At 44.9% G+C, this 144,179-nt stretch overlaps 1 protein-coding gene, 1 long non-coding RNA gene and 1 pseudogene across 2 annotated transcripts; 2 read left to right on the top strand and 1 right to left on the bottom strand.

The window, feature by feature from the left end:
- Window positions 1-37,814: 37,814 nt before the first annotated feature.
- Window positions 37,815-43,904, bottom strand: LOC140723840 (uncharacterized). The gene is made up of 3 exons (XR_012097983.1): window positions 43,783-43,904; window positions 43,212-43,261; window positions 37,815-37,869 (listed from the first exon to the last, which is right to left on the bottom strand). It is a non-coding gene; the product is annotated as an uncharacterized lncRNA (long non-coding RNA).
- A 9,775-nt stretch (window positions 43,905-53,679) lies between these two features.
- LOC140723848 (uncharacterized) lies at window positions 53,680-109,539 on the top strand. Its single transcript, XM_073038407.1, has 11 exons — window positions 53,680-53,813; window positions 61,968-62,274; window positions 95,394-95,496; window positions 100,284-100,448; window positions 102,618-102,765; window positions 103,069-103,145; window positions 103,236-103,400; window positions 104,490-104,585; window positions 105,277-105,372; window positions 108,254-108,339; window positions 108,625-109,539. The coding sequence occupies exons 1-11, from the start codon at window positions 53,680-53,682 to the stop codon at window positions 108,697-108,699; spliced, it is 1,452 nt and encodes a 483-aa protein (XP_072894508.1). The 3' UTR covers window positions 108,700-109,539.
- Window positions 109,540-121,251: 11,712 nt separating this feature from the next.
- On the top strand, window positions 121,252-121,779 carry LOC140723847 (lysozyme g-like; annotated as a pseudogene).
- Window positions 121,780-144,179: the final 22,400 nt, after the last annotated feature.

Below are 144,179 nucleotides of genomic sequence, written 5' to 3'. Positions count from 1 at the left end.
TCGGTCCGTCTGTCACCCAGCTCTCTCAATCATTCCAACACCCACCTTCCTTGGCCATTATCACCTATCTCCCACAGTCACCCCATCACCCATCTCCACTCATTCAGTTGCTACTTTCTAGTTGAATGCATTTCATGATAGTGTCAGCGAGGATTCTACGTAAACCAGAACCCAACAACTGATACCCAGTTTGTATCTGGGTCCGTGAACGTGGACAAATCATCTCTTGGCTCAGGTCTTGTCCCCTCGGGTTGGTGAGTTGGTACAGATGTTGGATCTGTAAAAACAGGGATTACATGGTGGGAACAGAGGAACAGACAATGGGGACTCCAACATCTTCCCAACCACTGACGTCAGAATAACTGGCCTATAGTTTCCTTTCTTCAACCACTCTACCTCCTTGAAAAGTGGAGTGACATTTAAAATTTTCCAGTCGTCCGGAACCATTCCAGAATTCTTGAACTATCATTCCAAATGCCTCCACAATCTCTTCTAGAACACTAGGAGTACACCATCTATTCCAGATTATTCATCTACATTCCGAACTTGTTTCTATTTATGGTAACACAAGCATTCATCATAGAGACATGCAGGAGGCTAATTTTCTACAAAACCCACCACTGACAAATGTGTTTTGGATGTTTATGGGATTTTCAGCAAAGATCTGCCCTGTATCCTACTGTTCCCCAGAGACCCTGGATCTGTTTGAAGTCAGGGATACATGGTGATTGCGGGGAGAGGAAATATTGAGCTCGCTTGTGATAGGAGAAACTACAGGAATCATCAAAACCAGCCTTCCATTGTACTAGCAAATGCCCACCATAGCCGTAATATAAGGTTATACACCACTCACTTAACCACCATTCGCTGTATTCACCATGCTCCTCCCATGAGAGGTCCACAGCTGTCCTAAGTCATAGGAGACAAATCACCTCCATATTTCAAAGTGATAGCTAGAACCCAATTTGATACTTCCCTCCGTACCCACCCTGAGTCATCCTAGACTGTACATCCATCACTCAGAACAATTCTCGAGGATAAAATATCCAGTGATAGTCATATCTGACTCTGTGTGCTTTGGTAACAAAATAATACCATGCATCTTTACATTCATTTCACTTCATGCTTATCTGTATGACTGAACTTCTGGTCATCCCGCTCACCAGGCCAAGAGGCCTCCACCATCCCACAGCTTGGAATACCTACTTTTCCAATTGGTCAGAATCAGAATGTAACACTCTTCCATGTTTCCACATCCCTCCGTCACCCATGTCACTCGGCCATTCCGTCAACCCAACTCCCTCCGTCACCCATCCCCCTCGGCCTCTCTATCACCCATCTCCCTCAGTCTTTCCATCACCCATCTCCCTCAGACTCTCCGTCACCCATTTCCCTCACTCATTCCATCACCCATGTCACCTCATTCAGTCACTTGATTCTGGTTACCGCTCTCCCATGGTCACTGTATCACCATTCTCCCCTCAATCGATCCAACACACTCCTTGATTCTGGTTGAATCTGATGGTTGATGATTTCAGTGAGGAATCATTTAAAACACATCCCCACAACCGATACCTGAGATTCGACCTGGGTCCGTGATTGTGGAAAAATTGTTACTTGGCTTTGAAGTCGTCCCTTCGGGTTGTGGAGTTGGTACAGATGCTGGATCTGTAATAAACGGGGGACACATGGTCAGAACAATGGAACAGACAATTGACCACCCCATTGGGATGAAATTAAACTGAAGAGAACAACCAACAACAAAAACAGAACTGCAGGTGCTGGGAATCTAAAACAGAAGTGGAAAGCACAGGAATGCCGAGTCAGTCAGTCGTCATCTGTGGGAATTTGCAATGAATCAACATTTCAGTTTGGAGGCCATCTGTCAACAATGCTTGACACCAGACTGATAAATTCTCCAGTAGCAATGCGTCCTCAATCTCTAAGCACAGCTCACTTCCTGAGACATTACAAGGCACTTGCCGTCCTCACTTCATAATCTCCACATACATCCACATCACTACCCTGAGGATGGACAGCATTAATCCCAACACATGGAGAGGTTGAGAGATTAAGCAGATACGAGCAGGGATAAAAGCAGAACAATGGCTGGAGTTTCTGGGACCCATTTCGAAGGCACAGAAAATATTTATCTGAAAGGAGTTGCGGTACTCTATAGGGAGAATATAGCAAAACTTACTGATTGGTGGATTGGGAAGTGTTTGGTTGGACTGTTCAGTTGTTATTTTCTTTGCAGTTTGTATTTTTTGAGAAAAACTGATATCCTTTGAATTACCTGGGATGTTTCATATTGGCAGAAAGTCCTGCCATTACTGTAACCAAGTCTCCCTGATGGCTGCAATATCAGAGAATATAGAATTCTACAGCACATTACAGGCCCTTCGGCCTACAATGTTTTGCTGACCATGTTAGGTTTTCTAGATACTACCTTGAATTTCCCTACCACATAGCTCTCTGTTTTTCTAGCCTCCATGTACCTATCTAAGAGTCTCTGAAAAGAACCTATCGTATCTGCTTCCAGCATCATCGCCAGCAGTGCATTCCACACACATACCACTCACTGTGTGAAAAAAAATGTCCTTTAACATCTCCCTTGTATATATTCCCAAGCATCTTAAAACTATGCCCCCTTGTGTTAGACATTTCAGACCTGGGGAAAAGCCTCTGGCTATCCACGTGACCAGTGCCTCTTATCATCTTTTACAATTCTATCAGGTCATCTCTCATCCTCCGTCGACCCAAGCAGAAAAGGTCAAGTTCACTCAACCTCTTCGGATAAGGCATGCTCTCCAATCCAGGCAACATCCTTCTAAACCTAGTCTGCACTCTCTCCGTACTATCAACATCCTTCCTGTAATGAGCTGACCAGGAATGAACACAGTACTCCAAGTAAGGCCTGACCAAGGTCTTGAAATCTGTAACATTACCTCATGGCTCCGGAAATCAGTCCCATGAATGATGAAGGCCAACACAACATACAACTTTGTAAGAACACCATCAACTTGCACAGCAGCTTTGAGTGCCCTGTATACTTGGACCACAAGATCTTGCTGATCTTTCAGACTGTCAAGAGTCTTAGCATTAATATTATATTCTGTCTTCAAGTTTAACCTAACAAAATGAATAGCTTCAGACATTTGGGTTGAACTCCATCTGCCACTTCTCAGCCCAGTTCTGCATCCTGTTGATGTCACAGTGCAATCTTTGACTACCCTCCAGACTATACACAACACCCCCAACCCCTGTGTCATCAACAAACTTACTAACCCACCCTTCTACTTCTACATTTAGGTCATTTATAAAAAATCACAAAGAGTCGTCGTCCCAGAGCAGATCTCTGTGGAACACCACTGGTTACATTCCTCCGATCAGAATGGGAACCAGACTTTGGCTTCTGTTGGCAAAACAATTCTGGATCCACAAAGCAAGGTCTCCTTGGATTCCATGCCTCATTACTTTCTGAATTAGACTCGCATGGGGATCCTTATCAAATGCCTTACTGAAATCCATATACGCTATATCCACTGCTTTACCTTCATCAATGTGTTTTATTACATCCTCAAAGAATTCAAACAGGTTTGTAAGGCATGACATGCGCAAAGAAACAATTCCAGGTGTTGGTTTATACCCTGAGCTCGTCCACCTTTCCTACAATACATGTAGCTCAGGACGTGAGTTGCACAATACTCAAGCTATAGGTTCCTGACTTTGTCTGAGTTCTTATCAACATTAGCCTCCAGATCCTTTCACTAACTGTTCTGGCATACTGGTTCCCATACCTCTGCAACTCCAGCTTAAACCACACATGCAGCATTAACAAACCTTCCTGATCGAAGATTAGTTCCCTTCCAGTTCAAGTGCAAATCTGTCCCACCTTCCTTGGAAGAGAGCCTAATGATCCAAAAACCCAACTCCTAGACAAATATTAAACCATATAATCGTCCTATATCTAGTCTCATGATTACAACCCAGGAAGTGCTGTTAGCATCTAACTCCCAATGCTGAATCTTATCACTCTTCCTTCCCACAACATTGGTAGCTACATGGACCAAAACCTTTGGATGTTCATCCGTCCATTTAAGGATGTTCAGCACTAATCTGGACGCTGGCACCCGGGAGACAACATACCATCCAGGAATCTCATTCTCACCCAGAGAACTTCCTTTCTGTTCCCATGGCTAATGAATTTCCTATCATCCTCACCTCTTCTCTCCAGTTCCCTTCTGAGTCACAGAGGCAGACTTGGTTACAGAGTCTTCCCTCTGCTCAGTCATCCACCAACCCGCCACCCAACCCTCCACCACAATAATATCCAAAGTGATACACCTGTTGTTGAGGGGTTGGTCATAGGGGTACTCGGCACTGGCTTCTTAACATCTTTCCCCTTCCTGGCTGTCGCACATGCTCTACATTCTATGTTCTACACCTCGAGTACACAGACCTCTATAAATCTATCATATCCTCAGCCTCCCAAGTTATCTATAGTTCTTCCAGTTCCAGCTCCAACTCCTTATTGCCGATTATTAGAATCTGCAGCTGGATGTATTTCTCATAGTTGTCAGGGACTCTGGAAGTGTCCTCTCACATCCAATTTTTATTGAAGTCGCAAGAATCTAAAGCCTCAAATTCTTCACTTCAACTCTGCCCACTCCAACGATGGCTGAACTCAAATGGTTTACATCCTCTCCAGCTTCTGATCATTCCAATTGGCCTCTGCTCAATGATTACAGAAGAGGAGGCATTTGCTGTCCTGAAGAAAATTAGAGTGAATAAATCCCCAGGGCTTGATAAATTGTTCTCTTAGACCCTGTGGATGGCAAATGTGGAAATCGCTAAGGCCCTAGCAGAGATCTTTAAATTATCTTTCACAACAGGGAGGTGCTGGAGGATTGCAGGATAGCCAATATATTACACTGTTTTAGAAAGTCTCTAAAGATAAATCAGGAAATTAGAAACCAGTGAGCCTGATATTAGTAGTGGGAGAATTATTGGAAGTTATTCTAACGGATAAGTATTTGGATAAACATAGCCTGATTTGTGATTGTCAGCATGGTTTCATGGTGGTAGATCAAGTCTAACTAATCTTAAATAGCTTTTCAGGAAAGGCGATGAAGACAGAGCAGCTGGTGTTGTCTGTGTGGACTTTAACAAGGCATCTGACAAAGCACGGGAGTTTGGTCAAGAAGGTTCAGATGCTCTACTAGATCAGGCAGGGACTTGAATTAGACATGACTTTCTGGGAGAAGCTAGAGAGTGGAAGTAGATGGTTGCCTCTGACAGGAGTCCTGTTACAAATGGAGAGCCACAGGGATTGCAGAGTCCATTATACCTTGTCATCAATATCAACAATCTGGATGATAAATTGGTTAACCGGATCAGCAAGTTTGCTGATGACACCAAGATTGAGGTTGTAGTGGACAGTGAGGAAGGCCATCATGGCTTGCCAAGGGGTTTGCATCAGCTGAAAACTGGGCTGAAAAATGGCAGATGGAACTGAATAAAGACATGTGAAATGTTGCACCTCAGTAAGACCAACCCGCGTAGGACTTACACAATGAATGCTGGGGCGTGAAGGGGTGCAGTAGAACAAAGGGATATGGATACATAGGTCCATTTATGGAACATGGTTTCATGGGTAGATAGAGCCATAAAGAAAGGCACATTAGCCTTCACAGATCAAAGAAACCATTGTATGTGAATGTTAACATCATTGTTCAATGTGACCCCTGGTGGTTATATTTGTATAATTCCAGACTGCTCTGGAAGTTTCTATGTTACTACATTATTTAAATCGAAGTATCTGACTGGTTGACTTTTATCTGCATATTTAAAAGGAATGTTTCTTGCCCATGGGTATAAAAAGAGCTGACCAGACAACAGCACTGTGTTTTTTTCTGCATCTTTTTCTGCTACTAGCAAGTGACTGTCCATTTTCAATTTTTGTTTGTTCTATCAATACTTAATAAAAAGACCATGGCATAACAAGTTTTGTGCTTCTTTCCCGACTTCCAAAAGAACCATGGTTAAAAAAGTTCAGAATCCAACAGAAGTTTTTTTTTAAACAAATGAAGACAACTTCAAAAGCCATTATGAACAAACACATGAAACATGAAATATAAAACCAAGGGAATTGGACGTGCTGTGTTGCCTAGAAGAAACTTTATATGATTATTCTTCAGTTCTGATCCATGGTGGGTAGTTTTCCGGCTTATAAACTGAGCTGTTTAAAGTTATAGCAATCTCATAAGGGTCGTTACAAGTCATAGAGGTAATTAGTCTCATTTTGTTATCATCGAAGAAGTATCCCCTGTTCTTTAGGTGTAGATATACATCTGGGAGTACAGTTAGACGAGAAGCTAGACTGGACTGCCAACACAGATGCCTTGTGCAGGAAGGCACAGAGTCGACTGTACTTCCTAAGAAGGTTGGCGTCATTCAATGTCTGTAGTGAGATGCTGAAGATGTTCTATAGGTCAGTTGTGGAGAGCGCCCTCTTCTTTGTGGTGGCGTGTTGGGGAGGAAGCATTAAGAAGAGGGACGCCTCACGTCTCAATAAGCTGGTAAGGAAGGCGGGCTCTGTCGTGGGCAAAGTACTGGAGAGTTTAACATCGGTAGCTGAGCGAAGGGCGCTGAGTAGGCTACGGTCAATTATGGATAACTCTGAACATCCTCTACATAGCACCATCCAGAGACAGAGAAGCAGTTTCAGCGACAGGTTACTATCGATGCAATGCTCCTCAGACAGGATGAAGAGGTCAATACTCCCCAATGCCATTAGGCTTTACAATTCTACCGCCAGGACTTAAGAACTTTTTAAAAGCTATTATTAATGCTTTTTGAGATAGTGATTTAGATGCATATCATATTTTTTACTGAGTTAAGTATTGTATGTAATTAGTTTTGCTACAACAAGTGTATGGGACATTGGAAAAAAAGTTGAATTTCCCCATGGGGCTGAATAAAGTATCTATCTATCTATCTATCTTAGTCCTGCTGTGTTTTGCCACCTATTCATGAAGTGATTGTTCTGTCTCTCTGATGTACAGATCTGTGCAGTTCTCATGTACTCAGCTGCATACCTACACCTAAAGGACAACACTCCTTTGATAACAAGGACAGAGAAGACAGGTGGCTTGAAAGAAGGGCTAAAGAGTCATCTTCGTCAAACTGGAAAACCCATCTCTGAACAGAGGGGTCTGGTATGACACTACCTATCAGTTGCTTACAATGCAGTCCTTCCACCTCTAACCCTGCGTCTCCATAACAGTTCAAATCTCCATTCATGTGAAGATAAGACTAATGAACCTCTCCTTTCCTTTAGAACTCATAAAACCATATAACAATTACAGCATGGAATTGGACCATCTCGGTGCTTCTCGTCTGTGCTGAACACTTACTCTCATCAAGTCCCACTGGCCCGCACTCAGCCCATAACCCTGCATTCCTTTCCTGTCCATATACCTATCCAATTTTACTTTAAATGACAATACCGAACCTGCCTCTACCACTTCTACTGGAAGCTCGTTCCACACAGCTACCACTCTCTGAGTAAAGAAATACCCCCTCGTGTTACCCTTAAACATTTACCCTCTATGTCTCAACTCATGTCCTCTTGTTTGAATCTCCCCTACTCTCAATGGAAAAAGCTTATCCACGTCACTCTATCTATCCCTCTCATAATTTTCACTACCTCTATCAAATCCCCCCTCAACCGTCTACGCTCCAAAGAATAAAGACCTAACTTGTTCTACCTTTCTCTGTAACTTAGGTGCTGAAACCCTTGTATGATTGTTATAGTTTTAAACACCTCAGAGTTTATAACCTGGAAAACTACCCACCATGGATCAGAATTGAAGAAGCCTCTTGGATAAGCAGTGGAGTGTTTTCTAGACAACACAGCTAGTCTATTTGCTTTGTTTTACTACTGCTTGACCTACATTGACCTAGATGACTGAGAACCTTCATAGACACCAAATATGAATGCAAGGTAGCCGATATGTCAATGAAGACAGAGGACAAAAAAGAAATCAAAAAGTGAATGTGGCTATTGGACCACATGATAATTATAATGGGGAAGCAGTAATGGGGGACAAATAAATCATTGTTGACCTTCATAAGCATTTATGTCAGTCTTCACTGAGGAAGACACAACCAGCATTCCAGAAATTTGATTTTCAGGGGCAGTAATGAGTGCAGTTGCTCTTATTAAGGAGCAGACAACTGAAGACAGAAAGTCTGAGGGAAGGTAAGTCACCTGGACCTGGATAACACCTCAGGATTCTGAAAGAGGTAGGTGAACAGATGTTGGAGACTTTTGTGGTGATATTTCAGCAATCATTGGATCCTGGAATGGTACTGGAGGACTGGAAAGTTGCAAATGTCACTCCACTCTTTAACAGTGGAGAGAGACAGGAAAAAAGGAAATTAGATGCCAGTTAGCCTGACTTCAGTTGTGGCAAGATGTTCAGGTCCATTATAAAGGACGAGGTTCCGAGGTATTTGGGGGCACGATAAAATATGCAGAAATCACCATGGTTTCCTTGAGAGGGAACTTTGTCTTGCAAATCTTTTGGAATTCTTTGAGGGAGTAACAGGTAGATCAGACAAAAGAGAGTAGTGGATATTTATTTGGGCTTTCAAAATACCGTTGACAAGATGCCATGCATGAGGCTACTTAACAGGATGAGCATCAGCGCATAACAGTAAAGATACTAGCATATATAGAACACTGGCTGACCGGCTGGAGGCAGAGTGGGAATAAAGGAGGTCCTTTTCTTGTTGGCTGTCGGTAATTAGTAGACTAAAACCTATAGAATATCGGAAGAATAAAATAAAGTAGGTGTAGAGAGAATGTTTCCTATTTTGGACAAGTCTAGGATAAGAATCCAAATAGAGGGGTGTCCATTAAGAGAAGAGATGCGGCGAAATTCATTTACTCAGATGGTTTAAACCTGTAGAATCTGTTGCCACACATGTCTGTGGCGATGCTGATATCAGGTGCATTTAAAATGGATACTGATAGATTCCTGATTAGTCAGGGTGCCAAAGGTTACAGGGAGAAATGCAGGAGAATGGGGTTGTGAGAGAAAATGAGTAAACAATGATTAACTAGCAAAGCAGACTCGGTGGGTGAATGGCCTAACTCTGCTCTTGTATCTCATGGTCTGTGGTCGAGCTGTTGGCTCAGATGCTTTGCAACCAGGCTTCAATCCTGACTTCTGATGATATCCGTGAGGAAGCTGCATGTGACCATCTGCTTCCCTTTCACATCCCAAACATCATTTATCCCAATTGGGAAGGGAAACGAGGGATACGTCCTGCTGAAGGGTCTCAGCCCAGAATGTTGACTGTACTTTTTTTTTCCTATAGACACTGCCTGGACTGCTGTTCCTCTAGCATTTTGTGTGTATTGCTTGGATTTCCAGCACCTGCAGATATTCTCTTGTTCATGATATGTTCCGTCTTGGGGTTTGGTTGGGGAAGAAGAAATGGTGACTCAGTCTGAGAGTTGGAGAATGGGCCATCTCTCTGTATGGTGGTGAACAATATTACATAGAGGGGAAGTGAATGAAGGGGAGGATGGATGTCCTCAGATATATGAAAGGGTCGGCTTGGCCCTCGTGGGAAGAGGAGGTGGTGACTCGAGATTGGTGCTCAGCAGTCATGGGGCACAGACAGTGGATGGATCATGTCAGTCTTGGAGTAGGAGAGGATGTTACATGTCAGACCAGGAGGGTGAGGTTCTGACATGGCAGATTGACTTGGACTGTGGGTACAAGAGAAATGACTGAGGTGATCCACTGATCATGCAGTAGACTGGAATATTCAGCAAAATGTTTTGATTATTTGGGATATCTCAAAGTTTCAAAGTAACTCCCCCCCACCGTGTGTTAGTGGAGAATGGTAACGTACCTGTACAATAAACTTTATCACAGCACTGTGTCGGCTTCAGCCAGTACACAAAGAAATCACCACAGTTTTTGATCTTGATTGTCCGGTTTGTCGCGCAGTTGTTTTGCTCCCAGTTGAAGCAGACAGTTCTGCTGACCTCATCTTCTCCCGCGCTGGGATGGCTACCTGAAATGGGGGTTTGTAAACATTGTATATTATACCTGTCTGCACAGTACAATGGAAAACATGCAACCAGACCCACTGCAAATCCATTGTTCACAACCCACTGTCCGGAACCGGCTCAGACAGTGTGAGCTGCTGTCCTCCCAAAAGCCTCACCGAGTCTCAGAGGACAGCTCCTGTTGACCAGACCTTGTGGGTCCCTGTCCCATGAAACACGATACCTTCCCCTAGGGCTTTGACAGCACTGAAGCCATGAGCAAGCTGTCCCACTGTTTCATGTCTCCAACGAAATTCAGGGACCCCTGCATGCTCAGAAAATATACAAAACTGATAACAAGTGCAGTGGTGGTAAGTTGTTAAAACTCATGTCTCTTTTATAGTTTTTGTATATGTTTAAATATAAACATAAGAGTTAAAAGAAGCATTAAATTTAAAATAATTGCGACATTATAACTAAGGAATGTGTTTAACTGAAAACATTATTTTATCCAATTATCCTGTGGTGTCCACAAAAGAAGGGACTACCACAGGGATCAGTCCTGGCACCTCTACTATTTAATGCTTACACAAATGACCAACCAACCTTTCCTAACACACGCAGGTTTATCTATGCAGACGACCTGTGCATAGCAACACAAGATAACTCCTTCCAAGAAATTGAAGTACGACTTACAGCAGTCCTCAAAGCAATGAAGCAGTATTATGAAAAATGGTCTCCGAAACCAAATTCATCAAAAACTCAACTGTGTGCATTCCACCTGAGGAACCGAGAAGCAGCTCTGAAACTCTAAAACTTCAGGAGTGGAAAGGAGCTTGAACACAACCCAACTCCAATTTACCTGGGCGTGACACTGGATAGGACGTTCTCATATGCCACCCTCATCCAAAAACTCTGAGGGAATGTTAGCTCTCGCAATTCCCTCTTGAAAAAAATTAGCATGCACGAGATTGGGAGCCTATGCTCACACACTTAGATTAACTGCCCTAGCACTTTGCTATGCACCCGCAGAATACTGTGTACCTGTGTGTGGCTGATCTGCCCATGTGAAGAAAATAAACCCATTGTTGAACGAAGCGTGCTGAATAATCACGGGTTCATTGCGCCCCACACCCATTAACATCATATATAGACTTGCAGGCATTGCTTCCCCAGAGATCCAAAGCACACTACAACAAATTTTTTTTAAAAATTACACCACCATGTGCTAGTTTCCAACCACCTAAAATTGAGGAAAAGTTTTGCTACAGTGGAGGAACTACTGCACAGAACATCCCCCACAAACATACAGTAATGACCTCTGGTAACAAACAAAAGCCTGAACCCCACCAAACAATACAGTGCAAGACCCACAGAAATGTTGCCAGACCCCGGGGGCAGTGCTTGACAGACGGAAGTGGTGCGCTCTCAACAGAGTGAGAGCGGGAGTTTATAGGATGGGAGACAATATGGTGAAGTGGGGTTTAAAGACCAGCGAGTCCTGTGAGTGTGGCAAAAGAGTGCAGAACATTGAACACATTCCGTGCAGCTGCTCACTCTCATCTGATTTAGCTGACACTGACCTGCTCAACATCAACCAAACACTAGAGTGGTGGCTGTCTGGTCTGACAAGCTATGATGATGACTGAAAACATTGCATTGTTTTATCAAGCAGTAGTAAATCAAGGCAACTGGATTTGTTGAGAAGAAACACCAAATCCCTGTGTTTTTCAAACCTACAGATACTCAGACAGAAGCTCATCCACCTCAAGCATCCTACACCCAAACATAAACAGAACAATATTATATATGCTATCAAGCAAAGAGCCCTGCACAGATCTGTATATGGCCAACACAGGAGGATTAACACCTCAGGTCAAGACTTGGCTGCATATCTACACCTAAAGGAGAAGGACACTCCTTTGATAATAAGGATAGGAGAATTGGGTGATTTGAAAGATGGGTTAAAGAAGCCATCTCTGTCAAACTGGAAAACCCATCCCTGAAAAAAGGGGGTCAGGTATGACACCACTTATCACCACTTACAATGCAGTCCTAACATGTCTATCCCGGCATCTCTACAGCAGTTCATATCTCTATTCATGCAAAAGTAAGACTAACGACCATTCATTACCTCTACAACTCTTAACACCTCTCATGTGATTGCTATACCTTTACACAATTCAGTGTTTATAAGCCAGAAAACTGTTCACCATGGATCAGAACTGAAAAAGCATCTCGGATGCGTGGTGACACAGCAAGTCCAGTTGCTTTCCAGACAAGACAGCAAGTCCAGTTGCCTTGATTTGCATTTCTCAGGGATATTGAGATCTGCATCAGTACAAGGGCTAATCTGATATGTTCTGGGGTTTAGTCTGCCCTATCCGAAAAGTAACCAACCCCTGCTGTTTCACACTATGATCTTACCGTTTAACCAGCCTGGACTTGTCCCGGAGCACTTGTATGTTGGAACGACAGTCTCAGGAATCCTCCAGCCGCCAGAACTGCAAAAAAAATAGCATCTCTATACTCAACTGAGCTAACTCTGTGAGAAAGAGCAGTAACTGGAGACCATTCCATTGGTTTGATATTCTCGCTAATCTCAGGAAGCCCGTTTGATATTTGACATAAAATATTCTGCAGATGCAGGAAATCCTGAGCAACACACGTGAAATGCTGCAGAAACTTAGCAAGTTATGCAAACTTCCAGAAACACTTATTATCAGAGTACATACTGTAACCACATACAACCCCAAGGTTCTTTTTCTGCGGGCATGTTTAGCAAATCTTTAGAGCCATAACTGTAAACAGAACCTCTAAACAGTAAACATCAGGACTGAACTGTAAATAAACTGTGCAAATGCAGATAATAAATGCAAATTTTTTTGACAATAAACTCGTGACATTTTCAGCTGAGAACCTTCATTCAAACTGGAAGGGAACAGAAGCAAAATGTAGCCTACTCCATCCCTTCTCTTCTCCTCCCTAGCTTCATGCCCAGGCAATCACCTCCCTCAGATTTCCCATCTCATTCACTTTACTGCGCTGTCCACTTCTATCAGAATCTTCCTTCCTCAGCCCTCTGTCTCTTCTGACCATCAAATCACAGCCTCTCATATTGTCCCCACCTTTCGCCTCCCTTGGTCTCATCTATCACAATCCAGCTTGTACTCCACTTCATCTGCCCACCCCCATCTTCTTAAACTGGATACTACCCCCTTCCTTTCCAGTCTGGATGAAGAGTCTTGGCTTAAAAAGGTGAGTATTTGTCCCATTTCTTTGAACAATGACTCCAATCCTTGTGTATCCATTCCTTTCAACATGATGATCCCGTACAACCTTATTCATTCCCTGTCTCATACACAAAGATGATTATGGAGTCTGTCACATCCCTGTAACAAAGTAAATTCCCCTTCACATTCTCCTTGTTTCTCTGCATATTTTCTGTTTCATTAATAGATATTAATTTAATTGTTTCCTCTCATTACCTCTTAAACCGGTACCATCCTTCTGTCCAGGCTTCATCATTCATGTATTTACTGGGTTCATTCGATGAATAATCCATGCTCCTCCAGGGCTGATTCAGGATGGTGTGGTTTACACATGGATCACCGAGTGTGGAATCTGCAACAGGAGTACGCTCAGTGTCAATGGTATAAACGATAATGTTAATGAGCATTACAAATTAACAGTGTTGATATTAATGTCTCTTGCAACTTACCCCCACCTCCACCATCTTCAGTTACACCTCCAAATAATGGTCACCTACTCATTTGGAGAAGGAAGTTGGAGGATTTGGAGAAAAGAGTCGGAGGATTAAAACAGGAGTACGGCAGGCGAAAGTTAAGAGAGGCAGGACTGTGCAGGCGTGTGACATCGGGCAGTGAAGCGGGGAAGATTTCAAAAGGGCAGAAATCCTGAATCGGGTTTAATTTGGAGAAGGAAGTCAGAGGATCAGAATGGGAGCACGGCGGAAGCCATTTTGATTTTTTCTTCATCTCATCTGAATTAAGAGGCGAGACTGCCCAGGCATTTGATGTCGGGCAGTGAAGCGGGGAAGATTTAAAAAGGACACTGCCTTAGCGGAGTAGGTTGGGAGTAGAGTGTAGGCTTAAGGGCTTTGGCGGAAGCTGGCGAGGCAAGGTAAGGTAGGTCCAGTTTTCAGTTTTTTTCCTGTTATTTGAGGAAAAGGGAAGATTGAGTGTGAGGGTGGCTTGTTGTTCTCGATGTCAGATGTGGGAGGTCCTGGAGTCTCTTGCCTCCCGGTCATCCACATCTGCGCCAGGTGCGCCGAGCCGCAGCTCCGAAGGGACCGTGTTAGGGAACTGGAGCTGCAGCTTGATGACCTTTGTCTGGTCAGAGAGAGTGAGGAGGTGATAGAGAGGAGTTACAGACAGGTGGTCACTCCGGGGCCACGGGAGGCAGACAGGTGGGTCATGGTTATGAGGGGTAAGGGGAAGAATCAGGTTCTAGGGAGTACCCCAGTGGCTGTACTCCTTGGCAATTAGTACTCCTGTTTGGGTAATGCTGATGGGGACAGCCTACCTGGGGGAAGCAACAGTGGCTGTGCCTCCGGCACAGATTCCAGCCCTGTAGCTCAGAAGGGTAGGGAAAGGAAGAGGAAGGCAGTAGTAATAGGGAACTCGATAGTTAGGGGGTCAGATAGGCGTTCTGTGGATGTAATTAGGAGACACGGATGGTAATTTGCCTCCTTGGTACCAGGGTCCAGGACGTTTCTGTGCACGTCCAAAATTTCCTGAAGTGGGAGGGTGAGGAGCCAAAGATCGTGCTACATATTGGTACCAATGACATTGGTAGAAAAATGGAAGAGGTCCTGAAAGGAGAATATAGGGAGTTAGGAAGGGAGTTGAGAAGAAGGACCACAAATGTAGTAATCTCAGAATTACTGCCTGTGCAAGACGACAGTGACAGTAGGACTGGAATGAGTTGGAGGATAAACGTGCGGCTGTGGGATTGGAGCAGGGGGCAGGGATTCAGGTTTCTGGATCATTGGGACCTCTTTTGGGGCTGGTGTGACCTATACAAAAAGAACGGGTTACACTTGAATCCTAGGGGCACAAATATCCTGGTGGAGAGATTTGCTAAGGCTACTGGGGAGACTTTAAACTAGAATGGTTGGGGGGGGGGTCAAAATCAATTTGGGGAGAGGAGATTAGTTCACAAATAGAGAAAGATAGTAGACAGTGCGTGAGGGAGGATAGGCAGGTGATAGTGAAGGGGAGCACTGAGACCGAAGATGTAGGGGAGAAGGAAGAAAAAGATAATAAAATTGTTTGCACCTTTCCGGATAAACAGAGAGGAAGAGGTGGAGAGTTTCATCAATGTGTCTATTTTAATGCTAGGAGCATTGTAAGAAAGGTGGATGAGCTTAGAGCATGGATTGATACCTGGAAATATGATGTCGTAGCTATTAGCAAAACATGGTTGCAGGATGGGTATGATTGGCAACTAAATATTCCCGGATGTTGTTGCTTCAGATGTGATAGAATCGGAGGGGTAAGAGGGGGAGGAGTTGCATTGCTTGTCCGAGAAAATATTACGAGTTGCTTTTGCAGTATAGATTAGAGGGCTTGTTTAGGGAGGCTATTTGGATGGATTTGTGGAATGGAAAAGGTGTAGTAACATTATAGGGGTGTATTATAGACCACCTAATGGGGAGCGAGAATTGGAGGAGCAAATTTTTAAGGAGATAGTAGATATTTATTGTAAGTGCAAGGTTGTGATTGTGGGAGATTTTAATTTTCCACACATAGACTGGGAAGTCCATTCTGTAAAAGGGCTGGATTGTTTGGAGTGTGTGCAGGATAGTTTATTGCAGCAATACATAGTGGTACCAACTAGAGAAGGGGCAATGTTGTTCCTCCTGTAAGGGAATAGGATAGGTCAGGTGACGGAGGTATGTGTTGGGGAGCACTTTGGGTCCAGTGATCAAAATACCATTACTTTCAATATAATTATGGAGAAGGATAGGTCTGGACCCGAGGCTGATATTTTTGATTTGAGAAAGGCTAACTTTGAGGAGATGTGAGAGGATTTAGAAGGAGTGGATTGGGACAATTTGTTTTATGGGAGGGATGTAATAGAGGAATGAAGGTCATTTAAAGTTGAAATTTTGAGGGTACAGAATCTTTATGTTCCTGTTAGGTTGAAAAGAAAGGTTAAAAGTTTGAGAGAGCCATGCTTTTCAAAGGATATTGGAAACACAGGTCAGAAAAAGAGAGAGATGTACAATAAATATACGCAGCATGGAGTAAATGACGTGCTCGAGGAATATAAATAATGCAAAAATATCTTAAGAAAGAAATTATAAAAGCTAACAGAAGATATGAGGTTGCTTTGGTGAGTAAAGTGAAAATAAATCCAAAGGATGTCTACAGATATATTAATAGCAAAATGGTAGTGAGGGATAAAATTGGTCCCTTAGAGAATCAAAGTGGACAGCTAAGTGTGGAGCCAAAAGAGATGGGGGAGATTTTGAACAATTTCTTTTCTTCGGTATTCACTAAGGAGAAGGATATTGAATTGTGTATGGTAAAGGAAACAAGTAGGGTAGTTATGGAAACTATGATGATTAAACAAGAGGAAGTGCTCGAGCCTATAAAGAATATGAAAGTGGATAATTCTCCTGATCCTGATAGGATCTTCCCTAGGACCTTGAGGGAAGTTAGTGTGGAAATAGACAGAATAGGCTCTGACAGAAATATTTCAAATGTCATTAGAAACGGGGATGGTGCTGGGGGATTGGCATATTGCTCATGATGTTCCATTGTTTAAAAAAGGGTTCTAAGAGTAAACCTAGCAATTATCTGCTTGTAAGTTTGACATCTTTGGTGGGTAAATTAATGGAAAGTATTCTTAGAGATGGTATATATAATTATCTGGATAGACAGGGTCTGATTAGGAGCAGTCAACAAGGATTTGTATGTGGAAGTTCATGTTTGACAAATCTTTTGAATTTTTTGAAGAGGTTACTAGGAAAGTTGACGAGAGTAAAGCAGTGGATGTTGTCTGTATGGACTTCAGTAAGGCCTTTGACAAGGTTCCGCACGGAAGGTTAGTTAGGAATGTTCAATCGTTAGGTATTAATATTGAAGTAGTAAAATGGATTCAACAGTGGCTGGATGGGAGATGCTAGAGAGTAGTGGTGGATAAATGTTTGTCAGGTTGGAGACCGGTGACTGGTGGTGTGCCTTAGGGTTCTGTACTGGGTTCAATGTTGTTTGCCATATATATTAATGATCTGGATGATGGGGTGATTAACTGGATTAGTAAGTATGCAGATGATACTAAGATAGGTGGTGTTGTGGATAATGAAGTAGGGTTTCAAAGCTTGCAGAGAGATTTAGGCCAGTTAGAAGAGTGGACTGAAAGATAGTAGATGGAGTTTAATGCTGATAATTGTGAGGTGTTACATTTTGGTATGAATAATCAAAATAAGACATACATGGTAAATGGTAGGGCATTGAGGAATGCAGTAGAACAGTGTGATCTAGGAATAATGGTGCATAGTTCCCTGAAGGTGGAATCTCATGTGGATAGGTTGGTGAAGAAAGCTTTTGGTATGCTGACTTTTATAAATCAGAGCATTGAGTATAGGAGTTGGGATGTAATATAAAAATTGGACAAGGCATTGGTAAGGCCAAATTTGGAGTATTGTGTACAGTTCTAGTCACTGAATTACAGGAAAGATGTCAACAAGTTAGAGAGAGTACAGAGGAGATTTACTAGAATGCTACCTGGGTTTCAGCACCTAAGTTACAGAGGAAGTTTGAACAAGTTAGGTCTTTATTCTTGGAGCATAGAAGGTTGAGGGGGGTCTTGATAGTGGTATTTAAAATTACGAGGGGATAGATAGAGTTAACGTGGATAGGCTTTTTCCATTGAGAGTAGGGGCGATTCAAACAAGAGGACATGAGTTGAGAGTTAAGGGACAAAAGTTTAGGGGTAACACGAGGGGGGACTTCTTTACTCAGAGAGTGTTAGCTGTGTGGAATGAGCTTCCGGTAGAATTGATAGAGGTAGGTTCGATTTTGTCATTTAAAAAAATGGATAGGTATATGGACAGGAAAGGAATGGAGGGTTATGGGCTGAGTGCAGGTAGGTGTGACTAGGTGAGAGTAAGCATTCAGCACAGACCAGAAAGGCTGAGATGGTCTGCTACTGTGCTGTAATTGTTATATGGTTATATAAACACTGTCATTACAGTTTCATCTTTCAGCTCTCTTTATTGAATTGGTGGCAGTATCGCTGAATCATGCTGTGTAGAAACATCCGTGCTGACAGTGACCACCCCTCAGCCCTATCAGGCCCAACCTCGTCCACAGCCCTTCTTTGCCTAAATGATTATTACCTATCTGGACACAAATTCTGCCAGCAATCACTCTCTGAGGCAGTGCAATCCAAGCATTTGCTGCTACGTGGGTTAAGGTCTCTTTCACAAAGCCTCTAAATCACTGCTACACATGCCCTAGTCCTTAATTTTTTCTTCCACCAATACAAGACCACAAGATGCAGGTGGAGAATTAGGCCACATGGACCATTGTGTCTGGCCCATCAATGTGGCAGATACATTTTTCCTCTCAGTCCCAATCAGAATCAGAATCTGGTTTGTTATTACCGGCATATGAGGTGAAATTTATTAGCTTAGTAGCAGCAGTTTAATGCTATACATAAAATAGAAGAAAATAATAATAACAACAATAAATCTTATTCAGTGTACTTTATTCCATATACGTATATTGAATAGATTTAAAAAATTGCCAAAAACAGAAATACCATATGTTAAAGAGAAAATAAGGTAGGGTTCAATATCTATTTAGGCAATGGACGGCAGAGGAGAAGATGCTTTTCCTGAATCACCGGTTGTTTAAGATTTCAGGCTTCTGTACCTCCTACCTGATGGTGACAATGAGAAAAGTGCACGCTCTGGGTGCTGGAGGTCCTTAATAATGGACACCACTTCTTGCAGATGTCCTGCGTGCTTTGTAGTCTAGTACCTAAGATGGAGCTGACTAAATTTCTGCAGCTTCCTTCGGTCATGGGCTTTAGCTGCACCACTCCCCCATACCAGACAGTGACACAGCCTGTCAGAATGCTTTCCAGAATACATCTATCGAAGTTTTTGAATGTATTTGTTGACATACCAAATCTCTTCAAACACCTAATAAAGTATAGCTGCTGTTTTGCCATTTTTAATAACTGCATCGATATTTTGGAACCAGGTTAGATCCTCAGAGATCTTGACACCCAGGAACCTGAAACTTCTCACTCTCTCTACTTCTGATCCCTCTATGAAGATTGATCTGTTCCTTTGTCTTACCCTTCCAAAAGTCCACTCTCAGCTCTTTCGTCTAACTGACGTTGAATACCAGGTTGTTGCTGTGAAACCACTTCACTAGTTGGCATAACTCACCGTTGTACGCCATCTCATCACCACCTGAGATTGTACCAACAATGATTATATCGTCAGCAAATTTATGGATAGTATTTGACCTATGCCTAGCCATACATTCATGAGTATATAGAGAGTAGAGCAGTGGGCTAAGCACACGTCACTGAGATATACCAGCGTTGATGGCCAGTGAGGAGGAGATGTTATCACCAATCCACACAGATTGTGATATTCCAGATAGGAAGTTGAGGATCCAATTAGAGGGAGCTACACAGGTCCAGGTTCTGCAACTTCTCAATCAGGATTGTGGGAATGATAGAATTAAATGCTGAACTACAGTCAATGAACAGCATCCTGACGTAGGTGTATGTGATGACCTGGTGGTCTAAAGCCCCGTGGAGAGCCACTGAGATTGTATCTGCCATGGACTTATTGTGGCAATAGGCAAATTGCAACGGGTTCAAATCCTTGTTGACGCAGGAGTTCAGTCTAGTCATGATCAATTTCTGAAAGCACTTCATCACTGTCAATGTCTTTAAAGTGTCTCAGGTTATTATTTTTAGTCACTAGTATAATTTTTGCAAGCTTCTAACTGTAGCAGTGAGAGCTTGAAAATGTCCCTAAATACACCCGCCAGGTGCTTGGCACAGGCTTTCGGAGCCTCACCAGGTACTCAACCTGGACCTTCCGCCTTACAAGGGTTCACCCTCTTTAAAAACAGCCTAAAATCCTCCTCTGAGACAGAGATCACAGGGACATCAGCTGCAGCAGGTATCTTCACAGCTGCAGTTGAATTCTTCCTTTCAAAGCATTGGTAGTGAATCATCGCTGCTATCCATGCTAGTGGCTTTTGCTTTGCAGGACGTAATGCTGTGCAAACCCTGCCAGAGTTGCCGTGCATCCAATGTCACCTCCAACTGCGATTGAAATTGTCTCTTTGCTCTTGAAATAGTGCACCACAAATCTTACCTGGTTTTCTGGTACAGACCTAGATCGCCATTTGTGAATGCCACAGATCTAGCTTTCAGCAGACCTGTTACCTTCTAGTTCATCCGCAGCTTTTGTTTTGGGAATAATGCGTAATTCTTTGTAGGCACACATTCATCCAGACAGGTCTTAATGAAGTCAGTAACAACTGCAACGTACTCATCCATGTTTGAAGCTGAATCCCTGAATACATTCCAGTCCAACAGTTCAAAGCAGTCCTGTAGGTGCTCCTCTGCTTCCCTTGTCCATACCTTCTTGGTCCACAATACTCGCACTGCAGTCTTCTGTCTCTGCTTATACTCAAGGAGTAGAAGTACAGCTCGGTGATCAGACATCCCGAAGTGAGGGTGTGGAATAGTACGGTAGCCATTCTTGATGATTGTGTAGCAATGGTCCACAGTGTTGTTTCCTATGGTATTGCAAGTGATCTGTTGATGGTAATTGTTTTGTGATTTGTCTTTTTCTGACTGGTCTGGTTAAAATGTCTCAAAATAATGGTGGAGGTGTTATGGTGCACTGTTTTGTGCATGTTCATCCCATTGCTCAGATCAGCTAAAGCCTGATTGACATTGGCATGCAGTGGAATGTGTACTGCTACCAAAATGATCCCGGAGAACTCCAGTGGTAGGTAAAAAAGACACACTTAATTGCTTATATTCCAGGTCTGGTGAGCAGAATTGGGAAAATACTGATATATTTGTGCACCAAGATGAGTTGATCATGAGCCATACTCCTCAACCTCTGCTTCAGAGAGACTCTATAGATCTATCCGGACGGTGTATGGTAAACCCGTCATTTATTTTTTCAGTCTGTATTATCTTGTGCTGCTGCTGCTAAGTTGACAAATTAGATGACATATGCTGGAGATAATAAACTATATTGTGATTTTGACATGACATGCACAGAAGGCAATTGTTCAGTATTCATGGAACTGTGAGTCACTCCACCAAAGAAAAGATGCGATGGTAAAACTGAATGTGCAGAATCCACGTATGAGGAATCACTCTCTTGCTTGGATTTGCAATACTTAAACAGAGATTAACCTGTATAACATCATGACAGTGTTATTGTAAGGGTCTAGCCACATGTGCAGACAACCTGCTGCATCTAACTGGACATGCTGGACAGTTTGCTTCAGAGGGACGTATGGAGCAGGGTCCATTATCGGTACTAATGACTCAGGATATCACAGAATTTTCCCTCACCCCTGTGTGATTGAGAACAGTGACATACCTGCACAGTACACAGTGTTTTCACCAGGTGTTGGCTTCAGCAGATACACGAAGTAGCCAATGCAATTTTTGATCTTAATATCCAAGCAAGTGTTGCTGTTTCCACTGTCACCAGATTCAGTTTCGCTGTTTCCACTGTCACCAGATTCAGGTTCGCTGTTTCTACTGTCACCAGATTCAGTTTCGCTGTTTCCACTGTCACCAGATTCAGGTTCGCTGTTTCTACTGTCACCAGATTCAGGTTCGCTGTTTCTACTGTCACCAGATTCAGTTTCACTGTTTCCACTGTCACCAGATTCAGTTTCGCTGTTTCCACTGTCACCAGATTCAGGTTCGCTGTTTCCATTCCCATTGAAGCAAACCCTTCTCATCACCTCCCCCACTGTGTCAGTGGGATGGGAACCTGGAATAAGGTTAATACAAGTTTAATTGTCATTCAGCCATCTATGGATACAGCCAAACAAAAACAACATGTTTTCCCAGGCCAAAGTGAAAAAAAACAGTGCCAACAGTAATACATAGCACAAAGCACATAACATATCAGATAGCAGTTAAGCATACAATCTCACAATAACATAATGCAGCCCAATTCCCCGAGCCCATGAAGGTGTTGGCAAGAGCAATATGCAGTCGAACCCAGTCCAGCTCATCTTCCACTGATTGGCTACCGGAGGGCAGCACCAATGTCAGCATGGCCACCACATCACACCTTCTCCGGCAATGACTCCGACACCTCTCCCGGACGTCTACAAACAGGTGACACCACAGCATGATACCCGGTCCTATTTACAGCTGATCCCCTCAATAAACCAGTGAACTAGGCATTCAGAATTCCATGTTTCCAATGTCCAATAGGGCCTTGTGACTATCAGAGAAACAACTAAAACCCTGTCACAGGCTGTTAGACAGCACACCACCTTTCCACACCAACTCTAATGGCAACATGGACCACAAAAAGTCCAGCTCCTCCACCATGTAGCAACCTACTGATGGGGTAGATCTGCAGTGCTTGAAGTAATTCTTAATGCCCAGCTTGTGAATGAAAGAAAAGATCTGCATCTGTGTGTGCTGCCACTTTACCAGACAGCATACGTAGTAAATTGTACCGAGCCCCATTGGAAATGTGTACTTGGACCTTTCTAATGCAGCATTTCAGATTCGCCCATGATCCGGTCTGGCCTCAGTCAATGGCAAGCTGCTGCTTTCAACCCCACACCACCCTGCAATCCAAACTCGCTGCTGCAGATCCTGTGCCCCGAGACCATCTCCTGTTGGTGAGAGCCTGTGGGCCCAGAGCTTGGACAAGAAACTTCAGCCTCAGCCCTGATGCACATTAGACAGCTGGTGAGGCTGCACCACCAGGACAAATGTTCACATTTCAAACAAAACATTGTTTCACAGAGAGACATTCACAAGTTCAACATTTATCGCAGTTAAATCATAATACCAAATTAAACATTATTGTTGTGTGATTAGAGATTCCTCATGCAAATATGGAGTTTCAACAAACACAGTGTAACCAATTGGTCAATATCAATAACCACTGGTCAACTTCTGTACAGAATGGCACTTCCGTGTTCAAACTTCAGAATAGTGGTGTGCATAAGTAAATGAAGTGTGATTGAGGATTCAATTGGCAACACATCCACTACCCAGCTAAGCAGATAAGGAAGTCAAAGACTATTGCGATTCACTGATATTCAGAGACATTCACTGGTCTTGCAATCATATTGTGGTGAAGCACAACTGTAAAGATTCTGCTACTACTGAATATTAAGAGGAATAGATAGTGGACAGCCAGTGCCTCTTCCCCAGGGCATCACTGCTCAATACAAGAGGACATGGCTTTAAGGTAATGGGTGGGAAGTTAAAGGGGATATTAGAGGAAGGTTTTTTACTCAGAGAGGGGTTGGTGCGTGGAATGCACTGCCTGAGTCAGTGGTGGAGGCAGATACACTAGTGAAATTTAAGAGACTACTCAAGAGGTATATGGAGGAATTTAAGGTGGGGGTTATATGGGAGGCAAGGGTTAAGGGTCGGTACAACATTGTGGGCTGAAGGGCCTGTTCTGTGATGTACTATTCTATGTTCTACGTTCTAATATTGAGGGACTTGCTCATGTTATGCCTGCAGCCCCCTCCTTTGGGAGATTCACAAGATCACTGTTCAGTTGGGTCAAGGGGCCCAGGAAATGAGGGAGGGACGTGCGGGATGCCTCGTTCCCCGGTCATGAAAAGCAACGAGACATGGCCATTGTCTCCTGGAGACAGAAATTTGTGGATTGGAGACTATACTACGTGCACACCCTCGGGCAAAGTGGGCTGGTTGAGAGAGAGATTGCATCACCCCAACCTGATTGACATCTAGACCCTGCGAGTCAGGATAAAAGAGGGGCTGTAGGACCAGCCCCTCAGACACACCAGAAGAAACACTATCGCTCTCGTGATATCGGGAAGCAATTCGAAGGAGGCCACATGCGTTCAGTTCCGTTGAAAGGGGAACTGGTGGCTTGCAACACGGAGAACGGCTTTTACCTCCCGACGGGGAAACTCACTCCCCGACTAAAAGGATCGGCATCATAAAAGACCCAGGCAAGTTAAACGTCTCTATCTAACAACCAAAACGCTGCAGCTTGAACGATCTAACAGTGACTTTTATATTTCCATCGGGCAATACATTATCCCCTAGACAACAACAGAGCTATTTCTTATTGGTTATTATGATACCCGCGCTTTAAACTTAGTATTGACTACGTATATTATCTGTGAAAAAGTGGGAGGTGCGAAGGGCAATAACTCAGTATTATATTGGGAAGAATGTGTTTACAGCTGAGGTGTTGGAAAATATCCCTGAAAAGGTACCAGCTAGTAGGACGGCTCAGTTAGAGTTGGAGAAATTAAGGTTGAAACATGCAATTAAGTTAAAGCAGCTGGAAGCAGCTGAGAAGGAGAATGAAATAGCTGAGAGAGACAGAGAGAGGAGAAAGAAAGAGCCGACAAACAAAGGGAGCATGAGCTCCAGCTAAAGGAGTTAGAGGTGAAACAGGAGCCGGAAAGAGCTGAGAAAGAAAGGGAGTATGCGTTCCAGCTAAAAGAGTTAGAGGTGAAACGGGAGCAGGAGAGAGCTGAGAAGCAAAGAGAGCATGAACTTCAGTTAAAACAGCTGGAAGCAGCTGAGAAGGAGAAGGAAATGAGGGAGGCAGAGAAACAGAGGAAACATGACTTGGAGATGGAGAAGTTAAGGCAAGAGCAACGAGTTCAGGGGTCAGACCGAGAGGAGCGGTTTAATGTTAGTCGGGAGTTGAGGTTAGTACCTCCGTTCAAGGAGATGGATGTTGATAGTTATTTCTTGCTTTTTGAAAAGGTGGCAGTGAATCAGAAGTGGCCCAGAGAACAGTGGGTGGCATTGTTACAAAGTGTGTTAAAAGGGAAGGCACAGCAGGCATATACGGCGTTGTCCATGGAGGAGGAAGAGGAGGAGAGTTATGATAAAGTAAAGGCGGCCATTCTCCGGAGTTATGAGCTAGTACCTGAAACGTATAGACAAAAGTTCAGAAATTTAAAGAAAGGGTGGGATCAGACGTAAACCGAGTTTGCCTATGAGAAGGGTGTGCTCTTGGACCATTGGTCCACCGCAGAAATAGTGGACGAGGATTATTGGCATCTCAGGGAGTTAATTCTGATTGAGGAATTTAAAGGTTGTGTTTCGGAGGATATCCAAATGTATTTGAATGAGAAGCCGAATAAGTCCATCTCAGAATTTGCTAGGTTCGCAGATGAATATGCCCTAACCCACAAGTCAAAGTTTTCCTCGAATAAAAGTTACCCGAGAGACCGTGGGAATGGTAGGGAAAGCCCGCCGGCTAAGGGAGAAACTCAGCCGGGAGCTATCGGTAAAATTGAGGAGGAGAGGCCAGAAGCCAGGAGATTTCCTGGCTTGACCTATTTTAGTAGTGGAAAGGTGGGTCATATTGCGTCTAAGTGCCCCGCTCCGAGGAAAGAGCCAGGAAAAGGGAAAGCAGCTATACCTAAGGGCTGTATTGCGTCGATCAGAAAATCAACGAGAAAGCCCCCGGTAGATGGAGTACAGGAGGGGCATGAGACGTTTCGCTCAGAAGGAACCGTGTCTGTGAGGGATGGAGGCACGCCAGTTCCAGTACGGATCTGGAGAGACACGGGAGCTGAGTTGTCATTGATTAGCAGTAAGGTGCTAGATTTTGGTCCTCAGACGGGAGAGGTAGCCCTGACAGGAATAGGAAAATGGACCGAAGTGGTGCCCTGCATAGGGTCATTCTGAATTGTGAGCTGGTGTCTGGACCAGTGGAATTGGGGTTACTGTCGGAATTGCCGGGGGAAGGCGTGGATGTCCTTCTTGGTAACGACTTAGCGGGGGGAAAAATGGGTGAAGCCGTGAAGCTGACAATCAAGCCTGTGAGGGCTGAGGCCCCGCCCCTAGATTCCAAGATCTATCCCGCATGCGCGGTCACTCGCAGCATGTCGAGAAAGGCAGCCGAGAAAGAGAGCAGTTTAAATCCAGCCAGTATCGACTTGGCCGAGACATTTTTGCCGACTCTGTACCAACGAGGGTTAGAGGGGGGTAAAACGGAGAGTAGGGAGGAAAAAGAGAGTAAACGGGAGGAGGTAGATCTACCCTTAGCAAGAAGAAAGTTTGTACGAGAACAGGAAGGTGATGAGGAGCTGGTAGCATTGAGAGAGTCAGTTCTTTCTGAGACCGAGATTGAGACAGGGCCCAAGGGTTACTACCTGAAAGAGGGTGTGTTGATGAGAAAATGGAGGCCCCCCACGGTGCTGGTCGATGAGGATTGGGCGGTGGTGCATCAGGTAGTAGTCCCGAAAGTGTATCGGGACGAAATTTTGAACTTAGCTCATAAGGGACCCTTAGGTGGGCATTTGGGAATAAAGAAGACAGTGGATCGGGTTATGAAAGAGTTCTATTGGCCAAACCTGAGAAAAGGTATTGAGTATTGTAAAAGGTGTCATACATGCCAGGTGGTGGGTAAGCCGAATCAAGTTATCCCTAAGGCACCCCTCCGACCCATCCCCGCCTGTGAGGAGCCTTTCTCCCGAGTCATTGTGGATTTTGTGGGTCCTTTACCTAGAACTGCGAGTGGGCGGCAGTACGTCATGACCATGATGTGTGCCGCTACACGATTTCCAGAGGCTGTACCTCTGGGAAATATTAGGACCTCTGTGGTGGTGAAGGCCCTCATTAAATTCTTTACCACAGTGGAGCTGCCTAAGGAGATACAGTCAGATCAGAGGAGTACCTTTACATCCAGAGCATTTCAGCAGATGATGACCCAGCTGGGGGGTCAAACAAATTTTAGCTTCTGCATACCATCTGGAATCCCAAGGAGCGTTGGAAAGATTCCACGCTGCACTAAAGACCATGATTAAAACTTACTGTCAGGAAAACGTTCAAGACTGGGATGATGCTTTACCCCTTCTGTTATTTGCAGTAAGGGATACAGTTCAGGAATCTCTGGGGTTCAGTCTGTTTGAGTTTGTTTTCGGTCACAGGCCCAGGGGCCCTCTGACCGTACTTAAAGAGAAGTGGTCTAGTCCGACCGTTCAAGTCAGTGTGATCGACTATGTTCTAAATTTCTGGGAGAGGCTGCATAAGGTATGCACCTTGGCAAGAGAAAACCTTAAAGACTCCCAGGAAAAAATGAGAAAATGGTATGACAAACGAACGAGAGAGCAAGAGTTTCACGTGGGCGACAAGGTTTTGGTCCTATTTCCTGTAGTTACCCACCCACTTCAGGTGAGGTTTCAAGGACCATATACAGTGTGTAAGAAAATAGACTCGCTGAATTCCGTGATTGAAACCCCTGATAGGCGAAAGCCGACCCAGTTAGTTCACGTGAACATGATGAAAGGGTACCATGAAACAACCCCCGCGGTGGTTCGTGCGGTCATGAAACCCGATGAGGTAGAGGGGGGTGGTAAGGAGGAACCAGAGCGGTTTGAAAAGATCAGTATAGTACCCACCAGATTGGAGCATTCTGTTATGTTGGCAAACCTTGCGGATAAAGTTAGTCACTTAGAGCCTGAACAGCGGGAGCAGGTAACGCAGCTCATTAGCCAGCATACCGACTTATGTCCAGATGTCCCAAGAAGGTGTTGTGGGACAAAACATGATGTGATTGTTACCTCGACACCGCCTATTAAACAAGCCCCTTATCGGATGAATTCAGAAAAGAGCCAGCAAGTAGGAAAGGAGATTGAACATATGCTAGCTGCTGGGATAATCCGCGAATCCTCTTCTGCGTGGGCTTCTCCCTGCGTGGTTGTCCCAAAACCGGACGGTACCATAAGATTCTGTACCGATTACAGAAAGGTAAACGCTGTCACTCAGACAGACGCTTACCCCATCCCCAGGGTGGATGATTGCATTGATAAAATGGGGAAGGCGAGGTACATCACTAAAATTGACTTGTTAAAGGGGTACTGGTGCGTTCCGTTAACGGACAGGGCTCGGGAAATTTCAGCCTTCGTCACCCCCTCCGGATTGTATGAGTTAAATGTTATGCCGTTCGGAATAAAAAATGCACCTGGGACATTCCAGCGGATGATAGACACTGTGATAAAGGGGTTAACACACACCAAGGCTTATCTTGACGATGTGGTAGTTTGGAGTGTCACCTGGGAGGAGCACATGGAGGCGGTAGAAAATCTGTTTAAGAGGATGTCGGCAGCCCGACTTACAGTAAACCTCGCAGAGTGAATTTGGTCATGCCACGATCACATACTTGCGGTATGTGGTGGGAGAGGGGCAGTTGGCTCCTGTGCAAGCAAAGGTACAGGCTATTTCTGAGGTCCCTGTACCCTGCAATAAAAGGGCACTGAGGAGGTTTTTGGGCATGGTGGGATACTATCGGAAATTCTGTAAAAATTTCGCGGATATTGCTCTCCCACTTACAAAAGTCCTATGGAAGGAGGAAAAATTTGAGTGGGGCCCTTCTTGTCAGATTGCTTTTGGGAAGTTAAAAGCCATATTGTGCCATAACGGTGTGTTAAAAGCACCCGATTTGTTAGCACCCTTCTCCCTGGCGACGGACGTGAGTGATGAGGCTGCAGGAGCAGTCCTATTACAGCAAGCAGGGGATGGAGTGGAGCACCCAGTAGCATATTTCTCTCTGAAGTTCAATGTACACCAGAGGAATTACTCTACCGTGGAAAAAGAATTGTTGGCCCTTGTTTTGGCGATACAACATTTTGAAGTGTACATTTGTCCAGCCAAAACAACCCGTAGTTGTTTATACAGATCACAACCCGTTGGTATTCCTGGCCACTATGAAGAATTAAAACAGGAGGTTATTGAGTTGGAGTCTGATGCTGCAAGAGTTCGATATTAAGATACAGCATATTAAAGGAAGTGATAATGTGCTCGCGGACTGCTTATCTAGATGCTGAATTGAATGTATAACTGTATTGCTCTGTTGTGAAAAGAAAAGCTTTTGTATTGTGTTAGATTCTAAAATTCTGTAAGACTCTGTACTACTTCGTTTTAACCGCTGGTAAAAACTCGTTGAAGAAAGGGGGTGTTATGCCTGCAGCCCCCTCCTTTGGGCGATTCACAAGATCACTGTTCAGTTGGGTCAAGGGGCCCAGGAAATGAGGGAGGGACGTGCGGGATGCCTCGTTCCCCGGTCATGAAAAGCAACGAGACATGGCCATTGTCTCCTGGAGACAGAAATTTGTGGATTGGAGACTATACTACGTGCACACCCTCGGGCAAAGTGGGCTGGTTGAGAGAGAGATTGCATCACCCCCCAACCTGATTGACATCTACGACCCTGCGAGTCAGGATAAAAGAGGGGCTGTAGGACCAGCCCCTCAGACACACCAGAAGAAACAGTATCGCTCCCGTGATATCGGGAAGCCATTCGAAGGAGGCCATGTGTGTTCAGTTCCGTTGAAAGGGGGACTGGTGGCTTGCAACACGGAGAACGGCTTTTACCTCCCGACGGGAAACCCACTCCCCGACTAAAAGGATTGGCATCATAAAAGACCGAAGCAAGTTAAACGTCTCTATCTAACAACCAAAACGCTGCAGCTTGGACGATCTAACAGTGACTTTTATATTTCCATTGGACAATACATTATTCCCTAGACAACAACAGAGCTATTTCTTATTGGTTATTATGATACCTGCACTTTAAATTTAGTATTGACTATGTATATTATCTGTGTGTTTGCATTGATATTAGTTTTGTGTATTTTTATCAATAAATACTGTTAAAAATAGTACCATCAGACTTCAACTGACCTTTCTATCTTTGCTGGTAAGTGACCCAGTTACGGGGTTCGTAACACTCACAACCTGTCAATGTTTCTCAGTGCAGACTTTAAATGTGAGGGATATCCACTTATCATAAATGAGAGAAATGAATTGTGGATTAAATGTATTTTTCTTACACCACACCCTAATCATACTTACTACACATTTTATAAATATATGTTTCTGTACTTGGGAAATCATTTTACATTTTATCTTAAAAATTCCAACAATTTAAATATAAAATCAACATAAAAAGAATTTGGAACAAAAAGATTTAGAAAGTACAAATTAAAGACAGATAATCAACAATGAAAAGCTGAATTTACACAATTTGAAATAGAAACAGCATCACTTTAAGCAACTCTATTAGTTAATGAGCTCTGGGTGCCCTGAGATAGGTTGGGCTGCTTGGGAACTGCTCCTCCAGGGCAAGCAATGGAGCCACAGAACCTTCCCTGGGTCTTATCCAGAGTGGTGTTAAAGCTCAAAGTTCAAAGTGCATTTAATAGCAAAGTATGCATACTATATACAACCGTGAGATTTGTCTGCTTACAGGCAATCCCAAACAATAGAACATATTTAAAAAAAGGTTGTCTACAATCCAATGTTGCAAACAATAAAAGTAAGCAGGTGACATTCTGAATTGAAGTTTATGAAAGTAAATCCACAGCTGTATCGGGAAACCCATTTGTTGCAGTCCATAACCACAGTATGGTCAACAGGCAAACCCACAGCACTACTGCCAGAAAGAACAAGAAGACTCCACTACTAGACTCTATGAGGATTCAAGACCAGTGTATGATTTAAGTGTCTGTGGGAAGAATATTTCAGAGACGTGGAGACCAGTGTCCATGCTTAGGGGCTTGTGCAGAGACCTGGGTCATCTTTCTGACCTTCCTCAAAGGCAAACAAAGCCCTACAGTTGTAAACTCCGAACCTACCTTCCAACCAGCCTGTCGTCTTCCTGCGGCAACAACCCTGTGGAATTGCTGTCTCTGGAATTTTCCAGCTGCCGGAACTGAAATAACAATTGGAGAATGGATTCCTGAACTAAGGCAGAGAATTGAACCCTATCCTCACCCTGACTGCTTTCAACCTTCCCCCATGCCGTCTAATTTTCTCTTAATTCTCCATCCCTATTTTCCATTTCTCTCTCCAGGTCACTCACTCACTGTGCAGAATGTGTCAGCTCACTTATCCCTGCAGTTGCCTGCTGCTCCATTGTGATGGCCGATAATCTGGTCTTCCAGCAATTCCCCTTCCCACACCCTTCAATCTCCCTTCATGGTGGGTTTCAAGTCATTATTGCCTCATTACCTGCTGAATCTGTACCATCCTTGTTCAAGCGGTTTGCCAGACATACATTGTCCACTCGTGCTGGAAGAATTTGTTCTCCTCCGGGGCTGATCCAAGGTGCTGTAATTTACACACGGATCACCCCATGCAGAGTCTGTAATTGAGGAGCATGGTGACAATGATTAGTTTTTACGGTCACCTGATATCACACAACATCTTATTCACCCAGCCCACTTCCACCATCCCCACAGGACAAGCAACAGTCTTGTTCTCTAATCAGTGAACAAGCCCACAAATGATTGGTGGAAACTTTCCCTCGTTCCAAACCTTGGCTCCATTGCACTTGGTCCAGCACACCAGTGATAAACTGAAGTGTAACAGAAAGAGCAGCCTCAGCCATTCACTCTGGGTGTTCTGGTGAAAGTTAGTCAACTGCACTCAGAGTTGTAATAATGCAGGAAGCACCGTCATCAATTTCTGCTGAAATGTTCACCACTTCCCACCACCATTCCCCAGTGCTATCCTCATCCCCAGCTACACTCTCCCCCAGTGCCCTCTCCCCTGTAACAAGTGCCACCCATGCTCTTCCTCTCACACAGCATTGCCCACCTCTGCTTCCTGCCACTCTCTTGCAAACTCTCCTCAATCCTGTCCATCATTCTGCTACTCTTCTCTGTCTCTCCTCCTTTCAGTGCCACCATTCCAATGTCTCTCTGCTATTCTCAGATTTTATTCAGCCCTTCGTTCTGCATTGGTCAGCATCTCTCAATTTAAACCAATCGCAACTGTGGGACAATTTACAACGACCTATTGGTACATCTTTGGACTATGTGAGGAATCTGGAGCACTGAAGGAAACCTGTGCTGTCACAGGGAGAACGTACAAACTCTTGCAGGCAACATAATATATAGGAGTAGAACTAGGCCATTCAGCCCATTGAGTCTATTCCGCCTTTGCATCACGGCTGATACCAGAGCCCATTCAAACCCACACACCTGCCCTCTCACCATATCCTTTGACACCCTCGCCAATCAGGAAACCATCAAATTCTGAAGTCTGTGGCACAACATTTGACAGATTCACCACTCTGGTTAAAAAAAAACTTCCTTAAAAGGTCACCCCTCAATTTAGAGCTGTGTCCTCTAGGTCTGCATACCCCACATCAGAGAAAACATACTCTCCACATCCACCCTATCAAGTCCCTTCAACACTCGACAGGTTTTATTGAGATTCCCCTGCAGTCTCCTAAATTCCATTGACAACAGGCCCAAAGCTGCCAAATGCTCCTCGTATGTTAACCCCTTCATTCCTGGAATCATTCTGGTGAACCTTGCTCAACAGTGGGAATTGAACTTGGGTTAAAGGTACTGTAAAGTACTGTGCTATCCATTGTTACCAGGCTGCCAATCGCTCATGATTGTCACAATCACCACCCCGCCCCCTTTCACCTCAGCATTCAGACCTTCCATTTCTTCCCTTCCCCTTGGGAAGGTTAATTAACCAATTTTAAACCCGGTCATCTCTCAGTGAATGATATTTGCCACCTTCTGCTTGTAACCACATTTCACCGGTTGCTTTTTAAAAAAATATGTAGATTAATCAGCCACCATATATTGCCCCGGTATATGGTCGACTGATATGCATGTGGGGAGAGCAATCCGCAAACAACGTAGCATTGATGAGAATGGTCCAGCACAATCTTAACGGACCAAAAGGCTGGTGTCCCTGCAACAATTGTCTGAAACTCGTCAACGCAATTAGTGTTCCAATGCACCATGACAATCTACCACCCCATGAATAAGAGTTTAAAAAAATCAATCCTGGAAGAACAAAATAAACAGAGATAAACATTGCCAGTGATGTCACCATAGCCCCTGTCTCAGTGGATGTGTTCAGTGGTAGGGGAGTCTGGAACAGTGGGCACAGCCTCAGAATAGCCATTTGGCACACAGTGCCATTGCATTAAGGCCAGGACCAACAGGCTTTTTTCACCAGGCCATCAGATTTATCAATACTCATTGATCCGATTGTATATCTGACTGAGATTGATCTAACTGTACATACATGTATACACAATTAGGTATACAATCCTCACAAAATGCTGGAGGAGCTATGCAAGCCAGGCAGCATCTATGGAAAAAAAAGCTGATGTTTTCCCCATCCCTCTCTACTTGCATGCCCATCACCTCCCTCTGAAGCTCCTCACCTTTTCATTCTTCCATGGCCTTCCGTTCTCTCCTATTAGACTCCCACTTCTCCAGCCCTGTAAATATTACATCTATAAATTTCCCAGCTCTTTCCTTCATCACTCCCCTTCTGGTATCACCTATAATCTCTCCTCTCCACCCACTTTTTAAATCTACTCATCTGTTTTTCTCCAGTCCTGCCAAAGGGTGTCAGTCTGAAATGTCAATTGTACTCTTTTCCACAGATGCTGTTTGGGCCACTGAGTTCCTCTAGCATTTTGTGTGTGGTCCTTGGATTTCTGGCATCTGCAGATTTTCTCTTGTTTGAAATATACAATGTTAGTGTTTGGGTAATATCCTCCCACATTTCCCTTCTTTATAGCTAGTACAATGCACTGAAGATGCAACATAATGGTGTTTAGTCCATTGGATGTAAGAAATAATCTAACTACACATACAATGTGTCCATTTAGAACAGAGATGAGGAGGAATTTCTTTAGCCTAGAGAATAGTGAATAGGTGCATTTTATTGGCACAGTAGGGTGTGGAGGCCAAGTCATTGGGTATATTTAAGGTGGAGGTGATAGATTATGGGCATGAAAGCAGGAGATTGGAGCTGAGAGGGAAACGTATCAGCTATGATGAAATTGCAGAGCAGACTCAAACGGCCAAATGGACTATTAGTTCTCCTATATCTTACTGTCTTATGGTGTCCAGTAAACTCAAAGAACAGTCTCTGCTTCAGCTCCCATTCTGCGTGGTCACTCTGAGAGCCAGAAAACAAGTCCTGTATTCGTGTTTTGTGTTTCAATGTGGGAAGCCCTGCAGGCAATGGCCAACCTCTCCTAGATTAGCTGCTAGCGTACATGGATATCAGGACAAATTCCCAGCCTCTTCATAGTCATCTTTCATTGATGTTTTCTGCTGGAGTGTTTGGTGTGCTTCAACTGTGTTAAACGCAGTTCAATAAAACTGCTGTAACTCAGGTTCCTCTAAATCATATATGTCAAACTCAAGGCCCGCGGGCCAAATCCGGCCTGCGGTGGAATTATACTTGGCCCGTGAGATAATATCTAATTACTATTAAACCTGGCCCCAGTAAGCGAAGCGCCTATGGCGTATGATATGGCTAATGCTGAGTTTATTCAGGTACCAGGTTGTCAGGGCTTTTAGTGTTTATTCGGCAGTCTTCTTCATATGAAACGGAATTTGTAAAGTGAAACACTTTGCAGTTATAGCAGAGACTGAGACACATGAGAGCAGGCTGAAAAAACGGAGGCAACGAAAGCTGCGTTGGCACGCGTCCGACTGATCCGGCCCGCATGAAGCTGCATTTTGCTCAATCAGGCCCGTGACCTAAAATAAGTTTGACACCCCTGCTAAATTTTCACAGAGTTTCAATACCTGAAACTTTTGGACAAACTTACAAAAAGGGAAGAAACACTACACTGTTGAGGGCAAGGTCCTCAGCTTAAGTGCTGAGCAGAGAGATCTTGGGATCTTGGTTCGTAACTCCTTGAAAGTAGCTACACAGCTCGATAAGGTGGTGAAGGTGGCTTATGGAATGCGAGCTTTTATTGGTCAAGTCATTGAATTCAGTCACAGCATTTGCCTCATTCTGGAGGTCAGGGAAAAGTAATTGAGCTGTTCACTAATGGCACACTGGAAAATTCAGGCCACTCTGGCTGTCGAAAGACTTGGATGCTCCAAAAATGCACTGGGCTTCACACAGACACACAGATGTACAGAGCCAATATGAAGAGAAACATACCCGTACAATACACACTATATACGCCCGGTGTTGGCTTCAGCTTATACACAAAGTAAGCTGTGCAGTTTTTGATTGTGATGTTCATTTCCTTAGTGCAAGTGTCTCTCTGTGGGTTATCTTTGACCCAGTTGAAACAGATGGTCCTGGTCACTTCACCTGCTCCCACATCAGGATGGGGATCTGGAATGAAGTTTATAAACACTGTGAAATGAACCCACTCCAACATCAGGATGGGGATCTGGAATGAGGTTTATAAACACTCTGAAATGAACCCGCTCCCACATCAGGATGGGGATCTGGAATGAGGTTTACAGCCACTGTGAAATGAACCCGCTCCCATGTCAGGATGGGGATCTGGAATGAGGTTTATAAACACTGTGAAATGAACCCACTCCCACATCAGGATGGGGGCCTGGAATGAGGTTTACAGCCACTGTGAAATGAACCCGCTCCCATGTCAGGATGGGTACCTGGAATGAGGTTTATAAACACTGTAAAATGGACCTGCTCCCATGTCAGGATGGGGACCTCGAATGAGGTTTATAAATACTGTAAAATGAACCCATTCCCACATTGGGATGAAAACTGGAAGGAGGTTTACAAACACTATAAAAAAATGAACCTGATCCCACGGTACAAAAAGGAATGTTGTCAGTACCTACCAAAGCACAGTGGTTCATAATCCAAGCACCGTTCCATTCTCAGTCAAAAGTTCACACTCCCCTCCCCACGATCCATGCACCCTGAGGTCACTTAATGCTGGTAAAGCCCTTGGACAGGGACTCCCAACCCGAGGTCCACAGACCCCTCCTCAGGCAGCTGTGTAGGCAAGGTCATTGGGTGTACGTAAGGTGGAGCGTGAGAGATTCTTGATTAGCCATGGCATCAGATTTTACGGGGAGAAGGCCGGGAAGTGGAGCAGAGGAGGGGTAAAAGGATCAGCCATGATTGAATGGTAGGGCTGACTCGATGAGCTGAATGGCATAATTCTGCTCCTATGGCCTTAATGAGAGGGGTATATGGCATAAAAAAGGTTGTGAATCCCTGTCCATTAGACCATAAAATATTGGAATGGAATTGGGCCATTTTGAGATGGAATTGGGCAATGGAGGGCTTTCATTGTTGGCTTAAACACAATCGTCATGAAGGGCAAAAGGTAATTTTTAACCAAAGAAGAACTTTTAGTGAAGTGGTGCTCTATTCAATCTATAAGTGGGTCAGGAAGGTTGATCCACAACACTCCTGCAAACCCGCCCCTCTTCTGGACTCCATAAAGATCCACAACTGGAGTGGAGACTGAGTAACTGTGAGGAAACCACTCAGTGAACACTGCTGCTTACCCTACTGCAGCCAGCTAAAGCCCTGACTCCAGCCAACATAGCTCTCTGGAACATAAGAGACTGACATTGTCAATCTTGTCAAACTCAATAATCACTGTGGTAAATTCTTGTAAACTTACCTTTTAACCAGCCTGGACTCCATGCAGAGCAGTGAAAGAATGGAACCGTAGTCTCGGGAATCGTCACATTGCCATGACTGAAACAATGATCAGAGAGTCAGTTCAGATCAGGAACTGTGGTCTATTATATCCACACACTGTTCAGCTCTGGACAGATCACAGGAAACTCAGTTTGTCCTTTGGCCCCTCCAAATTCTTGTGCAAATAATCCTTTCCTCAAAGATGAGTGAGGGAGTTTACTCTTCTCTTCACCCCCACCCTGGCACCCCAAAAAAGTGACATCCCTCGCATCTCTGCATGACCCATTCTATCACATTTTACCCTAATCATATACATACTGAATGCAGAAGGAAACCATTCAGCCCATCAGATTCAGACTGTACCCTTGGAAAGTGATCCTTTTAGCACCATTCACCATCTCCTCTAACCAAAAAAAACCTACAAAATTCAACTGACTCATTTACATTTTTTTTGATATTATGTTATTTTGTTATATACTGTGTCGTATGACCATGGCCGATCAAGTTCTTTCTATGATTGTTATTTGTAAAACTTTCCACAGAAGTGATTTGCCATTCCCTTCTACTGGGCAGTGTCTTTACAAGATGGTGACTCCAGCTATATCCATACTCTTTAGAGATTGTCTGCTGCCATCAATGGTCACATAAACAGGACATGGGATATGCACCAACTGCTATACGACCATCCACTACCTGCTCCCCAGCTTCATGTGTCCCAGATCATTGGTGGTGGTGGGGGGTAAGGTCTAAGCAGTTGGGAGACATTGCCCAAGGGGGACCTGCAGTCTAGCAGAGGGAAGGACTGCCTTACACCTTCTTGGATATCTCTACCCCACCAACGGATACATTAGCTTTAGCTAGGGAATTTAGAAGGCAATTTATATTGCTAGCTCACAATACAGTACATAGAAACAGCCAGGAAGAAGATGAAAAATTCACTGACAGCATCCCATTAGGATGTAATTGGGATCCCAGGACTGTTGAACCTCACCTGCTAAATCTGTACCATCCTTCTGTAAGGTTTCTGTCATCCATCCACCTACCACTGCACTGAGTTTCAGAGCAATTCGAGTTCCTCCAGGGCTGATCCAGGATGGTGTGATTTTTACACGGATCACCAGTGGTGGAGGCTGCAACTGAGGGAGAGAATGATGACTGGGTTTTATGTAATATCCACTGTTCATTCAGCCTTTGCTATCCTTCACACAACTCCATTCCTACAAGTTTTTGTGAAGTGGGAGGAAAGAGGAGAACAGGGAAAAAACTATGTTGCCTTTCAGCGAACATGTGTTTCTGGGGGGATATCAGGAAGGTTGAGGATAGATACAATCCAAAGATGAGGAAGTATTCTATAGGAAGAATGAGGGAACCGTGGGTGACAAGGGGAATTAAAGACAGCATTAAAGCAAAAGAGAGAGCATATAATAGAGTAATCATTAGTTGGAAGGTCATGGATTAGGAAGCTTTCAAAGATCAACAGAAGTCAACTAAAAATAAATGAGAGAAAAGATGAAATATGAAGGTAAGCTTAACAATAATAGCAAAGAGGATACCAGAAGAGTTTGTCAGATACGTAAAGAGTAAAAGAGAAGTAAGAGTGGATATTGGACCATTGGAAAATAACACCAGAGAGATATGAATAAATGATGGATGAACTCAATGAGTATTTTGCATCAAAACTTTGAGAGAATCAGGGGACAGAAGAGAGTTGCCATTACTATGGAAAAGGTGCTTGGGAAGCAGAACATTCTGAAGGTACATTAGTCACATGGACCAGATGATTAAGCCACAGGGTTCTGAAAGAGGCAAGTGAGAGACTGTGGAGAAATTACTATTGATTTTTCGCAAATTACGAGATTCTGAAGCAATGCAAAATTGTAAATGTCTACCTACTCTTTAAGAAGTGGTGGAGTACAAACAAAGGAAATCAAAGGTCATTTAGCCTGACTTCAGTGGTTGGGAAGATGTTGGATGCATGTGATAAAGTAGGCCAAAGTCAGTATGGTTTCCTTCTGAGGAGACCTTGCCAGACAACTCTGACGGACTTCTTTGAGGAAATAGCGGACAGGATAGACAAAGGAGAGTTGGTGGATGTTGTTTACTTGAATTATCAGAGGCTTTTGACAGGCTGCCATACGTGAAGCTGCTTAACAAGATAAGGGGCCATGGCATTACAGGAAAGATATTAACGGGTAGAATATTGGCTGACTTGAAGCAGGCAAAAACAAAATGAATAAAGGGGGCTTTTTTTTGATGATTGTTGATTTATGATTGTTCCACAACGGCCAGTTTTGGGACAATTACTTTTTTACATTATGTGGCCATGATTTGGATGATGGATCTGATGGTTTTGTGACTAAGTTTTCAGAGAATAGAAGGTATGTGGAGGACAGGTAATGTTGGGAAGCAGGGAGTCTGTAGGAGGACTTAGACACATTGGGGGAATGGGTAAAGAAGTGACAGATAGAATAATGTCAGGAAGTGTATGCTCATGCAATTTGGTAGAAGAAATAAAGGCATAGTCAATTTTATAAACGGGTAGATTTTTTTTAAAATGAGAGTTGCAAAGGAACTTACTTGTCCTTGTGCAACATTCCCTAACGGTTACCTTGCATGCTGAGTCGGTGGTTAGGAAGGTAAATGGACTGTTACCGTTCTTTTTTAGAATATACGAGCAAGGATGTCATATGGAGGTTAGGCCAATCTTGAAATATTGTGAGCTGTCTTGGGCTTATTTAAGAAAAGATCCAGTGGAGGTTCCCAGGAGATATTCTGGGAATGAAAGGGTTAAATTTTTGGCGAATTTTATGACTCTGGGCTTTTCTAGCTGGAATTTAGAGAAATGTGCTAGGATCTGATTGAAACCTCTTGAATATTGAAAGCCCTAGATAGCATGGATATGGAGAGGATGTTTCCTTTTGTGACTGAGTCTCGGACCACGAGAGACAAACTCAGAAAAGAACAGCATTCATTTAGAGCAGAAATGAGGAGGGATTTCTTTAGCCAGAGGGTGGTGCATCTGTGGAATTAATTTCCATAGATGATTGAGGAGACCAAGTCACTGAGTATATTTAAAGCAGAGGTTGATGGGTTCTTGGTTAGTCAGGGAGTCAAAGGTTATCGGGAGAAGGCAGGAGTATGGGTTGAGAGTGGTAATAAATCAGCCATGATGGCGTAGCAAAGAAGCCTAGACTGGCTGAATGACCTAATTCTGCTCCAATGTCTTTTGCTCCTATAGAACATTCAAACCCCCAACTAACTCCCTGAAGCAGGCAGCTCAGTCTGTCACAGAGAAGCTTACATTGATACTGAAAAGTCAGAAACAAACTGATGATATCATATATACAATAAAACAGTAAATGCCAGAATAAAACAAGAAGTTAGAAACCCTCACGGAACTCAGGTTTCAGTAAGAAATCACTTCATTCAAATAATATCATGTAAATCCTTTACGTAAGCTGAGTGTACTGAATAACTGAATTAGAAATGCTGAAAAAACAGTGATTAATTTCTGAACTGCAGAAATGATGAAGAATCTAAAATCAATGTGTTTCTTTTTTGAATTAATTTACTCGACAATGCATTAGGTTTTCTAATTTTCCTGCAGCATGTTGCATATCCCTGTACAATTAAGTCAGTACTGTTCCACAAATCAGCCCAAATCTACGTTCTCAAGTTTCCAAAATGCAGCTCAGAGCTTTCAACAAGATGCAGGGGTATGGGAGTACAGAGGAATCAGCCGAAGGCAGAGATATGAGTGGGGAAGGCAGCGGTATCAAGCAGTGCAACAAAGAGAAAGAAAACATTTTTGTGTCTTGTCTCAATTGTTCAATTTGTAATGGACGTGATCAGGGAAAGAAATATGATGAACAATATGAGACCAAGTTTTCTGGCAGGCTTATGATAGTGTCAAGCCTTTGTGTTGGAGAAGAAACCACCAAATGTTCTCAATTACAAATTTCAGATGAAATACAAAGAGTTAGGGACATATTTACTAAAAGTATACATGGAGTATTTTGCATTTAAGGCCACGCTGGTTAAATTGGGAAAGTTTAAATGGACAAACGCTTTGTGAGGTGCACAACAGGCTGCACAATATCAGTGTAAGATCAAAGAATAAACGCACTGGCAACTTTATGAGCTGCGTGAGGACTGGGTGCTTCAGTTATCCTGTCACTAATTGGGTTAGGACCACCGGAAGGATACAGAATCAGTAGAGCTCTTGGAATCCACAGAAGAGACCATTCTTGAATCGTACATAACAAAACCAACAGGAGATGGAGCAATTCTGGACATGGACTTCAGGATGATCCTGAGCAAGTTGACACAACCCTCCATGCTTCTACCATCCATGTGCCCATCGATGTCCCATTACCTGCCCTATCATATAATGAAAGGCTTTGATAGACTGGAAACAGAGACATGTCGACAGTGAGAGAGTGTTGTATCAGAAGACAGAGCCTCTAAATACAAGGATAGCTCTTTAGAACAGAGATATGGAGGAATTTCTTTAGCCAGAGGGTGGTGAACCAATGGAACTCAGACTGCTGCATTGGCCAAGTTATTCGGGATAAACTCAGTGGCCACTTTATTAGGTACACCTGAACACTAATTCGTTAATTCAAATATTTAATTAGCCAATCATGTAGCATCAACTCAATACATAAAAGCATGCAGACATAGTCAAGAGGTTCATTTGTTGTTTAGACCAAACATCAGAATGGGAACATATGTGATCTAAGTGACTTTGATTGTAGAATTGTTGGTGCCAGAGGGGGTAGTTTGAGTATCTCAGAAATTGCTGGGATTTTAATGCACATCAGTCTCTGGAGTTTACAAAGAATCATGAAAAAAAACAACAACAAAGAAGTTCAATACCCAATAAACTGGATAATGGGTGTATAAAGTGACACTGATTGCAAGAACAACACACACATAATTCTAGGTGAACACAGCAGGTCAGGCAGGATCGATGGAAATGAGTAAACAGTCAACAATTAGAACTGAGACCCCTATTCAGGATTGGAAAGGAAGGTGGAAGATGCCAAAATAGAAAAGGTGGGTCTGGAGGGGGGGGGGGAGGGGTGGGAAGGAAGTTAGGACTAGACAGAAGATGATAGGTCAAGCCATGTGGTGGAAAAGGGAATGGGCTGGAGAAGAAGGAATCGGATAGGAAAGGAGAATGGATCATGAGAAAAAGTGAAGGAGGGGCAGCAGGGGGTGGTGATAGGCAGGTTATGAAAAGAATTAACAGGCCAGATGGGAACAGAAGAAGAGGAAAGGGGGGGAATAAAATACTTGAAGGAGAAGTCAATGTTCATGCGTCAGGTTGAAGGCGACCTGGGCAGGGATACCCCAAGACTAACAGCAAGGGTCCTGTCTGAATCTCACCAATCAAGCCCCAGCTTTTATACAGGATATCCTGCACCGAAAGTGGCACTTCTGCTCACAGGGTGAACAGTGAGCATCACACACCAACTTACCCCAGTCCATCCCTATTCACTTTTAATCATCCAGATGTACCCAACAACTCCCTCCAGGATCTAACTCACCACCAGGCAAAGGATCATTTACAGTGGCTATTTAACCAATCAAACCTGCAGTCCTGATAAGAGTTCTGAACTGAAACATCAGATCTTTATTCCTCTCCACAGATGTTGTCTCACTCTGAACCAAACCTGACCACATCTGGTATGAGAGGGAAACGAGAGAACCGTTTGGAGTCCACATGGTCACAGGAAGACCATGCAAGCTCCATGAAGATCAGGTTTGAACTGGGTCACTGGAACTGCCTTTGGTCCTTCCTCAAGCTGTGCCAAGGAGCACGGGCACCTCCGTTCCTGAGGTTTCTCTCTCAGTCAGAGGGTCCATTCACACCTCTCCCTACCGTGACAATCGGCTCTGTAACGTCACCCAGCTACGCCTCTGCATCAGTCCATCTCTCATTCACACCTTCTGCTAACTCCCACTCTTCTCTCTGCTCTTCACAAACTCTGATGCCTGAAATTGTACCAAGGCTCCTTCACCAACCATCTGTGTCCACTAATCAGGTTACATAATGTACAATCCAACTTTACTTTCACATCCCAACATAGTCTCACCACTTCCTCCCAGTGTAACCTCCTCCAGCCTCTTAAAACTCCCCCAGTCCCAGCCTCTCAGAGTGTAATCACTGCATTGCCAGCCATGCTTTCTCCTCTGTCTTCAAGCCTGAAATTCTCTGCTGAAAGATCTCTGCCTCCCCATCTCCCTCCACTCCATAATGTTTATTTACCAAACCGGGTATCTGGATGTTTCTGATCACCGACTTTAATGCCATATGTTCCAGAGTCAAATTGGATTCATAATGTTCCCCATGTCCTTCAGTACTTTTCCCCCATTAAGTACAGGCTCAGCTACAGAAATAATAAATAACATCCACTTCCTCTTACTGTACACCGCACGCAGTCTGTCCCTACAACACATTACTCACCCAGAGAACCCAGGATCAGCAGCAAAATGATCAGCTCAGCCGGTAACATTCTGGAAATGAAAGATTGGAATTAACTCAGTGAGAAATGAAACACTGGGGCTGAGGACAAAGTGTAAATAGAGGAGGGAACTGAGGGTCAAAATGGTTTTCCATCTGTAGTAGGATAGACATATCCCTCCATCACTGAAACCCCACAGGCAGAGGTGGATCTCCTTTTCTCCTTCATTGAGACCCCATGGATAAAGGTGAGATCTCTTTCACCGAGACCCCACAGTAAGAGGTTTCATCTCCTTTTCTCCCTCACTGAGATGCCACAGATGGAGGTGAGATCTCCCTCACTGGGAACCCACTGACAGAGTCAAGATCTCCCTCATTGAGGCACTAAACAAAGGTGAGGAATTGTTTTCTGAAACCTTACAGATGGACGAGACAGAGGAGGTCCAACAGCGCCAATTTATTTACACTCTCTCTTCCCCCCATCCCCACACACTGTCCCTGTGCAACACATGTATATGCAAACAGAGCACAAGACAAATTTCAAGTTCTAGCAGGTTTGGGGATGTCTACTCACGTGTGAATCCGGATGAGATGTGGGTGTGTGAGTGGAGGGAGATGGGACCACCTACAACCTCCTCACTCTCTGCTATGAGCGGTGTCAGGCTCAGCGACAGGTCGACTACTTTCCGCTTCGGCTTCTCGAAGCAATGAAGTCTGAGCTGGGCAGTGCAGCAGCTTTGCAACAGTATGTTTGGAAAAAGTATGCAAAATAAAACAAACATCATCAACCCTGAGCCTCCGCAAAGAAGAGCCTATTGTTCCCTGTCAGTCAGTTTCCCCTAACAACCATAGGTTCAGTGATGGGTCAGTATTGAGTCGAGGAACAGGATTGCACGCAGGTGCTGGAGACGAAATAGTCACAGGATAACAGTTGTCAGGTTTAAAATAGGCAGAATTGTGGAGTGAAAGGTGTGTTACTGGATATATCGTCTGTAATGGACTAACACATTAGTGGGAGTAAAAACATGGGTCCTCTTAAACATGTCATCGTTCCCACTAAACACAGCAGTCAATAAATTCCTAAAGTATTCAAACTTTCCTTGTAATTCAGATCCTCGTAAACTTTCTCTCAGCTCTTTCAATTTAATTGACATATTTTCTTTCTGCACACATTACTTTGATATCTGCTTCACTAACATCATTTATAACCTTAACATAACATCACGTCTTCTACTCAATGCCCTGATTTATGAGGGCCATTATACCTAAAGCTCTCTTTAGAACTGCATCTGTCTGTGACGCTGCTTTCAAGGATATAAATCTGTATTTCCAGGTTCCTTGGTTCATATACCTCAGAGCCCTAACATTCAGCATGGAAGTCTTATGCTGGTTTGTCCTTCCAAATTGCAGCATCTCACCCTTATCGGCAATAAATTCTACCTGCTCCTTTTCAGCCCATTTTCTCAGATTCTCTAGATCTTCCGCAAGCATTGATAACCTTTCTTGTTGTCCATGAAACCCACAAACTTGAAATCAGCGGCAACGTTGCTGATCCAGTTGAGCACATTATCATCCAGATTGTTGCTACAGATAACAAACAATGGACTCAGCACTGACCCCTGTGGACACCACTAGCCAAAGACTTTTAGTTGGAGAGACAACCTACGCACTGCCACTCTCTGGCCACCCCGCTGATACAATGTAGAATCTAATGAACTACGTCATCAGGAATGTCAATCAAATTAACCTCCTGACCAACCTGCAAATGTGGGAAGTTGCATAAAGTCTTGTGGAAGTCCATATAAAAAAATCCATCACCTTTCTTTCATCAGCTTCTTGGTAACCTACTCAAGAAACCCAGTGTGCACAGTTAAATATGACCTGCCTTGCACAAGCCTTGTTGACAATCTCTAATTAACCCTCTTTACCCAAATACTTATATACTGTTCTTTGCAATATCAACTAATAATTCAGGCTCACTGGCTTATTTTTAGAGGCTTTCTTGAACAATGGAACAAATTTAACTATCCTCCGAACCTCTGGCACACTCCCTTGGCTAAGGATATTTGAAATCTCTCTAACAGGACCACTGCAATATCTACACTAGCATTCTACAAGGGCTGAGGGGACACTTTGACAGGGCTTATTTGCCTCAAAACAGAAAACACTTCCTCCTCTGTAATCTGGATATGGTTCATGACCTCACTACTCATTTGCCGCAGTTCTTCAGAGTCTGTGTCTGGGTCTGGCTCCATTCATAGATGACTATGGTGATTTTTATGAAGACCAATTTTGGCCGTTGCTCTTCTTTTGCTCTCACTGTATCTTTAGGAACCATTGGGATTTTATTTTCCCTTGTCTGACAGAGAAACCTCATGTCCTCTTTTAGCTCTCTAATTTGTCACAGGAAAGAAACATCTATCATCAAGGAACCCCACCATCCAGGCTGTGCTCTCCACTCTCCTGCTGCCATCAGGAAACAGGTATAGAAGCCTCAGGACTCACATCGCCAGTTTCAGGAACAGTCATTACTCCTTGCCTTATTGGTGAACTGTCTGCACAACCTATGGATTCCCTTTAAAGGATTCTTCATCCCATGATCTTGATAGTTATTGTGTATTAATTAATTATTATTATATCCTTGCACAATGGCTGTTTGACCATCCCATTGGGAGCAGTCTCCCACTGACTCTATCACGGTTCTGTACTTACTGCGATTGCCCGCAAGAAAATGAATCTCAGGGTTGTATGTGCAACATATCTGTACGTTGATAAGGGCTTAACAATGAACTTTGAACACTGAACTGAGTACACCTTATTTGTGTCTCCTTTTGCCTTACGAGTCTCTGATTATCTCTCAATAAAAGAGGTACCCTAAACCTGTGAGCTTTGCCTTTTATTCTAACAGGAGCATACAGATTCTGTACACTCAATTTTTCACTTTTGAAAGCCTCCCATCCACCAGGCATCTCTACCCTGTCAAATCCACATTTAGCGAATCCCGTCTGATGCCATCAAAATTTGCTTTTCTCCAATTTAGATTTTCTCCTTGCCATCCCAATTTCCTTTTCAGCCATCCCCTATACTTTTTATACTGTCTGTATCTATGAAATATCTTTCTTCTTTCTACCTAACCCTCGACATTTCCCTCACCATATTAGGTTGTCAGTACTTGTTACCTTTGGTTCTTACATTGATGGAAATATGACAGTTCTGAATATTGTTATTTTTTCATAAAACATCCTGACAGAATTAAACCATTTGGCCCATTGAATCTGCTCTGCCATAACCCCAATCTCCAGCATCTCCCTATAACATTTGAACTGTTACTAATCAATAATCTATTAATCTCCGCTGTATCTGTACCAAAGGACTTTATCTTTCCAGCCATCTATGACAATGAACTCCACAGATTTACCACCACATAACTAAAGAAATTTCTCCTCACCACCCCACCCCCAACCCCATTCTTCTAAACTCCAGTGAGTATAGACACAGAGCCATCAAATGATCCTCAGGAATACTTTAACCCTTTCACTCACAGAAAAATTCTCATTAACCTCCTCTGGATGCTTTCCAATACCAGCATATCCTTTCATAGGTAAGGATCCCTAAGCTACTGACAATATTCTAAATACAGTCCAGTAAATACCTTATAAAATCTCAGTGTTACATCTTTGCTTTGATATTCTTGTTGCCTAAATAAATGCTATTATTGGATTTAACTTCCTTACCTTCAGTTCAACTTGGAATTGAACCACGAGGATTCCCAGGTGTGTTTGCACCTCTAACTGCATTCAGCATACCACAGTTGCTGAGGAGATGCTCGGTTGTGTGTAGCAGGAGAGGGATTTCATAAGGTCGAGACTTTCCAGAATTTGGTGAGAAGCGGTGAAAGTTTGCTTGTGCTACTGCACGAGGTGGGGAGGGGGGGGGGGGGGGGGATGGTTGACTGGGTGGAGCTTAAACTCAAGTTGCAGGGGGATGGGAACCAGAGCAATGGATCACATCGTGGAGAGGTTGTGGGGAAATATATTGTTACGCCTATATATGAAGTCGGGAATCAAAAGGTTGAGCATGAAAGGTTAATTTTCTGAGTTCTGTACATTTCAATTTAAATTTTAATGCAACGAGTATTGTAGGAGAAGCAGCTGAGCTCAGGGCATGGACAAGCATATGGAATAATGTCTCCATATCCATTAGTGAGACTTTGTTGCAGAAGGGGCAGGACTGGCTGCTCAGTATTCCATGGATCTGTAGTTTTAGACACAGCAAAGCAGAAAGGATTGAAGGGGAGAGTGGTGGCATTACTAGTCAGGGAAAATGTCACGGCACTGTTCCAACGGGACAGGATGGAGAGATCAATGACTAAGGATAAATGGGTGGAACTAAGGGATAAAAAATGGGTGACCACATTAAAGGGATCAGATTACAAATCACTCAATAGTGAGCTGGATTTAGAGGAACAAATTTGTAGTGATCACACACTGTGACAAGAAACACAAGGTTGTGATAGTAGGTGATCTTACTTTCCACATATTGACTGGGATGCCACTAGTGTAAAAAGACTCAATGGGATGGTTTGGCAAATGTGCTCAGAGTTTTTCCTTAATCAATACATAGAGGTCCCTCAGATCTTGTGGGATGTTACAGTAGTAATTGCATTTATATATAGTATTTAGGTTAGTAGTGCTTAAAAAGAACCAAAACAAACAAAAAAGCAAACAGGTTGAGTATGTGAGTTCATTGTTCATTCATAATGCTGATGTTGGTGGGCGTTGGGAAGAAGCTATTCCTAAAACAATGAGTATTTGGTTTCATGCTCCGGAACCTCCTCCATGACGGTAGCAATGAGAAGAGGGCATGACCTGGGTGATGGAGTCCTTAATGCTGGGTGCTGCCTTTCTGAGGCACCGCTTGTTCAAGATGTCCTCACTGCTGGGGAGGATAGCACCTTAGAGGAATCAGGCTGTTGGCAGTTTTCTGCAGCTTTTTCTGAACCAGTACAGCCCGCACCCCCCTCCCCCCACCACAATACCATTCCAGCCAGTGATGCAACCAGTTAGAATGCTCTCCGCTGTACATCTGTACAAATTTCCGAGAGTCTATGGTGACATATCAAGTCTCCTCAGATTGACAATGAAATACGGCTACTGTCATGCCTTCTTTGTAATTTGATTAATGTTTGGCCCAGGATAGATCTTCAGAGATTTTGACACCGAGGTACTTGAAACTGCTCACCCTTTCCACTGCTGATCCCTCAATGAAGGCTGGTATGAATTCCATTGAGTTCCCCTTCCTGAAGTCCACAGGCAATTCCTTGGTCTTACTGATGTTAAGTCCAAGGTTGTTGTTTAGACAGCACACAGTTCGCTGATCTATCTCACTCCTGTTCACCAGCTCTTCACCACTAAACTTCTGCCAACTACAGCAGTGCAATCGGCAAATTTATAGATGGTGGTTGAGGCACCCACACCCACTCTGACCCCTGACACTCGTACTTCTGCCATAATGTCTTCCACTGTGAAGAGAGACACAAAATACATTTTCAGTTCATCCATCATTTCTTTGTCCACCATTCCCTCTCCAGCATCATTTCTAGTGCTTCAATGCCCACTCCCACTTTTCTTTTCCTCTTTATGTATCCAAAAAAATCTCTCTGTATCCACTTTTATATGATTGGATAGCTTGCCCTCATATTTCACTTTTCACCCCTTATTGCATTTTAAAGGTGCCTCCTGTTGGTTTGTAAAAACTTCCCAATCCTACTGCTTCACACTAATTTTGCTATCTATGCCTTGTCTTTTGTTTCATTGAATTCTTTGACTTCCCTTGTCAGCTCAACCTCCCGTTAGCCACATTGTATTTTGGATTGCTTTATCCTGGGCCTTCCAGATTGCTGCCCGAACATCCCACCGGTGAATATCTGCCATTACCCCTGCGAGTGTTGCCTTCCAATAAACCAGCTTCCTCCTCTGTAGTGTGCTTCACTCCACTGTAATAATAATCATACATCTGATTTTTGCTTCTCCCTCTCGAACTGCAGGATGAATTTTGTTATGTTATCCTCACTGACTCATTATACAATACCTAATCCAGAACTGCCTTCTCCCTGGTGGGCACAACCACACGTTGTTATACGAAGCCATCTCGTAGGCATTGTACTATTTCCTTCTTTTGGGATCCAGTACTAATCTTAGTTTCCCAATCCACCTGCAAAGAGAAATTCCCCATGGCCTGGTTCTGTGTTGTATGACTCTGACTCTCTCCCTTCCTCTCTCAGCTCTACGGTCTTACACTTTCTAACTCATCCCCAACCCCCCCCCCCCCCCAGCTCCTCACATTGTAGCAATACCTTGTGTTTCAACTTGTGATGTTTTACCAAATGTACCCTTTCTAGGACATGAAACCCCTCTGTTCTCCCTCTGTTTGCATCTGTTGACAAATAGGAGAAGAGAACAGGATAGAATTAACCGGAGGGATGATCCTATTACGTCTGTAATGTCCATGGAAGCAAGAGCAAATAATTTGGAATGTTTTGCAGAGAAACAGAATATTCAGCCCCACAAAATACTTTGCATCTCTCTGACCTTCTCTTGTAATTTACCTTTCTATCCCCTGTTGTAATTTGTAGCCGGCATCCCAGCTACTGTTCAGAGACTGGCATATAATTCCTGTAGGGTCTTTTTACTTCTGCAGTTTCTTAGCTTTACCCACAAGGATTCTGCATCCTCCCAATCCTGTAAGACCACAAGACCAGAAGGCACATGAGCAGAATTAATCCATTCAACCCACCGAGTCTAATCCAACATTCCATCATGGCAGATCCTGGATCCCACTCAACCCCATACACTTATATTCTTGCCATATCCCTTGATACCCTGACCAGTCAGAGAACCATCAACTTTTGCCTTAAAATGTACGCATGGACTGGCCCCACCAGTCTGTGGCACAGCATTCCATAGATTCACCATTCTCTGTCTAAAACAATCCTCTTTACCTATGTTCTAAAAGGTCGCCCCACAATTTTGAAGGATGTGCTCTCTAGTTCTGGATAACCTCACCATAGGAAACATACTCTCCAAAATCACCATGTCTAGTCCTTTCAACTTCCAATAGGTTTCAATGAGATCATTGGGCATTTTTCTAAATTTCAGTGAGTACAGGCTAAAAGCTGCTTAACACTCCTCATATGTCAACCCCTTCATTCCTGGAACAATCCATGTGAACTGCTCTGGATTCTCTCCAATGACAATACATCCTTTCTGAGATATGGGGCCCAGAACTGTTGACCATACTCCAAGCTCAGCCTGACTAGTATCTTATAAATGCTTACCAGTATCTCCTTGCTTTTGTGGTCTATTCCCCTTGAAGTAAATGCCAACATTGCATTTCCCTTCTTCACTACAGACACAGCCTGTGAATCAAACTTCTGGGAATGCTTTTTCATTTCCAACACTGTATTCCATCTTCCACTGTTTGCCCATTCTTACTAATTGTCTAATTCCTATTGTAATCACATGGCTTCCTCAGCATTACCTATCCCTCCACCTATCTTTGCATCATCCACAAACTTCGTCACAAAGATATCAATTACATTATCCAATTCATAGACAAACAATGTGCAAGTAGTGGTCACAATAAGTTGAGATCACAATACTGACCCCTGAGGAACACCACGAGGTACTGGCAGTCATCCAGCAAAGTCCCCATTTATTCCTACTCATGGTCCCCTGTCCGCCAACCATTCCTCTGTCCACGCCAGAATCCTTCCTGTAATGCCATAGGAGTTTAATTTGCTAAACAGTCTCACCAGTATCATATTATTAAATGCCTTCTGGAAATTCATCTAAATGACTTTCACTGCCTGTCATTTATCCAACCTACTTGTTACTTCCTTAAAGAGCACTGACAGATTTGTCTGGCAAGCTTTGTCTGTCTTCAGAGAAACCATACTGACTTTGATTTATTTTATCATTAGACTCCAAGTACCCCAAACCTTCACCCTTAATAATGGACTCCAACACTTTCCTCACCACTGAGGTGAGGTTAGGCAGAATGACCTAATAATTTCTGTTCCTGTGCATTCCCCCATTCTTAAAGAGTGGAGTGGCATTTGCAATCTTCCAGCTCTCCAGGACCATGCAAGTTTCTTTTGATTCTTGAAAGATCATTACGAATGCATCCATTATCTCTTAAGCAACCTCTCTGGAATCTGGAACGTAGCCCATCTGGTCCCAGTGACCTATCAACCTTAAGACCTTTGAGTTTGCCATGCTCTTTTCTCCTTGTAATAGCAATGGCACTCACTCCTGTCCCCGAAAACTCATGAATCACTAGCACAGTGCTTGCTTTCCCCCCCCCCCCCCCCCCACGGAGAAGACTGATGCAAAGTACCCATTAAGTTCATTTGCCATTCCTCTGTCCACCATTACTACCTCACCAGCAACATTTCCCAGTGATCCATTATGAACTCCAATGCCAACTCTCTCTCAGAATTCTATGTCATGGCAAAGTACAGCTCCAACACCATATACAAGTTTGCTGATGACACCACTGTTGTGAGCTGTATCCAAGTTGGTGATGAGTCAGCATATAGGAGGGAGTCAGAACACTTTACTGACTCATGTCCTAACAACAACCTCTCACACCATGTCGATGAGACCAAAGAACTAATAGTATACTTCAGGAGAGGAAAACCAGAGGTCCATAAGCCAGTAATCACCGAAGGATCAGAGGGGGAGCTTGTCAGTAAGTTTAAATTGCTGGGTGTCTCTCTCAGAGGACCTGTCCTGGACCCATTATAGAAAGATAATTGTGAATAAAGCATGACAGCACCTCTACTTCCTCAGTAGTCTGCGGAGATTTGACATGTCATCAGAAACCTTGGTAATGTTCTGTAGTTGTGTGGTGCAGTCTGCTGACTGGCTGTGTTACAGCCTGGTCAGGGAACAGCAATGTCTTTGAGCAGAAAATCCAACAATAGGTAGTGGATTCAGCCCAGGACATCATGGGTAAAACCCACACAACTATTGAGCACATCTACATGAATCATGGTTGTAGAGAAATAGCATCAATCATCAAAGATCCTCATCACTAAGGCCAAGCTCTTTTCTCACTGCCACCATCAGCCTGCTGAGCTCCTCCAGCATTTTGTGTATGTTCCATGTCATTCATAGCTGTTAATTTCTAACTGTGCTTCAGTTCAATTTATGTCCCTTTTGAAGCTTTTTTTGTTTTTTTATTTATTCAGGAGAATTTTGTAACCTCTCTAGCACTCTCCTTTTTACTTTATCCTCACTCATCCAAAATGTTGAAATGTTAAGCCTAATATTTAGGTCAAAGACAAACTTCATCCAATCCCACCGACTGCAATTTTAACCTATCACCTGCCTAAATTCCAGCACTATGTTGGTTTTGCTACCAGTTGTGAAAATCCACTGAACCTGGCTTATACTAACAGACCAAGTGCATATAAAGCAGTTCCTCTGCCCCAGGCTGAGCTCCCAGATCACTTATCTGTTATGCTAATCACAGCATTCAAACCACTGATCAAACTGGACAAACCAGTTCTGAGGGAGTGATCTCACCATTACAGGACGGCTTTGAAAACACGAACTGGAGTATGCTCAGAAAGGATGCTACCCAGGGCAGCCACACTCACATCGAGGAATATGTGGATTCCATGACCAGCAAACACAGAGTCATGTACTGAGAAATTTACCATCACAGAGCAGATACTCTGTCTGGCTGAAGCTGGGGTGAGGAAGTCCCTGGCCAGAGTCAACCCATCCAGATCTGCAGGGCCCGATAATATACCAGGTGGGGTTCTGAAAGACTGGGCAGCCCAGCTAACTGAGTTGCTGACAGATATATTCAACATCTCACTGGAACAGTCCATTTTACCTTGGTTTTCAAGATGGCAACGTCATCCCACTGCCTAGGAAAGTGAGAGTAATGGACCTAAATGAGTGTCATGAAGTGGCATTACCATTAACTATTATGAAATGACTTGAGCAGCTGGTCAGACTGCATTAAAGCCTTTCTCCTACATTACACCCTTTACAGTCTGTTTATCACTAAATCAATCCACTGATTTAACACCATTATACCCCAGAAACTGGTGGGGAAACTGTCCTCGCTGGGTCTGAGCACCTCCATCTGTAACTGGATCCTGGACTTCATAAGAGTAAGGTCAGTCACTCTGTGTGGGCAGCAACATCTCTGGTTCCATTACACTGAACACGGGTGCACCCCAGGCTGACGCACAACTGTATCCAGGGTTCATCTCAAGCAGTGTCTTACAGTTTGCGGATAACACTACGGTGCTTATAGTAATGATGTGTTAGAGTACAGAGAGGAAGTGGAGCGTAAGTGTGAGAACAGCAACTTAAGTCTGAACTTGGATAAGATCAAGGGAATGGCTGTGGATATTTGCAAGGTGCAGATGAACCATTCCCCTCTGTGCTACATGACTCCTCTGTGGAGAGTTAAGTGCACCGAGTTTCTAAAAGTTCATATCCTGGATGACCTCAGCTGGTCCAACAACATCAACTCCCTGAACGAGGCTGCACAGCAGCGCCTCCACTTTGTAAGGATATTCAGGTGCGTGAGCAACCTCCATCAGTGAAATTTTACAGGAGCCCTGACAAGCTGCATCACCATCTGGTATGGGAGCAGCAGAGCATCACACCCAAGGTCTCTACAAAGGACAGTGAGAATGGCGGAGATTATCATTGAGGTTTCCCTACCATCCATTGGGGACATTTATCAGGAGTGCTGTGTACTTAAGGAGGCCCTTAGGATCCCACCCATCCATCCAGCATCCTCTTTCACTTTCTACTGCCAGGCAGGAGACTCCGATGCATTAAGACAAGTAGAGTCAGGATGGGAAACAGTGCCTTCCCTTGGGCCATTAGCCTTCAGAACTCACTGCAGCATCGCATTCATAATGTCACCAGTTCATTGGTTCTGTACGCAACAATATTTAATGAATGCATTTTACTTTGAGTATTTATGCATGATTCATTTGCAGATTTTATTTGTACTTTCCGAAGTTATTGTGCCTCGTATGTGTGTTATGTGTACGTCTGCACTTTAACCCTGGTCCAGAAAAATCTTGTCTCCTTTGATGGTATTCATCTACGTATTTCGTTGACAATATACATGATTTGACTATCCTTCCTTTGTCTCAGCCATACACTGTATCCACTTGTATCCTCAGCCCTATCATTCGAGTTTCCATTCCCCTGCCAAAGCAGTTTAAACCTCACAAGAGCTCTAGCAAACCTGTCTGCAATGATATTGGTCCCCCCCTCGGGTTCAGGCCTGAAATGTCAACTGTTTATCTTGCTGATCTCCCTCACCTTTCACAATGCCCAGAAGCACCAGTGGCCATTCTCATACCAGATAGTTATTACCAGAGGGTGCAGTTTTACGGTCAATAGTCAGAGGTTCACAACAGATATCTGGATTCAATTTTTACCCAGGGGCTCTTCAGAGTTTGGAATGCAGTTCCTGAGAGTGTAATATCCAGATGAGCACTGGAATCAACAAGGTGCAGGAGGCGATGAAGGAAGTGTGTTCAATTGGTTTTAGTATAGATAGGTACTTGATGGTCAGTGTGGTCTGGAAGGGCCAAAAGGCCTGTACGTGCTACCAGTTTAATGACTAGAGTGTATTCAAAGTTCAAAGTAATTTCATAACCAGTGTGCATACAGTATACTGTATGTCATCATGCACTACCCTGAGATTCATTTCCATGCAGACACTCAGTGTTATAAAGAAATACAATAGAAGCAATGAAAAACTACACACAAATAAAGACCGACTCACAACAAATGTACAAAAGACAAACTGGTGGAGGTAGCATCATGCCGTGGGGATGCTTTTCAAGAGCAGGGACTGCAAATCTGGTCAGTGTTGATGGGAAGATGAATGCTGCTAAACACAGAGATTCTGGATAAAAACCTACTAGCTCTGCCAGAAAGCTTAATGTTCATCTCTTTATCAAGACAACAACCCAAAGCACAATGCCAGAGCAATCATGAAGTGGCTTCAAATGAAGAAAATTAATGTCCTCGTCCCAGTCAGATTCTGAACCTTAACCGGTTGAACATCTCTGGCAAGACCTCTTGATGGCTGTCTACCTCTGCTTCCCACTAATCTGGCACAGCTTCAGCAATTTTTCAAGGAGGTATGAGCAAATCTTGGTCATGTTGGTCAAATTTAGTATACTAATTTAAAACATTAGTCTCTGTAATAGCTGTGACAGATTCAAGTAAATAATGAACAAATGGGAATGAATACTATTGACTTTTGAATTTTTAGTTTTTCATGCTTTCTAATTCTCCCTGGATTTGGGCTCTATAGCAAAAAATAAAAGGCTCTGCGACCTTTCATCAGATGTTACCTATGTCTATGATGTGAAATCCGTCTGTTCTCAGTCTGTTTGCATTCAGTGGCGAACAGGAGAACAGAACCAGGCAGAGTTAACCAGAGGGGTATTCCTATTAGATCAGGATTGGCCACAGAAGCAAGAGTAAATAATTTATAAATATTGCAGGGAAATAGAATATTCAGCTCTAGAAACTGCTTGGTATCTCTTTGACCCTTTCTCTCTCTGTACCAGATCACCACCCTACTTTCCAGGAAACTCTGTCACCTCTCTCTGTGGGTGAATTTGCATTTGTGGCTTTCAACATGTGAAAGCTGCGTGAGTGAAATGAACAGCCCTTTGTTCTCAATCTGTGTGTTTCCTGTTGCAAATGTGGTGTCAAAAAGAGACTGGATTAAAACATGCAGTATTATTATTTGAAATACAGTAACTGCAGAGACATATTATATTATTTAGGAGGAATCTGTAAAAACAGGTCACTTGGGAAAAATGTTCCTCTTTAAATACACCAGTCTTTCCTTCCACAACCATCAGTGGCAATGAATTCCAATGACCGCTAATGAAATTCCTTTTCATCTCTGGTCTAAATGGACGTCCATCTATTCTGAGTCTATGACCCTCAGTCTTAGACTTCACCACGATGGGACACAGTCTCTCAATGCCCACTCTGTCCAGGGCTTTCAGTATCTGATGGGTTTCAATTAAATCCACCTCATTCTGGTAAACTCCAGCAAATACCTACACAGAACCATCAACCGTTCTACATATATTAACCCTTTCATTCACAGGATCATTCCTGTGAACCTCCTCCGGATATTCTCCAATGCCAGCACACCCTTTCTTCAAAAAGGGTCCCAAAACTACTCAACACTCCAAAAGCAGTCTGACAACTGCCTTACAAAGCCTCAGCATTCCATCCTTGCTTTTATATTCTGGTCCTCCCAAAATGAATTCTAACATCACGTTTGCCTTCCTGACCACCAACTCAGCCTGCAGGTTAATCTTTGGGGATCCTGCAGGAGGACTCCTAATTCCCTTTGAATCTCTGACTACTGAATTTTCTCCTCCTTTAGAAACCAGTCTACACCTTTAATCCTGCTACCAAGGAACATGATCATACACTTCCCCACACCGTATTCTATCTGCTACACTTTGCACCGTCTCCTGACATATGTAAGTCCTTCTGTAGGCACCCTGCTTGCTCAACACTATCTCCCTTCCACTTATCCATAAATCCATCAATCCTGTCATCCGGAGTATTGAGATACAGTATTATGTGAAAAGAAATTATCTCAACACCAATCAGGGTGAAACACAACTAGTCATCGGCTGGAATTCAGAAAAGGACCCCCCTTTATTCCTACTCTCAGCTTCCTGTCAGTCAGGCATTCTTCCATTCATGCTGGTATCTTCCCTGTAATACCATGGGCGTATATCTTGTTAAGCAGCCTCTTGTGTAGCACCTTGTCAAGGGCCTTCTGAAAATGCAAGTAAACAACAACCATGGACTCTCCTATGTGTTCCCTACCTGTCATTTCCTCCATGAATTCCAACACTTGGCAGGTAAATATGTTGGCAGGTACCTTGTTGAATATGGCCTAATTTATCATGTGCCTCCTAGTACTGTACTCCAAACGTTATTTTTAATACTGGATATCTTACCAACTATTGAAATCAGGCTAACAAGCTTATAATTTACTGTCATTTGTTCCCCTCCCTTCTTAAAGAGTGGAGTGACATTTGCAATTTTCCATTCCTCTGAATGCATTCCAGATTCTAGTGATTGTTGATAGATCACTACCAATGCTTCTACTAATTTTTCAGCTACCTCTTTTAAAACTTTGGGGCATAGTCCACTGGTCCATGTGACTTATCTACTTTCAGCTACCCAAGCACCTTCTCCTTAGAAATAGCAACTACACTGACTTCTGCCCCAGCATACCAATTGCTGCCCTACTGACGGTGTCTTTCACAATGAAGACTGATGCAAAATACTGATTTAACATTATTTCTGTCTTTTTTGTCCCTCATTACTACTTCTTCAATGTCATTTTATATTCTTGCCTCTCTTTTATCTTGTGTATCTGAAAAAAAAAGCTTTTGGAGTCCTCTTTCATATTATTGGCAAATTAACTTTCATGTTTCATCTTTTCTGCTTATTGATTTTTATTCATGTGCAGAGGTGGAGGGGCCTCGGGAAGTCATTGTGGAGCAGAGGGTCTTGGTGGACAGCATGGGAGGATTTCAATTCAGCACAGAGCGGGTGGGTGGGGAACAACAAAAAATATCTAAGTAAGATCAGAGGAAATGAAACCTTCCTCCCAGTCTCAAGACCACTACCTGATGATTTGTCTCTGGCATTATTTATTTATTTTGCTAATTACAGTAATGTTTCTGTCTTGCACTTCCCTGCCAGCATAAAACAATTTTCACAACATATGTCAGTGATAATAAACCTGATTCAGTTTCCCAGCTCCATCTCTCACCTCGGCCTTGTTTCCAACTGTTGCTCAATGTCGTCTTGTGGTTTTTCACCAGATGTTGTCTTTGTGTCTGACACGGAGAGTCCATCGTTCATTCTCTGTCAGTTTCCTTTATAAACTCAACATCAGTATGTGGCACCAGAGAGGGCTGGAATCTGGGAGCAACATACAAGATGGTGAAGGCATTCAGCAGGTCAGGCAGCATCTGCAGAGGTAAATGAGGAGTTACTGTTTTGGGTTGAGACCTTTAATTAATCTATGATCAATTACCTCCTCAGAATATATCCAGACCCAAACTGTGTCTGTGTCCATGCTGTCACACCCGTACACAGGATTGTAATGGACAGAGAGTGAGAGACAGACTGCAGGATTGATCCATTCACACCAGCACAGTGTCAGATATGCAGTTTGCAGAGGGAAACTGGGATTAGATCAGACTGGTAACGTGGTAATTACAGAATATGTGGGTCAAATGGACTGTTCCTGTGCTGTACTGCTTTGTGCTTGAGTGGCATTCATGTTTTGTACATCGAACACATTACACTGACACCACAAACAAGAGAAAATCTGCAAAGGTTGAATATCTGAGCAACACACTCAAAATGCAGGAGGAACTCAGCAGGCCAGGCAGCATCTCGGGCAAAATAAACACAGTCAACATTTTGGGCTGAAAAGCTTTGGCAGGATTGGAGAATGGTGGGGGCAGGGGAGAGTTGAAACTTGAGGGGGAGGGCTGAATCAAAGAGCTAGGAAGTTGATTGGTGAAAGAGACATTAGACCATGGAAGAAAGAGAAAAAGGGGAGAGGAGCACCAGATGGAGGAGATGGGTGGGCAAGGAAATTACATGAGAGAGGAAAAAGGCGATGGGAAAGGAAGAAGGGGGATTACGGGAAGTTTGAGAAATCGACGTTCATACCATCAGGTTGGAGAGTACCCAAACGGAATATAAAGTTTTCTTTTTCTCCCCAACCGAAGTGTGGCTTTTTCACGACAGTGGAGAAGACCTTGGAACGACATTTCAGAATGGGAATGGGAAGTGAAATTAAATTGGGTGGTCACTGGGAGATCCTGCTTGTGCTGGCGGACGGAGCATAGATGTTTGGAGAAGCGGTTCCCCAAACTACGTCAGACCTGATCGATATACAGGGGGCCACACTGGGTGTGCTGAACACAGTATATGACCTCAACAGACTTACAGGTGAAGGGTCACTTCACAGAGTTTCAGGAAAAACTTTTCACCCAGAGAGTTGTGGATCTATGGAATGCTCTGCCTCAGAAGGCAGTGGAGGCCAATTCTCTGGATGCTTTCAAGAAAGACTTAGATAGAGCTCTTAAAGATAGCAGAGTCAAGGGATATGGGGAGAGGGGAGGAACATGGTACTGATTGTGGATGATCAGCCATGATCACATTGAATGGCGGTGCTTGCTCGAAGGGCCGAATGGCCTACTCCTGCACCTATTGTTTATTGACTCAAAAAACAAGTTGTGTGGTCATTTAAAAATGATGTACATCGGTATTTCTTCTCACTGTGTTTAAATCCAGAATCTTAAACACTGGAGTTATTGAATTGTCATTCAACAGTCATTGAAGGTGGGCATGCAGGTACAGCAGGCAGTGAAAAAGGCAAATGGTATGTTGGCATTCATAGCACGAGGATTGGAGTACAGGAGAAGGGAGATTCTAACTGCAGTTGTACAAGGCCTTGGTGAGACCACAGCTAGAGTTTTGTGTGCAGTTTTGGTCTCCTAATCTGAGGAAAGACATTCTTGCTCTAGAGAGAGTACAAAGAAGGTTCACCAGATTGATTCCTGGGATGGCAGGTCTTTCATATGAAGAAAGACTGGATCGACTGGGCTTATACTCACCGGAATTAGAAGTTTGAGGGGGGATCTTATTAAAAAGTATAAAATTCTAAAGGGATTGGACAGGCTAGATGCAGGAAGATTGTTTCCGATGTTGGAGAAGTCCAGAACAAGGGGTCACAGTTTAAGGATAAAGGGGAAGCCTTTTAGGATCTAGATGAGGAAAAACTTCTTCACCCAGAGAGTGGTGAATCTGTGGAATTCTCTACCACAGGAAACAGTTGAGGCCAATTCATCGGCTATATTTAAGAGGAAATTAGATATGGCCCTTGTGGCTAAAGGGATGAGGGGGTATGGAGAGAAAGCAGGTACAGGGTTCTGAGTTGGATGATCAGCCATGATCATACTGAATGGCGGTGCAGGCTCGAAGGGCCAAATGGCCTACTTCCTGCTCCTATTTTCTATGTTTCTATGAATGAAATGCATCAATGGAAATTTGAGAGCTTTGTAGAGCTGGCCCAGGAGAGGACTTGAGGCCAGGGCAAACCACCTGGATCGATTTGAGAAGTGGGGCCAGGGTTGAGAAGCCTGGTGACCCAGTCAAGCTCCTGATCTGTTCTGTGTTCCCCTGTGGAGGTGCAGATGTCTCATATTGTAATTCTAGAGCAGAGAATAAACAATAAATCAACTTTTTTAATAATGACAGGGATGGGACAGCAGTGATATCTCAGTGGAAAGTAAGACCAGAATGTTCCGACTCCCAGTCTCAGCACCATCTCTTACCTCAGCTTGGTTTCCATCTGTTGTTCAGTGTTCCTCTGCGGCTCCGCACTGGAAATTGCCTCTGCGTCCAACAAGACTCCATCACTCTCGGTCTGATACCTTCCTGTAACAGACCCGTCATCAGTGGACTCTCCCCATTGGAACTCTGCCCACCTCAGACCCTGGTCCATATCTCACCCTGAGAGAGCTCACTTTGTCTGTTCCTCATCATAAGAAGCTCCCTCAAAAACCTTCCCTTTACCTCAGGATCTCCCTCCTTATCAGACCATCCCTCTACCTGAGGAGCTCCTTCAATTCCCATGAGCTCCCTCTTTCATCCTTAATTAGACCCTCCCCTTCAAACCCTCGCTCGGCCCATGATCAACACTGCATCACAGAAACTCCGACATCGTACACAATGAGCTTGGAGTAGGTGTGGAGGTGAGGGTGAGAGCATGAGGGGAGTGAGCTTTGGCCACAATGAGAATCCAGGTGTCCCTGAAAATTCTCAAGCTCCCTTAGTCTTTCACATCTTAAGTAATTCCCTCACCTTAGACCCCCCCCCCCCCTCCATTTGCACACTGGGAAGGTTAGCTATCAATGACTAAGGGCCTCTTTCGCTCCCTTCTCACTCTGTCCCCCTTTCCACTCCTTTCTCTCCCCTCACTTGCACCTTCTATCACAATGACCAACCTCCTTTGTCCCTTCCTTCTCATGTTCCTCCTGAGTCTCTCTCCCCACACAATCTCACCGTCCCAGTGTCTCTCCTCAGGCAATCCCTCCAGCTTCCTCTCCTGCTTTGTTCCCCATGCTTTTCTCTCTCCTTATTCCTCCCTATCCACCGTCACTAGCTAGCAGCAGCCCTCCCCCTTCATTTCCTCCCCTCTTCACTGGCCCACACTCTCTCCCCCCTCTATTTCTCTCCTTTGTCCCTCTGACCTTTCTCTAACCACTTGATGTTTGCCAGCTATCTATTTGGTCCTTCCTTCAGTCTCCCTTTACTCCCTCCCTCTCCTTGAGTTGCCCTCACTCTGTCCGCTTAGGACCCGCATTTCAGACTCTCCCTCTACTTCAGGAGTGTCCCTCAGTCCGTACCCACCCTGGGTGTTGCCTGACCTTCATACTCCCTCACCTCAGACACCCTCCCTCCCCCGAGACCCTCACTAAACACCAAACGCTACCTCACCTCAGACTCCCTCCTCCCCCCGAGACCCTCACTGAACACCGGAACCTCCCTCACCCCCAAACTCTCTTTCTCCCCCGAGACCCTCACTGAACAACAGACGGTCCCTCACCTCAAACTCCTCGGACAGGGTCCAAACTGAGAGGCGGAGTTTTCCAGAGGATGAAAATGTCGGAGCGGAGCTCCCGCAACTGACGGGAATTCCCAGGACCGATGGTGGAGAGAGGTTTGAGCTCGCGCCGTGGGCGGAGACACTGTCCAATGGTAGGGAGAGATTGGAGCTCGCGCAGAGCCGGGGGCCGCTGGCCAATGGTGGAGAGGGATTGAGCTCGCGCCCTGGGCGGGGGCTACCTGATCAATCGCTGAGAGTGACCGGAGCTCGCGCGGTCGGCGGGATTCCCGAATTAATGGAGAGGGCGGAGCGCGATAATCGCGCGGTTGGGCGGGCTCCCTGATCAATGATGGAGAGATCTCGGAGCTCACCAAAGGAAAGAGATTACTAGAAAATAGGGAAATGGGATGTTGATGCCCAGTTCCCCTGTCTAGACCCCCGTCCCTTTGTGGTGAGTGGGTGTCCGTGTTTTCCCTCTCTCTGCTGGGCTCCACATCAGTGACAGTAAAGTGATCACACTCTAGCACTCAGAAAGTGAAGCTCCCTTTATCAGGGGTTCCCAGCTGTTCCTCTGTCATGGAACTCTCCCATCAACTGAGGGGACCCTGGACCCAGATTGGGAGCTCCCTGCTTCTATATCCACACCACCCCATCCGCCCCGAAATCAGACACACGGTGAAGCTCCCTCAGCAATATCCAATCAGATACTTCCAGGGATGTGACATTGCGTAAGGCTCCCTGCACACTATGCCATCACACACTCTTGGGGTCAGACAGAGTGAAGCTATTTCTACAGGTCCCATCACACAATACCAGTGTCAGACACAGTGAAGCTGCCTCTACACAATACCGTCACACACTCCCACAATTAGATACTGTATGTAGTGAAGCTCCCTCCACACTCTCCCATCTCACACCCCCGTGGTCAGACAGAGTGATGCTTCCTCAACATTGTCCCACCACATACTCCTACGGTTCATCCACATTCACCACTTGTCAATCAGCTTTGCTGATGTCACTAGGGTGAAGGGTTCAATCTTCAGCTACCTTCCCATGACCTTGATAGGGGGTTGGGGTCACTGGTTGTGGATAGAAGATAGGAGTCACAGGGCAGAGGTCTTAAATGACAGCTGGAGTCGTGGCAGTTGGTTGTCTATCGGGGAGGGACGGAGGAGATTTGTGAGCAATAGGATGGGAAGGAGGATGACCAGATGATGAGTGGGCGGGAGTGACTCAGTAGTGGTGGAGGAAGTGGGAAGGCAGGGTAGCACGGCGTCAGAAAAGGCCATCGGCAGAAGGTTAAAAGAGAGTGTTGTAGAGAGGGGGCACCGAAGGAAAGGAGAGGAGGGATGAGGATTTAAAATTGAATGAACAGGGAGGGAAGTGAGTGGGTGAGCAAAAGGAACAGAGAGCGGAATGTTTCAGGAGAGACAGGATGGCGAGGGTGGGAGAGAGCGACTCATAACACGGGAGCTGGAACTGGGGGTACCCACGGGGAGGAGTGTGGCGACGAGAAGAGGATGGCACTGTTAACCTTCACCACCCACCCCCGTCTCCAAAATCCGCCTCGATTTTTTTTGCTACCCTCCTCAGGTAGCTCGGGACCGAATTCTTCAGGCTGCCCCGTGCAGTGGGGAACGTGTCATCCATTAGGACCCGTCAAAGGCAGGAGTGGGCGCGGGATTTCTGGAGGAGACGGAGGCGAGGTGTGGCGGTGCGGGCTAGATAGCGTGTATCGCCCCCATTATCGGCAGAGGCGAGTGGAAGGGATCAGATTGGGGGTGGGGGGGGAGGGAAAGACAAGTAAAAGCCCTCATCGCCCTTGCGTCGTCCATTATCCATTAGCATCGCCTCTTCCCTCCCACTCCCCTCATCCCTCTCTATATCCCCGTTCTCTCTCTATCTCTTCCCCTACCTCTCACCTGCACCCTAATCTCCTCTCTCTACTCTTCTCCCCACCCTTTTTCCCTCTTTCTCTCCTCTGTCCCCATCTCTCTTTGTACCCCTCCCGCTCTCTTGCTCCTCCGTCCCTTCCCACCCCTCTTTTCATCTCCTCCTCTCTCTACTATCTCTTCTATGTCCCGTCCCTCGCCGTCCACACCCAGTGCACAGGAAGATTCCACTCACACCCGGAGCATGTGCGGTGGAGTACTCCATGCTCCTACAATTGATAATGTTGATAATGGCCGTGAGGATGAGCATCACAGGAGAGACAAGGCAGTTTACCAGCAAAAATCAGCGTGATTACGCTCACAAACATCTGAGAGAGAGCGCGGCGGGTGCGAGAGGAAGATATGGTGTTCGGCGGAGCGACATGGGAGGGGCAGAGAGCCAGGTGGAAAGAGAGGAGTAGAGAGGGAGAGAGAGAAATTGTGTGAGAGCGAGAGGTGAGAGATACAGGGGCGGGAGAGAGGTGAGAGACAGATAGGAAGATGAGAGAGAAGGAGAGTTACGTTTGGAAGTGGCCGGGGAAAAGAGAGGAGAGAGATGAGAGAGGGAAAGTTGGGTTGGGATCTGTTGTAGGTGACGGTGGGAGACAGAGGCGGGGAGAAAGAAGAGGGGCATGGTGAAGAGGGGAAGGGTGGGAAAGAGATGGGCGTAGATACAGGGGAGAGAGGAGAGGTGGGGGAGATAATAGTCGACAGAGGAGAGAGACGTGAGACAGAGATGGGAGAGAGTGGTAGAAGACAGAGGGTGGAGAAAGGTGAGAGAGAGAGAGAGGTGAGAGACGGAGCGGATAGAGATGGAGAAGGGTGAGGTGAGAGAGGGGTGAAAGGGGAGAGAGGTTGAAAGACGGAGGGGAAAAGGCAAGTGAAAGACAAAGACGTGAAAGAGAGGAGGAGAGGTAAGAGAAAAGGTCGATAGTGTGGGAGAGAAGGGGAGAATTGAGTGCGAAAGTGACGGGGCGGGGTATTTCTTCTGGAGGTGTAGAGAGTGGTTAGAGACGAAGAAGGGAGAGCGGAAGAGATAGTGAGAGAGTGAGACGGAGAGCTAGCAGGTAAGAAAGAGGAGGAGTAGTGTTCGGGGCATAGAAGTGAAAGGTGTGTGTAGAGACGGTGGCGAGGGAAGGAGAGCGTTGGCCTGGGAGAGGGGGAGTTTGGGTGAGGGAGATGTGTTTAGAGGTGTGGTGGAGGTAGTGAATAGAACTGTGTTAACTCGGTCATTTCTTCGACAGTCTGAACGGGGCACGACTGCGCAAGCGCATGAAGGTCAGCCTGTGAGAACAGCGGGGAGAGTCGGCGTCGTTGGAGCGGGATACGGAGTAGTGGAAGACAGGGTAGGGAGGCATTGGCTCGAGAGGCTTCGGCGAGCAGAGGCTGAGGACAAGCTTGCTCCCAGTGAGGTATGGCGCCGGGTAAGCTCCTTTAATTAATCTATGTAAATTAGAAGTAGGTAATGGAGGCAGCAGTTAGGGCAGTCGAGTGCTCCGTTTGCTGTACGTGGGAAGTCAGGGCCTGGTGACTACACCTGTGAAAGGTGCATCCAGCTCCAACTCCTGACAAACCGAGTTAGGGAACTGGATAAACTTCGGATCATTCGTGAGGCAGAAGCAGAAATAGACATGGGTTACAGGGAGATAGTCACCACTAAAAGCCAGGAGGCAGGTAACTGGGTGACTGTCAGGAGAGGGAAGGGGAATAGACAGGAAGAACAGAGCACGCCTGTGGCCGTTACCATCAACAATAAGAATACCGTTTTGGATAATGTTGGTGTGAGCGACCTACCTGGGGCAAGTTGCAGTGGTCACGTCTCTGGCACCGAGACTGGACTCTCAGCTCTGAAGGTGAGGAGGGAAAAGAGGGAAGCAGTAGTGGTAGGCGACTCGATAGTGAGGGGGACAGATAAAAGGTTCTGTGAGAGAGATCGAAAATCCTGGATGGTCTGTTGCCTTCCTGGTGCCAGGGTCCGCGATATCTCGGATCGAGTTCTCAGTATTCTCAAGAGGGAGGGTGAGCAGCCGGATGTCGTGGGCCATGTAGGGACCAATGACGTGGATAGGAAGAAGGAGGAGGCCCTGCCAAGAATGTTTAGGGAGTTAGGTGCAAAGTTGAAGGGCAGGACCTCCAGGGTTGCTATCTCAGGATTGAAATAGGAAGATAATGCAGCTAAATATGTGCTAAAAAGGTGGCTAAGGAGTTGGTGCAGGAGGGAGGGCTTCATGTTTCTGGACAATTGGGCCTTGTTCTCGGGAAGTTGGGTCCTAGTCCGACAGGACTGGTTGGACCTGAACTACAGGGGAACGAACATCCTTGTGGGAAGGTTTGCTAGTGCTGCTCCAGGGGGTTTAAAATAGGTTTGCAGGGGGAGTGGAACCAGACTGTTAATGTAGATAGTGAGATGGAGGAGGATAAAAGTCATACGAGAAATGCAAACATATGCATGGAGTAAAGCTGGAGCTAACATATAAATAGGCTTTCTGGAAAGGGAAGCAAAATAAAGGGTGTAAAGTTAGTAAGGTGGAAGGGCTAAAGTACGTGTACTTCAAAGCAAAAAGCATCAGGAACAAAGTTAATGAACTGAGAGCTTGGATACATACATACATACATACATACATACATACATACATACATACATACATACATAGATACTATGATCTAGTGGCCATTACAGTGGCTGGAACCAGGGCAGGAATGGATTCTCAATATTCCTGAATTTCAGTGTATTAAAATGTTTGTGCGTCAGCAAAGTGGCCATTGGATCGTTTCTAAAGCGACGTTGTTCTGTGGATTGTACCTCTGTTCATATATGGGTTTCCATGTGCGTGTTTGTAGGTCTGGGATTGGGAGTGTTTGTGTGTGTGTGTGTATGCTCATGTGTGCGCATATGAGAAACCGCAGGTGCAGAAGTTGAGGGTCTCTCGGTCGGTGTCGGTGAACTCCGTTTACAGATGTATAATTAGTCAGCAAAGACCTGAACTCTGCAAATATGGTCGTTCCGTAGCAAAGCTCAGTCTTTGTCATTGGAGCTCCGGCATATTTCCAACAGATGAATCACTGCTGATCTCATGCCCAAGAACTTTGATGCATTCGTCTTTAATCAGCCCAATATTTACATCGGAACCAATGGTGTTAAACTAAAGTACTTGTTCAATTAACAATTAGTTAGGGGTGCAATAACATCTCTGGAGACCCATCCTTTGTATAAATCAGGGTCGTTTGAATGCATCAGCTCAGATTGTCTGCTGGAGCTGTGAATTCAGGAATAACAGAATTCATACATTCTCACTGAAATGGTGTATCGGGTCATCTCGCGAATAGAAGAATTGTACTATCCTTTTACTTCAGTCTTTGGAATTCTCGGTAAGCCACAGTGCAAACTGTCTTTGGTGAGAACTGAAGTTTAATTCCAATATTGTGATTGTTTCTGTCGCTGCTTTCCACTGTCACTTGTCCAGTCCCAGTGGTCCGCATTTCAGGAATTGAATAGAAGCACCGGGAATGTGGATTCTGAGATCTGTATCGAAAACAAACTGCTGCAGGGATTTAGCGATTGGGCTAACATCATTGGAACTCAATGGATTGGGCGGTGTTCTTCCAACTGCTTCTGTTCAACAATGGGATGCTCGGGTCTCTGTGCTTTTGGTCTTGTAGCAGCTGCACTGTATTTGGGAATATTCTGTTTACACACGGAGATTATACCAATTGGTTGTCCGCATTTATAATTGAGCGGTTTTCTGCGTTAGGTGTAGCAGTCAAACCATCGATTGGCAGAAACTATTTAGCAAATGTGAGGAGTTCTATGTTGCAGCATGAAACTTTTGTGGATTTTTAGTAAATGTGACTGAATGTGAAGCAGTTGATGGAAAACACAGTGAAGTCGTTGCTGAGCCAATTTTCAGAACCGACGTGTGGCTTCATAGTTACTGTGAAAAGTATTATATTACATCCACATAGGACGAGGCTACAAATAGCTGACTGCGGTACCGAGCTTGCTGCTGGCCGTAGAATTCCCCCTCCCCACCCCGTTTCTCTGCAATGCATTCCATTGGAGATGTCATTTCTTTCCGTGAGGTTGTGTCAGATTGCGCAGTATTTGTTGGAATCAGTCAATGTTCGCTTGTGAAGTCTGTGAAGTGGCAATTGCTGGATTAGGAAACAACCCCGCGGAATGCTAGAAGCCCTAAACCCCCAGTAGCTTGTATGTCATATCAGGAGGCTCTCTGAGAACAGTTCTGAGGAGAGATGCGTGAACTGTTTTTCTACATAATCTGTTTTGCCTGGATGAGTGTTTCCAGCGTTTCCTGTTTCTGATCCGTCCTGTGGTGTTCTGTCGCTGACTGGGAGCACCATAGAAGTTTATGATTGTCTTTATTTATATTTATATTTATGAACCCCGCCACCACAGTCCGGATTTATTAATTTCATCTACATGAGACGGGGAAGAAGCTGGCAGAAAATATTCCATCTACTATTGAATCTGTGGAGGTAGTTACCCAGTTATAGCTTTTCGCTCCCACTTCATGTTTCGGTCATCAGTAAGGTATCAGTTTTCAAATCATATTTACTTTCCGATATAAACTCCTTTTTCTACGGCGCCTGTGCGCCCTCTCTCGACCCTTCCACCTCTAAATGCAACAATAATGTGGAAATATTACAGTGTCCCCTCAAACAGCTGGATTGGCTTCCGCTCCGTGTTTTCTCAACTTGCTGTTTCCTGCCTCTCTTAACTTGGTGGCGATTGTGATCCTGCTCCGGGGAAAGTGCGGTCTCTCCAAATGTGTCACTCTCTACCTATTAGGAATGGCAGCGGCCAACCTCCTGGTCGTTCTCTCGAGTCCCCTGCTGATGTGGACCTCTTCGATTTACTTTCGCAGATCATTCCTGCGCATCACTCCTGTGTGCAGACTCAATAGGTGGCTGGTTTATGCGAGCACTGCGGCCTCTGTCTGGCTGACTGTCGCTTTCACCGTCGACCGATTTGTGGCTATTTGCTGTGAGAAGCTGAAAACAAAATATTGCACCGAGAGAACGGCAGCTGTGGTTATCGGGACAGTGAGTGTGCTGGCCTGTTTGGAAAGTGTCCCCTGGGGATTTGTAACGGAACCGTTGGTAATTATTGACGGTGTTCCCTGGGATTGTGTTTATACACCGAGCTTCCAAAAGTCTCCCGCATGGGCGGCATTTGAGATGTTTCACCGCATTTTAACCCCTTGTGTCCCATTCTTTCTGATTTTGCTGTTCAATATTCAGACTGTCAGGCGGATTCTAGCGGCTAGTCGAACCCGCAGGGGGCTCCGGGGACAAAAGAGTGGAGAGAATGACAAGGACCGGGAGATGGAGAACCGACGGAAGTCCATCGTTTTGCTCTTCAGCATAACCGGTAGTTTTATATTGTTATGGGTAACACAGGTGGTATTTTATATCTATCAACGCATTTCAAAGAGATTTGTTTATTCTGTCACGGATCCCCTTTCCATCACAGGACACATGTCAGGGATGCTGCAGGCTCTCAGTTCCTGTACAAATACGTGTATTTACGCCCTGACTCAGAACAAATTCCGAGAGGAACTAAAGAATGCGGTGAAATACCCGCTGAATCGGATTTTGAAACTCATTAAACGTTATAAATGAATGATATAAAGTATGATAATGCAGCTGACTTCATTCTCCCTATTCTGTGCCCCCGCTTGCGGGTAAATGGAAACAATGTGATGACAGTTACAACGCGAACGCGAGAAAATGTGCAGATATTCGAATTACAAACAACGCACAGAAATTAGAGTTCTGATGAAGGGTGTCGGCCCCAAACGTCGATTATTCACTCTTTTCCGTAGAAATGCCATTTGCACCTCCCCTCCCGCTCTTATTCAATCGAAGTTTCAGGCGAACCTGTAATCCCTGTTTCCCGGTTTTGACAACACTGCCTGATCCAGAGTATATTTTCGCCTGTAGCAAAGACCCCTGCTCCCGTCACAACACGTGTTTATTTCAAGCTCTTTATTTCTTCCCCTTCTCTCTGCCACCTTCAACGATCTTCCAGCAGGAGTAATTTAACTGATCTTCAGAACAACTGGCACCGTACAGTAAGAATGCAGAATTTTACTCCAGCCGCTGCCATACTGGTAGGGTGCATACCCTGACAATATCTAGCACGGTACCATAAGGACCCAGACCTTTGCTGAACGGGGACCGGCTTTAAAACAAATGGACACACACTGTGGATTTGCAACTGCTTTACAAATGAAGCAAAATGCCATTGCATTTATTAGACAATGGAGCGAGAGAGAGAGAGAGAGAGAGAGAGAGAGAGAGAGAGAGAGAGAGAGAGAGAGAGAGAGAGAGAGAGAGAGAGAGAGAGAGAGAGAGAGAGAGAGAGAGAGAGAGAGAGAACGAGGCAGATAGAGAGAATTAAATCAGAATTAAATTAATAAATTGGTATTGAGATATTCTCAGACGTGTTGATACGAGGGAGGAGGTGATTTGACGTCAAAGAGCCTTAAGGTCTCTAAATCCTTCCGGGGATTTAGTTCATGAGGATACACAGACCACATAAAGGCAAACATGCATTTAATACTGTGATCATGGACAGCACACACACAGTGAACTGAGAGGTCCGTCCCTTTGCTGTGCTTCCACTGTTAACGTTAAAAATAACTAGCAGGTACCATAAGGGCACTGACGTTTACAACTGACGTCAGCATGCTGTAAGAGACAGGCCTTTACAACAGCTGGACATACAAAGACCTGTACAGCCATGGAACTGTACTGGAAGGACTGAGATTCTTATTATATGCCGACACCTAACTGGCTTTCACCTGTGCGATCAGCGACTGATACAAACCCTGCAAGGAAAATAATTTTTTAAAATAATGCAAACCTCACTCTGTTCGGCACTCTATGACTAGCCATTAGAGCTGACTAAACATAGAACCAAAATGGAAAAACACGGATCCCACAAGCCCAGCACTGCACTTTGGGGCCACTGATTACCAGCACCATCGAGTGGCTGTGCAGGGAAAGGCAGGAAGGACTGCCCATCGCACTGTCAAGACACAGCCCAGGACAGACTCTACTCAGCCGGCTGTATACACCAGCCACCTGCAACACTGGAAGAACACCGACCTACAATCCAGCTCTAGACTGCATGGATACTGCCCGGTATCGCTTTGGCACTGCAGGCAGGGAAGAGCAGAAGTAGAAATCAAACACAAAAGCTGCTGCACCTCAGTTTGTTGAGGAAGGGGAGGATGTTACTGTGTATAAACATGCCCTGCATACGATATTCTCCAAGAACAGTCAACAGTTGACCACCGGGAAAATTAGCGCTACAGGATATAGAGCTCCAGTACTCGGGCACAGTTCAATCAAACCATGAAAACTGTGCTGTGAAAACCCGGACCTGTGCACACCCAGCACTGTACTCCACCGGGAATACAAGGAGTACATTACAGTACACTACACTAGTACAGCCCCAGCACTTCAAGGGCAGGTATCTTTGCAACCCTGAGACTGGACTACAATTCATGGACACTATTAATTTCTTCCCTTCCGCTGCACATCATTCAAGACAAAACAGAAAGTTGATAAAGCATAGAATAGTACAGCATATGACAGGCCCTTCGGCACACAATCTTGTACCGACCCTCAAACCCTGCCTCCCATTTAACTCCCCACCTTAAATTCCTCCATATACCTGTCTAGTACTCTCTTAAACTTCAATAGTGTATCTGCCTCCACCACTGGCTCAGATTCCACGCACCAGCCGCTCCCTGAGTGAAAAACCTTTCTCTACTATCCCGCTTGAACTTCCTTTCCCTTACCATAAAGCCATGTCCTCTTGTACTGAGCAGTGGTGCCCTGGGGAAGAGGCGCTGGCTGTCCACTCTATCTATTCATCTTAATTTCTTGTTCACCTCTATCATGTCTCGTCTCATCCTCCTTCTCTTCAAAGAGTAAAGCCCTAGCTCCCTTAATCTCTGAATATAATCCATACTCTCTAAACCAGTCAGCATCCTGGTAAATCTCCTCTGTACCCTTTCCAATGCTTCCACATCCTTCCTATAATAAGGCGACCAGAACTGGACACAATACTCCAAGTGTGAGCTAACCAGAGTTAAACTCTTAAACGCTATGTCTCGACGTATGAAAGCTAACACCCCATAAGCTTTCTTAACTACCCTATCTACCTGTGAGGCAACTTTCAGGGATCGCTAGACATGTACCCCCAGATCCCTCTGCTCTTTCACACTACTAAGTATCCTGCCATTTACTTTGTACTTTGCCTTGGAGTTTGTCCTTCCAAAGTGTACCACCTGACACTTCTCAGGGTTGAACTCCATTTGCCACTTCTCAGCCCACTTCTGCATCCTATTAATGTCTTTCTGCAATCTTCGACAATCCTCTAAACTATCTACAACACCATCAACCTTTGTGTCGTCTGCAAACTTGCCAACCCACCCTTCTACCCACACATCCAGGTCGTTAATAAATATCACGAAAAGTAGAGGTCCCAGGACAGATCCTTGTGGGACACCACTAGTCACAACCCTCCAGTCTGAATGTATTCCCTCCACCACGACCCTCTGCCTTCTGCAGGCAAGCCTATTCTGAATTAATTTGGCGAAACCTCCTTGGATCCAATGCCTTCTGAGTTTCTGAATAAGTCTACCGTGTGAAACCTTGTCAAATGCCTTACCAAAATTGATAAAGGAGAACATTGGGAATTGTGTGCTTCAATTTCCAATGGTTTTTGAAATGCCATCATGAGAGAGAGAAACGGAAATGTAGGCACACTAGGAAAGTTTGAAAAAGCAGCAGAGTATCACGTGGCTATATTTTTCCCAATATTGACTGTGATTCTTAGTTTATACGCTTAGCGGAGCAACATTTATGGCAAGTATCCTGGAAAATTTGCCAGTATTTGCAGCCCATTCTATCTCCGTTATGGAGAATAATCAAATCCCCTAACACATATATGTCAAACTCAAGGCCCGCGGCCAAATCTGGCCCGCGGTGGAATTATCTTTGGCCCCCGAGATAATATCTAATTACTATTAAAGCTGGACCCAGTAATCGAAGCGCCTATGGCGTATAATATGGCTAATGCTGAGTTTATTCAGGTACCAGGTTTTCAGGGTTTTTAGTGTTTATTCGGCAGTCTTGCTCGGCAGTCTTCTTCATAAGAAACGGAATTTGTAAAGTGAAACACTTTGTAGTTATAGCAGAAACTGAGACACATGAGAGCAGGCTGAAAAAACGGAGGCAACGAAAGCTGCGCTCGCACGCGTCCGACTGATCCGGCCCACATGAAGCTGCATTTTGCTCAATCCGGCCCGTGACCTAAAATGAGTTTGACACCCCCGCCCTAACATGTCATGAGCTTGAGCAGGACCAGAGCAGTTTGGAGCCAGGAAGCGAGACCTTGCAGTGGCTGACTGGGTGAAGAACAAGACTGGCAAGTTTCAGGAACCCTGATTTATTACAGATTCCGGGGTTCAGTTGACAAAGAGGGTGTCAAGCACAGCACATCAGCAATATTGTACGAGTTAAACACTTGATAACTACAAACATACACGTGCTATTAAAGTTATGAGTGGTTCGGGCGGTAGAAAAAATGGTCATGAGAATCATCTTGAAGGCAAGATGAGACATATGACAAAGAATTTCGCGAGTCATCTCATTACTGTTTGGGGCATTAGGGGATTAAAAGGTGTTGTTAATGATCAGCGTGACCATCTTATTTGGAACGAAGGGGAATGGAAAGAAATTCTTAGGGAATATATACCTTCAATTTTTATTGTGTACAAACTAATGAGAGTGTCGTAAATTCAGGAAATGAGTGATGTCTTGGACCACAAATGAGTTAACAGGGAGGAGGTGTTAGCGCTTTGCAATGTATTAAGTCAGATGAATCTCCAGGGCCTGGTCAAATAGGACTTCGTGGGAAATTAAAGAACATCTTACAGGGCCCCTTCGAAATGTTGGCTTCGTATCTGAGATTTCGGACAACTGTAGAGTGGTTAATCTGTTTACACTGTTTAAAAAGAGTAGTAAAAACAAACAATAATCCCATCGTCCTGACATCAATGGTGGGCAAATTGTCAGATGGGGTTTTAGGGGATGGGCTCTACCAACATTTCGAGAGACTGTGTCAGGTTTGGAACAGTCTGTAAGACTGTGTGTGGAAAGTCATGTCTGACAAATGCCTTCGATTACTTCATGGGGGTAACTGGGATTTTAAATGAAGAGAGCATTGTGGATGCTCTCTGTATGCATCAGGTCCGTCTTGGTAGATTAGTCAAAAATATTAGACTGTGTGGGATTGAGATAGTGGGATCTGATTAGATTCACAATAACCTCAGTGGTAGGAAGCAGAGGATACTCAGAGTTGTTTCTCAGAGAGGAGGCTTGAGTTTGATGATGTGTCACAGGGGTTAGTTCTGGGGCATTTATGCTTCGAACTTTATATGAATGATTCAGATGTGAATACATGAGGCAAACTCTGTTGGAAAATGATGCTAAAGTTCGTGGTGTTGTAGTTTGACTAGCCGACAATGAGAAATTACAAGAAGATCATCTAGCAATGAGGGGTGAGCTTTGGCAAATGTCCTTCAATCAGATAAATATGAAGCAATGCACAATGTGAAATCAAACTAGTGTAGGATTTATACAGAGAAGGCTGGATCCCTGGGGTGTGCTATCGATCAGAGGCGTCAAGGAGCGCAAGTACATCGCTTAGACAAAGCAGAGCGACACAGATGGAAAGGATCATGAAAAAACGTCATCATTCAGGGAACTGAGTGAGTGTGGGCATTAGAAAATACATACAAAATGCTGAAGGGCCGCAGCAGGCCAGGAAGCATCTATGGAAAATAGTGTAGTCGATGTTTCAGGTGAGACGCTTCGTCAGCACGGCAGTGAATGACAGAATCTGTGGCGCGTGGCCAAATGGTTAAGACTTTGATCTGAACGTCGTTAGATCGAGCCTCAGTCAAGGGAGCGTGTGTGTCCTTGAGCAGGGCACTTAAACACACACTCTTCCTGCACGTTGATAGCCCGGTAGCGGCGGTTGGTGCACTATGGACAAGACAGGACAGGACAGAAGCTGAGGTGCCTTCAGTCCTGACGAAGGATCTCGGCCCGAAATGTCAACTCTACTCTTTTCCATGGATGATGCCTAATCTGCTCAGTTTCTTCAGCAGATTGTGGCGTTGTTTGATTTCCAGCAATTACAGATTGTCTTATATTTCTGATAGGAATTAGGAATTTTTGTTGTTTTTCCGCAACACGTGGGAGAGGAGACTCTTTGAGTATTCTGTAAGGATTAGATCATATATGTCAAACTCAAGGCCCGCGGGCCAAATCCAGCCCGCGGTGGAATTATCTTTGGCCTGCGAGATAATATCTAATTACTATTAAAGCTGGTCCCAGTAATCGAAGCGCCTATGGCGTATGATATGGCTAATGCTGAGTTTATTCAGGTACCAGGTTTTCAGGGTTTTTAGTGTTTATTCGGCAGTCTTCTTCATCAGAAACGGAATTTGTAAAGTGAAACACTTTGTAGTTATAGCAGAGACTGAGACACATGAGAGCAGGCTGAAAAAACGGAGGCAACGAAAGCTGCGTTCGCACGCGTCCGACTGATCTGGCCCGCATGAAGCTGGATTTTGCTCAATCCGGCCCGTGACCTAAAATGAGTTTGACACCCCAGGATTAGATCACTCTTTTGTATTAAACTTTTGTATTCAACTGTATTAAACATAAAAGGGTGCAGCAAGGATTTACCAAGATGTTTCTGGACTTGGTGGGCCTGAATTAAAAGAGTGTTGCAAATTCCAGAGAGTGTAAATAATTGAGGCGTGATCTGATAAGATTATATCAGATCATGAGTGGCATGAATAATTAATGCCCTTTTAATTATCCTATACAGGATCTGACAAGTGTGGATGGCGGGAAGTTACAGTGTCTTGAAAATGTACTCACTTATTTCTTGTTTTCCACAGAATAACCCAAAACTGGGGAAACTGTAAAATAATAGAACTAAAACTCAAAATCTGAAATGTGACAGTTCAGAATTATTCATTGATCCTTGCTATTACAGCCAGGAGAATGTTTGGATAAGTTTCTATTAACTTTACACAACTGAATGAAACAAGACTTGCCCCATTCCACCTTGCAGAATTGTTCAAGCTGCGCCAGGTTAGTTGGCAGCGCCAGTGGACAGCAATCCTGAGGTCTTTAGAGAGATTTGATTGGCTTAAGTTCGGAACTCTTACTGGGCCATTGAAGGACAGAGTAACTCACCTATAAATTCACGTCTTTTTGTCTCCCGCCCTACTTAAAGAGCAGAGAGACATTTGCAATCTTCTATTCTGCTAGAACAATTTCAGAATTTGGTGATTTTTTGACTGGTCGTTACTAATGACTTTAGCATCTCCTCAGCTATCTCTTTCCGAACGCTCGGGTGTGGTCCACATAGTCCGGGTGACTTATCTACCGTCAACCCTTTTAGCATCCCAAGCACCTTTGCATTAGTAAGAGCAATTGCACTCACGCCTGTTGGTGTCTTTCAGAGTCAAGGTCAACGCATAATATTGAATTCATCCGCCATTTTTTGAAGTGCATTACACCCAAACCGGGGTCATTTAACAATGTGTCTATATCCATTTTTCTCTCTCTTATACTGTATATTTGAGAGAGACTTTTAGTTTATTATTTCATGTATGTAATTAGGGCTCCTTACTGCGTGTTATTTCTGTTGCATTCCCCATTAAAATGACTGAGAGCATATCAACGTGGCATGGCCACTTTAAAATGATAAGCAGAGTCTGACGGGAGTTATATACACATCTCTCTGTCGGAAAGAGGATGTGGGCTACAGATTGCAGCAGGGGTGAGACAGGAAATGTAAAAAGGCCAAAGTTATGGTAGCCATAAAAGATTCAATGGTCAGGACGTTTGGGATAATTGGGTTGGTGTTGGATCCCAAAGGATGGAATTTGTAGTGTTTCTGCATGACGAAATTTAGAGCAGCTTGTGATTGAGCCAGCTACAGTAAGTGCAAACTGTATTTGATGTATAATCAGGCTGTGATCAAAATTCACGCTGGGGTTTGGGAGGTAGAAGGTACAATCATATGAGTATGACAGTGCAGTACCACTTAGGCAGGAGAGTGCACCTGGCCAAAGTTGATTAGAAGGAGGCATTAGCACGGACGATGACAAAGCAGCAATGCCTGGTGTCTCTGGGAGTAAATCAGAAGGCACAAGATAGATAAATGCCAAAGATGAAGAAATAGTGTAAATGGAGGACGAAGAAGAAAACCAACAACTTATTCAATAACTGAATAATTTGTAGGAAATTAGAGGATTAAAAATAAGAACTAAAAGCAAGAAAAGAGCAATAAGAAAAGATGAAATAAAAAGTTAAAATAGCTAATGATATAAAAGAAAATATCAAAATAGTTTTTGGGTGTGCAGGGACTAAAATACAGACAACAGTGGCACATGATTCTGAAAAGTTCGTAATTAAGAAAGTCCGACAAATTTATTAAGCATTTTGTGTTGATCGTCATTGCGAAATGCACCATCACTATGCCAGAGTTTTGATGTCGAGGGCACAAGTGAGAGAAGTTGCCAATACTGAGAAGAAGGTGGTTGGTAGCTGATAGGTCTGGAAGTGTCTGAAATGATTGTGGAGGCATTAGTAATCGATAATTTTCAATGGTCACGAGCTTCTTGAATACTACCAGGGAAATGTACATTTGCAAATGCCACTCCGCACTTTAAGAAGGGAGGGAGGCAAAAGACGGGAAATTATAGGCAACAGGAAACACAGATGGAGAACAAAGGCCAATTCATTTCACTCACGCAAGTATCACGTGTTCAAAGCCACAGATGCAAATTCATCCACAGACAAAAGTCAAAGGTCTTCCTGGAATCGGGCGGTGAAGTGGGACAGGGAGAAAGAGAGAGAGAGAGAGGATGATAAACAGAAAGGGGGTAGCGGTTTGCGAGGGAGGGCCAAAGAGCTGCCCGGCTCTTTGTGAGGGTGAAAATTCTGTTTGTCTGCAAAACATTCCATGTTATTTGCCCTTGCTTCTGTGGCTATTACAATTTTAATACTGACATCCGTCTGGTTAATTCTGCCCTGTTCTGTGCTTCTATTTGCCACCAAATGCGAACAGACTGAGAACAGAGAGGTTTTCTCATTATCGAACAGTTAACATCTGGTAAAAGGTCGCAGGTTGAAAACAAAGGTATTGCTGGAATGTGACGTGTTGTGTGGGGATGGGAAGAACGAGAAAGTGTAGGACAGTAGAGCTGAGAGTCACAAAGTCCTACAACACAGAAACAGGCCATGCGGGATTTGAATTTGCAGGTAGATTGGGAAAATCAGGTTGCTACTGGATCCGAAAAGAAGGAAATATTAGAATGCCTATGAGATGGCTTTTTACTGCAGCTTCTGATTGCATCAGTGATGATAATATGAACTGATTATGCATCTGTGTCTTTTTTTCACTGCGGACGGCAGTATGTCAGAAATGCAACAACGTAGGACGGCAGAGTCGGTGTGGGTGTCTCAAATATATGTATATAATTTTGCCGATCAATATCGTCCATAAATTTGCTATATAGCCATATAACCATATAACAATTACAGCACGGAAACTGGCCATCTCGGCCCTTCTAGTCCGTGCCGAACGCTTATTCTCACCTAGCCCCACCGACCTGTACTCAGCCCATAACCCTCCATTCCTTTCCTGTGCACATACCTATCCAATTTTACTTTAAATGACAATATCGAAACTAGATCTACAACTTCTACCGTAAGCTCGTTCCACACAGCTCCCATTCTCTGAGTAAAGAAATTCCCCCTCGTGTTACTCCTAAACTTTTGCCTCCTAACTCTCAACTCATGTCTTCTTGTTTGAAATCTCCCCTACTCTCAATGGAAAAAAAAGCCTATCCACGTCAACTCTATCTATCCCTCTCATAATTATAAATACCTCTACCAAGTCCCCCCTCAACCTTATACGCTCCAAAGAATAAAGACCTAACTTGTTCAACCTTTCTCTGAAACCCGATTTCCACTACTATTGTTGGCAGAAGTTCAGATGGTGATGAGGAGGTGTACAGGAGTGAGAGAGATCAGCTTGTTGTGTGGAGTCAAAACAAAAAGTTTGTACTTAAAGGCAGTAAGACCAAGGTATTGACTGTAGACTTCAGGAAGGAGAGTTCCGGGGAATTCATACCAGTCTCCGTTAAGGGATCAGCAGAGGAAACGGTGAACAGTTTCAAGTACCTGGGTGTCAACATCTGTGAAGACCTACCCGGGACCCATCATTAATTCCGAAGAAGGCAGGCAGTTACTATATTTCATTCGGAGTCCGAGCAGTCTGGATATGTCACAAAGGACTTTTGCAAATTTCGGATAGCTGTACCGCAGGGAGCATTCTAACTGTTTGCATCACTCTCTGCTATTGGGTGGGGGTACCACTGTTCATGATCACAAAAAGCCACGGAAAGTGGCAGTCTCATCCAGCTTCCAGCCTCCTCAACAGCAACGACATCTCAAATAGGCGATGTTTAGGAAGGCAGCATGCAGCGTTAAAGACTCATTGCCCAGAGCATGCCCGCTTCTCATTGCTACCGTCAAGGAGGATGTACAGTAGCTTGAAGCCACGCACTCATTGTCTCAGCAACGGCTTCTTCCTCACCGCCCACCACAGTCAGGTATTACTGAATTATAAAGGATTGGTATTGATCAGTCAACAGTTATTGGATTCTGGAATGATTCTGGAGGTCTGAAAATTGTAAACATCGCTCCACTCTTTAAGAAGGGAGAGTGGCAGAACACACGCAGGTAGCATGACGTCAGCTGTAGGTAAGACATTGGAATTTATTATTAACAATGAGGTTTTGGGGAGCTCGAAGGCACATGATAAAATAGACCGTAGTCCGCATGAGGGGAAATCATTCTTGATGAAATTGTTAGAATTATTTGCGGAAATAACAGGCAGGAAAGGAGAGTCAGTAAATGTTAATTACAAGGACTTTTAGTAGGTCTTCTAAATGATTCCGCAGATGACGCTAGAAACGGTACAAGCGTGACAGGGGATTGGCTGATTGGAAAGAAACAATGAGTAGGTACAAAGTGGACTTTCCTGGTTGGCTACCGGTGACTAGTGTTGTTCCTTCAGCAGTTGCTGTTGGTTGGGACCTTCTCTTTTCACATTATATTCTGTCAATGATTTACATGGCAGAATTGACAGTTTTGTGCCAAGTGTGTGGATGATAAGTGGAGGAGTTGGTAGTTGTGGGGAAGTTATGTATCTGATAAAAACTTAGAAATATTAGGAGTATGCGCATTTAGGTTTCCCCCATCTTTTTTTCTCTATGCACGGAAGATCCTCAGGAGGGCCAGTTTTCTTCGGGGTTATATTTCTCCTCGTCTACCAGAGCAAACTCATGCCTTCTTTTAGCACTTTTGATTTCCTCCTTAAGTGTTCTCTGGCATTTCCTATACTCAGGTACCTAAAGTTCCTTCCATCCCCTACTTGTTGTGCACCCCTTTCCTCTTCGTACCGAGGAGCTGAATATCTCTTGTAAACCAATGTTTCCAAAATCTATTATGTTTGCTGTTTTTATTCTGACAGGATCACACACACTCTATTCTCTCAAAATTTCATCTTTGAAAGCCTCCACATACAAATCATACTTTTTCCCAGAAAACAACCTGTACCAATCGGCACTTGCCACATCCTTTCTGATAAAGTGAAGACTAGCCTTTCTGCAATTTAGAACGTCAACCAAGGAGCAGAACAATGTGCACCTTAATTGCCTAAAAACTGAACACTCGAACTTCGAGGCGAGTGGTTCTGGGTTAGAATCCAGCTAGTTCTTGGCAAACTTTCTGCTGTGGGTACAGCTTCGAACTAGCAAACTCTTTCCCGTAAACAAAGATGACCTGCAGCCTCTCATTCCCCAACAGCAGATCAAGTATCGCACACCCTTGCTCTGTCATGTCGAAAACAGTGTATCCATGGAACACTGAGCAGATAGTGGAGTATTATTTCCTCCTGCAACCATGTCCCAATAGAGTCTTGATTCCACGTGATGACCACACCAGTCTCTCTGCCAATACTCCTTGCATTGAAATACAGATTAAAACATACACAACTCAGAATATTAGTCTCGCTGGGCTCAACTTTTCAGTTCTGACTCTGTATGCAGGCATCACAACATCATTCCCCGCAACCACTCTACGATCTGTTCTGTCACTCATGTTTACAACTCACACCCGCAACTCCAGTTTAAAATCAAGCCTCCCTTGCAGCGGGATGACAAAATCTTCACCCCTTCTCTCCTAATTCCAGCACTGGGCCACAGACAGATTGGCGAGTTCGCTTAAACATAATGTTATATATCCTTTGCAAGTGCCTATTTATGCACAATCCAAAATCTCCTGAGGAAGTATGGCATGTGGAACGTCCCGACCGCCTCCACTTGCTCCTGTAGATATCCCTCTCCTACTATGCAATCCACTGCTTCTTTGGGAACTGTGGCGAGCAGATTTGTCCAGGGCCGCAAAGGAAGCTGGATTCCTCATGATTAATTTGCCAGTTAAATAAGTTGTAAGGAAAGCAAATGCAATATTTGCATTTAATTCGAGAGGAGTAGAATATCAAAGGAAGGATGTAATGCTGAGGCTTTATGTGACATTTGTTCGATTACATTCGCAATATTGCAGGTAGTTTGGGGACCCTGATCTGAGAAAGGATCTGCTGATATGGGAAAGGGTCCAGAGAAGGTTCAAGAGAATGATTTCGTTAATGAAAGGGAAAAGCTTTTGATAGTTCTGGATCTGTCCTCACTGGAGTTTGTAAAAATGATTGGGGATCTCATTAAAGCCAGTTGCATATTAAAACAGAGACGGAGTGGATGTGGAGACGATGTATCATATAATGGGGGTCATTAGCCCCAGATAGTCCTCAGAATAGAAGAATATCCCTTTAGAACAGTGATCAGAAATTTCTTTAGCCAGAGAGTGGTGAATATGTGGAATTCGTTGCCCTTTGCAGCTATGAAGGCTAAATCATTGGGTATATTTACAGCAGAGATTAATAGGTTATAGATTTGTAAGGGTATTGAAGGTTACCGGGAGAAGGCATGCATTATGGCAGAGCAGACTCGATGGCCCGACTGGTCTAATTCAGCCACTGTGTTTTACCGAAAAATAACACAAGCCATAACTGTCATGTCCCCATTAGTGTAAGAGCCAAAGGTAACAAGATCAGGGAACACGAGATGTTGAGGGAAATTTTGAGGGTTGGGTAAAATGAAGAAAGGAGATATTTCACAGGCAGAGTGAGATAAATACAGTAAGTATGAAAAGTGTCAGAATGGTTAACAAGGACATTTGAATGACAAGGATGGATGTCATGAAATATCACTGTTATAAATGGTGATGGTAAAACCAAGGGTGTTTTCAAAGCAGATTTGGGGAAGGTTGTAGCCAGCGACAGCAGAGTGTCCATTAGTGAGGTGTCAATCTGTGCATGTAGCATGAAACTCTCATAGATGAACATGTCATCGATGTTCACAAAGTGAAAGGACCTGATTATTGAGACTCCCAACTGCGGGTTGAGAGGGTTTGGATATTGCTTGTCCAATGTGGTCAGGAAAGTTTTCTTCATCAATATGAAGAATTTCCAACTCGACAGAGCGTGATACTTGATCTCCTCTTTGGGAATGAGACAGACCAGATGGCAGAATTATGTCTCTGGGTGAATCCAGTGGTCACATTTCCATTAGTTTCAATACAGCTACGTAGGAGGATAAGACCTGTACTCAGATTGAATTTCTAAACTGGAGAAAATATACATTTGATGGAATCAGAAGGGATCTGCTGGATGTGGATTTGGATAAGTAAGAGACACTTGGCAATGGGAGGATATCAGAAGTGGAATATTGAGTGTATGTTCATCTGAGAATAATAGGGAAAGCTAACAGGTTCAGGGAACTTTTGTATCGAGAGATACTCAGGACCTGGTAAAGAAAAGGGAGACACAAGTCAGGTCTAAGCAGGTCGATTCTAAACAGTTCGGAGTTCAAAATTCAAAGATCATTATAAATATCTTGCATGTCACCATATAAAACAAAGAGATTTATTTTCTTGTGGACTCACACAGTAAATAGAAAAAAAAGCACAATAAAATCCTGATTGATGATTTTGTGGATGTGAATAAACACATTCAGAGAGGTAGATCAGGAGATGTGGTGTATGGATTTCAGCAGGTCTTTCATAAGGTACCCCTTGCAAAGCTTATTGAAAAAGTAAGGAGGCATCGTTTCCAAGGGGACATTGTTTTGTGGATTCAGAAGGCAAAGTGTGGTTGTAGACGGGTCATATTCTATATGGTGGTCGATCACCAGTGGTGTGCCTCAGCGATCTATTCTAGGAACCCTACTCTTTGTGTTTTCATAAATGATCTGGATGAGGAAGAGGAGGGATAGGTTAATAAATTGGCTGATGACACAAAGGTTGTGAGTGTTGTGGATGGTGTGGAGGCCTGTCAGAGGTTACAGCGGTAAATCAATAAGATGCAAGACTAGGCTGAAAAGTGGTAGATGGAATTCCAACCAGATAAGTATGAGGTGGCTGACTTTGGTAGGTCAAATATGATCGCAGATTATAGTATTAATGATGAGGCTCTTGGCACTGTGGAGGATCAGAGGGATCTTGAGGTTGGAATTCATAGGACAGTCAAAGCTGTTGTTCAGCTTGACTCAGTGCTTAAGAAGGCATTGGCCTTCATCAATCCTGGGATTGAGTTTAAGGGCCGAGAGGCAATGTTAATGCTATATAGGACCATGGTGAGACCCCACTTGGAATATTGTGCTCAGTTCTGGTCACCTCACTACAGGAGGATGTAGAACCGATAGGGAGGGTGCAGACAACACACACACAATGTGCTGGTGGAACACAGCAGGCCAGGCAGCATCTATAAGGAGAAGCACTGTCGACGTTTCGGCCCGAGACCCTTCGTCAGGACTAACTGAAAGGAAAGATAGTAAGAGATTTGAAAGTAGTAGGGGGAGGGTTAAAAGCGAAATGATAGGAGAAGACCGGAGGGGGTGGGGTGAAGCTGAGAGCTGGAAAGATGATTGGCGAAACAGATACAGAGCTGGAGAAGAGAAAGGATCATGGGACGGGAGGCCTCGGGAGAAAGAAAGGGGGGAAAAGCACCAGAGGGAGATGGATAACAGGCAGAGTGATGGGCAGAAAGAGAGGGGAAAAGGAGGGGGGAATCTAAAAATATCAGGGATGGGGTAGGAAGGGGAGTAGGGGCATTAACGGAAGTTAGAGAAGTCAATGTTCATGCTATCACGTTGGAGGCTACACAGCCGGTATATAACGTGTTGTTCCTCCAACCTGAGTTTGGATTCATTTTGACAGTTGAGGAGGCCATGGATAGACATATCAGACTGGGAATGGGACGTGGAATTAAAAAGTGTGTCCACTGGGAGATCCTGCTTTCTCTGGCGGACCGAGCGTTGGGGTTCAGCGAAACTGACTCCCAGTCTGCGTCGGGTCTCACCAATATATAATAGGCCACACAGGGAGTACCAGACACAGTATACCACTCCAGGCGACTCACAGGTAAAGTGTGGCCTCACCTGGAAGGACTGTCTGGGGCCCTGAATGCTGGTGTGCGAGGAAGAGTATGGGCAGGTGTAGCACTTGTTCCGGTTACAAGGATAAGTTCCAGAAAGGAGATCGGTGGGAAGGGATGGGGGGGACGAGTGGACAAGTGAGTCGCTTAGGGAGCGATCCCTGTGGAAAGCAGAAAAAAGGAGGGGAGGGAAAGATGTGCTTGGTAGTGGGATCCCGTTGGAGGTGGTGGATGTTACGGAGAATTATACGTTGGACCTGGAGGCTGCTGTGGTGGTAGATGAGGACAAGGGGAACCCTATCCCGAGTGGGGTGGCGGGTGGATGAGGTGAGAGCAGATGTCTGGGAAATGGGGGAGATGCGTTTGAGAGCAGAGTTTATGGTGGAGGAAGTGAAGCTCCTGTGTTTAAAAAAAGAAGTCATCTCCTTCGTCCTGGAATGAAAATCCTCATCCTGAGAGCAGATGCGGCGGAGACGGAGGAATTGTGAGAAGGGGATAGCATTTTTGCAAGAGACAAGCTGGGAAGAGTAATTGTCCAGGTAGCTGTGAGAGTCTGTAGGTTTTTGTAGATATCAGTAGATAAGCCGTCTCCAGAGATGGAGACAGAAAGATGAAGAAGGGGGAGGGAGGTGTCGGAAATGGGCCAGGTAAATTTGAGGGTAGGGTCAAAGTTGGAGGCAAAGTTAGTGAAGTCAACGAGCTCAGCATGAGGGCAGGAGGCAGCGCCAATGCAGTCGTCGATGTAGCGAAGGAAAAGAGGGGGACGTATACCCGTATAGACTTGGAACATGGACTGTTTAACAAAAACAACAAAAAGGCAGGCATAACTGGGACCCATGCGGGTGCCCATGGCTACACCCTTGGTTTGGAGGAAGTGGGAGGAGCCAGATGAGAAATTATTGAGAGTAAGAACTGATTCCGCTAGACGGAGGAGAGCATTGTTAGAGGGGAATTGGTTAGGTCTGGAATCCAAAAAGAAGCGAAGAGCTTTGAGACGTTCCAGGTGAGGGGTGGAGGTATATAGGGACTGGACGACTATGGTGAAAATAAGGCGGTGGGGGCTTGGGAACTTAAAATTAGGGAAGGGTGCCAAGGCGATTTACAAGGATGTTGCCTGGATTGGGGAGCATTCCTTTCGAGAATAGGTTGAGCGAATTTAACCTTTACTCCTTGGAGCGATGGAGGGTAGAGATGATGATGAGGTAAGATGATGAGAGGCTTTGATCGTGGGGATAGTCAGATTTTTTTTTTTTTTTAAATATTTTTTTTCCCCCAGAGGTGAAATGGCAATCATGAGAGGGCATAGTTTTATGGTGCTTGCGGGTAGGTACAGACTAGATGTCAGGGGTATTTTTTTTAAGGAGAGAGTGGTGTGCGTGGAATGGGCTGCGGTGATGGGGGTAGAGGCAGGTATATAGGGTCTTTTAAAAGACTACTGGATAGGAGTATGGAGTTTAGAGAAATAGACGTCTATTTGTAACACTAGGCAATTTGCAAAGTAAGGACATGTTCAGCATAGCATTGTGGGCCCAAGGGCCTGTGTTGTGCCTTACGTTTTCTGTGTCTCTATGTTTCTATGTAAATTCAATGCAAGACTACACCCAATAGGATGAACAAAAAACCATTGTGCAAGAGACAATAAAACATGCAATGCACAAAGAGAAAAATCAATATTTAATAATAATAATAAACACATAACTAAGTAATCAGTATTGAGATCATGAGATGAAAAGTTCAGTGATGTGTCGAGTAGATTTATAGCCTCTAGGTCAAGAGCCTATTACTTGAGGGGTAATAAGCGTTCCTGAACATGATGGTGAGTACTGAGGATCCTGTACCTTCTTGTTAATGGCAGCAGTGAGCAGAAACCATGGCCTGGATGCTGGAGGTCCTTGATAACGGATGCTGCTTCCTGTGACAATGCTCCATAGAGACGTGCTCAATGCAAGCCAGGGTCTTACCCGTAATGGACTGGGCTGCGTCGGCTGCATTATTTTAGGCCTTGTTGTTTCCATCCCAGGCAATGATGCAACCAGTCAGTGTACTCTCCATCACACATATATAGAAATCAAAATTTTAGATGGCAAGCTGAATATTTGCAAACTGCCACAACATTGCCGTCACAAAGAAGTACGGTGCAGAAACAAATCTAGCCCACACCAAAGCTACTTTAACTGCCTACTTCTATCAAACTGCATCAGGACAATAGCCCTTCATACCCCTACCATTCACTTACACATCCGAACCACTTAAAATTGGAACTGAGCTCGCATGCACCACCTGCACTGACAAACCCTTCCACACTCTCACAACCCTCTAAGTGACGGAACCCTCATGTTCCCCTTAAACGTTTCACCTTTCGTCCTTAATGAGTGATCTCCAGTAGTGGTCCCACACAACCTGAGTGGAAAAAAAGCCTGCTTGTGTTTATCCTAGCTATTCCCCTCATAATTTTGCATATCTCTATAAAATCCCGCTCATTCATTTACGTTCCATGGAAAGATGTCGGACCATATTCAATGTTCCCTCATACCCCAGTTTCTCCGGTTCGGGCAGAATCCTTGTAAAGATGCACTGCACTCTCAATCTTATCTACATCTTTCCTGTAAGTAGGTGATTAAAACTGCATACAACGCTGCAACTGAAGCCTCACAAAGAACTAGTACAGCTTCAACATAATATCTCATTTCCTGTAGTAAATAGTTTGATTTATGAAGGCCAATATGCCATAAGTTTTCTTTACAACCCTGACTAACTCTGACACCAGTTTCATTCAATATGGACCTGTATTCCCAGGTCCCTTTGTTCCATTGCACTCCTTAGCGTCCTACCATCACGGCGTAAAAACTACCCTGGTTGTTCCTACGGAAATGCAAACCCTTGCACTTCTCTGCATTAATATTATCTGACATTTTTCAGCCCAATTTTCCAGCTGTACCAGATCCGCTGCAAACAATGATATTCTTACACATACACACGGAACCACCAAACTGGATTTATTGCACAAATTTGCTGATCAAGTTATCCACATTGTGCTTGACATTGTTTACCTTGCATAAGTCTTTATGCAAGCTACCACATGGAAGACTGGTCAGAAGGTTAATTCGCTAGGCATTCAGGATGAAGGAGTCCATTCGAGTCAACATAGGCTGGGTGGGACAAGCCAGAGAGAGGTAGTAGGTAGGCGGCTCACAAACTATAGGCCTGTGGCTAGTGGTATCAACGGAGATCAGTGCTGTGTCCATTGGTTGTCATCTATAACAAGAATTTGGATGATAATGTAGTACACTAGATCAGCAAATTTGCCGATGACTACAAGTTTGTGAGTGGAATAGACGGCGAGGAAGTCGATTAATGTGAAACGTTTAAGGGTAACATGCGGGTTCCTGCACTGAGGGGGTCTACTAATGCTGACAGTCGTACCTGCACCATGGATTGAAAAGGGCTAGATCGAATTCATTGCCGATGAGTGTATGATGTTGCAATTTGTGGACAAAACACGGTAAGACAGTGAATGTTAGGTGTTTCTGCAATATACAGATCCACATTTCCTTGAAATCAGCGTCACAGGTAGATGAAGTTGTAAAGAGAACTTTAGGTAAATGATCCTTTATAAATCAGGGCATTGAGTGCAGGAGTTGGGATGTTATGTTGAAATTGTAAAATATGTTAGTGAAAGTAATGCGTGAAGTTCTGGTTCACCTACCGATAATGAAGATATCCATAAACTTGGAAGAATGCAGACAAAATATACAAGTGGCTTGTCCTTACTTGACGACCTGAGCTACAGGGACTGTTTGCCCAGATTAGGAATGTATTCACTGGTGTGTTCAGTGGAAAGGATAAGACTAATTAAGAGGAATCAGAGGTGAAACTTCACTGGACTTTCCTATGGGTGGAGCAAGCTACTAACGGAAGTCGTACATGTACGTCCAATAATGACATTGGGGAAAGCTTGGGCAGGTGGATGAGATGAGAGATATTGGGTCAATGAGGTATGGAGGGCTATGGTCTGGTTGCAGGGAGATGGGAGAAGGCAGAAGGTAGGCTGGCATGGAATAGATAGGCTGAAGTTCCTGTATGTTGCAGTGCTCCATAACTCTCTGCCAACACTTCCCATACAATAAATACCAATGTGCCATTTGCCTCCCTAACTACTGCTGTCCCTTCCGCAGTCTGAGATAAACACCCTAAATGGACCAGTGAGAATACATGCTTGCATCAGTGGACAAACATCTTTGCATATTTCAAGATATTTTCTCTGAATTCCTTCTCCATTATAGACCCTGTACACTTTACACTCCTATTATTCCAGTGCAGTCCCTTTGCCAACCTGACTGGGAATTCATGCAGCGTCTACACCTGCTAATGCGTGCTGTACATCGCAGACAATATACACATTCCACTCCACCATTCTGACCCATTATAAACCTGACACAGTAGTCCTGTGACTATTTGCTCCCCTGAACCTCTGATCATTCCTGTTCATTTGCTTATCACTGAACCCGTGGCTGTCAGAGGAAGCTCCCTGACTGAGAACAATAGGCTCCTCATTACAAAGTCTCAGGATAAAAGGTGCTTATTTGCATTGCATATTTTTTACAATAATACATCAATTGTTCCGCCGCCCAGCTGCAGATTCATTGATTCGAGATCCCGACGCGGAAGCTAGTCAGGGACGTGTCGCCTAACCTAACACAGCTCACAGCAGAGAGAGAGAAAAGGTCGTAGGTGGTCTCATCTCCTTCCATTTCGTACACAATCACCTCATTGGAAGTCACAAGTGAGTAGACATCCACGTATCTGATTGATCCTGTGCATTTGTTTTGTTGTTATTATTGTTGTGTGTGTGTGTGTGTGTGCGTGTGCGTGTGTGTGTGCGCGCGCGCGCGCGCCGTGCTGGGCGGGGGGGGGGGGGGGGGGGGGGGGAATGGAGGCGCGATGTAGAGAGAGACAAACCGTCTGTAAGTAAAATAAATGGGGCTCCTATCAATCGGTGAGGTTTCAGGGAGTGATTTCTCAGCTCTGTCTATCGTCTCAGTCAAGGAAATCTCATATAGTTGTGATCACAGTGAAGGGGAGAAGGAGATTTCACTCTATCTGTGGACTGACGCTGTCCGTGTGGTTTCATAGAACATAGAACATCGAACAGTAGAGCACAATACAGTCCTTTCGGCCCACAATGTTGTGCCGACTCTTAAAACCTGCCTCCCATATAACCACCTTCCCCACCTTAAGTTCATCCATATTCTTGTCTCGTCGTTTCTTAAATTTCACTAATGTATCTGCCTCCACCACTGACTCAGGCAGTGCACTCCACACACAAACCTCACTCTGAGTAAAAAACTTTCCATATAACCATATAACAATTACAACACAGAAACAGTCCATCTCCGCCCTTTTAGTCCGTGCCGAACGCTTACTCTCACCTAGTCCAACCGACCTGCACTCAGCCCATAACTCTCCATTCCTTTCCTGTCCATATACCTATCCATTTTTTAAATGACAATATTGAACCTGCCTCTACCACTTCTACAGTAAGCTCGTTCCACACAGCTACCATTCTCTGAGTAAAGAAGTTCCCTCTCGTGTTACCCTTAAACCTTTGCCCCCAAACTCTCAACTCATGTCCTCTTGTTTGAATCTGCCCTACTCTCAATGAAAAAAGCCTATTCACGTCAACTCTATCTCACTCATAATTTTAAATACCTCTATCAAGAACCCCCTCAACCTTCTACACTCCAAAGAATAAAAACTTGTTCAACCTTTCTCTGTAACTTAGGTGCTGTAACACAGGTAACATTCTATTAAATCTAATATTCCCCTTCAACTTTACACCCCTTACCTTAAAGCCATGTCCTCTTGTATTGAGCAGTGATGCCCTGGGGAAGAGGCGCTGGCTGTCCTCTTTATCTATTCCTCTTAATATCTTGTACACCTCTATCATGTCTCCTGTCATCCTCCTTCTCTCCAGAGAGTAAAGCCCTATCTCCATTAGTTTCATTAACGGAGATCTTACTTCTGTTTGTGGGTTATTGATGGAGACCTCATCAATATTTGTGGAATCTCACTGAGGGAGATCTCCCTATCTGTGGGATCCCAGTAAGGGAGAGAGGGAGATCTGCTTTCTGTCAGATCATGATCAGTGAGATATCACCTCCTTCTGTGAGGTCAGTGAGGGTTATCATACTGCCTGTGGGTTCTCACTGAGGGAGGTCTCATCTCTTTCTTTGGATTCGCAGTAAGGAACTTGAGGACAGTGAACATTTGAAAACATCAGGAATTTATTAACTGCTATGTTTAGCGGGGAATGTAACATATTTAAAAGAAAGCTGGAGCGGGGGGGAGGGAGACTTCACTGAGAGGTTCTCATAATATTCTACCTCATGCTTCACAGCACCCCCAATCTGGGTGTATTACACAACGACATTGTGTTTGACATTGTTTACCTGGACTTTACCAACTCTGTAGGCAACCTTCTGCGTGGACAGCGGCCTGAGAGTGGTAGTAGGTAGTCGGCTCACAAACATCAGAGCTCAGTGCTGAGATCCATTGTTTGTAAAAGAAACATAGACACATAGAAAACCTATAGCACACTACAGGCCTTTCGGCCCACAACCCTGTGCCAAACATTCCCTTCCCTGAGAAATTACCTAGATTTACCCTTAGTCCTCTATTTATCTGAGCTCCATATGCCTGTCCAGGAGTCTCTTAAACGACATGAATCCATGACAATAATTCGAATGATAATGTGTTAAACTGGATCAGCAAAATTTTCCACTGACTACAAGATTGTGGAGGGGGGGGGGGAGGAATGGACAGTGAAGAAGTCTATTAATGCTTGGTGGACCAAATGAGAAAATGGACTGAAACGAGGCAGACAATTCATTGCCGGTGAGGGTGGGATATTGCAATTTTGGGAGGGAAACACACGATACAACAGTGAATGTTAGGTGTACCTGGAAATACAGATCAATATTTCCTTGAAATCAGTGTCACAGGTAGATGTACAGGAGAGCCTAAGTACATGGGCCTTTATAAATCAGGGCATTGAATACAGGAGTTGTTAGGTATGTTGAAATTTTTTAAAAAGTTGTCAGTGAAGTTCATTTCAAAGTAATGCGTACCGATAGAGAAGATATCAATAAACTTGAAGTAATGCAGACAAGATTTACAAGGGTGTTGTTGGTACTTCAGGATCTGAGCTACAAAGACAGTTTGACTACATTAGGAATTTATTCACTGATGTGCTTAGTGTGAAGGATAACATATTTAAGAGCAATCTGAGAAGTAATTTCAATCAGAGGTTCCTGTGAGTGGAACGTGCTACCAACAGAAGTCCCAAATGCACGTTCAATAGAGAAATTTAGGGGAAGTTTGGACAGCTGGATGAGATAAGAGATCATGGATCATGAGGTATGGAGGACTATGGTCTGGATGCAGAGAGATGGGACTCTGCTGGCATGGACTTGATGGGTGGTAGTTCTTGTTTCCATCACTCTCTGACCAGCACCCCCATACAATAAATGTACACGTTCATTTGCCTTCCCAACTACTGGTGTCCCTTCCTGCAGTCTGAGGTAAGCACCCTGTGGTGGACCAGTGTCATTACATGTTTGCATCTGTGTACAAACATCTTCCCATTTTTCATAACATTTTCTCTAAATTCGTTATCCATTGTCGACCCTGCACACGAAACACACCCATTACTCCAGTACTGATGCATTGCCCGCCTGACCAGGGGTTTATTTTTTATCTAATCCTGCTAATGTGTGCTCTCCATCACTGACGATATACACATCAAATCGAACATTCTGACCCATTATAAACCAGACAACTCTAATCCTGTGACTATTTTCTCTCCAGAACTTGTGTTAATTCTGGCTCATTTGCTCATCACAGAACCCGTGGTTGTTAGAGGAAGCTGACTGACTGAGAAAAGAAGGCTCTTCATTACAGAGCCTCAGGATAAATGGTATTTATTTGCATTGAATGATTTTTACAAGAAAGTTCCGCCACCCAGCTCCAGGTTCACTGATTCGATAAGCTGAAACGAAAAGTAGTCAATGTCGTGTCGCTTAACCTAACACCGTTTACAGCAGAGAGTGAAAGGGTCGCAGGTGGCCCTATTTCCTTCCGGGTCTCACACCATCACCTCACTGGGAGTCACAAGTGAGCAGACATCCACGTATCTGGTCTAACGAGAGAGAGAGAGAGAGAGAGAGAGAGAGAGAGAGAGAGAGAGAGAGAGAGAGAGAGAGAGAGAGAGAGAGAGAGAGAGATTGTTGGGCGAGAGGGATGGGCATGGGAGAGAGACAAAAGTTCTGCAAGTAAGATGGATGGACCTCCTCATTTACCTGTGATGTTTCAGGAAGTGATTTCACACCTCTGTCCAGGGACTCAGTCATTGAAATCTCATGTATGTGTGATCCCAGTAAGTGAGAGTGGGAAACATAGAAACAATGAAAATAGGCGCAGGAGTAGGCCATTCGGCCCTTCGAGCCTGCACCGCCGTTCAGTATGATCATGGCTGATCATCCAACACAGAACCCTGTACCTGCTTTCTCTCCATACCACCTGATCCTTTTAGCCACAAGGGCCATATCTAACTTACCTTAGTGATCTGACCTCGAAAAGATCTCAGTGAGTGAGATCTCATCTCCTTCTCTGAGGTCATGAGGGACATCATACTGTCTATGGGTTCTCACTGAGGAATATCGCACCTCTGCCTTTTGATTCGTAGTAAGGAACTTGAGGACAGAGAAAGTTTGAATACATTAGGAATTTCTTCCCTGGTATGTTTAGCGGGAAGATAAAATAGTTAAAAGTAATCTGATGATGGGGGGGACCAGTCAGAGGTTCTTGTGAGTGCAACAAGCTTTCAACAGAAGTCGTAAGTACGTGTAGATTGTCATTTAGGAAAGATTTGGACAAGTGGATGCGATGCGAATCATGGCTCAGTGAAGTATGGAGAGGTATGGACTGGATAAAGGTTGATTTGATTAGGTACAAACAAACTTGCATATTTCATAATACTTTCTCTAAATTTATTCACCATTATAGACCCTGCACACGGTCCACTCCCATTACTCCATATACTGAAACACTTTCGATGTGGGTGGCCGTTTATCTTGTGTCTACTCTCCACCCCCCCCCCCCCCCACTGTCTTTGGGGTCGCAGTGAGTGATGTCACACCTACATTTGTTGGGTCTCCGTGAATGATATCTCATGTTTTTTTTCTGTGGGGTAGCAGTCGTGGAGATCTCAGCTCCGTCTATACTGCCTCAATGATAGAAAGCTGGAGATCCTACCTTTTGTTCATGGCATCTCAGTGATTGGTCTTACCTCTGTCTGTTTGGTCTCATTGAGGGAGATCTCACGCGGTCTGTGGGGTTCTAATGAAGGAGCAAAGGAGGTCTCACCACCGTCCGTGGGATCCCAGTGGAGGAGGTCCCACCTCTGTCCTTGGGGTCTCAATGAAGGTGCAAAGGAGATCCTACCTTTGTCTATGGGGTTTCAACGAGGAAGTTGTCATCTATATCCATGGGTCTCAGTGAAGTAAAAAAAAATAAGCTTCCCCCTCTGTCGGCGTGATTGCAGTGAGAGACTAATGCATCTATCAAACTGCAGGTGGGTATACCGTTCTTTCCTCACTCCCCGTCCCCATGTCCACATTGATTCCTGCGTTAATTCCTACTTTTCATTTCCAGAAGGTCACTGGCTGAGCTGACGGTTCTGCTGCTGATCCTGGGTTCTGTGGGTGAGTCGAGTCTTGTCGGGACAATCTGTGTGCAGTTTACAGTAAGATGAAGTAGATGTTATTTATTGTTTCTGTAGATGGGCGGAGACGGTCTGAATTTAATGGGGGGAAAGTATTGAAGGGACCTCGGGAGCATTATGAATCCAATTTGACTGCGGGATACATGGCATTAGAGCCGCTGATCAGAAACATCCAGATACCCGGTTTGGTAGAACAACAGTCGGGAGTGGTTGGAGATCGGGGGGCAGAGGTTTCAGCAGAGAATTTCAGGCTTGAAGGCTGAGGAGAAGGCACGGCTGGAAATGCAGTGATTACCTTCCGAGAGCTTGGGGTTGGAGGGAGTGTAAGAGTTGCAGGTGATTACACTTGGAGGATGTATTGAGGATTTTGGGATGTGAAAGCAAAGTTGAGTATTATGCTACTTTAGGAACAACCGCGGTGTTTGTGGAGAACAGAGGGCAGGTGTGGGAGGCGGCTGAGATTTCCTTGAGAGATGGGCTGATCTCGGGGCGGAGTTGGGTAATGTTACAAAGGCGAGCGTCACCGTGGGGCAAAGATGTGATAGGAGCCAGTCAGTGACTGTAACAGACCTATCGAGCGCTCGGCCAGGCGAATGAATAAACCTGGGACCTGAGGTTTCAGTGCTCCTGGGCACAGTTTAATGGAGGACCAAAGGCAGTTCTAGTGACCCAGTTCAAATCTGACCTCTATGGCGCTTATATGGTCCCCCTGTGACCACGTGGCCTCCCGCTGTTTCCCTGGTTTTCCTCTCATGCCAAATACGGTCAGGTTTCATTCAGGGAAACTGGCACAAAATGCTGGAGGGACTCGGTAAATGGACTAACATTTGATATGAGACTCAGAAAGTTTAAAAAGTTTAAAATATTTCAAAGGTACATTTAATAAATACTATATACATCTTGAAATGCATTTTCTTCGCAAACAGAGGAGTGCCCCAATAAATGAATGACAGTTGTGTGGGAACCCCAAACTACCACCAACCCCCAGCTCCCCTACTTCCCGAGCATAAGCGGCAGCAAGCAATGAACCCCTCTGCGCCCACTAGCAGAAAAAGAAAACATCGGCAAATGCCACTGAGCCGTCAAGCGTGCAGCGAAAGCAACTGCAAAACCAAGACTTGCAGAACCCAAAGATTGCGCGTTCACCCGGTATTCGACATGCCACAGGTTCTCTCTCTGCCAAATAAGGGAGAAAGAGATGTTGCCGTTTTAGAGCGAGAGGAGACACAAGGAATCAGGACTCTGGGCACACAGCTGAAGATGCTCCAGTTCTCACGACATGACGGTCCGAAACACCGACTTTCGATTCGCTGGCCTCCAGAGCCCCGAGACCCTAGTTCTCCAAAGGCGAGCCGAACCCTTAAGGTCCGCCCTTTGCATGTGGGATAAAGGCCAGTCGTGACACCCCGAGAGCCAGGCCCATTCCCGGAATGAACCGACGTCAGCGTATGACTCCAGGTCAGGATCTTTAAAAAACCCTGGAAGGGAAAAAGTAGAGATGACGAGGATGAAAATAGAGCAGTTTCCGAAGATGCAAACAAAGGAGTAGCCGTTTAGCGCCATCTTGACTGACCTCCGCTCTCTGAGAAGGGAAGGCAAAGGTATGGCAATGCGGTGTTGCACGGGGCTCGATAGTCAGGGGGACAGTTAGGAGATTCTGTGGCTGTAAACTAGACACCAGGCTGTTCTAATGCGAGGGTCCATGGTGCATCAGAGCGGCTGCAGGATACTCCGAAGGGTGAGGGTTAGGAGCAAGAGGTACTGGTACACATTGGCACCAATGACATAGGTAGAAAAACGGCAAGAGATCCTACACAGTGGGTATATAAATTTAGCACAGATGTTGAAGGGAAGGACCTCCAGGATAGCAATCTCCTTATTTCTCAGAGTGCCACAGGCCAGGGCAATTAGCAATGGTGTGACCGCCCAGATGAATGAATGGCTGAGAACATGGTTCAGGGGACCAGGTTTCCTGTTCTAGGATCATTGTAAACTTTTCAGGGGAAGGGATGGCTTACACAGGAAGGACGGATTGCTCCTCAGCTGGAATGGAAACAGTATCCTGGTCGGGAAGCTATCTGTGACTTTCAAATAGATTTGTAGGGGGCCTGGATCCGGATGTCCAGGTCAGGTAAGGAAAGGATCGGACCAGAAGGTACGTATCAGGGAATGTAATGAAAAGCAAATTCAAAATGTCAGGTATGATTGATCGGATAAGTTGAAGTGTGTATATTTTATTTCGTGGAGTATGATCGGTCAAGGTCATGGACAATAGACAGTAGACAATAGGTGCAGGAGTAGGTCATTCGGCCCTTCTAGCCAGCACCGCCATTCGCTGTGATCATGGTTGATCATCCACAATCAGTACCCCGTTCCTGCCTTCTCCCCATATCCCTTGAGCTCTATCTAACTCTCTCTTGAAAGCTTCCAGAGCCTAAGCCTCTACTGCCTTCTAGTGCAGAGCATTCCACATATCCACCACCCTCTGGGTGAAAAAGTTTTTCGGCATCACTGTTCTAAATGTTGTTCTAATTAAGGTAGATTGTAGATCAGTACCTGGACCTGCGATAGTGTCTTGGTTGAGATAATGTGGGATTAATGTTTTAGAAAACAGAGAGCGTAAAGGAGGTGGTGTTGAAGGGGCTGGAGAGGGGTTTGAAGGGGAAAGCACGGTTGCATTACCTATCAGGGACAGTATCACCACTGCACTCTGGTGAGACATAAGAGAGGGTTCAGACTGAGTTGATCTGTGTCGAAGTCAGGAATAGGAAAGGTGCAATCACACTGATGGGATTGTACTACAGACCCCCTGATCGCCATCAGGACATTGCGGAATGGATATTCAACCAGACTATGAAATGTATAAAAATAATAGGGATGTTGACATGGGGCATTTCAACTTCGTTAATATATGTGGGACATTCTTAGTACAGAGGAAATTAGATGGAGCAGAATTTGATAAGTCTGTGTATGACGGTCTGTTAAATCATGGTCCATCGAGAAGAGGGGCTAAAGGGGACCTGCTGTAGGGTAATGAGCCTGGTCAATTGACTGACCTTTCAGTGGGTGAACAGTTACGGAACAGTGGCCACAAATCCTGAACTTTCAGGATAGCTTTAGGCAAGGGGAGATATGCTTCTTCTGGGAGCGTTTTAAATGCAAGTAGAACAGAATAGGAGATGCTAAGGCTCGACTACGATGAATTAATTCGGAACACCTTTTTTATCTCACAAATCTATATCAGACACGAAGAGGGTGTTAGATGATCAGTTGCACAGAGTACATGATAGATATGTACTTGTTAGAAGGAAGGACAGGGATGGTAAGATAAGAGAACCTGGGATAGCTGGAAGATGCTGCCTGGCATGATGGGAGAGGCAAACATATGACGGACGTTTGAATGGGCGCATGGATGTGAGGAAGGTGGGGGTATGTTGACATGGTGCAAGTAGGGGCAATCAGCCTTCGGGTGTTTCAGATTTGCTTCTCGCTGGTTTGGATCAACATTGTGGGCCGAATGGCCTGTTTCTGTGCTGTTCTCCACAATGTTGCATGTTCTATTCGGTTCCATCCCTCACGTTCGATCCTGAACCCCACTCTCTCTGTGAGGAGCTTACAAGTTCCCACTGTGACCGTGGGCAGCTTATTCGGCTCCATTCGGCTCAATGACAGGAGTCAGAGTAAACAAGCTGTGGAAGTGTATGGAATTGAAGCGGTGGTGTTTGGGGTTTGAGATGGGACTGGTCCCCTGGAACTGTCATTGTCCTGACGGGTTTCAGGCCAACTTTGTTGTTACATGTGGAGGGCAATGATACTGAGTTAAGGGATCAAAACGTACAAACAAGCTGGAGGAACTCAGCAAGTGGAGCAGCATCTGTGGAAACGAGCAGTCAACGTTTCGGGCCGAAACCTTTCGTCAGGACTGATGAAGGAGGGGATTTGGAGCCCTATAAAGAGGTGCGGGGAAGGGGTGGGGTGGGTGGGAAGGAGAAGGCGGGTGGGTGCCAAGTGAAAAAAACAATCAGAGGAAAGGTTGCGGACGGGAAGCAGGGAGGGGATAGGCAGGAGATGTGAAGAAGGAATGTAAGGATTAAGCACTATATGTAGTATAGTTTATAGGACCTACCCCTCCTTCAGTCCTGACGAAAGATCTCGGCCCGAAACGTTGACTGCTCGTTTCCACAGAAGCTGCCCGACCTGCTGAGTTCCTCCAGCTTGTTTGTACGGGTTGATCTGACCACAGCATCTGCAGTGTACTTTGTGTTGACTGAGTTAAGGGATGTCGTTATTGGTCAGAGAGTAAACGGGACCTGAGCTGAATTTCAGATTAACACTAAATATTATTCTATCCCTCAGCTGCTAGCTGCACACTCGATGATCCATGTGTAAGCTACACGGTCCTGGATCAGCCGTGGAGGAGCACAAATTGTTTCCAAACTGATTGCACCGACGGACAATGGATGGGTGATGGAAATCTTAGAGAGGGATGGTACAGATTTCACAGGTACTGTGAGGTGATGATCACTGAGAAACTGCACTCTGAAGGGAAATACAAACAGAGGAACAACGTGTGTGTGAATGGGAAATGCAGAGAGACCGGCATTATCAGTGACGATAATGAGTTGGGGAGTAAATACATGGGGAGGGTAGATCCCACCCTCTTGGGCTTAGAAATACGGGGCGTGTACAATTGAGAGGGAATTCACAGGATTGGCGGGTCATTGACCTGAAAAGGGGAAAGGACCGGGTGAATCCATTTTCCCATCTCTCTGTCTGAGTGCCTGAGACGTGCAATTTGAAACTGGATCGTAAGCTGTGTTTGGAGAACTGACTGGCGGATAACAGAGATGGGGGTGGGAGAAAGTGTCTGAGGACACAAGCTGACTCATGGAACAGACCAGAGATAAGATGGGGTCACGAACAACTATACCTCTAAGAGCAGAGGACGATTGAAGCATCGAGGTGAAAGCGGAGGGAGTCAGTGAAAGCTCCCAATAGAGACGGTCAGCAGCCGGATAAGCGTGTTCGTGCCTGAGTCGGTGGGCTTTGGCCGCAGGTTGGCGGCATTCGGACCCGGTTGGGTGATCACTGATGACGAAAAGACTGAGTTTGTGCGACTGCACTCTTTGTATGCACATAAAAAGACGTTTCCTATATTCTAAGATATAAGTGATTATTGGACTGTACTTTATATTGATTTCCTTCAGTTTTACGACGTGTTCCTTGTAGACGATTGGTGGGTTGGTGATCTGCTTATTTCGTTAGGGGATGGGTGCTAGTGTCGCTGATCTTTTCTGCGAATCATTTGTCAGTGAATGTTACAGTAGCAGTTTGTTTGTTTGATTCTGTTTTTAGCTCTCCGGGAGGTTTGGAGCGCGTGGTCTGCGAGCTTTGCTTCTTTTATTTTTCGCGCCGGAGTGAAGTTGATGAATTTTTTTTTCATGGAATTTCTGTATTTAATCGATATCTGTAATAGACAAATATCAGAGTTGCATTGGAGATGCACACTATGTCATAGAACGAACTGTTGAAATTTTGAACAAACTCCCTCAGATCAGGGTCTGACTCTCTGATTACTGTTTCAGTTCAGGAGGATGGACAATGCCCGAGACAGTCTTTCCAGAGGATCGCTGCTCCGGGGTGATCCCGGGCTGGTTGAACGGTAGGATCAGGGTTTACGTCTATGGGGGTTGGTCGTTTTTGTGGAAGCTCAGTCTGAACACTTGGATAACTTCAAACACAGGCACTGAACCCAAACTCCCTGAGAGGAATCGGCACACGGACTACCCTCCGGCCGTGAGCCGTTGCTGCTGTGGGCAGGGTGGGATGGGGAGAGGTAGTTGAGCGGGTCTGCTTTTTCACTGGGTCCCGTATCACACACCCTGGCGTACTGTGGGACCGGATACATTTCACAATGTTTATAAACGTTATTCCAGGTAGCCATCCCAACGTGACAGAGGGGGAGGTGACCAGGACCGTCTGTTTCACCTGGAATGAAGACACCTGTCACTGGAGCCGGGAGATCCAGTTGAAAAACTGCTCCGATTACTTTGTGTATCATCTGAAGCCGACACCCTGTTCTAGAGTTGTGTACTGTACAGGTAGGTCACTGTTCCCCCGTGACACTGGAATATGTGTGTTCTGGGAAATATCTGGGACATCCCGTGTTACCAACATGAACACTGAGCTGAGTTTTCCAAACAGCTGCTGTACGGTGGTAAAACCATCGTCTGGTTGGATGGTGGGATCGATAAAGAAGTGAGGAAGTGGCCGAGACTTAGGGGAAGATAGAGAGGAGGGAGATCTAGAGTGAGACCGAGGGGTGAGGGGTGTAGAGTGAGAAAGATAATTGAGGGACACTGAGAAAGACCGAGCAGGGAGGGAGGGAGCGTGGATCATTGAGAGGGGAGGAAGAAGGAGGGGAGGCGGAGGTGGGTAGAAGATGAGGGAAGGAATAGACTGGCAGAGAGAGGGAGGTGGGGAGAGAGTGGGGAGAATGTCAAAGAGAGACAAAATGCATGTAGAGACTGAGGTGAGACGGCGGTATGAACAGATTGAGGAGAGAGGGTGGGAGACCAGAGAGGAGTGGAAGGCAGTGAGGGATAGAATTGAGATTGGGAAGACTGACTGCAGGAAGGGGCAGAAGAATAACCGATTAAGTGGAGGAGAATGGGATGAAAGAAGCTAAGGAAGATTTTCGTGCGATTAGAGATCAGAAATGTGTGACAGTGGAAAAGGAGGTATGGAGAGTTCAGGGAAATGGAAGGAGAATGTGAATAGAGCAAAACGGAGATCGGAATAACAAAATGGTTGGATGTGGTGTGACATGCGACAAGGGCGGAAATGAGAGATTAGGCAAAAGCTTGTGGACTGTGTTCCAGGAGAGGGCTGGTATTGGTTTCACCACAGACCTAGTTGCCAACTTCCTAGACCTATTCTGATTACCTATTCCAGTGTTTCAACTCTCCCATGTCCCTGTTCCTTCCTTACAGACCTGGAAGTTTCCACAAGGAACAGCCGGAATTATCATGGACTGGAGGTTCCACCCATGAACCGACCTCTGACCCAACAAAAGATTCTGTCTCTCTCACTCTCTCTCTCCCCACCTTCCCCCCTCTCTCTTACCCTCTCTCTCTAGACCTCTATCTCTGTGTCTGTGTCTGTCTCTGCCTCTCTGTCCGTGGTTGCCTCTGTGCGTCTCTGAGAATAGAGCCTGATGAATCTGTGAATTATTTGCGAATAAATCGGTCATGATAGCTATGTAGAGCTAATTCAAGTCATATGGTCTGAAATTACCAGCAATTTACACTGGTCAGAAACAGAGCATTACTTGTTTCTTATTTCCCTCCCACCCGCTAGCACACTTGTGTAACTGTCAACCAGCTCCCTGTGTGTCTGAATGCTCCCTGTATCCCCACACCGATCTGTTGCAATGAGAGGCGAGCATGTCCTGGGTGATTGGGGTCCTTAATGATGGATGTATCCTTTTTTGAGACATCACTCCTCGAAGATATCCGGGATGCTGAGGAGGCTACTGCTGACTGAATTTATAACAAAGCAGCATACTTTGAGCCTATTTCACCCCTCTCCACCCTCCCAGAAAAGTGCAAGACAGGAATGCAGCCATTTAGAATACTCCCCGTAACAGATCTTTCGGATCTCTGCATCCTGGAACTGCTGTATCCGCCCTCTGCGCTTTCTCTCACGCCCGCCGCTCAACTACCCACGCCAGTCCTGTGTCCCTGTCAGGGAACCATGTGCTCTGCTGGAGTATTCGGTTCTACATCAGTGAGCCATGTTCAATTCTGACACCAGTGCTCGCTGTCTGGAGTTTCAAGTTCTTCTTGCGACCGTGTGGGTTCTTCCCTCCACCACACAAATACGTGCCGGTTAATTGGCTCGTATCAAATGTTTCAAACTTTGGATCAATGTCAGGACAAATCAAAGGCCAGGTGTCCTTGTGGATGAACTGTGCGAATATATGGAATAAAACGGGAGAGGCAGGGGAGATGGGTAACATAGGACTGGACACCATACTCCGCACCCCCTCCCCCCCCCCCCGAGGCTACCATCTCCTAAAGGGTGTAAGGCCATTTTTGTTGAAACAGGTAGACGATGGGAGAGCGCTGAACCATGAGTTAAGGAATGTTGTTACTGATAAACGGGAGATGATTGGTTCTCTGGGTTAATGATATTGGAGGTTCAGATGTAGATGGTCGTTGACTTGAGCCGAAATTCAGATTCACAGTGAACCTTGTTCTATCCCTCAGCTGCTGGCACCGCACGCTTTGACCCGTGTGTAACTCACACCGTCCAGGATCAGCTCTGGAGGAGCACAGATTGTTCCCACACTGAGTGCACCGGAGGACAATGGATGGGTGATGGAAAACTTGAAGTGCGATGGTACAGATTTAACAGGTAACATGAGGCAGCAATCACAGATGGGGATGTAAATAGTGGGAACAAGGTGTGGGTGAGTGGGAAATGCATGGACACCGGGATCATCAGTGATTACACTGAGATGGGGAGTAAATACCAGGAGAGACGGTTGAAACTTTCTTCAGCGTAGAGGCAGTGGCAGGAACGACAGGGTGGGGATTCCCTGGTTTGGGTGGTTATTGACCAGAGTCGGGATACAGACAGGGTGAGACCAATTCCGCATTTCTCTCTGACTGAAAGCCACCCTCTCTGATCAGGGACTGACTCTGATTAATGTTTCAGTTCCGGGGGACGGATGATTTCCGAGACAGTCTTTCCAGAGGCGCGCTGTTCCGGAGTAATCCCGGGCTGGTTGAACGGTAGGGTCAGGGTTTACTCTGTGGGGCTAAGTTATTTTTGACGACTGAGAGACCTGGTGCATTTTACAGTGTTGATTAACCGCATTCCAGGTTCCCATCCCAGTGTGGAAGAGGGGGAGGTGACCAGAACCGTCTGCTTCACCTGGAGAGATTTCACTTGTTATTGGAGAAGGGAGATCAAGGTGAAAAACTGCTGCCGTTACTTTGTGTATCAGCTGAAACCGGCACCCTGCTCCAGCGCTGTGTACTGTACAGGTAGGTCACTGTTCCCCTGTCACACTGAATATGGGTGCTGTGGCGTAACTGAGGGCGTCCCAAGTGACCAACATGTACAACCAGGCTGAGTTTCCCAGACAGCTGCCTGGAGTGTGGACAAGCCATATCCTGGAGTGTGGGATGGTGGGAATGAGGGGAGAGGTACTTAGGAAGAGACCTTGGGGAGATGCAGATAGAAAGAGAGCGAGGGGAGAGCAAGGTAGAGGGGGGGGGGGCGAGGAACAGGCAGTTCGGGAGAGACCGACGGACAGGCAAGTATGGAGAGACCGAGGGGAGAGGGAGGTAGGGAGAGATCGAGGGCAGAGGGAGGAAGGGGGAGACCGCGGGAAAAAAAAGGGTGAGGAGAGACCGAGAGGAGAGGAAGTCGGGGAGACGGGGGGCGGGGGTTTGTGAGTAGAAAGGAAGGGACTAAGAGAAGAAGGAGATAGGGAGGGAGAGGCCGAGGGGAGAAGGAAGTAGGGAGAGTCCGACGGGAAATAGTAGAGGTCAGTGACGGAGGGGAGAGGGTCGTAAGGAGAGACAGAGCGGAGAAGGAGAAAGGGAGATACCGAGGGAGAGAGACGTCAAGAGAGTCTGAGGGGGTGGAAGAAAGGGAGGGACCAAGGGGAGGGGCCAGTAAGGGAGACCACTAAGGTGGTGTGGTCGGGAGATCCTGAGTGAGAGTTATGGAGAGATTGACGGTACTGGGAGGCAGTGGGAAATAGAATAAACAACGGGGAGAAGGCAAAGTCAGGGTTGGAAGAATGGCAGATATATTGGGGAAAGGCGGAGGGCAGAGTAACAGCGGCAGTAGATATGGATGTGCGGAGAGTGACGGGAAGGGATGGACAGTGCGAATGGAGCAAAGTGATAACAGTGAAGAAGGAAACGGATGGATATGGTGTTAAATGTGATAAGGGAGGAGATGAGCGATTAGATAAAGTGTTTTCCAGGATAGGGTAATATTGGAGAGGAAAATGAGAGGAATGGTGTTGGTTTCCCTAGTATTACATCCCCTGAATTCTTGTCCCATTATGATGACCTATTTCGGTATTTCCACACTTGCCTGTCTCTGTTCGTTCATTACAGCCCCGGAGACGGCTACAACGGAACAGGCAAAACTAACTTCGACTGAAGGGTCCACGCAGGAACCGTCAACTGCCCCAAGTGAAGAGCCATCCTTAGGTACCAGGGCTGGTGTCTGTTACAGTCATTGGATATCTGTCACTCTGTGGCTCGCTCACTCTCTCACTCCCTCTTCCGGCCTCTCCTTTTGCTTTAGTGCAACAATGTGGTGAAATTTCTTCAGCTAGAATGTGATCAATCAGTGACAATAGACAATAGGTGCAGAAGTAGACCATTCGGCCCTTCGAGCATGCACCGCCATTCTGAGATCACAGCTGATCATCTACTATCAATACCCGGTTCCTGCCTTGTCCCCATATCCCTTGATTCCCCTATCCATAAGATACCTATCTAGCTCCTTCTTGAAAGAATCCAGAGAATTGGCCTCCACTACCTTCCGAGGCAGTACATTCTAGACCCCCACAACTCTCTGGGAGAAGTTTTTCCTTAACTCTGTCCTAAATGACCTACCCCTTATTCTCAAACCACGCCCTCTTGTACTGGACTCTCCCAGCATCTGGAACATATTTCCTGTCTCTATCTTGTCCAATCCCTTAATAATCATATGTTGCAATCAGATCCCCTCTCAGTCTCCTTATTTCCAGCGTGTACAAACCCAGTCTCTCTAACTTCTCTGCGTAAGACAGTCCGGACATCACAGACCGCGTCTCCTGTCCCCTGAATTCCTGTCCTATTATGATGACCGATTTCAGTATTTCCACACTTGCCTGTCTTTGTTCGTTCATTACAGCCCCGGAGACGGCTACGACGGAACAGGCAAAACTAACTTCGACTGAAGCGTCCACGCAGGAACCGTCAACTGCCCCAAGAGAAGAGCCATCCTTAGGTACCAGGGCTTGTGTCTGTTACAGTCATTGGATATCTGTCACTCTGTGGCTCGCTCACTCTCTCACTCCCTCTTCCGGCCTCTCCTTTTGCTTTAGTGCAACAATGTGATGAAGTTTCTTCAGCTAGAGTGTGATGAATCAGTGACCTTTTATGTCAGATAATTGCTTATATTTACAGTGGAGGTTGATCGGTCCTTGATTAGGAGCAGAGCCGAAGATTAAAGGGAAATTGCGGGAGAATATCTTTGAGAAGGATAATAAATCAGCCACAGCGCATTGTCTGTTCATATTTTCTCCAGCCCACCCCGCAGTACACTTGTGTCTGCCTTCCAACTCAGGCCCTGAACCCCTACCTCCAAACATCCTCCCAGAATCAGAATCAGGTTCAATACGTTGTGAAATTAGCCGTTATGTGACAGCGGGACTCTATGATACATCATCCAAAAATCCCGTATATTACAGTAAACAGAAATGTATTTCTAATGTAAAAATGTTCAGGTAAATAAACACTGCAGAGTGAGAAAAACTCCCTTTCCCTTTCCTCTCCCCCTCTCTCCCTCGCTCCATCTCTCTCTCTCGCTCTCTTTCTCCATCTCCCTATCCCTCTCCCACTCCTCCCCCTCTCTCTCTCTCTCTCTCTCTCTCTCTCTCTCTCTCTCTCTCTCTCTCTCTCTCTCTCTCTCGCTCTCTCCCTCCCTCCCTCCCTCCCTCCACGAATGTGCTGTGAAATATGAGTTATGTTGCCAGGGGAGATAGAGGGGCGGGTGGCCAGTCCGTGGCTGGAGAAGGAAAACGTGGAGACCCAGAGTGATGATCAGAGCAATGGGGAAATTGGGGAAGTGACATGAAACAGATTGGCGCACTGAATGTGTGTGTGTGTGTACATATATATATGTATATATATATATATATATATATATATATATACATATATATACATATATATATATATATATAAAAATATCTATTCCTCTTCCGTGGAACCAATCCGTTTCCCGACATGTGCCGGTAATTTCTAACCTGAGCCCGTATACAGAGACCTCATGTCACTGAAGGAGGGACTCACTGACTGTGGTGTGGCATGTTGTATTTCTGAAGAGATTGTGGGAATGATTGCTGAGTGAGAGGGATGAAGATATGGGGTGGTCTGGGTTACGGCCTTATGTTTGGTAAGGCCTGAACGGAGATTGATAAATTGAGTGAATGCGGGTGGTTTACAGGAGAGGTAGGGGGAGACCGAGGGTCAGGCAGGTAGGGAGAGACCGAGGGTAGAGGGAGGTCAGGAGAGACCGAAGGACAGGCAGGTAGTGAGAGACCGAGGGACAGGCAGGTAGGGGCAGACCGAGGGCAGTGGGAGGTAGGGAGAGACCGAGGAACAGGCAGTAGAAAACAGTAGAAAGGTGGAGTTCATTGGTTCAATGTTCATTCAGAAATCAGATGACAAATGGCGGGGAATGAGGAGAGAGGAGATAGGGAAGAACCAAATGCAGAGGTCGTGAAAGAGCGATCGAAGGGAGAGAGTGGTCAGGAGAGACGGAGGGTTGAAGGAAGCAGAGGGAAAAAGAATAGGAAAACTGGCCAAAGGAAGTGTCAGGCGGGGGAGGATAAGGGAAGATAGAATGAAAGAGTGAAGGAGAGTGCGAGGAGGGAGGCTGGAGAGCATCTTTGTGCTCTCTCTTTCTCTCTCTGCCTCTCCCTCTCCCCCTCCATCTCCCTATCCCTCTTCCTCTCCTCTCACTCTCCCCTATCCTTCTCTCTCTCTCTCTCTCTCTCTCTCTCTCTCTCTCTCTCTCTCTCTCTCTCTCTCTCTCTCTCTCTCTCTCCTTCCCTCCCTCCCTCCACGAATGTGCTGTGAAACATGAGTTATGTTGCCAGGGGAGATAGGGAGATAGAGGGGCGGGTGGCCGATCCATGGCTGGAGAAGGAAAACGTGGAGACCCAGAGTGACGATCAGAGCAATGGGGAAATTGGGGAAGTGACATGAAACAGATTGGCGCTCTGAATGTGTGTGTGCGTGTGTGTGTATAAATATCTATTCCTCTTCGGTGGAACCAATCCGTTTCCCGACATGTGCTGGTAATTTGTAACCTGAGCCCGAATACAGACACCTCATGTCACTGAAGGAGGGACTCACCAGCTGTGGTGTGGCATGTTGTATGGCTGAAGAGATTGTGGGAATGATTGCTGAGTGAGAGGGATGAAGATATGGGGTGGTCTGGGTTACGGCCTTATGTTTGGTAAGGTCTGAACGGAGATTGATAAATTGAGTGAATGCGGATGGTTTAAAGCCAATTGGGTGAAAGGGCCTGATTCCGCGATGTATTACTCCATGTGCCTGTTCTCCATGTGGTCATAAGCCTTCATTCTTCATTAACACACAATACCAAACACCAGGAACTCTAGTCTTCTGCAGCAATGAACATGTACCGCTCTAATCCAACATGTGGATATCACTGGCATAATTCCACATGTCCATAACACATTGCAATCCAGGTAACTGGGAAATCTCACACTCTATGTCTCTCCCTCTCTCACTCTGAATTCGTACATCTTTCTCTTCACAATTCAGTCTCTTTTTCTCATTCACTCTCTTTCGCTGTCACTTTTCATCGCGCTCAGTGTCTGTCTCTCCCTTGTTGTTTGCCTCTCATTTCTAACTCTACATGCTCTCTGCATGTCTCAGACTCGTCCTGCCCCTATCGTGAGCAAGACCGGCTGACAGTGTAGGTGATGAGGTCGGGTGGGCTGATCCAATGTCTCAGACGGTGCTGGAGGGGGAGGGGATTGTGCAATCGAGGGGACAGAGACGACGGATCAAGTGCTCTGAGCGGCACTTGACCCGACAGTGGAACCATGTTGACACTGGGCTGTTCTCTTTAGAGGAAGAGCACACGTGGATTGAAGTGCTGGTGGCAGCGAGTGGAGGCATGACTGACGAAGAGGTGCGGGAAGCCACTCGGCACAAGGTGAGAGAGCGAACTGAGAGAGGTAAGGTCGAGGTGAGGAGGAACGTTGGGGCCCATATTCTCTCCTTCGCTTCCCATTACGTCTCCTCCTTCTTCTCTCCCTCCCTCCGTGTCTCTCTCTCTTTCACTCTCTCTCTTTTCTCTCTTTCCACTCTTTTCTCTCTCTCTTCTTTCCATTCTCTCTACTCTCATACACCTCTTTCCTCTTACCTCCCTCTCTCAGCTTCTCTTGTTTCCTCAAAACCCCTCAACTACCTCACTAAGCATTCACCTTCCTCTACGCAGCTCCGGGAGATGTTCGGTGATCCAGACCCTCAGCTCGAGCTTGTGCTGTGCATGTCGGAGATTCCGGAGGAGTGAGGGGCGACCCATCAACGAATGAAGAAGTCTGCAGTTCCATCTCCCTGACGCTTCACACCCTCTCCCTTACTCTATCCTGCCTTAAGCCAAAGATACTGTCCACAGAGCCTTAATACTAGTTGAGCCTCAAGATGTTGCTACATTCCCCTGATTCGCAGTGTATCGCAGCCTGCGTGTTTTTCGTTGGTCAAAATATGTAGTATTATCCCATTGAGTAGTGACAGCAGAAGCCTAGAGTCACAGAGTACCCTGGGTATGGTCCCCCTACACACTGATACTCCTCACTACAGTGTGAGACGTCAAATACATTCCACAGTGTATGGTTCCCTGTAAGGAACGACACCACTCACTACAGAACTGGGTCAGTGAGGAGCGTCACACACTTTCCACAGTGTTTCGTTCCCTGTAAAGACGGACCCCCATCACAACAGCACTGGGTCAGTACGGAACGTCATTCACCTTCCACAGAGTATGATCCGTGTGAAAGCCGACTCACCTCATCACAGGACTGGGTCAGTGTGAGAGATTACACACCTTCAACAGTGCATGGTTCCTGTAAACAGCGACACCGCTTACTGCAGGACTGGGTCAGTTCGAGTCACACACCTTCCAGAGTGTATGGTCCCGATAAACACCGGAACCTCTCACTATAGGAATGAGTCAGTGTGAGAGGTCACACACTTTCCACAGTGTATTGTTCCTATAACCACCGACACACCTCACTGAAGCATCGGATCAGTGTGAGACACACATCTGGGCTTACAATAAATTTGGAAAATTACGTGACACCGGGCTTCATTGCTTTAATTTATTGCCAATGATTTGCTGTTAACTGCTTGATTGTACTGAAATAATGTGTACAGTAATGAATAGCGTTTTGATTAAAAAGCAAAACCGTGAAATTGTCATGAGGTATGGATGTAGTGTGTAACGTCTCTGGACCTCCGGATGTCTGAGGAAAGTATCCTGTCCACCCTTGCACAGACATCTATGTACACTCGCACACCACAGGACACTCCTGCACATATCCACCCGGTCACCTACACACCCTTACACATCTGTGCCTGAAGCACTCTCATTGTCCATCACTCCACCTGACGTTCTCCCATTCTCCCTCCCTCCCTCGGACACACTCATTCCTCATTCCTCTCTCTCACTACATAGCGTTTTCCATCTCCCATTCCATCCCATTATATTTTCACTCTATCTCACACTGTCTCCATTTCATTCTCTCACGTGTCTCTTCTCTATGCTCTGCATTACTACGTCTCTCGGTCGCGGACCATAACCCACCGAATCCCTTCTCCATAGTTAAGCCATTCCTCCTCTAAGCTAGCGACTAAAGCTGCTGCACAAAACACTCCAGCTGAGGTCTGACCCATGTTTCACAAAGTTATGATCGACCACAGAACAGATTCACCAGGACTGACGGACTTACTGAGAGACTGGACAGGTTAGGACCGTTTTCCCTGGAGATACGGAGGCTGACGGGTAAAGTGAAATGCTAAGCCTCTACAGAGCATGCGTCAGGCTGCACTTGGGAGTGTTGTGTGCAGCTTGGAATCTTTATCTAAGAGGGATGTGTTGTCATTGGAGACGGTCATTTGGAGGTTCAGGAGAATAATCATCGGAATGAAAGGGTTAACATATAAAGGACGTTTTATGGCTCAGCGTGGGTTAGAAGAATGAAGGAGCTAATATCATTGAATTATTGGTCTTTCAAATGCCTAGGTAGAGTATGTGCAGAAGATGTTTCCTGTATTTGGAAAATCTACGACCAGAGGCAACAACATCAGAATTCCTTTAGCCAAATAATGATGAATCCGTGTAAACCACGGCCACAGGCGGCTGTGGAGGCCAAGACATTAAGTATATCTAAAACGGAGTTTGAGGTTTTCGATTAGATAAGTTTAACTATTCGGAAGCAGGCAGGAGTATGGGGTTTATTCGACATTCAGTAAATCAGCCATGACGAAATGGCGAAGCAGACTCGATGGACCAAATGGCCTAATTTTGCTTCTATGTCATGTGGTCTGAAAGAGATTTATTTGATCACAAGGGGCCTCAGTAAGATAAACAGCAACGCTCTTTTGCCCAGGACGAGGAACTCTAAAGCTATCGGGACAGGTATCAGGTTACCGCGGAAATTTACATCCAATCTTTGACCAACTCGTGAAATATTCCCCCACAACTAATGGCCCCTCTGAATCTGTGCTCCACCTGCTGCGTGACTTGGGTTCTCCTTTCCCTCTCTCTTCACCTTCTGGGTGAACAGTTGGCTGAACAGTTGTGTTTTTTTTTCCTGGACTCCACATCCAGATAACGATTAACGCAACAGCTGCTTCAGCCTCCCCCGTCCTTCAGTGAATATGTTCTCTCGGTGCATTCCCTGAGTGTACGGAATGATGTACGGCCAGTGCCAGAGACGGAGAGAGGTGATATCTTCCCTGAGGGTGAGACTGAGATTGGAACCTCAGATGTTGCCCTGCACCACATGTCCTTCTCCCAATGATGGCTTATTATTGTTGTGTTCTAAGAAAGAAGCCCAAAACACCGAGCAGACGAAAATCATCAACAAAACCTTTTAGGTCATTTGGGCTATTGCAAATCGTCAGCATCGTTATGCAAGTAAACATATTATTTTCAATGACAGTTAATTTATTTTTTTTCCAAGTTCCTACGTGATACATGTAGTCAGAAATTAAACTTGTGTTCAAACATAAACAAAGACAAAATTCCAGGGAAACAGGAAAATATTTGTTATTCAGTGTAATGAGTATATCTATATATGGCAAGTCATGCCTTCTGTGTGCCAATTTAATCTGTTGTTCTCAATCTTAATGTTTTTGTGCTGCATCCAGGTTAACAATTATTTTTATTTGAAATTGTTCATTTGCAATAATATTTAATAAGTTCTAAATCTTGATGCTGCCAGAAGAAATGATAGATTCGGGTGCAGCTACAACGATTGAAAGTCTGGTACGTGGTAGAAAATGTCTAAAGAGTTTTGACCCAAAGCAGGCAATGACACCAACTCAGGATAACAGCTTGTTGAGCCATAGGAATGTTTCAGGTCCGTATGCCGGACTGGCTCTCGAGGCAGTGGTGAAGTTAATACAGTCGGCCTAATCCTCGTTCAAATTGTCCGATAGTAGTTACACGTGTAATGCTCTGGTTAAGTACATGTTGTATTGTATTATACTGCTATGCTGTTAAGTATTTTTAGTTTAGCAGGTTTTTGATTTTTTTCTACAAAAACAGCATGTCCTGTTGTTAAACCTCATGGACCAATGTTTTGGCTTTGGCTAAAGTCGAGGAGTCATTTGCCAAACTTAGGAATGTCGTGTCAGCCAACCAAGTTCGTTTTGGAGCATTACGTAACATTGCACCCGGGGGTGCTATGGAAGCTTCGAGAGAGCTGAGCGGGATCAGATTTCCGAGGGACAGCAGCCGCTTTTGGTGTGTGGAGAAAAGCACAAGGGTAGACACTTGGAGAAAACACCTGAAGAGCAGACCCGATTGCCAGGAGTGCTTTGTTCAAAAGAATATTTTCAAGGAGGAAATGCCAATAATTCTGTGTTAGCCAGTTAGCACAAGACGATCTTTGAGGGAAGTTCGATCTGTGGCCGATGAATGGAATCTATCATCTTGAGGAAAGTGATATAGTCAACTAGTACAGAACGGAGCTCCAACATTTATGTACACGTTTAGACTGGTTTATCGGCAATGGGCCCTTTAGTTTTTTATTACTATTATTTTCTTTTATGCCGGTGCATGATCTGTTATATCCGGATGAATGACAACTGTGCATGGGGCAGCATTCACCCGGCAATCACCAGAGTTAAAGTTCCCTCATTGCAACATTCAAGCTTACTTGTTTGGTTGATACCAAATTATACCGACCCAAGATGTGTTATTTATGGAAGGCGCTGAGTCATGTGGCTGTCAGCAGAGTTAGTTAACGTGCCAACTTTGTGACGAGCTACGTGAGAGGGTCACGCTAGAATTAAATCTGTTATGTGACATGAGAGACCTGGCTAATAAGTGATGTAATCCATAAATTCAGGGCCTTCTGTTAGAAAATGGAAAAATGGGACCTTGGAGGTCAAGGTTAGTGCCGACTGGAAAACGGCAAGAGAATGTAACGACAGAGAGAGAGAGAGAGAGAGAGAGAGAGAGAGAGAGAGAGAGAGAGAGAGAGAGGGAGAGAGGGAGAGAGGGAGAGAGGGAGAGAGGGAGAGAGGGAGAGAGGGGAGAGAGAGAGAGAGAGAGAGAGAGAGAGAGAGAGAGAGAGAGAGAGAGAGAGAGAGAGGGAGAGAGGGAGAGAGGGAGAGAGGGAGAGAGGGAGAGAGGGAGAGAGGGAGAGAGGGAGAGAGGGAGAGAGAGAGAGAGAGAGGAGAGAGGAGAGAGAGAGAGAGAGAGAGAGAGAGAGAGAGAGAGAGAGAGAGAGAGAGAGAGAGAGAGAGAACGAGGACTGAACACCGGGATCGAAACTCTGTCAGGAGTAAGTGGATCATTGCCATTATATTGTGTCATGTCATATGATGTGGGCGATCATCGTCTACTCATTACTATATTGCTATTGGCGTTTTTTTCCCCCCTTGCAGTAGTTTGCCGTATTCTCCTGTGCAGTGTTTTTACAAGAATAGTGAACTCTGCCCTTATCAATACTCTTCCGAGTTTGTATGTCTGGCGGCAGTGGTCAGAGAAACACAACTTGTGATATGCAGCAGCTTCTCATACGAACTTTCACCAACTGCTCCCATCGTGGAGGGGGTGGGTTAGGTTAACCTTATGCTACTCGTTGTCCAAGTGTGACCCGCAGGCTAGCGTAGGGAAGGAGCAGATTTGGAAGAAACCGTGTGGGTGGGGTTCAAGCTTAGGGGTTCAGGCTCAGGTGCTGTAGGAAGGATCTTTCTTCAGTCAGCCACTCCTGTCACCGCTCTCAGCCCTGGCGGTGAGGCAGGGGGATACAAGTGCTGAAGCAGCCGGGAGCGCACCGGACAACAATCTGTGAACCTGGAGCTCCTGAATAATTCGCAATAAACCAGCAATGCCAGACAAGAAGAGCAATGAGCCGTGCCCTGGCGCCTTGTCGTACCTCGCAGGATTGGTTTATTGTTGACACCTGTACCGAGGGACAGTGATAGTCTCGTCTTGAATACCGTGCACAACAATCACTACATTGCACAGGGCATTGCGGTAGGAAAAGGGGAAAACAATAACAGAATGCAGAATAGAGTAGAACTGCCACAGATAAAGTGCAGTACAGTTAAACAATAACGATGTTGTGATGAACCGCAAGGCAACTTTGAAAGATTCAAATGTTTTTTTTTTATTATCAAAGCATACATCCATATGCATATCTGATTTCTTAAACATTTCTTAGAGAAGCACGAGTCAAAGAAAGTACATGAAATTAATTCAAGGAAAAACATTGAAACAGAACCCAAACCCTTCCCTCCTCAAAAGGAACAACATCCTGATCACCTAATTCCCTGCACGTCCACCGCCCCCTCCCCACCCCGCAAACCACCGCACTAAACGACGAAACGGAGCAGGAACATTTGCTTCATGTCCCGAACGAAAAAAAATACTTTTAGAATACTAACTGAGCATTAACCCCGAAACCTCTTCCCCTCAGACAACAAAACCGAAAAGGAACCGACGATAATAGCACAGAATATAAATAGCATAAATCTGAGAAAGTCCAGAGTCTATAAATGCAGCTTCATCCTCTGATATCAACGACATTCATCAAAAGAGGGAGACAAGACACAATCACGAAGCGTACCCGCCGTCTACAGAGACCCAAACTATGATCGGTCACTTATAGATTCCAACTCTGACAGGCAACCGGCGCTGAACTCTCGCTCGCTTTTAGCATTTATCTCGATATCTCGAACTTCCTCGGCAGATTAATGGACTCGTTAAACGGCGAAACGGTGTCGAACAGCAATTCGAAATTTCTTCTCATCGTGGTCGACTGATTATGCACTCTTGTCACACAATCTTCTCGGAGCTAGCAAAGCGCTGGAGCAGTCAAACCATCTCCAGGCTGTAAATGGCAGCCTTTAACTGTCCCGGGAACACGGTAAAGATGGACGAAAAAACAGACATAAAATTACTTTAAAAATGTGTATATGTTCGTGTCCTAGTAGAGAGATGTCGACTTAGAGAGCGTTTCTTTAGCATTTTTGTCTGTTTTGGAAGAAGCTGGTTGGATTCTAATCCAGGATCACTCGCCTCGATGTCCAGTGCCAATGCGACTACATCACCGGCCAGATAGACAATAAGCTGCAAGATCCTAATCCACTAGATTGACGTCAAGTCCATTTACTCATATTAGGGATATTCTTATCACGTAAAACTATGATAGAACATATTCCTTGTCCTTATAACAGTGGGTAGAAACTGTCCTTGAGCCTGGCAGTGTGTGCTTTCATACTTTGGCATCTTCCGTCCGATTGGAAGGGAGAGAGGATGTCTGGGGTGTGTAGGACCCTGGAGTGCACTGGCTACTCTACTAAGGCATTGGAAGTGAAGACCGAGTCCACGGAGGGGAGTCTAGTTTCCGTGACGTGTTGAGCTGCGTCCAGAACCTTCTGCAATTTCTCACGGTCACAGGAGGAGCGGTCTGCGGTACCAGGCCATGATGTGTCCAGTCAGGATGCTTTCTGTCAAGGTGGACGTGGCTGCAGAGGTGTGGACTGCCACATGTAACTGGCTGGATAGGGGGAGGGAATCGCGATGTGGTGCAACAAGATGTCTCCATGATCATTTGGTGGAACTGGGTGATCTTCCGTCTGGCTTTGTGTCTTCAATAGGGAAAGGACCTCTCAGACCCCAACGTGAGTTCAGCCTCTTGTGTTTGAAGGAGGAAGTGCTGTGGCCGTTCCTTTCTGTTGATAACGATACCCAGCTATCCGGGTGCAGAGAAAACAGCCACCAACAGCTCTCCAACCAACTGCTTCTCGGGACATCGCAGAACCAGCCTATTCCCATGGGTTCCTTTTCACCGGACAACTCTGGTCGGGTTGCATGTGGAGTATTGCATTTAGTTTCAGTCGTCTTATAGGAAGGGTGCCGAGGATTTGGAAAGAGTATAGACGAGGTTATAAGGAGGACCTTCGGGAGGAGAACTAGAAGTTGCACAAATTTGGATTGTTCTTGTCCGAGTGGCGGAAGCCAAGGTGAGAACTGAGAGGATCATTATTCTCAAAAAAGTAAGTGTTGCCGCTTTTTCAAGCTCTGGTTAGGTTCCATCTGGAATTTAAAATTAGTTTCGGTCGCTCCATTATAGAAAGGAGGACAAGGCTTTGGAAATGTTTGGAAGAGATTTATAGGCAAGAGATCTATGAGGAAGATTTGCACGAACTCCTGTTATCCTTTCCAGAATGGCAGCCACCAAGGGGAGATAGAGAGGTTGATAAGAGTCATAAATACAGTCGGCAACTGTAACCTTTCTCACAGCATTAAAGTACCAAATAACAGAGGACATGCAGTTGAGGTGAGAACGGAAAATGTTCAAAGGAGATGTGTGGCGAAATGTTTAAAATAAAACAGAGAGTTGCGAGTGTCTGGAAAGCATTTCAGGCGTGGTGGTGGTGAAGGCAATGGTGTTTATGAGATTCTGCGATAGGCAAACAAATTCACAGAGAAGGGACGGGGTTAGACAACACGGAGACAGGGTGATTAGTTTAATTAGGTATCACAGGGTTAACTATATCAGCCCAACATCACAGAGTAAATGTTCTCTTCCTGCCCCACATGGTCTAACTGAAGAAATAATCACTGATGAGGGAAATTTATTTTCCACTCCGTCGTGAATATGACGTCGTTCCTTCTGAGTCTGTGACCCATGGTAATAGAATCTCATTCAAGGGAAACATCCTCCCAGCAATCGGTCTGAATTACCTGAAAGAACTGATCAATTCTTCTCATAATTCCAGAGAAAACAGTCCCAGCTTATTCACTTTCCCCTTACACATACAGCCTACCATCTCTTGAAGCATTCAAGTCATTGTGAGGAAAAGTCCCTTCACTCACTCCGTTGCAGGGATAACTTTCCTGAGGAACTGTAACTAGAAATGGAAAAAGTATTTAATGTGCATTCAGGCGGAGGGATTCCTTTAATGAGGCATCACTGGCTTAATCTGGTCAGCCCACCGTCGCAGACAAAATTGCCTCCTCCTGTCCTGCAGTTTTGTATGTTTTAACTGGAGAAGGAATCACTGATTGAGGACATTGGTTTCCCACGCATTCCTAAATATCCGTTCCTTCATGCTGGGACAATAACACACCGTAACAGAATTCTCATTCAGGGGAGACATCCTCCCTGCAATTGAGCTGAATGGTCTGAAAGAATCCAGCATTTCTCCTCACAATTCCAGAGAATACAGACTCACTCTCCCCACACGCAGCAAGCGGGCCATCCCAGGACTTAGACCTGTCAGTGTAAGCAATAGTCTCGCACCATCTCTTTAGAACTTTCCCAAGGAAATGTGACAAGACCTGGAACTAATATTCAAGGTGAATTCTCACCACACCTTGTAGGACACCTCCCAGTAAGACAACTCTATACCTCTTCTCCAATACTCCTGCATCACAGCACAAGATACTGTTTTTTGCTTCCTAATTATTTGCGGTACCTGTATGTTAACTCTTAGTGACCTGTTGACAGGGACCGTGAGGTCCCTCTGAACCATTCAATCTCTCCCCATAAATATATATATATGGATTTTCTAGTTTGTTCCACTAGGATGGATGGCCTCAGATCCCCCATATTCTGTCCGTCTGCCACATCTTCATTCCTTCACTTCTGTCTGCATCCCCAAACCATGGCTGCGCCCTTTCCACCACTAACCCAGCCATTCAGATCTGTGCAACAGCGACACGGATATAATAAAGTTGGTCCTCACATTGAAAACTCCAAATGTAGACTGTGAACAGCTGGGGTCTCACACACAATCCCTGAGTCACCTAAATGTTTGAACGTGGTCCATTTATTTCCTCTATCTGACCTTGACCTGCTGACTAATTCTCACCCAGGCATATTATCAAGAACCCCGTGGGCTTATCCAAACCTTTTTTAAGTTCTTCCAATACCACATTCATCAGTTCCCAATTTTCCATCTGTCTGTTCAATCCTGAGCCCACACTGACTCTGCCAGCCCCGTGGGTGAGGATCTGGGGATTTGGTCTGTATCTCTACCTGTTGGATACTTGTACAGAATTCAATGTAAATATTGACCAAGTAAATATTGACGGTTCAGTGTAAACCGTTGTATTGGTAATCTGTGTCTCGGTCTTCGGTTCAGTGTGGGACTGAGTCTGAATTTCTCTGTTGTGTGAAAATGTGGAACTGATGAGCTGTCGGTGTCTCTGTGCTCTGTAACACAGCTTGTGTGTGAGAGAGGAGCGGCCGCTTTTGTTCCTCGACAGGAGGGAATATCGGAGTTGATTGAAATTTTTCCCTGTGGGTAGGAAAAGGAAACAGGGTCAGTGAGGGAGACGGTCGCCTAAATCGGCTGTTGCACACTATACCATTGTCAATCTGTCGGTATGTCTCTCTCTTTCTTTGGCACATATATAACATTGCATGTGACGCTTGTCTTTCTTTTATTCACTTTCAGCTATCCTGCGTTATTGACCATCCTATCTAAATCTCCCAATTTAGAGACAAAGTTTTAATATTCAATATTTAATATTTCCTTTGCAGATCGAAGCATTACTTCGTAATTTTCGTTTGACCTCTAACAGGTTTGAGATGCTCTAAAACGCCTATTAATTTAGCAACATCTCAAAATTTTTGAGGAACTCCGCAGAGCTTTGAGAACACATTGTGTGTGGTGCCTTGGATTTCCAGAATCTGCTGGTGATCTCATGTTTTGTACATCAGCATTGTGGTCGTGAGAACACTGCCATCACGTGTGTGTGTGTGTGTGTGTGTGAGAGAGAGAGAGAGGGTGTGTGGGGAGGGGGGGCAGGATGATGTTGAAAATAGAAAACCGACGTGTCGTTGAACTGTGCTTACAAATGGATAATTAGTGATGAAAAGACTGAAATCTGTAAATGTGGCTGTTTCGGGTCTTTGTCATTAGAGCTCCGACATTCTTCTCACTGGATGAGTCACCGCTGAGGTAATGCGTAGGAATTTATAAATACTTATCTTCATTCGGTCCAATATTTACATTTTTTCTCCAGAGAAAAGGAGTTGAAATACCATGTTTGTTTAAGTGACTGTGGTCAGTCAGTCAGCGCAGGAACAGTATCTCTGGAGACTCATGATTTGTATAAATCAGCGTCGTTTTGAATACATTAGCTCAGAGTTTCTGACGTATCTGTGAATTCAGGAGCAACACAATTGGCAGATTATCACCGAAATGGGGTATCCAGTCCCCTTGCGGATAGGAGAAGTTTACAATCCTTTTATTGCAGTCTTTGGAATTCCCGGTAATTCGCCGTATCAGCTGCCGTTGGTGGAAATTGAGGTCGAATATCAATGTAGTGATTGTTTCTGTCGCTGGTTTCCATTGCCAGATGTCCAGTCCAAGTATTCGGCATTCTAGGGATGGAATCGCAACCAGCGACTGTGGATTCTGATACCTGGATCTAAAAATAAACCGCTGTAGGAATTCAGCAAATCCCCTATCATCGGAGGACCTCAGTGGGCCAAGCAGATACCTTCCAGTGTTTTGTGCTCAATAATGTGTTGTTCGGGTCTCTGTGCTATTGGTCTCGAAGCAGTTACACTGCATTTGCAAATATTGTGTTTATACTGCCGAGGAGATGATACTAATTGATTGTCTGCATTGGTATGTGAGCGATTGTGTGAGGTACGAGTAAAGGGAACGATTCAGCAAATGTGAGGAGCTTCATTTTGCACCATGAACCTTGAGGATTTTTAGTAATTGTGTGCGGTGTGACAGAAAGTGAGGTAGTTGTTGGACAACGCAATGACGTCGTTTCTGATCAATCAACAAAACCGAAGTGGTCATTCATAACTATCAATACTGTGAAATGTATTCCATTGTCCACATCTGACACCGTTACAGGCATCTGACTGCGCCACCGAGTCTGCTACTGGACGTTGAATTCCTCTCTCCGGCTTCCCTGTGATGGATATTCAGCTGGAGGCTTCAGGTATATCTGTGGAAGAACACACACAAAATGGTGGTGGAACGCAGCAGGCCAGGCAGCATCTTTTGGAAGAAGACGGCCGGAAACGTCGACTGTACTTCTTCCTATAGATGCTGCCTGGCCTGCTGCGTTCCACCAGCTTTTTGTGTGTGTTGCTTGAATTTCCAGCATCTGCAGATTTCCTCGTTTTTGAGTATATCTGTGTTGCTGTATCAGACTAGGCTGTGACTGCTGCCTCAGTCAAAGATCTGCTCTGAAGTCAGAGAGGTAGTAACTGCTGGAATAGAAAACAAACCACAGGAAATGCTGGAAGCACAAAGCCCCAAACGGCATGTAGAGAAAGAGAAAGCAGCGGTATAGAAAGAGAAAGCAGCAGTATAGAAAACTGCATGTATAGGTGTGCAAACACGAGGAAATCTGCAGATGCTGGAAATTCAATAGACACTTCCACTGGGAAGTGTCACTGGGAGATCCTGCTTTTTCTGGCGGACAAGTGCTACACCTACGCTTACACTTCCTCCCTCGCCACCATTCAGGGCCCCAGACAGACCTTGCAGGTGAGGCGACACTTCACCTGTGAGCCGGCTGGTGTGGTATATTGCGTCCGGTTCTCCCCGTGTGGCCTTTTATATATTGGCGAGACCCGACGCAAACTGGGAGACCGTTTCGTGGAACACCAACGCTCGGTCCGCCAGAAAAAGCAGGATCTCCCAGTGGCCACACATTTTAATTCCACGTCCCATTCCCATTCTGATATGTCTATCCATGGCCTCCTCTATTGTCAAAATAAATTCAAACTCAGGTTGGAGGAACAACACCTTATATACCGACTGGGTAGCCTCCAACCTGATGGCATGAACATTGACTTCTCTAACTTCCGTTAATGCCCCTCCTCCCCTTCTTACCCCATCCCTGACATATTTAGTTGTTTACCTGTTCTCCATCTCCCTTGGGTGCTCCCCCCCCTCCTTTCTTTCTCCTGAGGCCTCCCGTCCCATGATCCTTTTGCATCTCCAGTTCTTTCGCCAATCACCTTTCCAGCTCTTAGCTTCATCCCACCCCCTTGGGTTTTCTCCTATCATTTCGCATTCCCCCCTCCCCCCTGTACTTTCAATGCTCTTTCTATCTTTCCTTTCGGTTAGTCCTGACGTAGGGTCTCGGCCCGAAACGTCGACATCGCTTCTCCCTATAGATGCTGCCTAGCCTGCTGTGTTCTACCAGCATTTTGGATGTACAGTTGTGCTTTTGTGTGACTGGTAGATGTTGGGACTTTGGCTTGTGAGGCTTTACTCAAGAGGCAGAGGTACAGATATAATTACCCCACGCATCTCTGTGAGCTTGTAAAGGTGTCATCATCCAAAATTTTATCAGAACGCCATTCAACCTTCTGTAGCTACCAGTAACAGAACTATGTCAAGATTTTGTAGGTACGGAGACATTACAAGGGTTGACAAAACAGGCGCTTCCCAGGTCACTGCAAACCAGGACGGCCTAGGGTTCAGTGGTGTTGCGGCTTCTCAAAAGATGATGGAGACGGACCTTCAGAGGGCAAATCGTTGCAAGTCTTCGATATACCAAGTTGTCCATGCCCACCAAATCGATCCAAAAAGGTGCTATAGCATCTCTTTAATCTCGAGTAGGCAATGCATTGGTAAATGGCTGCGGTAACCATGGGAATGCATTTGGTCCCATCCAGGTTGACAAACGCTGGCATTCACTTCGTGGATCTTATGACAGCAGAGAACATCTTATGCAAGGAACAGAGACATGTGGTAGAAATGTTTGGAGCCATTAAACAAAAGTTTCCAAGCTGGACCAAAGAGCAGCAGCTTAAAGGTGAGCTTGCTGCTTACAACATGGGTCCGGATAATGTCCATGACTACCATAATGTGGGATGCTTATTCAACAGGCCATGAGGACTCTAATAATGAGAAATAGTTAGTCGTGTCATGGGGGTTCTCTGAAACAGATAAAAGAAAATACACATTAACATCTTTCCCACATATTTTATTTCGTCTGGATGAGTGGTTCCGTGATTTGCTGTTTCCGTTGTGTCCTTCGGCTGTTCTGTCGCTGACAGGTAGTCGCATGGAAGTTGATGATTTTTAATGCAAGAATCACGCAATCAGCGTCGAGTTTTATTCATTTCATTCATATCAGACGCGGATGACGCCGACAGAAATTATTCCAACCATTAATTGACTCTGCGGTTACCTAGTTTTATCTTGTGGCTGCCTTTTCACATTTTGGTCATCAGAAGGGAATCCGAATTCAAATCATTTGACTTTATTTTAATACGTAAACTCAGCCAGATCTTGACTCTCTCTTCACTCTTCTACCGCTACATACAGCAAAACAGTGGAAATATTTCACGATCCCCGAAAAATGCTGCACTGGGTTCTGTTCAGTATTTTCTCAATTTGCTATTTTATTTCCCCTCTTTCTTTCAGCGAACCTGGTGGCGATTGTGATCCTGTCCCTGGGAAAGAGCGGTCTCTCCAAATGTGTAACTCGCTACCTGGTGGGAATGGCAGCGGCCAATCTCCTGGTCGTTATATCGCAACCGCTGCTGATGTGGACTGCTTGGATTTACTTTCCACAATCATTCCCGTTCATCACTCCTGTGTGCAGTACTGCTAGATTTTTGCGAGCACTGCAGTCTGGCTGACTGTCGCTTTCACCTTCGATTGATTTGTAGCTATTTGCTGTGAGAAGCTGAAGATAAAATATTGCACCGAGAGAACCGCTGCTGTGGTTATCGGGGCAGTGAATGTGCTGACTTGTTTGGAGAGTGTCCCATGGGGTTTTACCTCTGAGCCTCTTGTAATAATTGATGGAATTTCCTGGTATTGTGTTCTTACACCGAGCTACAAAAACTCTCCTTCATGGGCGGCTTTTGAGATGTTTCACCGTATTTTAACACCATGTGTCCCATTCTTTCTGATTTTGATGCCCAATATTCTGACAGCCAGGCGAATTCTAGCGGCTAGTCCAGCACGCAGGCGGCTCCGAGGAGAAAAAAAGTGAAGAGAATGACAAGGACCGGGAGATAGAGAACCGTCGCAAATCCATCGTTTTGCTCTTCAGTATAACGGGTAGTTTCATATTGTTGTGGGGAACACGTTTGTATTTTACATTTATCAGCGGATTTCAAAGAGTTTTGTTTATTATTCTGTCATGAATCCCGTTCACATTATAGATGAGACATCGGGAATGCTGCAGATCCTCAGTTCCTGCACCAACACGTGTACTTACGCCATAAATCAGAGCAAATTCCGAGAGGATCTCAAGAATGCGGTGAAATACCCACTGAATCGGATTTTGAAACTCATTAACGATAGAAATAAAGACTGTGCAGTAGTACAATTCAGCTGCCTTCATGCCCCTATTCTGTACTCCCACTTGTGAGTAAACGGAAACAATATGATGAACTGAGTTACAAACAAAGCAGGAGAGCATCTGTTGATGCTGGAAATACAGAACAGCACGGACAAAATCATGACGGTTGTCGGCCCGAAGAGTTGAATGTTTACTCTTTTCCATCTGCTGAGCTGCTCCAGCATTTTCTGCGTGTTGCCTTATAGTTATAAAACAACTATTTACAGCCGATCCCGACGACAGCACCGGCCTCAACATCCCAGAAAACTCCAAAGAACCATAGAACACTACAGTACAGTACAGGCCCTTCAACCCTCCATGTTGTGCCGAACCATATAATCCTTTAAAAATGTACTAAATCCACACAACCGCATAACCCTCTATTTTTCCTTCATCCCTGTGCCTGTCTAAGAGGCTCTTAAATACTCCTAATGTTTTAACCTCTACCACCATCCCTGGCAAGTCATTCCAGGCACTCACAAACCTCTGTGTAAAAAAACTTACCCCTGAAGTCACCCCTAAACTCCCATCCCTTAATGTTGTTCATATGCCCTCTGGTGTTTGCTGTTGGTGCCTTTGGAAACACGTACTGAATATCCACCCTATTTATGACTCTCATAACCTTGTAGACCTCTATCAAGTGCCCTCTCATTCTTCTACGCTCCAAAGAGAAAAGTCCCAGCTCTGCTAACCTGGCTTCATATGACTTTTTCTCCAAACCAGTTAACATCCTGGTAAATCTCCTGCACCCTCTCCGTAGCTTCCACATCCTTCCTATAATGGGGTGACCAGAATTGAACATAATACTCTAAGTGCGGTCTCACCAGAGATTTGTAGAGTTGCAACATGACCTCTCTACTCTTGAACTCAATCCCCCTGTTAATAAAGCCTAGCATCCCATAGGCCTTCTTAACTACCCTATCAACCTGCGCAGCGACCTTGAGGGATGTATGGATTTGAACCCCAAAGTCCCTTTTTTCATCCACGCTCTTAAGTAACTGACCATTAATCCCGTACTCAGTCTTCTGGTTTGTCCTTCCAAAATGCATCACCACACACTTATCCAGCTTGAACTCCATCTGCCATTTTTCAGCCCAACTCTGCAGCCTGTCTATATCCTCTTGTAACCTTCGACCACCTACAGCTCCATCCACATCTCCTCCAATCTTCATGTCATCCGCAAACTCACTCACCCATCCTTCCGCGTCTACATCCAGGTCACTGATAAAAATCACAAATAGCAGGGGTCCCTGGACAGATCACTGCGGCAGTCCACTAGTCACCGACCTCCATGCAGAATACTTTCCTTCCGCAACTACCCTCTGCTTCCTTCCTTCAAGCTTTTTTTTTATATCCAAACAGCCAATATTCTGCTTATCCCATGACTAATGTCGTACTGGATGAGTCTCTCCTGAGGGACCTTGTTAAATGCCTTGCTAAAGTCCATGCAGACCACATCCACTGCCCAGCCCTCATCAATTTATTTTGATACCTCTTCAAAAAAACTCAATCAGGTTCGTGAAGCACGATCTTCCCTTCACAAAGCCATGTTGACTATTCATGAGTAGACTGTACTTCTCCAAATGCTTGTAGATACTATCCTTAAGAATTTTTTCCAGTAATTTGCATACCACCAACGTAATACTCACCGGTTTATAATTCCCAGGTTTCTCCCTATTACAATTTTTTTTAAACAAGGGTAAAAAAAATTGCCATTCTCCAGTCCTCCGACACTCCCCCTGATTCAAAGATCATAGCTAAACCTCCGGCAATCTCTTCTCTCTATTCCCCCAACAACTGGGGTTGTTGTGTCATATCCGGCCCTGGGAATTTATCAATCTTGATGTTTAAGAAGATTCAGCACTTTTATTTCCTTAATCTCCACATTGTCCCGCACACAGGCCTGCTCTATTTCGACCTTTGCCCTGATTAAGATCCTTTTCACTTGTGAATTCTGAAGCAAAGTATTCATTTTGGACCTCCCCAGCCTCCTCCGCCTCCAGGCACATGTTGCCCTTTTATCCTTTAGCAGTCCCACCGTCGTTCTCGTAATCCTCCTGTTCTTCACATACGCATAGAACGCCTTGGGGTTGGCCAAGGCTGTTGCATCGGGACCCAACTGCAAGACACATGCACTGAAGTCCGGGAAACAAGACGAGACGGAACCAAAGGACGGGACGGGATGCAGTCTAGGCAAGGGAAGTCCGGCCAGGACGAGGGTTTGGGACCGAGAAGCCTGGGGTGGATTCCAAGCCCGAGACTGGACAAGGACCCAGAACCCGGAACCTTGGACTTGCCTCGGGGTCGGAACCCTAAACCCAGGCGAGGACTTGACGATGCTTGGCTAGAGACGAGGCTGAGGTTGAGGCTTGGCTAGAGACTTGGCTAGAGACTAAAGAGTTGGCTAGAGGCTTGGGGTGTTGAGGCTTGGCTAGAGGCTGGAGATCTTGAGGCTGCAGGCTTGGGTCGAGGCTTGCGGCTGGAGCTTGAATAACTCGGAGGCTGCAGCTAGGGGGCAGTCTAGGAACGGTAAACCAACATGGAGCCGGGACTTAACCTTCAACAAGCCGGGATTCATCTTTAGCAAGACACTGACATGAGACGGGACAGTACGCAGACATAGAGCCGGGACTTATCCGCCGACAAACCGGGTCTCATCTTTAACTCTACAAGGTGGGGCAGGACCGTCCGTCGGGTAACGGCAGAACGGCCGGACTTATCCGACAGAGGCAAAGAAAAAAACAAGACAGATTCCAGCCGCAGGGCAATGGCAAAACGGACTAACTTACCCCAAGGGGCGAGGACAAGAAAAGACAAACACGAAAGAACGACAGACAGTTCCATCTATGCATCGGGGTAGCTCCGAGTAACCGTTACGGTCGGCAGCCCTGGCTGGCTACGGAAGCAACCGGATCCCTACCTAGCTCGGAGTGGCTAACGGTCACCCAGCTGGCCCGGGAAGCAACTGAATCCATACTGTAATGGCAGCTCCGACTACTACCAGCAAGGTTTCCAGTAGCCATGTTTCTCCAACGCAGCCCCAAGGATGGCAAGAGTCCGTTCCAGCCTTCCACCAGCCATCTGTGCCATGAGAATCTTGACAACACGACCCCCAACCACACTCAATACCAGGGCCACTTATATTCCCAGTTCCACTATGAGCCTCTAGTGTTTCTGGTTAAGTCCAACCGAAGCAAGTGACCGCCGGAGAACCCAGAGTCCGGAGTCCTTGGGCCAGTCCACGGACTTCGGACTGGGCCATAACAAAGGCCTTCTCATGCCCCCTTCGAACTCTCCTAAGTCCTCTCTTTAGCTCCTTCCTGGCTACCCTATATTTCTCATGAGCCCCTCCTACTTCCTGCTTCTTATATCTAACATATGCTTCCAATTTCGTCCTGACGAGCTGCCTCACGTAAAGATCCCTTTTTCATCTCACCTTCTCCCGGCTTAAATTGAATCTTGAGGCAAACCTAGCACTCCTTCTTCCCGGTTCTGACAAAACTGCCTGATATGGTGTATACTGTCGTCGGCATCACCATTCCTGGTCCCATCGTTACCCGTCATTTCCTTTACGCTCGTTTTCTCCTCTGTCTCTACCTGTGACTTTTCCTTCTATTTTCCCGTTTGCGATAACTTCCAGTAACAGACATTTAGCCTTCAGTGAAAGAGTTGGGGGGAGGGGGTCTGGAGTTGGTTCGGTGGAAGAGTAGATGTTGTGAACCCAAGAACAAAAGACACAGGTGAGGCGAAATGGGAACTGACATGGTCTAATCCTACACAAAGTGCTGGAGAAAGTCTTTAGCTCAGGCAGCAGGACTGGAGAGAGATAGAGAAAAATAGATCCAATTCAGCTGCAGTGTCTCTTCGCAAAACGTCGGTAGTTTATTCTTTTACATAGATGCTGCCTGGTCTGCAGAGCTCCTCCAGCATTTTGAATTTGCAGAACCTGCAGATTTTCTCCTGTTTATGATTGGTCTACTAGTCAGTTTCAACGAGATATTCGGCTATGACAACACAGAACTGACCCTGGACAAAGAACAAGCGAATAATTGTTGAAAAGGACATTGATATAGAAACAGACACTTGATAATTAATGGAACAAAGGCTCAATTAATTTTGTATTTCAAGCGACTGGGAAATTGGAGGGTCTCTAAACAAACACGAATAGGGATATTATTATTTACAAAATTAGAAAGATGATGGGTGTAGCAGTAGATTGTGTTCGGATATTACATACTCCAGATGAAGCTGAATTGAGGAATCAGTTTGAGTCCTTCAGCAGTTGGTCGGTGAATTTAATTAATGTTAATCGTGAGCGGGTGATATCGTAATATAAACATTAAGTATAAGCTTGGTTGAGACGGATACAGGGTAGTAGGGATAATCCTGGGAATTGTGAACCAGTGACTCCTGGCATCAATGGAGGCTCAAACTTTGAAATGGGATTCCCTGCGGGAGGATTGACAAATATTTGGAGAAGCAGCATTCGAGACAGTCAGATCACTTTGTTAGGGGAAGGTCATGAATTGCGCTCCTGAATAACTTTCTGTTATTATTTATTGTAATGCCGGTACTGTTTTGTGCACTTTATGCAGTCCAGTGTAGGTCTGTAGTCTAGTATAGCTTTCTCTGTGTTTGTTTTTTTCTAATTACGTAGTTCAGTCCAGTTTTGTGTACTGTGTCATGTAAACCATGGTCCTGAAAAACGTTGTCTCATTTTTACTATGCACTGTACTAGCAGTTATGGACGAAATGACAATACAAGTTGACTTGACTTGACTTGACTTGATGTGAAAGGGTGACAAAACAAGCTAATGTGGTTAGAGTGGTGGACGTTCAGTGCATGGAATTGAGTGAGGCGTTTTACAGGAGCCGCCACAACAGACTCACCCAGAACGTCGGGAGTCATGGGACTGATGGAATCTCAGCTGCCTGGATTTGGAATGATCTTCCCTAGTGAATATGGGACTGGCAGTAGATGGGACCTTTCCAAGGGATCGGTTATGTACCCCATCCTTTTTTTGATATTTTTAAGTGACTTGAAAGAGGAAGTGGATAAGTTAGTTTGTAACTTGCAATTTGAAGCTCCAAAATGCGTAACGTTTAGAACAGGAGGTGGAGTATAGGAAACTGATACAGGACTTTGTGATATGGTGCAACTCAAACTACCTGCGTCTCAATGTCACCAAGACCAAGGAGATGGTGGTGGACTTTAGGAGATCTAGGCCTCATATGGAGCCAGTGATCATTAATGGAGAATGTGTGGAGCAGGTTAAGACCTACAAGTTTCTGGGAGTACAGTTGGACGAGAAGCTAGACTGGACTGCCAACACAGATGCCTTGTGCAGGAAGGCACAGAGTCGACTGTACTTCCTTAGAAGGTTGGCGTCATTCAATGTCTGCAGTGAGATGCTGAAGATGTTCTATAGGTCAGTTGTTGAGAGCGCCCTCTTCTTTGTGGTGGCGTGTTGGGGAGGAAGCATTAAGAAGAAGGACGCCTCACGTCTTAATAAGCTGATAAGGAAGGCGGGCTCTGTCGTGGGCAAAGTACTGGAGAGTTTAACATCGGTAGCTGAGCGAAGGGCGCTGAGTAGGCTACGGTCAATTATGGAAAACCCTGAACATCCTCTACATAGCACCATCCAGAGACAGAGAAGCAGTTTCAGCGACAGGTTACTGTCGATGCAATGCTCCTCAGACAGGATGAAGAGGTCAATACTCCCCAATGCCATTAGGCTTTACAATTCAACTGCCAGGACTTAAGAACTTTTTTTTTTAAAGCTATTATTAATGCCTTTGAGCTAGTGATTTAGATGCATATCATATTATTACTGAGTTAAGTATTGTATGTAATGATTTTTTGCTACAACAAGTGTATGGGACATTGGAAAAATGTTGAATTTCCCCATGGGGATGAATAAAGTATCTATCTATCTATCTATCTATCTATCTATCTATCTATATATCTATCTATCTATCTATCTATCAAAGCATTCACGCTCGGAGCAATGGAAGTCGGAGTTCAAATCCGGTGTTTTCTGGAAGGAGTTTGTACGTCCTCCCCGTGATATTAATGGGCTTTCTCCCAAGTTCAACCAAGAAAAAGAGAAACAACACTTAGCGATCCGGCTAGGATAAAATTGTGGTGCTGGGCACTGCACCTCATTGTTATTCGCTTCATCTCTAAATGCATAAATGACACCTGTACGGTGTTTCATCATCTGTTACAATGGGACATCGACACAGTATAGATCTGGGCTGTTATGTGACGGACGGAGTTCCATCAGTATGAACTGATACATAATTAAAATTCAAGCTGGATTACAGAGCACAAATGTCAGATTTTATCGCAGTGAGGAGGAACAGGGGAGTCGTGCTATGAAAGCCTATAGATCCCTCAAAATTTCCGAACAAATTAATTTAGTGGTTAAGAAGGCTTATAGCTTAAGAACATTCAACTCCGGATAGTGATCTCACACTTACTTCCGGCGTCACAGACCTACGAGGGAATAGATGCTAAGGAAATATAGGCAAATGTGTGGTTAACGATTTGTGCAGGCGGGCATCGAGGTCTCAACCAGGTTTGGTGCGATTGGTGTAAGGAGCATGGATTCTAAACCTGCACTGAAAAGGTGTTTATATTCTAACTGGGAAGCTTGATAAAAAAGTGTGTATTTTCTTCTCTTTCTCCGTGTTCCACGCGATCGCAGTATTGGTACCTGATGTCTGCTGTAACATGGATCTTTCCACTTCTATTTTACACAATAAGTTTTTTATCTCTGTATTCTACGCTGCACAACAACTGATAACCTACCTTCAGCAATCATCCCTCGGTACAGAGTGCCGTTATCATTATACCTCAACATGCTATTCACGGCTTTCGGTCACGCTCTTGGGGTCTTCCGCATATATTCAGAGGAATATAGTCGACCTCTCTGACGAGGCACTTCCATTACAGAATTGACACTGTACCTTCGGCACACCCCGTGCATGGAGACCAGGGGACAACCAAAGTATTCCCATCTGCCTGCCTTTGTCCTGTCTCCTCTGGCAGAGAAATTACCCTGAATGTACATCTCAATCGCAAAGTCTGAAGGAACTTTTTCCTTTCTGTATGAATCTCAGATTAAACTTTCCCTGTACTGTGTTTGCCGACAGTGTCTTTTACATTTGTTTACGTACAGGACACTAAGGCGGTAGTGTTTGGTCTCTTGAGGGTATATTAAAGTGGATAATTTTCCAGAGACAGGCGTGATATACCGCAGATTACTGAGAGGCAGCCGATCAGATTACTGCGGACAGAACCAATATATTTGTGTCCTTCATAGCCATAAAGAAGGGACCAGGAAAGCATTGATAAATGATATTCTATTATTCGTGAAAGGGGATGGATAATCCAGGAAAATATTGACTTCTCAATCACATTTCACGGGGAGGAGATTACTGCAGAGTATTCTTAAGCCGATTTTTCCAGGTGCTTTACTCTTGCTAAAATTTTCATAACCTGCCTCGCTCTCCACCCACGTTTTGAATCTAGGTGTCATATGTAAATTCAGTTTACCATTTTATAATTGAAATCCGAATATTTATATGTCCTGACCATTAGAAAGTTATTAAATAAGTTTGGAGGTGCACAGGTATGTCAGGTTTTTGGTGGATTGGGGAGCACTGTGTTTTGCTGGCTGTAATCAGATTTGCGGTGTTCACAGATTTTGTCATCTTTAGCAGCAGTCGGAGTAATTCTTGTTTTCGGATAATCTAGTGTGCATGCGGTTTTAAAGTTGTACATAGATATGGGGGTGCATACCGATTGGGAGTTGCGCAAGGGTTTCGGGGTTCGCATATATTTGGGGTGTCTGCAGGTTTGGAGGTGTGACGAATCTAAGTTCTTTCATTTATAGATACGTTAGTAATAAATTTAATTTGAACTTGATTTCTATTTATGTGTTTTATTTCTGGTATACGCAGCAAGAGTCTTACACTGGGATGCATGTGGGGTTTGATACACACATGGATATTGTGGTGCCTTCTGATTTGAGGACGTGCATGGTTTTGAGAATACTCATATTCGTTCTCGGATATGGGGGTGTAAACGAAATTGGGGTTAGTCAACGATTTGGGTGTTTTCGGCGGATCTGGAGTTCCACACGAATTTTGGGCTGCCTGCGGATGTTAGTATCGAGACATTTATTTTCTGAACTGTTTGACATGATTCTTGCTCCTGGATAAGCAAAAGTGCATGTGGGGTTGTCAGCGAGTGTGAACTGTGCACTGGATTGGGATTCCTTAGAATTAGGGTAGTGTCGGCTAATATTGGGGTGCACACAGCTTTGCAGGAGAACATGAATTCGAGGATGTGTTATAGAATTTGGGGTAGCACACGAATTTGCGGTTACATCTAGAGTTTTGGAATAGTGTATTTTGAATGTGGGGTGACAATGGGTTTGTATGCGCACTGAATTGAGGATTGCGCAAATTTACCGCGGGGTCAGCACATAGGGGGTGTGCATGTTCATTCTCACGGCTTCGGGGCTGAACATGGAATAGGGGGTGTGCGCAGTTTCAGGGATGTGGAAACAAATATGAGTCTGCCGGCAAATATGGGTGTAAACGGTAGTGAACGTGTTCTCGGGGATGCGCACTGATTTAGGGTTTTATTGACAATTATTGCGGAGTACACTGAAATTTAGAGGTGTGGGGGTCTACGGAGAATTGGGATTGCACGCAGATTTGACGTTCTCGAACGATGTGGGATGCGTGCGAATTTTTAATGTCGAAATAGCCAGTTTCTGATAGGTTTGAAATGATTCCTGCTATTATGTATGTGGGGTATTCGCGTGTTTGGGGTGCAAACTAATTTTTGATGTGCATAGATTGAGGGTGCAGAGTGATGGGTGATGTGCACTGAATTTCGAACATCGGCATGAACAGGCATGTGGGGATACACTTAGATTTGTGTGAATTTGCGGATCAGGATTTGCACACGAATGATTGATTGCGTTCAGAGTCGATACTGCCATGTTCTGATGTGCAGGTGGGGGTGTCAGTAGTTTGGGGTGCTCACTGAAGTTGTGTGAGCGATTGTGGGTTGCATATGGTCTTGGATCTGGGGATGCGCTCTGATTTAGCGGTCATGGAATTAGCGGTCTGCCCGGATATTGGGTGTGCACCTATTTGGGGATAGCATATTTAGGGGTGTGTGGGCGAATATGGGAGTCGCCACGTTTCTGTGGTTGCATATGAGGGTTCTGGCTGTGTCGGCGGATTTGGTGACGTGCGCACGGACTTTAGGATGCGTGTGGGTTTTTAATGTGAGGGCAGCCATTTTGTGCTTAGAATAATTATTCCTCAAGTTTAATATTCATCTACTAAGCTTGTGGGGTTGCCAGCGGGTTTGGGGTGCGCTCTTATTTGGGAATGGCGCAGATTTGGGATTACAGACAGATTTTAGTGATGTGAACGTATGTACTGTTGAATATGGTGGTGCACATCGATTTGGGGTGACACGCAGATTTTGGTATGTCGCCCATCTGCAAAAAGATTTCGGGGCGTATGCGGTATTTTAATCTTTAATGTTGATGCAGATATTTTCTAAATTGTTTGAAATGATTCTTGCTTTATTTGTCAGGCTGTTATGGGTGCGGACATATTTGGGGATTGTGCAAATTTAGTGTGGTTTTGGCAAACATGGGATGCACACTGGTTTAGGTGTGTGTAAGCCAATAAAGCGATGCTTATGGATTTCGGGTTCTACGGATTTGTCTACGGATTTGGAGTTGTGACGTATCTGAAAATGCCTTCAATTACAGATACTTTCATAATAAATACACTTTGATCTTTCAGCAGTATTCTTGTTAAATTATGGTGGCGGCGGGTATTGGTGAACTGTTTAAAATGATTCCTGCTCTGAGATAATCAATTATGCAGCGGCGCTGTCAGACTGTTTCAGGAGCGCACTGCTGTGGGAATTGCGCAGATTTAGGGCGGTGTCTGTAAAACTGCGATGCACATTCATTTGCCGATGTGAATAGATTTAGAGATGAACGGGTTCAAGATGCGAAATAATTTGAGTTGTTTTGGCTTATATTCTGATGTTTACTGATTTAGCGATTCTCAGAGATCTGTGGTGTCTGCGGATATGGAGTTATGTTGTATTTGAAGGCAGTTTCTTTTACAAATACTTACATTATAAATGCAGCTTTAACTTTAGACAGTATTCGTGTTATTTTGTGGTGGAGGCAGCCATTTTTAGAACTGTTTGAAATGATTCATTCTCTGGAATGCTCTGCTGTACATCTGGGGGTGTCAGCGAGTTCGGAGGGCTCATCGATTTGGGGGTGCGCACTTAGGATGTGCGCCGATTTATGAGTAAACATGGATTTGGGGCTTCACACGGATTAGTGGATGAAGACAGATTTGAGTGCCTCGAAGGGTCGGGGGCTGCACGCGAATTTGGTGTGCATGGCGATTTGGTGTGTCAGGGATTTTTTACGACAATTTATCAATAAAAGCATTTTCACTGTTGTACTTTGCTTTGATGATTGTTTAAGTTTGATTTTGTCAACTGTTCGATTTTTTTCTTGCTCAAAGATGATCTTAAATTCATGTGGGATTGTCAGCGAGTTTGTGGGCGCACACGGATTTGTGGCTGTCGATGGATGTGGATGTGTGACAAATCACATTTACAGAAACCTGAACTAAATGTACGTTGAACTTCGATCTTGCTATTACTTAAGTATCAGCCAGCTAGTTTGTGAGCTGCTGGAAGTGATCCTTGCTCTGGAATAAATTAATGTTCATGCGATGTGTCATTGGAACTGTGGTGGTGCGGAGAGAGTTAGGAGAGTTTCGGCCAGTATGGGCATACAAGGATTTTTGGGGTGCGTGTGGATTTGGGAACGCACCCGGATTTGATGGTTTTGACTTTGGGAGTTGTGCAGATTTAGTAACGTATCCGTAAATATGGGTGCACAGAGATTTAGGGTCGGTGAGGGTTTCGGCTGCACGCAGACATGGGTTTGCTTCTGGATTTGGGGATATGGTCAAGTTTAGGTGTGTTTCGGCGCGTATGGGTACACATGGACTTGTGAGTGCCGGTTGGTTTGGGTTTCTGACGAATTTCGAAGTCGATTATCGAACATTTAATAGTAATTGTACCTTAAACTTAGAACTTGGTTCTCGCTATTTCTTTCAGGAGAATGCTGCTAATTTTTGCACGTTTTGAAATGATTGTTCGTTTGGAAACACCTAATGTGCATATGTGGGTGTCAGTAGATTTGTCGGTGTGCACGGTCTTCGAGTGTTCACAGATTTGGGGTTGCGGTGGATGTTGGGTCGTGACGAATGTCAAGGTTGTTTCATTAATAGGTGCTTTATTAATAAAGGCACTTTCTCTGGGATAATATAATGTGTATGTGGAAGTGTTGGCAGGTTGGGAGTGCACAGCGTCGAAGTGTGCATACTGATATGTGAGTGCATGTAGAGTTGTGCGATTTGCTGGATTTGGGTTAATTACACATATCAAGGTTATTTCGTTTACTGATACACTCATAAATAATACAATTTGGCGTTAAAATTCGTTCTTGCTATTTTTACGGTGCATTAAGCCATCTTGTGAAAAGTTTGAAATGATTCTTGCTCTGGGAGAAACGAAGGTACATGTAGGGACGCACTCATATTTGGGGATACACAGAGATTTGTGGATGTGCATGGCGAGTATGGATACACAGGGAGCTGGTGGTGTCGGTGGAATAGGTGTGCGACGAATCACAATGTTGTTTCGGTTATAGATAATTTGAGAATAAATGTACACCGAACTTTGAACGTTGTTCTCCTTTTTCAAGGAGAAATGTGAACTGTTTAAAATGACTCCTGCTTTTGAATAATCCAGTGGGCAGGTGGGTTTGTCAACGGGTTTGGGGCGCACATGGATTTTGGGGTGCGCCCTTATTGCTGATGTGCCCAGATTTGGGGGTGCACACGGATTTGGTTATTCGCGCATATTTAGGCGTCTGTCTTCGAATATGGAGGTGCACTCTGATTTTGGGTTACACCAGATTTGGGCGTGTCGGCCGATTTGGAGTTGTAGACGAATTTTGGGATGTGTGCGAATTTTTCATGTGGAAATAGCAATTTGTGAACTGCTTGAAATGACTCCTGCTCTGAGTAAAATCTGTTATGCATGTTGGCGTGTCAGACTGTTTGTGCATCGATTCGGGGGTTGCGCAGATTTAGTGCGCTCTCAGCAAATATGGGGATGCACTCCTGTTTGAGGATGCGAACAGATTTATTGATGTAACCGCCATTATAGAGGTACATACTGATTTGGGAATACTTATTTATTTAGGATCATTTCGGCCAATGGCTGACTGTTCACGGATTTCAGGTTTCTCACAGAGTTTTGGTGCCTGCGGATTTAGCGTTGTGACGTATCTGAATTTTGCTTCATTTATAGATACTTTTAGAATCAATGCAAAACTTTCAACAGTATTCTTGTTACTATAACGTGGAGGTAGACATTTTCTGAACGGTTGAAAATATGTTTTGTTCTGGAATACTGTACGGTGCATGTGGGGATGCTAGCTTTCTTTCGGATACGCACTGAATTGGGAATTGCATAGAGTTAAGATAAAGTCGGCACCTGTCGTGTACACACTTTGTTTTGGGCTGCGCATCGATTTCGGCATGCGTGAATGTTTAGGGCTGTGTACTGCAATACGGGGTTGAATACGGATTTGGGGGTGTAACTGGATTTTGTGATGTGCGACGTTTTAGGGAGTGTTGTCTTTTATCTGGATGCTTACGGATTTGGAAATACACCAGGATTTGGGTTTGACAGCTCATCTGCCTCTGCAATCAAATTTCGGATTGCGTGCGTATTTTTAATGAAGCAACAGCCATTTTCTGAAATTTGTTGAAATGATTCCTCCTCTGATATAATTTATTTTGCATGAGGGATGACAACGGGTCTGCAGTGTACACTAATTTGTGGATGGCACAGATTTAGTGCAGTGTCGGCTATTATAGAATTACACACCGATTTGGGAACGCCTATTGATTTAGGGGTGTCTAGCTCAATATAGGGAGGTTTACGGAATTCGGGGATCCCACAGATTTGTGGTGCCTGCGGATTTGCAGTTGTAAGGTATTTCAAAGTTGTATCATTTATAGATACTCCCATTATCAAAGCATTTTGAACTTTCAACAGTACTCTTGTGTCTTTATTGTGGAGACAGCCATTTTGGGAAGTTGGAAAAGATTCCTCCTCTGGGATACTATACTGCGAAAGTGGGGGTGTCAACGTGTTTGTGCTGTACATGGATTTGTGAGTGTGCACTTACTTTGGGATATGCGCAGATTTGGGCGTATATTTGTATTTGGGGAGGCACACGGATTAGTAGATGTGCACAGCTTTGGGTGTCTCCGTGGGTTTAGGATTGCATACGACTTTGGGTGTATATGCGGATTTGTGGCGTCTTTGTATTAGGAAATGTGACGAATATCAAGGTATACACATGTTTGCGGTATCTGCAGTTTTGAACGTATGACGAATTTCGAGGTTGTTTCATTGAAGCAGAAGTCTGAAGTGATTCTTGCTCACGGATAATGTAATATGCATAGGGCGGTGTCAGAGGGCGGACGGATTTCTGAATGGGTGTCGATTTAGGAGGAGAACACGGATTTGTGCCATTCACAGTCTTCGGGGCGTGCTGTCGAATATTTTGTTGGGCTCCGATTGAGGTGCACACAGATTGGGGTGCGTCGGCTGGCTTAGTGATGTCGGTCGATCTGCGGGTGTGATAAATCACAGGGCAATTTGAACATTGAACATATCTCTCGCTATTGTTTATAGTGGAGATAGCTAATATATGAATTATTCTTGCTCTGGGATAATGTGCATATCGCAGTGTCAGCAGATTTTGGTGTACGCGCGGATTTGGAGATGTGTTCAGATTTTGTAGTATGACGGCGAATATAAAGTAGCACATGAATTTGGTGATGTGCTCCGATTTGCCCAAGCCGGTAAATTCGGGGGCGCACACATATTTGCGGGTGTCGTTGTATTAGGAGATGCAGACTAATTTCTGGTTTGAATGTGTACTGGTGGTACACATGGATTAGGGGTTGCGCATATGATGTGAGGGTGGTGTGGATCCGGGGATGTGCGCACATTTAGGGGTGTTGTGGTGAAAATGGGTGAACACGGAAAACAGTGTGGAAGTTGATTCAGAGATGTGAAAACTCAAGGATGTTTTATTTACAGATACATTTGTGATAAATACACTTTGAATATTGAACTCTGTTCTTCGTGTACTTTTAAATGTGGAGACAACTATGCTCTGAACTGTTTGAAAGGATTCTCGATCTGCGATAATCAATTTTGCATTAGAGGTGTCAGAAGATTTGATACTGCATGAAGATTTGGTGGTGAACACGGATTCGGGTGTTCATGTGGAACTGGGAATAGGTGCAGATTTAGGGGTTTGTTGGTGCATGTAGGTGCACACGGATTTGTGGATGTCGGTTGATTTGAGGTTGTGACGAATGTCAAAGTTGTTGCTGTTAACTGGGCGGAAAAGTGGCAGATGGAATGCAACGGTAGCCGCATAAATGAAAGAAAACAGTGAGTTGGGAGATCAGAGAGTACGTTTCAATACGGAAATGAAGAGCGGGTTGATTTGCAATTCACGTGAAGTACGAATTAGTGAGAGGGAACGACAGCAGTGCAGCGACAATCAACAAACGGGAGACCTTCAGTCTGATAATATGAGAGTGTGTGTTTCATTCTCCACATGCCTGTCGCGGGTAGACTGTTAAGAGGGGCGGTTCATTCTGTATCCACCGGTCTCCGGTGCAAAGTGAGAGTGTGCGGTTCATTTTGTAGATATCAGCCCCTGGTATAAACTGAGAGTGTGGGGTTCTGCCGGTGTCACTCTCTGGTTCAGTGAATTCATTCTGTAAATACAAGTCTCTGTTACAGTGTGAGAGTGTGGGTTTCATTCCGTATCTGTCAGTCGCTGTTACAGTGTGGGAGTGTGGGTTTCATGCTGTGTCTGTCAGTCTCTGTTACAGTGTGAAAGTATTGGTTTCATTCTGCTTCTGTCAGTGTCTGCTGCAGTGTGAGAGAGTGGGGTTCACTCTGTGTCTGTCAGTTGCTACAGTGTGAGAGTGTGGGTTTCATTCTGTATCTGTCAGTCTCTGTTACAGCGTGAGAGTGTGCGTTTCATTCTGTATCTGTCAGTCTCTGTTACAGCGTGAGAGTGTGTGTTTCATTCTGTATCTGTCAGTCTCTGTTACAGTGTGAGATTGTGGGTTTCATTCTGTATCTGTCAGTCTCTGTTACAGTGTTAGAGTGTGGGGTTCATTCTTTATCTGTCAGTCTCTGTTACAGTGTGAAATTGTGGGTTTCATCCTGTATCTGTCAGTCTCTGTTACAGTGTGAGAGTGTGGGCTTCATTCTTTATCTGTCAGCCTCTGTTACAGTGTAAGAGTGTGGGTTTCATGCTGTATCTGTCAGTCTCTGTTACGGTGTGAGAGTGTGGGTTTCATGCTGTATCTGTCAGTCTCTGCTACAGTGTGAGAGAGTGAGGTTCACTCTGTATCTTTCAGTCTCTGCTACAGTGTGAGAGTATGGGTTTCATTCTGTGTTTTTCTGTCTGTGCTCGAGCGGAAAGCGTGTAGTCTCCGTCCAGAACCTGGGAACATCTGATACAGTGTGAGCGGGCGGATAATTTTCTCCATCTTTCCCGCTCTTCCTCAAATCAAGGAAATATACTCAATCTAGTAAAAAAAGAAGTAAAATAGATTCTGTATTCCCAGAAATGTTTGTTAGGACAAGCGTCTTCTGAAATCGTTTATGTTAAACCTGTGAAATGGACAATGCACTTATGAATGATGACGTGTTACGGAGCTGTACGCCCTGTGTAATAGAGTCATATGGCAAACAGACCATTCGGCCCGACGTCGTTGCTCAAACACATAGAGCCATGTGAGCAGCGCCTGATCTGAACCTTTCTATGGCTTGGCAACCCAACTGCTTATATGTTGAATGAAAATAAACAGACTATTAAAATTAATTAATTTTAGTAAATAAGTGTGTAAGTACGTTCAGAATTTGATAGGAACAGACCTCTGGCAAGTAAGCGGGGAGAAGCCAGATTAAATGGCGTGGGGAGGAAAAAGAAGAAGCGAAATGCGTAAAAAGATAAATAGCTGAAGCGGAAGCACTCTGTTAAGAGAGGACAGAGGAGCACAGGGAAAACGGAGCAGGACGGGGATAACGTGTGAGGTGATAGGCGGGTGAGAATAAACATGAGGACAGAGCGGTGAATAGAAGTAGAGGAGAGGTGGAGGGATGTTTTTAACTGACATTAAAGACATCAGGTTGTTGCTCCTACGTCTTGAGTTTATGCTCACCGTGGCACAAGAAAAAGCCATGGACAGAAAATATCGGGTCGGGATTGGGAAACAAAATTCAAATGTTTGGATACCAGAAAGCTCCGCCTTTCGCCGCTGGAGCGCTGGTGTTCGACGAAATGAAGCCCAGCTCATCACGGGCCTCGTCAACGTGGAGACGGCCGCAACAGATCAGGAGAACTGTTACCTCACCTTGAAGACTTGTCCGGGGGAGCTGAATAGGAGGAGGTGAATGGCAGGTGTAGTAGGCTGGCCTCTTGCAGGGAAAAGTACCGTGAGAGAGATCAGTCGTGAGGGAGAGGTGACAAAGGGAAATCACTCCTGAACGATCCCTCCCGACAGCGGAGTGATGGGGATGGGAGGTAGTGATTTGTTTCTTTGAGATATCCCTTTAAAAATATGGTCGGGCTATCCGCGCTCACCTACTCTTCACGCCGCCTTAACAGCGACAGTGTTCCCCTTGTCCATACCTACCACACAATGTCACCCCGAGTTCAACATATTCTACACTGCAAATTCCACCATCATACCAAGAAACTTATGTTTATCTCTCCCCACCCTCGACTCTCCGCTTTCTGCAGGGTTCAGGCGCAACGCCTTTTAATCCTGTCTGGGAAGCCTCCAACCTAATGGCGTGAATATCAAGTCTCCTACCCATAAAAATGCTCCTTTGCTGCTCTGTTCTATTCCCCACACTGTCCTCTTCTCACTTTCCTATCACCCCGTCGTGGTCCCCTCCTTCTTCCCTTTCTCATATGGTGCATTTTCCTCTCCGATCCGAGTCCTTCCTCTCCAGCCCTTTAGCTTCCCTGTCCTGTTGGCTTCACCTGTCACCTTCTTGCTCTTCTCCTTCCCCTCCACCAGCTTTTCTATTCTGCCGGCTTCACCCTTCCTTTACAATTCTCAAGAAGGATATTGGACAGAAGAACCAACTGTTTTATTTGTTTACTTCCGTGAACACTGTCTAAACAACTGAGTTCCTCCAGCATTTTGCGTGTGCTGCTTTTAATATTTGGTGGTGAGATATCGTGCCGGAGCTTCCGATTCGAATTTGTTATTGCAGTGTTCCTTTTGAGCCAGTGATGGCTCGCTGTATTTCAATGTTGAACTTGCGTTAAAAGCTGTTCCCTATTATGTTCAGGTTCTAATCACTATGGAAATTCACACTCATGTAATGAGTTTCAGAGGACAGAAACTTCCCCCATTCTTGCAGCTACAACAATTTGGAACTAGTTACTGTTATGAACACCAGGTTGTCATTGTTCTCACTATGTGATTTCGAGATGGTCATGTGTCTAATATTACATTAGTTTTACGGCTCCGGGTTGTGACTCGGAAAGGAAAGGGTGCACCTGTTTAAAACAATTGGGCTGCTTAATGTATTAAAACCGAATGAACAGAGTTGCAGATGAGAACAGATGAGACTGTATCAGGGCAGTGTGCGTGTCAGCAAGGGTTGAAACCAGAGAGCTGTGTCCGTCCATCCAGGGAGAACCTGGAGCAACACGGATAATCAATGGACAACATTCTGACCTCCTTCTTCAAAGTAGAGGAGACGTATGCCGGTCAGATGGACTCTCAGTGTCGGATCCGTTTCCAAATGAGAGTGAGAGGGGAAGTCAGCACCTGTTTCAGCTGCTGTCTGAACTTAGTCTGGCTGACGGCGTAAAGAGCGGTGTTCGTGCAGCAGCTCAGAAGTTGCAGCATGTAGCTCAGTTCATTGACAAATGTAGGTATCCTAACCCAATATGGGATGCGCACTGCATGAATCATTCTGTTCCATATTGCCATCACCCCGTACAACGCCCATAACAGGATGAAATTTCCCGAGACGACCAGCAGTAAAACAAGGGACTTTCTGCGGCTCTGCATCTCCGGGTCTCCGGAACTCTGACCACGGCTGGAAGCTCGGAGTCTGCCGCGGGCTCTACTGGCCAGTAAAACGTTCGTGATGGTGAAAGCATTGAGCAGGATAACAACGAGGAACGGAATCACAGTCGAAAAGGCAATACGAGCGACATCGATTACTGTCCAGACGAATGACCCTAGTACTCCGAATCTCTGCATGCAAGGCCACTTTAGGTTAGATAAAGCATATACATCTTGGACCATGAAGAACCAGAAAACGTTCTTTAAACAACTCAGTGCAGTCACTGTGCTCAGAACCACAGCCGCCGTTCTCCCAGTGCAGTACTTAGCGTTTAGATCCTGGAATCAAATGGCCACAAATCGATCAAAGGTGAAGGCGACGGTGAACCAAACAGAGCAATCTGTGGCGGCCTGCAATAAGTAGACGTGGGTTCTACACACGCGGACGTAAAACAGGAAGGAGAAGTCATCCGGAAAAGCCACCGGAATTTTCATCAATATAACGTCCAGGAAAACGACCGCTAGGTCAGCCGCTGACATGGCCATCAGATAGCGGGTGACTGTTTTAGAGAGTCCACACTTTCCCCGTGATAGTATGACAATCGTCAGCACGTTCACTGTGAAAAGCAGAAGTACAGAAATTATCTATCAGATTGAGAGCATCATTGTAAAATTTACTAAGGACAAAATCAAATAATTGCACAATTCAGAGGTAGCCGAATGATTCGCTGATTGGCGACGGATATTGGGTCAGTCAGGGATTAATATTCAATACGAATGCTAATTAGTGAAACTGACGTCACCAACTTTGCAGAAGACGCTTTGAAATCCTGTATCCGAGTGAGGACAAAAATTAGCGAATGTCGTTTGCATCATTTCTCTCCCCAAATAAAAATACAATCTGAGAGAAGCAGCAAATATTAAGTTCAACAATGAGCCAAATTCAGTCGAACAAATCAAGCTGATATTTGCCCCGGTTCACTGTAGTATCACCGATCTCTGTACATCATTGGAAACAAAGAGCCGTAGTCAATAAGGCCGAGCTGGTCCGTTCTGATCGAATACCATGGCTGCATGCAATATGGAATTAAGTTAAATAAAACTCATAACATTTCAGCTGGATGCGGTTCGGGGAAATGCCGTAGCCTTAAAATCCTCTACTGCTTTTGCTCCTGCGTTATCAAATCATACATTTCACAAAAAGGCACGGATCTGATCAGTAATTGACCATACATCGGTCCCTTTGAAAGGGCAGTGTTTTGGGTGCATGGAAAATGCAGAAGGTACTTTTTTTTTCTTCATGAATCACTGTTTGGCCGCGCTGAATACATTGCGTGCCAACCGGCCTTTAGCGAGAAAGTCAGACATGGTTCAAGTCTTCGTGAGCAGCAGAGTCTGAGGTGCAGCACAGATAATGATTAGAGCTTCGGAAGGGGGACGGTTTGTAAATGAGACTTTTCTCCCCATACTAAGCCAGGATTGAACAGGTAATTACGGGTACATTATGTCCGGTGACAGAGAGAGTCAAAGTCTTTATCAGCCGAAGAACTTTGATTCTATAGAGGAGGCGCTGATCTGTGGTGTTTACTTTGAATATTGAGTAATGGAGAGGACAGAGGCTTGCACTGTGCTCAGAGTCAAAAACAAACAGGCGGATGCAGACGACCACTGCAGCTGCCGTGTGATATTGATGGAAGGTTGGTGCAGCGGGCAGGGACAGATTTTGGAATCGGCGCAAATTTAAGTTTACATTCACGATAGGTAAAAAAAAAACAACACCAGAAAAGATATCGGCGCATATCTTTGAGAATCCGCGGTGATTGGTGCCGTCTGCACGATACACTGGAGCAACTCAACAAGGCTCGTGGACAATTTCCTAACCTACGACTGCAACCATCTAGAAGTTCCGGAGCAGCAAAGCATGGCGATTCCGCTGCCTGGACATTTCCCTCTAAAATACGCCCTCTAAAAAGGAAGATCGCAATTCCATTACAGTCTCTGAGTCAAGACCCTGGTACTGTCCCCCAACAGCCATGTGGGATACCCAGTCCTCAAGTACAGCAGCTGTTCCACAAGACAAATGACACATCCGTTGGCAAAGACAGGCAGGGGTGGACAATAAAATGCTGGGTCAGCTTGAGAAATTCACGGCTCTTGAGCAAGTAAAACAGATATTGAATGTAAAAATTTGACAGCATCCCTAACTGTCGGAAAAGAGAGTAAGTCATCAGTCTAACCGGGCGTTTTCAACATTTACCGAATATAAACGTGGAGTTAAGAATATATATCAAGCAATCAAAAAGGACAGAGTGTAATTGTAGGTAACATGGGGAGCAGTGGACGTGACATGCGTGTTGTGTGCGATAATAAGACTATGGTATAGCTACCGCTTGAAATATTTTCAGCATAAGACATCGACTTACCAGAGATGGCAACAACAGCAAGAATTGGGTAATAAATCGGAGCAAAGTTCCAGAGCGCGATTTGTATCCTCTGTGATAATGTTAGTTCATCCGAATGAGTTTTGAAGTGAACAGCCCGATTGAAACGTTCTGATCCATTGGTGTAACTTTCCACTGAACTGATCCCAGATTCAGACCGAATCCGGAACTGTCCCACTCCACTCTCCAGAGCTTGTGCGTCGGAACTCCGATTCCCAGGTCTGTTGAGCAATG

This window comes from Hemitrygon akajei, unplaced genomic scaffold (assembly GCF_048418815.1).
Source record: "Hemitrygon akajei unplaced genomic scaffold, sHemAka1.3 Scf000140, whole genome shotgun sequence".
NCBI lineage: Eukaryota > Metazoa > Chordata > Chondrichthyes > Myliobatiformes > Dasyatidae > Hemitrygon > Hemitrygon akajei.
The sequence above is the reverse complement of the archived record's forward strand: the minus strand, read 5'-3'. Positions and strand labels throughout refer to the sequence as shown.

Bases quoted from the DNA above. Each gene is read 5' to 3' on its own strand.
- LOC140723848 (XM_073038407.1), top strand. From the start codon at position 53,680: ATGACTCCTCTGTGGAGAGTTAAGTGCACCGAGTTTCTAAAAGTTCAT. The intron at 53,814-61,967 runs GTGCGTGAGCAA...CTCCTCGGACAG, and splicing joins CACTTTGTAAGGATATTCAG to GGTCCAAACTGAGAGGCGGA. The intron at 108,340-108,624 runs GTGAGAGAGCGA...TCCTCTACGCAG, and splicing joins GGGAAGCCACTCGGCACAAG to CTCCGGGAGATGTTCGGTGA.